Here is a 144,179-nt window from a genome sequence, read left to right as displayed (position 1 = left end):
CCTTGGGTGACACCCTGCTATCCCTCCTGGGGACCCTCCCCCCAGGCGTAACAGGTACCTCCACTACACCACTGTGTATCCTCTGCACTTCCCCACCCACATTCTCCTCCTCTGTGTGCCCTCCAGCCTTCTTGATTGTCACCCCGGCCCTCTGTGCCTGTTGCAGCTCCCCCTCCCTGGTGGAGCTCTCAGTGGGACAGTCAAGATCTTTAAGGAACTGTTTCAATTGAGCAACTGAGTACTCCTTCAGTTTCTCCATTTCAAACACAGCTCCAGCTGTTGCATCTCCAGATTGAGACATGATGGTCACAAGTGCAAAGTTCCAAAGGCAGAAAATAAGTTCCCAATGAAGTAAAAAGAATCAGTCAAGGGATCAGCAAAATCATGGAAGTAGAACAAAAAGAGTCCTTAAGAGAAAAATCAAAAGATCACCAAACAAGTAGTATGTGGTCACGTAGTGGTCTGAGATCAAAACAGTAGTGTACACTTAATTACTGTATGTCAAGTACAAATACAAGTCCAATCCCGACCGCTGGTCACCAATGTTAGAAATGGGGTCTTTGGTTGACAGTCAGGTTACCCCCTGTTCAAGCAAGGACCCTCACTCTAGGTAGGATAAAAGAGAATCACCCTCAGCTAACCCCTGCTTACCCCCTTGGTAGCTTGGCAGAGCAGTAGGCTTAACCTCAGAGTGCTGGGCGTAAAGTATTTGTACCAACACACACAGTAACTTAATGAAAACACTACAAAATGACACAACACCAGTTTAGAAAAATAGGAAATATTTATCTAGACAAAACAAGACCAAAACGACAAAAATCCAACATACACAAGTCAAGTTATGATTTTTTAAAGGTTTAAAATAAAAAGAGTCTTTAGGTAGTTGTAACACCACACTAGCGCTGCTAGCGTGAAAATGTACCTGGTTTGCGGCAAAAATAACCCCGCACGGGTGGTGTGCGTCGAAAATAACCCTGCACGGGTATATGCGTCGAAAACAGCTCGGCTCGGCGAGGCGCGTCGAAAAAGCCAGCCACGCGACGGTCCGAAGTCCCGCGGCGCTGGTTGCGATCTCTCAGCCTTCGTCAGCGATGCTGCGCGTCGTTTCTCCTGCTCCGGGCGTCGATTCTCCGGTCGCGTTTCCAGCGGCGTCGTTTCTCAGCTGCGGAGTCGGCGTCGCGTCGTTTTCTCAGCCGCGATCGGATTCGCGTCGATCTTTTCTCCGCACGGTGCTCGGTGCGTGTATTTTTGTCCTTAGGCTGCCAGCCTCTCCTTTCAGGGTCCCAGGAACTGGAAGGGCACCACAGAGCAGAGTAGGGGTCTCTCCAGAGACTCCAGGTGCTGGCAGGAAGAAGTCTTTGCTATCCCTGAGACTTCAACAACAGGAGGCAAGCTCTACATCAAGCCCTTGGAGATTTCTTCTTCAAGATGGAAGGCACACAAAGTCCAGTCTTTGCCCTCTTACTCTGGCAGAAGCAGCACTGCAGGAAAGCTCCACAAAGCACAGTCACAGGCAGGGCAGCACTTGTTCCTCAGCGATCAGCTCTTCTCCAGGCAGAGGTTCCTCTTGATTCCAGAAGTGTTTCTAAAGTTTGTAAGTTTGGGTGCCCTTCTTATACCCATTTTAGTCTTTGAAGTCACCTTCCTTCAAAGGGGACTCACACCTTCTTGTGAAATCCTGCCTTGCCCAGGCAAGGCCTCAGACACACACCAGGGGGCTGGAGACAGCATTGTCAGAGGCAGGCACAGTCCTTTCAGATGAGAGTGACCACTCCACCCCTCCCTCCTAGCAGAGATGGCTAATCAGGAATGCAGATCACACCCCAGCTCCCTTTGTGTCACTGTCTGGTGTGAGGTGAAAAACAACCCAACTGTCAACTGACCCAGACAGGGAATCCACAAACAAGGCAGAGTCACAGAATGGTTTAAGCAAGAAAATGCCCACTTTCTAAAAGTGGCATTTTCAAACGCACAATCTCAAAATCAACTTTACTAAAAGATGTATTTTTAAATTGTGAGTTCAGGGATCCCAAACTCCACCTGTCCATCTACTCTCTAGGGGAATCTACACTTTAATCATATTTAAAGGTAGCCCCCATATTATCCTATGAGAGAGAGACAGACCTTGCAACAGTGAAAACGAAATTGGCAGTATTTCACTGTCAGGACATATAAACCACATTACTATATGTCCTACCTTATCCATACACTGCACCCTGCCCTTGGGGCTACCTAGGGCCTACCTTAGGGGTGCCTTACATGTAAGGAAAGGGAAGGTTTAGGCCTGGCAAGTGGGTACACTTGCCAAGTCGAATTTACAGTGTAAAAAATACACACACAGACACTGCAGTGGCAGGTCTGAGACATGATTACAGAGCTACTTATGTGGGTGGCACAACCAGTGCTGCAGGCCCACTAGTAGCATTTGATTTACAGGCCCTGGCACCTCTAGTGCACCTTACTAGGGACTTACTAGTAAATCAAATATGCCAATCATGGATAAACCACTTACATACAATTCAAACAGGAGAGCATATGCACTTTAGCACTGGTTAGCAGTGGTAAAGTGCTCAGAGTTGAAAAGCCAACAGCAACATGTCAGAAAAATATAGGAGGCAGGAGGCAAAAAAGTCTGGGGATGACCCTGCAAAAGCAAAAGTCCAACACATGTGAACTCCCTAAAACTAAACAAACTATGGTTTCCCCTCTTCTGGGATGAAACTGACTCTGTTACCAAAACTGTAAATACTAATTTGCTAACATTAACCTAAAATATTGTTCCCCCTCTTATGGGACAAAATTGTAACTCTGCTACCAGAACTGCAAGTGCTTTTTCTTCGTTCACAGGAGTCAAATGCTTCATTAAGGTTGATGAACATTTTGACCCAGAAAGAAGTGTGGTAAACCATACCCAAATTTACATCAACACTACCCCAACAATTTAGACACCATGACCAATGTGGCCACAGAAGGAAAACTTCAATCGGGAACAAAGTTCAAAGCTTTATTTTACAACCACAAAGTTGGTGTCATAGAGACAGAAAGTAAGATCAATTTATAAAGGTATATCAGCACCATAAGCTGCCAAAAGTGGCAAAACAAGTTCAAACAAATTAGCATCAAACCAATTAGGCATTGAAGAAGGATAATGCATATCATTAGTGAAATTATCTGAAATACAGAAATATATCTTAGGTCAGACTGTGTCAACATTTATCAAGTTTAGTTAAGCAGAGTATGATATTTAGGGCTGGACACAGGTTGTCCCTCCAACTAACCAAAATAAGAAATGCATGTGGATGTCAGAGACATCCAGGCGAAAAAATACAAAAGGAGATCAAAATAATCTGAAGAATGTATCTTGGACTAAAGAATACTAGCTAGAAAAATACAAAGAGTGATTGTCAGCATGACAGAGTCTATTCTAGAAAAAAGGACACGTTGAAGTGAAATGGTAGTCAGCTGAGAGAGGTATACCTGTCCAAAGAAACAACATTCAGGGATTCTTCATCAGCAAAGCATCTGGATCAGCAGCAAAGTTCAGGCAGAAGTTTCATCAGGAAAAGTGCAGAGTGAGAATGTATTAAGTCCATTCCTAATAACAGTTGGAGCTATTGTGTTTCTAATCAATCAAAATATTTGTAAAGCGCACTACTCACCCATGAGGGTCTTAAGGCACTGAGGGGGGGGGGCTGCTACTGCTCGAACAGCCAAGTCTTGAAGTGTCTCCTGAAGGTAAGTAGGTCCTGTGTCTGTCGCAGGTAGGTGGAAATAGTGTTCCATGTCTTGGAGGCGAGGTGGGAGAACGATCTGCCACTGGCGGTCGTTCTGTGGATGCGTGGGACGGTGGCGAGAGCAAGGTCAGCAGAGCAAAATTGAGTGAAGCTGTCTGGCCGGGTGTAGAGGGAGAGCCGTCTGTGGGGGTATTCTGGGCCGGAGTTGTGCAGTGCCTTGTGAGAGTGGGTGAGGAGTTTGAACGTGATTCTCTTGTTGATGGGGAGCCAGTGCAGGTCTCCCAGGTGGGCTGTGATGTGGCTGTGGCAGAAGATGCCCAGGATGAGGTGTGCGGAGGCGTTCTGTATGCGTTACAGTCTTTTCTGGAGCTTGCCCATGGTTCCTGCGTAGAGGGCATTGCCGTAGTCTAGTCTGCTGCTTACGGGGGCTTGGGCGACCGTCCTTCTGGTTCCAGTGGGGATCCATTTGTAGATCTTCTGAAGCATGCGGAAGGTGTTGAAACAGGAGGAGGAGACGACGTTGACTTGCTGGGTCATTGATAGTGATGAGTCCAGGATGTATCCCAGGTTGTGTGCATGGTCGGTGGGTGTTGGTGCAATTCCTTGTGTGGCAGGCCACCAGGAGTCGTCCCAGGTGGAAGGGGTGGAGCCGAGGATGAGGACCTCAGTTTTGTCAGAATTCAGTTTCAGGCAGCTGTTCTTCATTCCTTCTTGGAGGTTGATTTTGGCGGTGGCAGGGTCCTTGGTGAGGGAGAGGATCAGCTAGGTGTCATTGGCATATGAGTCGATGTTGAGGTTGTGAGATCGGATGATGTTTGTGAGTAGAGCCATGTAGACGTTAAAGAGGATTGGGCTGAGGGATGATCCCTGGGGTACACCGCAGATGATTTGGGTGGCTTCAGAGCGGAATAGGGGGAGGCGGACTCTCTGGGTTCTGCTGGTAAGGAAAGGAGGTGATCCAGTCTTGGGCTCTGTCACAGATCTCTGTGTTGTTGAGGTGTGTACTTAGGGTGTGGTGGCTGACGGTGTTGAACGCAGCCGAGAGGTCTAGGAGTATGAGTGCTGCGGTTTGGCCATTGTCAAGTATGGTCCTGATATTGTAGGTGGCGGTGAGGGTGATTTTGGTGCTGTGGTTGCTGCGGAATCTGGATTGAGACGAGTGTTGTTCTCCTCGAGGAAGGGGGTCAGTTGTTTGTTGACAATTTTCTCAATGACTTTTGTCTGGAAGAGGAGCAGGGAGATGGGCCAGAATTTCTTGAGGTCCTTTGGACCCGCCGTGGGTTTCTTGAGGAGGGCGTTGATCTCGCCATGTTTCCAGCTCTCCGGGAAGGTGGCGGACTCGAAGGAACTGTTGATGATCTTCCGGAGTTGGGGTGTAATGACAGAGCTTGCTGTGTTGAAGATGTGGTGAGGGCAGGGTTCAGATGGTGAGGGCAGGGGTGGATGGTGTTCATGATTTTGATGGTGTCATTGTTGTTGATGTGGGTCCTGGAGAGCAGGAGGCTGGTGTGACTGGGGGGTGGTGAGTCTGCGGTGTCGGTGATTGACGGAGGTGGTCTGGGTAGTGAAGCTGTCATGGATGTCTGTGATCTTGTGGTACGAGACGGTGGCTAGGGAGTCGCAGAGGTCTTGTGATGGCAGGATGTCGTTGATGTTTGCGCTGGAGCGTTCCTTCACGATGTTGAAGAGCTCCTTGTAGCTGTGTGCATTGTTGTCAACGCGATCTTTGAAGGAGGTTCTTTTGGCGGCTCGGATGAGTTGGTGGTGTCTATCAATTGGTGTTCTTGAAGACTGTGTGGTTATCCGGAGTCTGTTCTTGGCGCCACTTTTTCTCGAGTCTTTGGCATGTTTGCTTGGATTCTTGTAGGTCGATGGTGAACCAGAAGGCCTTTCTGTCAGTGAGTCTGTTAGAAGGTTTCTTGATTGGGGTGAGAGGGTTGGCACATTCGTCGATCCATTGCCTGAGGTTGCGGGCTGTTGTGTCGGTGGTGTCGATAGGTGGGTTCTGGGAGAGGGTGGTGATCAGCTGATCCTCTGTGACCTTGTTCCATCTGCAGTGGGGAATCCACTGCGGGTGATGGTGTGTTGTGGGTTTCTCAAAGGAGAAGTGGATGCAGTGGGGTCAGTCCAGTGGAGTTCGGTGGTGTGGCTGAATGAGACCTGTTTGCTGGTGGAGAAAATGGGGTTGAGCGTGTGACCTGCAGAGTGGGTGGGTGTTGTGGTGAGCTGCTTGAGGCCAAGGTTGGCGAGGTTGGCGATCAGGGTGGTGGAGTTGTTGTCGTTGTTGTTCTCAAGGTGGAAGTTCAGGTCCCCGAGGAGTATGTAGTCTGTGGATGCGAGGGCATGAGTGCTGATGATGTAGGAGAAGGAGTCAGTGAACTACTGTTGGAGTCCGGGGGGGTCTGTAAATGAGGGTTCGTCTGAGGGTGGTGTTTGGATCGGTGTGGATCTGGAAGTGCACGTGTTCCGCGGCGCTGAGGGTGTCTTCAGTGCTGGTCATGATACTGAGGGTATTCCTGTGGATGATGGTGATGCCTCCTCCTGGTCTGTTGATGTGGTCCCTACGGGTGATCTTGTAGCTGTCCTGGATGGCTATGGCAATGTTGGGCGCTGAGGAGGGGTTCATCCAGGTCTCCGTCAGGAAGGGGACGTCTGGGAGGCTGAGTTGAGTAGGTTCCAGAGTTTGATGCCGTGTTTGTGGATGGAGCAGGTGTTGAGTAGGATGTATCTGAAATGGTTGCGTCCTGCCTTGGCGGGTGGGTCGCTGGCGTGGAGGCTGATGAAGGTGCAGTTACGGCAGGAGAAGGGTCCGTGGGTGAGCCTTGTGGTGGCTTGATGCAGGTGAATGAGAGGCCAACGTTGAGAGCATGGAGGGTGGTGGCATCATAGCAGAGTCGAGTGTCGTGGCGGTAGGGGGGCGAGAACCAGAGGTTCCGGCGCTGGGCGCGGTCCAGGTGTGGACGGGCGCAGATGGATGCAGACGGGGCGCCTTTGGCATGCCTAAGATGCACCTAAGGTGCGTCCACTGTGTGCGGCTGGCATTAATTAGGGAGTGGGAGAGGGGGCGGAGAGGACAGCTGGGAAACGGGAGCAGGATGGAAAATGTTGCAAAAAAGTGGGCGGGCTACTGGGGCAGCAGCAGCAGAAATGCAGCTCGAGAGAGGGGGGGGGGGCCGCAGGTGCAGCAGTGGCCAGGGAGAGAGAAAGAGGGGAGAGCGGGAGTAAGAGAGAGAGAGTGGAGTGAGGGGAGAGAAAAATGAGGAAAGAGTGTAACGCAGAAGCGAAAGGCAAAAGGAGCACAAAAGGGACAGACGCAGAAGAAAATGCACACAGAGAGCAAAGCAGGAAAAAGGAGGAGAGCGTGAGAGGGTAGCCTAGTAGGAAAGCAGAGCTCTCCTACTAGACACCAGGGATGAGGCACAGGCAGAAGCCTGCGAGTGGAGGAGGGCCTTGACAAAGGTCAGGAGTTCAGAGGAACAAGGGCTCTACTTACCGGCGGAGCTACTGGTGGCAGAGCAGTTCACTGACCAGGTCAGTAGTATTGCTTCACTGACCAGGTCAGTGTAAGTGCAATATTAAGACTTAGGGCCTGATTATGAGTTTGACGGTTCAACCGTTGGACCACCAAAGCTGCGGGGATGAGGCCGCCATCAAGTCGATGGCCTCAACCCCCATCATATTACAATGATTCAACCGAGCTGGCCGGCGAAAACACAGTTGGTCAGTCCGGTGGAATTAGTGTAGTGGCATTGGCCTCCTCACTTATAGGAGATGGTAGTGGGCAGCATGGGCTTTCCGCATGGAAAGGCTGGCGGAAAGTGAAGTTGTGATCAGCATGGTGGTGCTGCTATGGGCACCACCCTGGCTGAACGCGACTTCGACCGTTGCCAACCAGTCGGGATCCATGATCCTCGCAGTGGCTGAGATCTCCTGGCGGTCCGACCACCAGGATTGGAATCTGATGGTCAGACCCCCAGGAGTGTGGCAGTCTGACTGCCACCACGAGTTTGGGGGTCTGAAGACCCCCAAACTCATAATAAGTCCCTTAATCTTTAAAAGTATGTATCTTTACTTGTGTGTGTTGGATTTTTGTCATTTTGGTCTTGTTTTACTCAGATAAATATTGGCCAGTTTTCTACACTGGTGTGGAGTATTTTTGTGGTGTTTTCTCTGTGTTATTGTGTATGTGTACAAATACTTTACACATTGCCTCTGAGATAAGCCCTACTGCTCGTGCCAAGCTACCATGGGAGTGAAAGCACGGTTTATCTTAGCTATGTGACTCCCTTACCCTGACTAGAGTGAGGGCCTCTACCTGGACAGGGTGCAAGCCACCACCAAGTAGAGACCCCATTTTTAACAGGCATCACCAATTCATCCGCAACTGTTGATCTTGAAGTTGCAATAGTTCATCAAATTCTCAGACTTTCCCTGAGAGCCATCTTCCATCCGTCTGACTCCATACAGTAATGGGAACATTACTAAAATGTATGCTTCAACAAAATGCTTGGGACCAATGCGGGCAAGCACTTGTTTTCAGCAGTTACAACCATTAGGCTGATGCAGGCAGTCATTCATCTCTGGCAGTTGCCTGTTCCGAGATCTCTGTTTTAATGACAACTCAACATAACACCTTTGAGGTTAGTGGTAGGAACACAGCAGAATGATAGAAAGTTGGTGCACAACTTCTTACAAAACTCATGACAGGAGCTGCATCTTGAAACTGTGGAAACCCCTCACACTCTGGGTTCTATGTATTTTATGCAGACGCTCAGCTTTCACCAACCCTGGTCACACATGGGGCAGGGACAAGATGACGGCGAGGACGGGCGCTCAGTGAAGAGCTACATAGCATAGCCCCAACAAAATCCTGATATATTCTAGCGTATCCCATGGAAATGAAGTCCACAACCTAATGAAGGCTTCCTAAGGAAATCTGGCACCGGAGAAGAAATGGCTGGGAGTAGGGAGAAGGGATGAGATGGTGAACACAGCATTATGGGCCTGCCACATGTTGGAGATGAGAGAGCCACAGCAGCAGCCACAAGACCAACCCACAAGACTTCCTGGCCCCAGGAGGGAGACAAAAAGGCCAGCAAACCTCTCAACGGCAGACTCCTGGCCCCGCCCATCAGGTCAGAGACATAAACCTCCCACTGCCCGTTGCCGCCTTGCTTTGGCGTACATGTGAAGCCCAGACTTGCCAGCGATTGGGTGCCAGGTGGGGCAAGAAAGGCCCTATTGATGAGGAAGTGATGTGGGCTGAGGTGCGCTCGGCCTACCCACTGCTGCATGCTCAGCGCTTGGGGCTCAGATACGGAGGACCAGACATAGAGGGGCCCAGCTGAAACCCATGTCCCTATGGGTTTCACAGAGAGAAAGGAGGAAGGAACCAGCCTGAACTGTGGTATTGTCACAGACCTACTTGATGAAAAAAGAGCTGCAGAAGAAGCCCGACAGGGCTCATTATTCCCCCCCCCCCATTCGGTAAGTAATAGAGGGGAAATGGGGGGAAGTTGCAACACCAGTCTGGAGCCCATGTGCAGCTGGATAGAGCAGATAAGGAAAATTGCCACCTGCTCTAACCCCCACTACACATGGGGCATAAATCTGCACATTGACCAGTAAGAAGAGGAACAAAGAGACCCCAAGAACAAAATCTACCCATGAACACAACATCACTGGTGGAAAAGATCCACGAATGCTCACCCTCAGGAGACGAGGCGAGACCAGGGTATGCAACAGCTCAAAAGATAGTCACTGTCTTAGTGAATTGGCCCTACCAGCTGTGGTGAAACACCAGATATTCATAGAAATAACAGTGCAGTACAGAGACAATAACGCAAGAAAGATGTAGGCTTGACATTACAATACCAATAGGCGGTCAACCGAGCTGTGATGCTATGTAGATTTGACCATCATTTGACCATCAACTCCATCTTGTTCGAGTGATTCCATGTTGTGTCCTGTGGTAGTTGCAGGACAGGGTAGGTGTTTTTCCTCACAGAAGTTGTTTTTCTACAAAGCCGAACAGTGTTGGAACATACTATTTTGCATGTGGACTCGATAAGAGTTCACAAGGCAGAGACTGTTTTTATCAGAGGATTGTACAAATCTTTCTCAGAACAAACACTGGGAGCCTGCCTCTGGGTGTTTTCGACTCAGATGAAGTACAGCCAGCATGTAATTTCATAACAGAGCGGAGTGAGTTCTAGTACTCTCTTCTTGAGGTGTTTTAATGTATAAAAGATGGGGAGACTTGGAGCTTAGACAGGAGCTCACCTGTGTAATAGACGCGTTGCTCAGGATCTAATTGTGATCCGAATCGGGTCTCCTGCCTGACTGATCTGAGTGAAAGTGAAAAAATGTTTGGCAAAAATACAAAGGGAGTTTCCCAGATAACAAATGAAATACCAGGGAGGGAAACAGCCCCTTACACTATGGTTGCGCATGAGTGGTCTCACTGTGGTGGCTTGAGTGAAAACTGGAATGCGTGTTTGGCAGATACAGAGATAGGAGATGTATTGGCTTGTTTGCAGAAAGAGCCAATTGAAAAAGGAAGAGAACTTACCACGTTAAGAGGAAGAGGCTGGATCCTCTTATGTGCTTATTGTAAAATGCATTAAAAACATGCTCAGTTAGAACAGGAACGTGAGCTGATGGAAAAGCAATTAGTGGAAGCCAAAAATACTGAGGAATAGAATGGTATATCTGGGAATCTTCAGAGTTTTCTGATTCTGGGTAGGAGTGTTGCCAAAATAGTGGTCAGGGTGAGTCCGAGGACCAAATGGTTGTCCATGCACAGCCCATATTTGGACAGAAATTACAATGATGGGTTGCGATGCACTCTTTGGAAGAGTGTTCTCAGCAAGAGATTAGTGATATCATGGACAGGTTTGGTCAGAGACCTGAGGAAACATTGTTTACGTGGATGGTGAGATTATTTGATACAGGAGCCTCTAGAGTGATGTTAGATGTAGGAGATGCCCCAAAGTTAGGCACACTTAGCACTGACCTCACTGTACTGGCAAAATTGAGGGGTTATCAGGATGACAATCAAATAGCCTGTTACAATTAGCGGTTGTGGGTTGTAATCAAAAATACTGTACGGATTCAGAATGGCCACCAAAAAACCCTGGCATGCATTGAGAGATGCCATGCAAAGAATCTAGGAAGAAAGTATGAAGATTGCCATTCTCCTGAATGAGGCTTACATTTTGTTGGAAGCACCGCTGATAGTGTCAGTGTGAAACAAAATAATTTGTTTGGCTCCCCCAGCTTACAAGCAGGTGAAAATCACTCTGTTACTTAATCAGACAGGACATGGGCTGAAAGAGGTACTCGAGGCTGTCTGTGAGTTGGGAGAGATGGGAGAGTGGGTAAAACCGGAAAGAGCCTCCTGGCCTGAGGGCAGCTCAGACAACAATAGGATATCTAGGAGAGATATGTTCATGGCATTATTGAAGGATGGTGTGAAGAATGAACAGATATATGGAATAGATACCAAAAGTCTGTTGGAGATGCATTGAAAGTGAGGGCTGGATAGGAAAGAGGGGAGCAGGAATGTGAACAAGCAGAATAATAGGTAGATGAGTCAGGGCAAGTCAGAAGCGAAGGATGAAGAGAAAGGCGGAGACAGAAATACCCCCCCACAGGTGAAGGAAGAGGAAAATTTGGACACTGATTGAATAATTGAAGAAACAGAGGGGGGAAGAGGAGTTAGCCCATAGGTATCAAAGCATATATCCGTATTTGACTTTTGCAAAAGTCAACAGGTTGAAATTAGATTAGGAAGTAGGCCAAGCTCCGGTGCAAGGATGGGCTTGTAAAGATAATAGATCCCATGTTGACGTACAAATTCATTGGGAAAAAAGGAATGCCCAAAGGTCCGGGCCCTGTTGGATACCAGAATGAAGGCCTCTTTGATATATGGATATCCAAAACACTTCAAAGGACAGCATTAGACTGTTAGAGGGTTAGGTGGAAAAGAAACCCCCACTGTGGAAACCAAGGCCCAAATGAAAATAGGTGGAACACCAAAAAGGGAGAACACTCTCATGATAGTGCCCCTCTTTGAATACATCCTTGGGATTGATATTCTTAAGGGTGTGACTCTATGGCCCTCATTACGACCCTGACGGTCCAAAGATTACCAAGGCTGCTGTGGCAGTTTCACTGCCAACGGGCCACTGGTGAACGCCACCAAATTAGCAGTTTGGCATTTTGGTCGAAGCCAAACTACTGTGCCTCCACCGGTCCCGCCACATTACCGTGTTCCGCCGGGCCGGAGGTGAGCACCTCCACCACAGCGGATGGTGTGATACTGCTAGTGGTATCACAAGGTGGGAGACCGCCAGCATTTTTCTGCCGGTCGCTCCGCCAGAAAATCTGGTAGTCTTCCACCTTGGTGACAGGAATAAGCGTTATTGTCACCAGGATACACTCACATACATGTCCACATACCCGCACACATGCACTCACATACTCCCACACACAAACACAACCCCACTCACCCATGCACTTGCGTCATACACCCCATTCACACTAACATACACACACAAACACAGCATTCACACACGCTTTCACTCCCACAGCACACACATATATTCCCCCAGTGCATACATACATTCAGACCCCATCCCCCAATGCATACATACATTCAAACACTCCTCCTCCTCCCCAGCACATACATAAATTCACACCCCCTCCCCCTGCACCGCATACATTCACTTGCCAGCTTTCCCCGTCCATTCAAACACTCCCCCCCTCCCCGTTCACTTCCACACTCACCCCCCTCCACATCCACTTACACAAACACTTACCCCCTATGCGTCCACTTACATACACATGCACACTTATACACACACTCACCCTTTCATCCACTCAATTGCACTCACGCTCTCAGTCACTCACAACCGCACTCATGCACTCATCATCCACAAACACTCACTCACCCCCACCCCATCCACAAACACTCACACATGCAGACACGTACCCACAAAGACCCTCCAAACCCCGCATTCACAACATTCACACATGCACTCATACATGCAGACACACACACACCCTCCCTTGTCGGATGATGCACTTGCCTTGTCTGTCGAGGAGGTCGTCCGGGAGGGGACGGCTTCTGGTGCTTCTACCACCAGCAGCGTCTCGTCATCTGGACACTGCCACTCCGTATTACGGGTTGTAATACAGTGTGCGGTCTCTTTTTGACGTGACGGTACCGGTGATGGTACCGTCTTTGCACCGCTGACCGCAAGCATGACTGGCCTTGGAATTACACTCTATTTCTTCTTCTTCTGAAGTCAGAGATCAGTCGTATTAGGGTGGTTTTAAGACCGCCAGCACTGGCGTTTTTCAGCCCTGGCGGCTTTGGCGGTCTTTGAAAAGACCCCCAAAGTTGTGATGAGGGCCTATATTTGGAAGATGGGTGGTTTCAATTTGGGTCAAAGAGATACATCTCAGCCACAGCAGTGAGAGTGGGTCATTTGAAAATATCTCTGGTCAAAGACCCCCAGCCACCAAGGTAGTTTATTTGAAGCAGTACCGAACCCCGGGAGAGCAGTAGGGGATAAGCAAAACCATATGGGATTTGGAAGAGGCAGGGGTGGTGACCCCAGTCACCACTCCATGGAATGTGGCCCGTGCACAAACCAGTTGGTAGCTGGATAATAACAGTTGATTACCGAGAATTAAATAAACATGCACCCCCTTTGATTGCTGCCATCCCAGGTACCATTACCCTGATTGAAAAGATACAGCGACATAAAGGGATCTGGTATGCATTGATTGATATTGCCAATGCTTTCTTCACTATAACATTGACCTCCAAGAATCAAGAGCAATTCTCTTTGTGGAACAGGAAACAATTAACAATTTTAAAACTTCCTCTAGGGTATTACATAGCTCCACTATCTGCCACCGGTTGGTGGCAGAACACATTGATGAAGGTCCTGTCATTTCAGGGGTGCAGCTTTCATCACTACATTGATGACCTGATGGTGCAGGGAGAAACACGAGAACAGGTGCAGACTCAGTTGGACAGAATTGTGAAACATTTGCAAAGCAAGGGGTGGGAGATAAATCCCAAAAAGGTACAAGGACTCTCCCAAAGTGTGAAATTTCTACGAATTCAATGGAATCAGGGACATAGAGAGGTGTTGCCACAAGTGAGACAAAATATATCAGAATTGATTAGACCCCATAATAAGCAGAAAACCCAGTTAGGGGGCAGCATATCCCTCACTTGAGTCAGATTTTGGGCCCTTTGTATGAAATGCTTCGGAGGAAACATGAGTTTGAAGGGGGAGAGCAGCAGCAGTGTACTTTCGAACTGGCAAACGAGGCCATTCAAAATGCTTTAGACTTGTGGCCAGTACAGAAGGGAGACATTGAGTTACATGTGGTAGTTCAGGGGCAATAAGCAAACTAGAGTATGTGGCAAAAACAGGGAAGGAAGAGGGTGCCCCTGGGTTTCTGGACCAAAAGGTTGCCAGATGTTGGCGAGCAGTACACTCCATTTGAAAAGCAGTTATTGGCATGTTATTGGGCCCTGGTGGATACTGAACAGATGACAATAGGGCACAATGTGATTCCGAGGCCCGATATTCTGATAATGCAGTGGGTGATGAGTTTGCCCAAAACTCTCCAAATAGGGCATGCATAAGAAGCAAGTGTCATTAAGTCGAAATGGTACATACAGGACAGGGCCCGGGGGACTAGCGGGGACAACAGTTCTGCATGAACAGGTAGCACAGGCCCCCGTAGAGGATGAGGAGGTGTTACAGGAGGTGCCAGAGTTAAGAGAGTTACCAATGCAGTGGGGTGAGCCAACCATGTGATTGTCCCCTGAGGACAGGAAGCATGTTTGGTTCACCAATGGTTCAACAAAGTATGTGGGGGCTGAGAGACATTGGAAGGCAGCGACATACAACCCAGTAACAAAAAGGCTACTTTTCACTACTGGAGAAGGAAAGAGCAGTCAATATGCAGCATTGTACACTGTGTATCAAGCCTTAAAATAAGAATTATCTAGGAAATGTCACATTAATACAGATTCTTGGTCTGCTCCTAATGGTTTAGCTACCTAGCTCCCCATGTGGCATGCACATAACTGGCAAATATATTCTAATGAGGTGTGGGGGAAAGAATTGTGGCAGGAAATTTGGGAAATGTTAGAGCAAAGTACACTCAATGTATATCATGTAGATGCTTACTGTCCCACTGACTCACAAGAAAAATGGTTTAATTCCCTTGCAGACAAAAAAGCCAAAACCTGTAAAGCAGAAGTGGCGACACAAGATTCTGACTTGTTGGGGATGGCTAAGTGGGCTTTAAAAAAAATTGGGCATCTGAGAGACAGGGCCACTAACAGGTGGGCAGAGATTAGAGGGATCCACATTCCCCTAGACTTGATTAAAACTGTAATAGTCAAATGTCCTATTTGTCAACACACATAACAGAGATCTGTTCCACAGAGAGTTAGGGGTCAACTGGGAAGAGAAAATTTGCCAAGACAGATATGGCAGATTGATTACATCGGACCAATGCCAATTAGTCGAGGATTCAAATATGCATGCACAGTGGTAGACACTTATTCTGGGTATTTAATAGCTTATCCATGCAAGAGTGCTACCCAGAACAATACCATTATGATACTAGATTTGTTGATGTTGTATTATGGAGTACCACTCCAGATTCAAAGTGATACAAGACTACTGTTCGCAGAACAATACAAAGTGGATTTATCATGTTCCATATTATACACATGCTGTAGGATTGATTGAGAGAATGAATGGATTGAAGTCTCAGTTGAGGAAATTGTCAGATGAATCATTAAAAAATTGGAGATATAATTTGAATGAAATGTTACAAATACTGAACAATAGACCTTTGACAAATGACAAGACCCCTATGATGTGAATGTTAACCCCAGAGTTGCAAATACAACCCCATGTGGCAACCAATACTGTTACGTATTGGGAGACAAAGGCAGGAGCTTTAGCTCCTTATCGAGCAACACCAGAGGCTTCAAGTCTTGAGTTACATGCTTTGAACATGTACAAAATGAAGCCAAGAGGTGCGGTACTCATTGAAACAGGAGTCGGGATACAGATTCCCCCAGATCACTTTGGTTCAATTGCTCCTTGATCTGGGCTGGCACTCTAGGGTATTCAAGTGTTGGGGGAAGTGATCGATGCACTCTACCAAGGAGAGATCAAAATGATACTATTGAACAGTGGGGACACTGATTTGGTAATTCAAACCGGAGACAGAATTGCTCAAATTGTGATTATTCCAGTGTATGGAGGAATAGTCAAAAAGGGGACTTCCCCACCCTTTCTTACTGTGCGAGGGGAGGGAGACTTTGGCTCCACTGAAAATAACCTGGATGCCAAGGTGTGGGTGGAATCCCCGAATCGTCCCCTGAGCCAGCAGAAAGCATAACAAAAAGGATAGACAATATTCTGTTAGTCATGAAACCAGGACAAAAAAAGTGGGAACACGTACCAGATGTTGAATGTTACCTGCGATAATAATCATATTTGTCTCTTTTACAGATCATACTGTGAGGTGTTTGTGCCCTGAGTGAGCTGCTTGGAGTGTGTTTGGTTGTGTCTGAGTGGGGTTGAGAGGGACTGAGGGTCCCCATCCCTGAAGTGATCGACCAACAGCACTGGAGGACAACAGCCTACTCGACATCTCCCAGTCTGGCTTCTGCAAGAACCACAGCACCGAGACCGCCCTTATCGCTTGCACCGATGACATCAGGAGCGGGCTCGACAAAGGTAAAACCGTTGTCCTCATCCTCCTTGACCTTTCCGTAGCCTTTGACACAGTCTGTCATCACACCCTTCGCACACGCCTCTATGACGTCGGAATCCACAACAGATCTCTGGATTGGCTCACATCCTTCCTCTCTGGAAGAACCCAAGGCGTCCGCCCCAGTTCCTTTTTAAAGCCACCAAGACCATCTGTGGAGTCCTCCAGGGATCCTCACTCAGCCCCACCCTCTTCAATGTCTACATGGCTCCGCTCGCCAACATCATCCGATTCCACGGCCTCAACATCGTCTCCTACGCAGACGACACTCAGCTCATCCTCTATCTCACGAACAACCCTGCAACCGCTAAGACCAACCTCCACACCGGACTTCACGCCATTGCCTGCTGGATGGAAGCAAGCAGCCTCAAGCTGAACTTGGAGAAGACCGAGATCATCATCTTCAGCTCCAACAGATCAGCATTGGACGACTCCTGGTGGCCTGCCACTCTGGGGTCTGCCCCAACGCCCACCACCCATGCACGCAACCTCGGTTTCATACTGGACTCTTCGCTCTCTATGACTCAACAAGTCAACACCATCTTATCCTCATGCTTCAACACCCTTCGTATGCTCCGCAAGACCTTCAGATGAATCCCCGTGGAAACCAGAAGAATTGTCACCCACGCCCTCGTCAGCAGCAGACTGGCAACACCCTCTACGCGGGAACAACAGCCTAGCTCCAGAAGAAACTCCAGCGCATTCAGAACGCCTTAGCACAACTCATCCTCAACCTCCCTCACCACAAAAACATCTCAGCCCACCTCAGAGACTTCCACTGGCTCCCCGTCAACAAAAGGATCATCTTCAAACTCCTGATCCACGCTCACAAAGCTCTCCACGACGCCGGACCTGCCTACCTCAACGAGCGTCTCAACTTCCACATCCCGACACGCCAGCTCCGCTCTGCCAACCTTGTCTCGCAACCACCCCCCACATCCACAGCTCCACAGCTGGTGGCAGATCCTTCTCCCACCTTGCCACCAAAACCTGGAACTCCCTCCCCATCAACCTACGTCTGTTCCAGCACCTCCTGACCTTCAGGAAGGGCCTCAAGACCTGGCTCTTTGAGCAGTAGCACCCCCTCAGCACCTTGAGACCCTTCCGGGTGAGTAGCGCACTTAACAAATGACTGATTGATTGATTGATTGGTCAACGCCTCTTCTGCATCTGTCAAAAAATGTATGGATACATTTGGCACAGGCTATTCTTAACAGGCCGGACTTTTGCATGACGAATATGAAAAGCACCACGGATGTCATTTCTACCTGCCTAGTTGCCATACCAACTCCTGCTACTGTTTTGCTACAAGTATTGAATTCTACTAATGCAGATGGGTCGGTGAAAGAAAGTGCCATACAGACTCACCTGTCTTTATATGAATACGGTTTTCCCAAGAAACCACCAATGATAAGTGGAACAATCTAACTTATGTGATAACTTACAATGTCACCGCAGGTGACGTGTGTTATAATTTATCTTGTGATGCCAAAAACATTGGCAAATGTGCTCATATGCACCTTGAAGAGACAACAGTTCTCCCTCAAGAGATCAAGTCAGAACAACAAACCCTTTGTCAGAGAAGAAATAAAAACGTGTAAAAATGAAAATAATAGTATGTTCTGCAAGAATATGGGCCCTGATTTATACTTTTTGACGCAAACCTGCGCTAACACAGGTTTGCGTCAAAAAGTATACCGCCGGCTACCGCCATTCCTAGATGCCAGCTGGGTGTCATATTTAAGGAAAGATGCTAGCGGGTGCTAAGGCCCGGTTAGCATCAAAATAAATGACGCTAACTGGGTAGGAGAGGGTAGGGGAGACTGGAGGTTGTGCATCAAAGAATGTCGCTAGTCAGGTTAGCGCCCAGAAATTGACTCTAACCTGACTAGCGTCATTTTTTGATGCACAACCCCCATGGACATGCCTCCTGTCTTAGTAAAGACAGGAGTCATGCCCCCCAGCCCAATGGCCATGCCCAGGGGACTTATGTCCCCTGGGCATGGACTATGTCACTTTGAAAAAAAAAGAAAACTTACCTGGACTTACCTTGGATGGGTCCCCCCATCCTTGGGTGTCCTCCAGGTGTGGGTGGCTGGGGGTGTCCCTGGGGGCAGGGAAGGGCCCCTGTGGCCTGCTTCCATGTTCTCCGACCATGGAAATAAGCCCACAGGTCCCCTTACGCCTGCCCTGACTCAGGCATTAAATAATGGTGCTAAACAGTCAGAGCACCATTATTTAAGGCCCACCTCCTCCCGTGATTGTTGCACAGGAGAATAAATAAGGTGCAAAGGTCTTAGAGTCATTTTTTGCCCGGGAACGCCTACCTTGCATCTCAGTGATGCATGGTAGGTTTCCACGTTAAGAAAATGATGCTAGACGGGTCTAGCGTCAAAATATAAGTATGGAGTTAAGTTTGTGCCTAATTTGCGTTAAAAAAATTATGGAAATCTGGTGCAAACAGAGCATAAATATGTCCCATAGTGCCTGCTTAGTCATATTAAGCACGTTAAGTTACCTGTTGGATGGTTATTTTCTTGAGGTAATGTCACCTATACCTATATCTCAGCAAATATAACAGGAGAACCGTGTGCTTTCACATGCTAGGGCTTACAGTGTTTCCATTGCACTCAGCATTACATACTCAAAACACAAGGGAAACAGTTTAACTAGGTGAAGACTGTAACTCTGAAATTCAGTATTATCCAGAGCAGAATATGTAAGATTAGGTCTCTCCACAGTAGGAGTCCCAGGATTAGCTGTCTATAACACTCGATTTATTAATAAACTAGCATGTCTAATGGTCAACAATATTAATCACACATCTGTTGCTTTGGCAGGACTATTACTAGATATCAGAGGCACCAGAAAAGCTGCTTTACAAAATAGAGCATCAATTGATTATTTGCTTTTAAAACATGACCATGGATGCTCAGATTTTAAAGGAAAGTGTTGTTTTAACATGTCAGGCCATTTTAAATCTATCCACTCTCACATTGGAGATTTGCTTGAACTGATAAAGGGAGTGAAACAAGATGTAGATAAAGGGTGGTGGGACTGGCTATTTGGATAGTAACATGATTTTGGTTAGCTTCGTTCTATTTTGGGTGGGATAGTTATGGTCATTCTGGGTCATAATAATGCTATGTTGCTGTGTACAATGCGTGCCTAATCTTATATCCACACTTCAACCTAGACAAGTTGATTTCAAACAGTAAGGTTATGAGAGTCAATGGTCAAAGAGTGGAGTGTGATGCTATGTAGATATGACCATCATTTGACCATTGACTCCATCTTGTTTGAGTGATTCCTTTTTGTGTCCTGTGGTGGTTGCAGGGCTTCGCATGTGTTTTTCCTCACAGAAGTTGTTTTTCTACAAAGTAGGGCAGTGCTGAAACATACTATGTGGGATGCGGAGTCACAAGGCTGAGACTGTTTTATCAGAGGAATGTACAAATTTGATTCAGAACAAACATTGGGAGCCCGGCCAGCTTCTATGGGTGTTTTTGGTACAGATGAAGTACAGCCAGTGTTTAGTTTCATAACAGATGGGAGGGGGTTCTAGTACTCTCTTCTTGAGGTGTTTTAAGGTATAAATGACGGGAAGACTTGGCGCTCAGACAGGAGCTCGCCTGTGGATCAAACACATTGCCCAGGATCTAATTGTGATCCCGATCGAGTCCCCTGTCTGACTGATCTGAGAGCTCTCTCAGTCGCGCTGGCGAGGATGATGACTTCAACTCAATTGGTGAAATATTTTAAAACTTGATTATTTAGCTCATGTATACATGCTCTGTTGATGCATTGCACATTTCTTTTTACGCCTTGAACACTTGATATATGTCTTTATCTTTGTATATACACATATTCTGCTGCACTTGAATTGTATGCTTCTTCTCATATATTTGAATGACCTTTATTTGATATTTGGGAAGTGCCTTAATAAATTCATTATTCAGACTAAGAGTGCTGAATTATTTTGGCATCGTGTCCTTTTAGTTTAAGTGAAAGCAATACACAAGCTCATTGGGAGGTGGCACACCAGGAGGCAGCCAGGACCTGAGGCCAACCTAATGGAGTAATGGTGATACAGAGCCCTAACCATAGCACACTACAAAAGTAAAGCAAAATAATGTAAGGCGCAACATGATGCGCGAAATGGAAGCCGGGACCTCCCGACAAGGGAAACTGGACAAATATGCCAAAGTGGTAAATCCCACCACAGAAGGGGCCATCTAACCAGTTTCCCTACCAATCCCTGATAACACAGTCATCATTCAAGCCATCCAGTCCTCTCACGCAATCCTAGAAGGAAAGCTGGGCAAGGTTTGATCCAAGGTCTCTCTTCTTCGGCAAAGCCTTAAAATGTGGTGGTCAGAGTATCATCAGCTGAAACCAGAATTTCTGAACTAGAAGACATGTTCCAGACCCTAAGCAAAAAGGTAAGTGAAAGCTGCACCATTAATAAAGACTTGCTGTGGATGCTTGAAGATTCTGAAAACAGAGCCTGGAGGAATAATCTAAGGTTTGATGGACTTCCAGAAGGTATGGAGGGTCTGAATATGCAAACATTCTTAGAAACATTGACAAACACTTTCCCAAGGGAAGTTATTCTCCTGCTTTGTAATCGGACGTGTGCATTGAGCACTGGGCAGTAAAGTGCCATCTGGAGCTCCCCAAGATTAGTAATTGCACGCTTTCTAAAGTATCAGGACAGAGACATGATACTTAACAAAGCCTGGAAACAGAGAAACAGAGAAACATGAGAATTCAAAGATACAGATCTTCCCAAACTACTCTCAGGAACTACAGCGCCAATGACGTACGTTTGATTTTGTCAAAGCAAAGCTGCGTAATCTCCAGATACAATACATGCTTCTATTCCTGGCTAAACTGAACACAATCTTCCAAGGGGAGACACATTTTTTCCAGACCCAGAAAAGGCATAGGAATGGCTGGAGGAAAGGTCCCAACTGAAGGAGACTGGGAACAGGAACACAGGCATCCACTCGACAGAAGAGGTGGAATAATAGCCCATTGTCAAGCAGAGAGGAGAGACAACACTTTGATGACCAACTATTCTGACCATGCAGAACACCCTGTTCTGGGATTCTGAAAGGGAGAGACACTCAGCTACTAGAAAACACAGGGCGATGAATGCCATAGAGATGCCCAGACATAAGACATCCATAAAAGATCCAGAGATGGACTCACCCCATCCTTTAGCGGATGCCATCTCACAACTGGAAAAGGAATCAGACATCCAAACTGGCAGAGAGAGTGTAACCCATGGGAATGAGAACAGCAATGGGGTACAAGGAACAGCCACTACTATCTCATGCAGATGGACTCAAGAGTCGGAGTGATCTCTACCTAGATGAGAGACTCAGGGCCGCTAGCCACTTTGTTGTAGGCTCTAATTAAATAATACTGAGTTAAAAATTTACGTTTCTAGGGGATTGGGGGCTACAGACCTCTCTGATTCTTCTGTCAAGTAGTTATAGTTATGGTCTTATGGGGAGACACTCACAGAGCATCATGGGGGTAGGTAAGCACGAGTTTAGGAAATTAGTTGCAAACAACAGAGGGGAAGTTGATAGAACGACGACACAGGGAATGTACTGGAAATGGCACAGGTTACAGATACAAAAGATCATCCATCAATGACCAGACAAAGACACAAGATATAGATGGGGGAGTCGAACAACTTGGTGACCATCATTGATCCATCCTGACCTGGAACGTAAACGAGCTTGGCAATAAAATAAGAAGGAGACTGGTAGCCACATACATAAAAACACAAACCAGATGTAATCTTGCTTCAGGAAATGCAATTGAGGGGATCCCAGTGCAAATCCCTAAACAGAGGGGCATACACACTGATATCCAGCTGTATGTCACCAGACCCCACATAACACTTCCTGAATTGTTCCAGCTATTCAAGAACCATGACACCCACTCTGGCTACACAATAAATTGGGAAAACATCCAGTTTATACCTGGGAGGGGGAATCCTGACACAACAGGAAGTTCCTGAACACTTGAGAATCGGTAAGTAATGAGTCAAATATCTGGGCATATATGTCACTCAAGACAAGGAGAGCAGCCTCAACCAAAACATCAGAAAGGCCATAGTGGCATTTCAAGAAGATGTGGAGAGATGGAGGACCCTCTCATTGACATTACTGGACAGGGGGCGATGTTTAAGATGGTCACCCTGCCAAAGCTCCTATTGATTCTCCAAAACACATATGTTTAGGTCTCGGAGGAGCTCTTCTCCAAGATCGAAGGGGAGGTCCGCAAACTACTATGGAACGGGGGTCTCCTGAGCATCTCACTTCATACACTCCAACACAATCAATACAACAGGTGGTAACTCTACCTATCATCCAGGCATACTACTGGGCAGCACACCTAATAGTGATAAATGACTGGGGAAATGCACCAGGAGACCATCCCACCTACTTATTAGAGAGGAGTCAGTTCCAAAACAAATCATATCTCAACTACCTATATGGAGGGAAAGGGGTAAAGAAACTACTGACTTCGAAGCAACTCACTATAGCAGCCTGGACAGCTGCAGGGAAATTTATGAGATGAAACACAAATCTCACTTGGGTAGGGACATACGTTGAAGAAATGGGTAAACCGTGGGGCCTGAGACAGAATAAGTATCTCCACACTGGGAGATCTGCTAGATGACGTCAGCTCAAATCGTTTGTTTCCCTGTAGAGGGAATACTTTCTAAATACACACAATTGCAACACTCTGGGGGGGCAAGGAAATTAGAACTCACAGATATTCCGAACTATGCCCCACTTGAAGGTAGACTGCTCTAGGAGGAGATCGAAGAGAAGGAAATCTTCCTGACAAATATAACCATCAACAATACCAAGCCCGACACACTCAAAAAACTGCAGGAGAAGTGGGAGAGACGCCTGGGAGGCAGCCTTGATGCACCTGAGTGAAGGGGCCTTTAAAACCAGACTGAGGCTGATCCAATTTAAAATCCTCCAGCAAGTATACTATGACAGGACTCGCTTACACAAGCTCAGGAGGGCACCATCCTCTCATTGCCTCAGGTGTGGGACTGAGGCGGAATCATTTCTATATACACTTTGGGAATGTCCCCACATACAGTCATACTGGTCAAAGGTCTTGAGAGAACTTAGGGCAGTACTGGGGGAAACAATCCCAGTAGATCCTAAATATATACTATTGGGAATGGCAACCGACATAGATGCCCATCTGTCTAAGCTCCTATTTAGAAACTTAGGGCTAGTGGTTGCCTGACATTGGGGAGCTATGGAGCCACCACCCATCAGGGAATGGAAAATGGGAATGGACCTATATCTGATGGCAGAAAAGTGATACAAGGCTAGAGATTGCCCGAGGACATTCCACAAGATATGAGGTCCTTGGATGAAAAATTACCAACTTCAGGAGGGGAACGAGAGGGAGGAGCAGTCACCAACAACAGTTTTGATGCCACCAAATGATAATAAATGAGAGGCACAACTCCCCAGGTTGCCAAGATAACAAAAAGTTTAAAATGTATCACTGTGTCATATTGAGAATCAATCAAACTGCATTTCATTCCTATGTAATTGCTTTACTACACAGCCTGACAGGGCACATTGTTCCATTTGATAAAAAACAATCAAAATATTTTAAAAACCCTGGTCACACATGATTGCTTTGAGTACTCTGTGGCACAGTCACTTCCTTGATCAGTAAGAAATTGTAACTGGGACAAATTGGGGTTTTTCATCCCACTTTCAATACTAATTTGAATGAGGATCCACTGTGTAAGGCTTAAGAACTGGTTCAAGGCATTTTTCTTTGAAATGTGATTTTCTGGCTTTTCCTCAGACACAGTCTTTGAGCAACATGATGAATCTCACAGCAGGTAGAAATGGTGCTGGCAAGAAGGAGTGTGAAAAATAAGGGCACTATGGGCCATGAGATCTCTGCACCTGGCTGTCATCATTCTTCCCGGAGCAGTAATCAGGGACTGCCAAAAAGCTAGGTCCTGCCTAGAATCTTCCCCAACTAGAACAACAGGAACTGCAAGTCTATCCCTCACACTACAATCTACTAAATGGCAGTGCTAAAGAAGAACTAATCACTATGCATTTACTAACAAGGTCCTCAGTGAATTTCTAAAGGCAGAGCTGTATCCATCCTCCCTTACTTCAGTGTGTGGCTCTCTGCCCTCCAGCCATTTTGAATGTAAGCAACACACTTTCATTGCCTGGGAAAGCTGTATCTTTCCTACATTGTGTGCTATGCAAACCCAGAGGCATTCCAAATGGATGCCTTTGAGCCTAGACTCCACACACAGAGTTCAACTATCTGAAACGTGTCACAAGTCTATTACAGATACATTCACCTACCTTTCTGACATTCAAGAAAAGGTTAAAATACATTTTTCCGTATCAAACAGAACTCTTCTGACCTGCATCTCAACTAGCGTTAAAACTCTTTACAACCATGCTTCATGAACTCTTCAAAACTATTGTTTTTCTTCTAGATTAACACACTTCCATATATTATGCTATGTATGTTTTGGTCACTAGGAAAACACTGATATGCCTCATGGTAATGGACTTGTATGTAAACCTGAAAAAAAAATAAACACTTGAATAAATATCACCATTTAGATTAAGAAGATGTCTGGTTTCTGTGTTGGTTCTAATAGATATTAAGGCAGATGACAATAACCCTCCCTTTTACTATTTCAGCACTCTTACATTAGTTCTTGCCCTCCAGGCATGACTTCAATGTGCTAATATCCTCGATCCTCAAAATCTGTGTTCTCCCTGTATTGAAACAAGTCTGAAATTCTGTTGCAGATTATTAGTCTTCTTTGGATAGTAGGAAGTCTAATTTACTCTACTTGCTGCCCACCATTTCATGGTTCAAATTCTTTGCAGAAAGCAAAACACTAGAAACATTTAAAACACCTATGCTCATTGTTGGAAAATGGGTTATTGGTAAGGGAAGGTAAGTACCTACACTTAACAATAGGCCACTAACCTCCACTTAGGTCCAGTTAGGTCTAAATAAATTAAACCTAGCTCAACCATTGGTAGCTTGGCAACGAGCGACAAGGCTTAACTTAGGAGACATATGTGTAAAGCATTTAAAAATCACAAAACTGTAAATAAGTAAAACACAAAACACAATAAAAATTTAACACCAATTTATAACAATAGATTACATTTTTCTCTTTAGAATGACACCAAAACTAATACAATCGGATAAAGGGAGCGAGAGACATGAATTTTTAAAGAATGAATGCTTTTTAATGCTTAGAAACGAATAGCGTCAATCTGGTCATCTAGTCGCACCTCCACCGGGGCAAAGTCAAAGTTTGAGGCTGACCACGATGGAGCCCTTCTTGGCTACAGCTTGTGAGAGGCCTCCGTCAAAAGTTTACCTTCAGACTTAGTCGTTTTTCTGGAGATTTTCTTCAGAGGGACCAAGTCGCCAGTCCAATCCGACTTCCTGGAACTCTGAAAATCCTTTGACCGGGCAAACCTGAATCTTGATCCAAAGCCCTCTTCGGATACACTGCTGGGAGGTCCTGGTCAACTTCCAATGTTCGGACTTAGTCACTTTTTTGAAGAGTTTCTTCACCGGGACGAACCTGCAAGTCAGGCTGGGTAGCGGGTGAGGCAAGCCGGCTAGAGTTACTGCGACAGGTCAGTCCCTTTATGGAGCTTTTTTCCAAAAGTTCTCTAAACTTCTGGATCTTCTTCCTTTAAGCTTACCCCAAGGTTCCAGAAACTCTGAGATGCTCCTTGAGGGTGTGGATTACAACTCCCAGAATGCACCTGGCGCAAACTCCTTTTTGGCCACTGGACAGTGGTCATCTGGCCATGTCCTTCAGGAGACTCTGGTTAGCAATTTTTCAACTGTAGCAAACAGGGAGTCCCTCCTTGAACCAGTTGAAGCCAGGCAAAGTCCTTCTTGTGGTGAAGCCCAAGTGTGCAGCTGGTGCAGTCCTTCAGAGTTAAGTGTCCAGGTGCAGGTCAGGGGTCCAGCAGGGCAGTCCTTCTTCTTCTGTAGTTCTTCCTTGTTGGAATCTAGGGATCTGAGTTGTGGGAGCAGATCTGCCAGTTTTATCCTTGCTCCTGGGTGAAAAACAGGGGGTCCTGGTTCTCCAATCTGGTACAGGGTCCTTTCCCCCATGAGGACCACCTCCTGGAAAGTGTGGCAAAAATCAATCCAAAGGAGCAACATTCCTCAAAAATCAATCATGGCTGAAAACGATTTTTGGAGGTTACATCTGACTGAGCCCACCACTGGTGTGGCTAAAAACCTTAAACACACCCTTCTCCTGGCCTCTCCTAATCTAATCAGGGGGGCACCCAATTGTCTGGGTTTGCAGGATGTTAGGGAGGTACTGGGTTGCTCCAACTGTCCTTCCCAGCCTTTGAAGACCAGTTTGGCAGACCTCCCACCCTTCCTGCCTCTCATCTGCTGACGGAAGATTTCCCCCCCCCAGGCACATCTCTTTGTGTTGAGCCAGGCCACTTCACACCTCATCAGGGCAGCCTAGCAAGGCTGCCAGACACTGGCAAATCAGAGCGAAGCAGCAAAAACACAGCAGGGCTGAAGTTGGCAACTTTTCAGGTAAAGTTTAAAACTCTTTACCTGAACAAGTTAAATTAAATCCAACAACTGGAAGTTGCGGTGTTTATTATAGCAATTAATTTGATACCAAACTTTAGGTATCTTTTACTTAAGCTTAAGGGGACTTTTAAAATTAAAATAAAGTCTCTCATTCTAGCCTATGGACACCACTCACTACAATGAGGGGGGAAAAAGTTGGCTGTTTTACCTCACCAGGGCTTATAAAACTATTTTATAAGGTCCCTGCTTATAATTACATGGCACCCAGCCCAAGGGGCACATAGGGCACACCTTAGGGGTGACTTATATGTAAAAATAAGGTAGTTTAAGACTTTGGAACTACTTTTAATTCCAAAGTCGAATTTGCATGTAACTTTAAAAGCAGCCAGCAAGGCAGGCCTTTCTTTAAAATGACACTGGGCACCTCAGCAGTGCCCCTATTGGGGCACCATCTATGCTGGGGTCCCTAAACCTACATGCCCTGCCATATACTAGGGACTAATTAGGGCTAGTGGTTGCATACTCATTTTACACAGAGCACAGGCCCTGGGACTGGTTAGCAGTACCCAAGGCACCATCAGAGTCAGGAAAACAACTGCAACAATTGAAAAATGGGGGCAAAACGTCAGAGGGCCTCTGCAATCAGCCCTGTTTTCCCACACTCATAGACAAATTACACTCTCTTAGTCAGAACTACACAAACAGGACCATCACAATCTTGTTACTATCAAACCTTTCCTGTAGGCCTGGCCATTCTTGAGGAAAACAGTGGGAGCAGCTGCACTCACCATTTGAACCCCACACTGCCCTCTACACAAATAGGAGCATCACAAACAGATCTGTGTGCATTCTGGAAATTACTAAACACCACATCACATGTAAATTAATCCCGCAGATCAACAGCAAGTATGCCTACGTGACTTTTTAGGCCTTTTTTATCAGACAACTTCTAGCTGCTTGGTTGTGAAAGACTTATTTCCCACACCTAAAACTTACAATTGGTTTACAGCCTCTTAATTGCTTACCTTTGGTCAGTATTATTTTCACTCTCATTTTCTCACCTCTTATTTTGGTAGCTTGCCTTCCTTTTCTTGCGTTTGTCACTCCCATGAAGCATAGCCTCTTTACTATTCCTTTGGTTGGATGGCCGGTATTCTTCTACTGTGCATATTCATGTAACTACATTTTACTGACTTGCAGTGCTACATGAGAGTGCTTCTGTTTACTAGCTTTCTCCCTCATGTGTTGTTGCCCTCAAACAGCTCCCCCATCCTGGCCTAACCATTAACTCTGATCCCTTCCAGCTGTTCTGTAAAAGTTAGCAGCAGGTATATTTTTGCAGGGGATGACTAAGATCAGACATTAAGAGTTTTTAAAATTATTGTATCCCCTGCATTCCACATATTGAATGAAAGCATAGGCCTTGCCACACAGGCTTTAAGGGTGCTGGGAGAGAGGCTGGATGAAGCATTCACTCAGCTGGAGTGTGAGGTAGAAAGTGAATTTAGCATTACGGGCATGGTAATGTTTCATCTGCTAGAGCTCCATAAACCTGTTCCCTGTGTTACTGCAGTGAACCAAATTATCTTGCATATATTTCAATTCTGAGTCTTGTGGAAAGTAAATAAGGCTTTGGCAATACACTCTTTTAAATTCTCACACATGCTTATTTGTTTTTAAATTCTGGTTGCAGTTTCGTGAGTGAAAAGTATTGGAAAAATAAATTGTCATTAGCAAAAATTGAAAATATAAAATTCAATGTACAGTTCAGAGATACTAATAAATATTTTTGCTTTAAGTTCAGTATCTTCATTGCTTTTATCTGTTACTTTTCCTAAAACCACACCTCACAAACAAGCATTGGTTGGCACTCTCATTAGAAAGGCAAGACCTACCATTGGCCTTGCCAAAATGTTTTGTGAAACAGGTTAGGAAACAGTTAAGGAGTGCAGAATGTTGCTTCCATGACTGAGAAAAATTGGGTCGTTGGAGGAGAATGGTTCAAAAGCAAGGTGATGAAACACTAAGGGCTGATTTCAGAAAAGTGGTGCAGTACCCAGTGCAGTGCCACTTTTCCTTGTGCTGGGTAGTGCCACCAAGTGTGCACCATATTTAAAATATGGCACACCATGGCGCAGGATAAGGGGGCAATTGTGTCAGATTGCCTGACGCCATTGATGTACTTTGCAGGAGTAGTGCCTTAAAAGTGCCAAATAAAATGGTGCAAGGAAATCTTTCAGATTTCTTTGCACTATTTTTTCGACACCCCTAACGGGGGAACACCCCCTTTGCATACATTATGCCTGGAGCAGGCATAATGTACCGGAAAGGGTTACAAAGTGGCGCAATGCATGCATACGTGCATTGCACCTTTTTGTGTAAATATGGCGCAGTGCTTTTGGCCACCTAATGACATATTAGCATTAAAAAAAACTACGCCAATGCATTGTTAGGATGGCACTAGAGGCTCTTAAATCAACCCCTAAATTTCATAAATGCTTTTGCGGTGATTCATATGGTTTGCAAACTGACAAAAGTTTGCAAAGTTCCCCTTATATTGGTGAAGTACTCCAAAGACAGTGAAACCATAACTTTTTTAATTTTTGAGGCAGACCAGATTTGTTGATGTGGGAAATTGGATTGTTGGTTGAAAGGTCGCACCCCTGCTTAAGCAACAACCTCAATCCTGTAAGGGTGAACCACAAAAGTCACTGAATTAATGTGTGCTTCAGCCGGATGATAGGACAACGTCACTGCTCCTGGAGGGGTCTCCATGCCCACTGCTTGGTCCTGGGAAGTGCAAAGCCACAGTCTCTCAAGTGAGTGTTTTGCCCACTGCTTGGTCCTGGGGAGTGCAAAGCCACAGTCTCTCAAGTGGGTAGCTCCTACACTGGTTCTGGAGAGGGCTTTGTGCCAAGTGTGCTTCATCCTGCCAAGGATAGGGAGAGTGGATGCCTTCTTCCACTGGTTCTGGAGGGGGCTTGGTGCCCAGTGTGCTTCATCTTGCCAAGGATAGGGTGAGTGGATGCCTCCTTCCACTGGTTCTGGAGGGGGTTTGGTGCCCACTGTACTTCATCCTGCCAAGGATAGGTTGAGTGGATGCCTTCTTCCACTGGTTCTGGAGGGGGCTTTGTGCCCAGTGTGCTTCATCCTGTCAAGGATAGGGTGAGTGGATGACTTCTTCCATTGGTTCTAGAGGGGGCTTGGTGCCCAGTGATGCAGCACGTGGGGGTTGCTAGGTCACAGTCCCTCACCTGGGTGTCAGAGCCACAAGATTTGCAGTGGTCAGGATGCATGATACTCCATGGAGGCAGGACTACGATCCATCCGCCGGCAGCTATGGCTGCACAGTGGTGGTAGTGACGGTGCTGGTGGGGGTGCTGCCAGTGGTGGGGGGAGGCTCCAGACCTTCCCCTGTAGCCTAGGGCAGGTTGCCCACTTGGGCTGCTGGTGCTGACAGTAGTGGTGCTTGCGGCGGTGCAGGTGGCGGTGCAGGTGGCGTGCTTGCAGCGGTGCTGGTGGCCATGCTGGCCGCGGTGCAGGTGCTGGTGCTGCCAGTGGTGAGGGGAGGCTCCAGCCCTTTCCCTGCATGCTCAGACGGCTGCCCACTGGGGCTGCTGCTTCTGACAGTAGAGGTGCTTGCGGCGGTGCAGGTGGTGGTGTAGGTAGGGGTGCTTGCGGCGGTGCTGTGACAGTGCTGGCCGTGGTGCAGGTGGTGGTGCTGCCAGTGGTGGGGGAGGTTCCAGCCCTTCCCCTGCAGGCTCAGATGGCTGAAGTGCCTTGGCTGGTGTTCTGTGCCCCTTCCTGCCCTTGGCACATGGTGGTGTCACCTTGGGTCTGCCAGCTGGAGTCTTTGACGTGGCCTTGCTAGGTGGTTGTGGCTCCTTCTCCTTGCTGGATGCTGTCCCCTTCTTGACCTTGGCAGGTGGCGGAATCTTCTTGGCCTTGGTAGGGGTTGGTGGCACACTGGCTGGCATGACTGGTGCCCCCTTACAGTCTCTGACAGCTGCAGAAACCACAGCGGATGTGGACTTGGTGGCTGAAGTGCTGGGCTGGGTGCAGGCCACCCTGGCCCGAGGTGAAGGATGGGAGGGAGGGAGAGGGAACAGGTTAATGGTGGTGAGGAAAAGCTTCTTAGGGACATTGGGGCAGGAAGAAGGTGAAGGTTTGGGAGTGAAGGAAGAGGGAGTGGGTGTAGGAGGTGTCAGTCTGCTGTGTTTGGGTGCAGGTGCATGAGCTGGATGCTGGTGTGAGGTGGATGGCTGTTGGGTGGGTGTGTGCTTGCGTTTGTGTACTTTGGGAGTAGGGGTCATAGACACAGTGGGAGAGGACACAGGGGACATGTGCATGGATGTGGGGGTGGTGATTGCCAGTGAGGAGTGTGTAGTGATAGACGTGCTAGTGATGAAGGTAGTGGATGAGAATGTAGTGCATGCAGGTGTGAGTGGAGACGCTACTGGGAGGGAGGTGGACGAGGAGGAGGAGGGGGACGCAGTGGATGCTGGTGGGTCTGCATGGGTATTGTGCTTTTGTGAGTGCCTGTGAGATGAAGTGTGGTGCTTGTGTTTGCCTGAGCCACTTCTGTGTGTTGATTTGGGTGATTGCTGGTCTGAAGGTGTGCTTAGGGTAGGCTAGGGTTGAGGAGATTGGGACTGGGTAGAGGAAGTTGGAGGGGGGAGACTGGAGACAGGGACAATGGCTGCCATCATTGCAGAGGCCAGAGCCTGAAATGCTCTCTGTTGGGCTACCACGCCAAAGTGAATGCCCTCCAGGTATGCATTTGTTTGTTGCAAATGCCTCTCGACACCCTGGATGGCATTCAGTATGGTTGACTGCCCAATAGTGAGGGATCTCAGGAGGTCAATAGACTCCTCAATGAGGGTAGCAGGGCTGACTGGGGCAGGGCCTGAGGTGCCTGGGGCAAAGGAGATGCCCACCCTCCTGGGTGAGCGGGTACGGGAAACATGCTGAGGGGCTGCTGGGAGGGGGTTGGCGGCTGTACCTGTAGTTGGGGTGGGCACAGAGGTGTCTGCCACCGCCAGGAGAAGTCGCTGTCTGTAGTGTCCCCTCCTATCTCCGTTGTGGTGCTCCCCTCACCCTCCATCCCACTGGTACCCTCACCGTCAGTGGATTCGGCCTCCAGGCCCATGTGGGATGCAGCTCCATTGGTTGCCGGTGCCTCTCCTCCTCCCCCAGATGATGCTAATGCACACAAGGACAGGGAGACAAAACAAAAAGGGGGGGAGAGACAGAGGATACACTTTGTCAATGCCAGCAACACCACTACTGTTGGCGTACACAACACATAGGGAGCAGCCCTATGCACTAGGCCATGCACTACCAGTTACACAGATAGTCACCAGCCTGTGGGGTACAATGCCTAACACCATTAGCTGCACACCTGAAACCCACAGGACCCTGCCCAGTAGTAGATGGCCACTAACACTATTGGGGTTGGAGTGCTTTAGAGGATGCCCAACAAGGGACATACCCTGCCATGTTCGCCCCTGGCCTAGGGGCACCCACAGCCCCCATCCCCCACCCATGTAAAGCCTTAACGCACGCAAAGTCAGGAATCTGAATCTGTACTCACCCCCTTGTGGCTGCTGTGATGTCTTCAAGCACCCATCCAACTCCGGATAGGCCACCGCCAGGATGCAGAACATCAGAGGGGTCAGGGTACGACGGGCACCCCTTCCTCGTTGGGAGGCCAGCCCCAGCTGGGCCTCCGCTGTCTTCCTTGCCCAGCGGCGCAGGTCCTCCCACCATTTGAGGCAGTGGGTGCTCCGCCTGTCAAAGACCCCCAGGGTCCGCACCTCCTTGGCGTTGGCATCCCAATTGTCTGACAATTGTACATGTCTGATTGGGGAATGTCTGACTTAGTAACTACTTCCTTTTTAATCCATGGGCTGATTTCTCCTTTTTGGTTAATGGGGGAGTATTATAATTGGGGTTAACAGAATGATGTAGCTGGGACATATTGTTTTTTCCACTGTCTTAAATGTTTCTGTATGCAATGCTAAGTTACCTGAAAGTAGAAGTTGTTATGTGTGCCCATGTAACACACAAATCCTATTTCATTGCACAGACTACAGGCCACTGACTACCAGTGGCCAGGAGGCAGTGTTTCAGTAGTATAGCTGACAATATACAGCCAATGTTGAAATGATGGTGATGTTGAGGGAAAATGTAGAGGGTCTGGAGTTATCCTATGCTGTACTGTCAAGTGGGGTTCCGGGCCCACGATGTGTATTAGGCTGTTCTGTATGGTTTTAACCTGTCATGGAGTCACATACAAGTAAAGTTATTTTATGTGCAGCAAGTTCAGATGACACTGGCTCACAATCATCCATCCCAGTCTGTTCCATTAGAACACACACTTGTTCATACATCCCACAAATCCCTGCTCTCACTGACACATAGCAACCCTTTTATCTTGCTCTTTGTCACTGCATGTGATTCAGCACGTGGGTTCTGACTCTTTGGGGTTTAGGCAGGAAGCAAATGTAGCTGTGTGTAGAATTATGTGAAAGTATTGTATAGGTGGTTTGGCCTTTAGCAGCTTACAATGATTGTGAGTAATCAGGGGTGGCTCTCACAACAGGATAGGTTGCATAGCTCTGGCCAAGAGATGATGTTGTAGGCCTGATTAGGTAACATGAGGAGCTAGCAAGTTTTGATGGTGATTGTGGGATCACTGCAAATCAGTATTTCCTAGCTACCTGTAATATTTTTGGGGGAAAATGTGGTTACTGTTTGGTAAATATACGTTTAAATATCAAAAATGTATTATCACAGCAGAACTGCCAAACAGAAAAGTTCAAATTGCTTTTCTCGTTCTTTTCTGTCATCAATACTGGTCAATGCCCATCAGAAGCAGGAGATTTGGAAGTCCATGCATAGAAGGTTAAGCCCCTGAGGGTCCACAAGCTGCACAGTTTGCACTGTAAGAAGAGGTGGGACGACCTGTGTTGCGCACTAAATAAGTCTACTGATGGCTCTGTCGGACAGAACTCCCAGTGATCCAGGTGGGTGTGTCGCACCCTGACCCCTCCAATGGCCTGCTTCCTTGTGTGGCTTACCCGGAGCTTGATGGGATGTTTAGGGCCCAACAACATCACTAAGGGGGTAAGTAATTGCTGTAGATATTGTTGTGTTTTAACCTATTTACTTTCCAGCTATGTCGTATGCCATCAACATTGAGGCTGACACACATCCAAAGAGGATTTCTGGAGATGTAAGTTGATCAGACTGTGTCTGATGCTATGTGTGATTTATTGCTTTGTGCTGAAGATTATCACTAGATTTCTCCTCACAAGGCAAGTACTGTTGTGACCAGACATCTGACTGCATGCAAACAAAGAAGTTTCCAGCATTTTCTCGATGACATGAGAGACAGTTTCACAAAACATTTCCCATGTCATGATTGGGTCAGGTAGAATGATATGTCACAAATGTGTGTAGTGACTGTAGGCCTCATTGCTGGTAACTGTGGCAAACTGTGCAATTATAATGCAGCTGATATATCAGACTTGACACTGGTAAGTTGGTGCTATGTCAATGTTAGAATGTGCTTCTGCACCAATTGTATTGGAATTCTGTGTACAGTGGCACCATTCCTTATCTGAAACATATTTGAAAGCAATTTTCCAACAAACTTCTAGTAAGTTTATGTGGAAAGTAGCAGGGTGGCCTGAGTCCTTAGTTCTTCACTAATGTGCATGTACGCCTGTCTGTGATTGCCAGCATGAATTTGTCTGCCAAACTGTATTGATTGCAACAGACAGGAATGTGCCCACACTGGTGAGAGAGTTGTATGTCCCACAGATAACATTTTGGTGTCCTTAATTCTGCTCAGAAGAGAAACTGATGGTGGAGGGCAATGTGATAGTGAAAGGGACATTTGCATATGAAAGGTTACATCACATGGATGTTGTGGTGTCCAATCTTGAGCAGTCAAATTCCAACGCAACCCTTTGCCCTGTGGGAAAAGTGAATCAATTTTAGCTCTGTACTGCAGTGGTTCAGAGGCGCTTCCATGCCTATGTGTTTACTCATGCTGTTGGAACCCCTTGTCATGGAATGAACTACAGGTGTATAAGTGACAAAAGCATAAATTAGATGGAGCTGGGATGGAGGATTATTGAACTTAGTGCAAATGTTGTGTGATGTACATCATGTCCAATTGTATTCTCACAGATACCCTAAAAACTGCTGTTGCTGTGTTTACCTCAGCAACTAGGCAAGACGAAAGTGAAAGCAGCCACATTAGTAGGGATGAAGCTGGACACTGGGGATCAGATGTTGACACCACTGACAGCGTGGCACCCAGTGACATATAGGGTGAGGGGACTAGCCAGGAGGCCATGAGGGATTTGACATCTTCCTCGGAGGCCTCCAATGTAGACCAGTCCCTAGTGGGGGCGGACCCTGGAGCGACTGTGACACCTCCATCTTCATCCATCCCCCATTCCAATCGCCACCCTCCCTCTTGCTCACCCCCCAAGTTGGCAATCACTGCCCCCTGAAAGGCACAGCATCAACTTTGCTGCAGGCCCCTCTGCCCCTGCCCCAGTGTCCCTGCCTGTACTCAGTGAGGATGCTGTAGACCTTTTAGAGATGATCTCTGTAGGCCAGACCACACTTCTGAATGCCATCCAATGAACATCTAGATGCTGGCTTACCTGGATGGCAATAATGGTGCCCTGTCATTCAAGGCTGTGGCATCCTAAATGGGGGCAGCCACCCACCCACACCAACCTTGTGCCCATGCTCCCACTCCTTCCCCACGCCAAATCCCTCAACCCACCCCTATCCAAAGAGCACTAAAAAATATGCATGCACCCACTATAAAAGCCACAGGCAGCACAACCTCACATCAACATAGCAGAAAAACACAAACACAGATACACACATGCAGGCAACACACACCCCATCATCACTACCCCATCATACATACAGACACAATACCTACCACCACACCCACACACCACCAGCACTCTCCTAGTGTGCGCACTCACCACTACAGCAACACCCAGATACCACCAGCACTCCCAAAATCACAGCACCCACCACAAGACAAACACACACACACCACAGGCACCCCCCTTTCAGCACCCCCAACACTTCAGCAACACCCACAGACACCACTAGCACACCCCTAATCAATGCACCCACCATGACATAAACACCCACATGCACTACATGCACATCTCCAGTCAGAACACCCACCAACGCACATGCATGAACAGCACACCCACAGACACCACAGCAACAGACACCACAACCACAACACACACATCCACACAGGCATACTGACCACCCAACAATCTGTAAGAGAGACAAATCAAAACATACAGCACATACACCAGACCCATCTTTCAAGAGGCACATGTGCAACAGCCACTCCTCTACCTCCCAACCTGAACTCCCTCCTGCTCACCCTGCCCTTTTCCCTAAGAAGGATGTCATGTGTCCCTGGTCCTGATCCCTACCACGTCCCAGGCCACCTCTCCCAAATATCAGACCACCCCACCCTGATGTCTTTCTACCCTTTTCAAATCACAAGCAACACCCTCCACATCCCAAAGCACCCCTTCCACATCCCACACAACCTCTTCCAAATCCATCCGTACCAAACCAGAACCCTCCCCTCCCAAACCCAAATCCACCACTTCCAAAACCAAGGACAACGCCCCCCCCCAAACCAAGTAACATCATTGTTGCCTACTCTCTCTGCACCATAGATGCCCCTTCAAGAGGAAGTTCCTTTCTGGCAGTGATTGTAGCAGGGAAGTGTGGCTTGACAGCCATTGAGGCCCATGTACATAATTCTTATTTGTGGCACACTCATATTTTAGCTATTTTGAGAGAAGTATCTCATTTATAAATAAAAAATATTTTATTTTTGAACCTACCTTTGTCCTGGCCATCTTTATGATTGTCATGGATTCTTTGCTGATGATGATATTTCTGTTTATGTGTGAGTCGTGCACTTCCTCTCATTTGTGAGAGACACCAACACATGGTGTATCTGACTTATTTTTCTAAATTCATACTTAAGTGTTGTACATTATTGATGGACATGATAATGTTGGTGCAAGCATTCATCATGTTACTGGACACTTACACCAAACCTATGTGCCCTTCTGATATTGTAGCTGGATAACGCATGTGTGCCTATTTTGACATGCTGTGTCAATAATATGCACATATGCATTACCCAGGGCACATGACACTTTGGGGTTCAATACCATCCACTGTTTGACATCAATTGCAGACACCAAGGAGACATGTGAGCTTCCAAGATCTCTGACATGTTTGCACTTTAGAGGTAAAATTGGTTGTCAATTCTGTGTAAACTCCCTTGTAGCTTTTTGTATTGCTACAGTCTCATGTTACATAGTAATTCCTGTAGGGATACTATTTATATTTGGCTCTATTGTTTGGGGAGATTGTTGCACACACCTATATGATAACAATTTTACTTGGAATTGATGTGCCTTATGGCATAGGTGCCCAGTGCCATGAAGGCAGTTAGTGCCAGATTGGTGGGCTCTAGAGACATATTGTGTGTGTTTTTATTTTTATTTAGCAGTGCAGCACTGCAGGCAGTCTTATCCTGTTGTTTGGGGCCCTTGGGTAAAATACGTTGAGTCCTGTCCTGTGGTACTGTGCCAAACCAATGGATGACAGGTAATACAGTGACTTACCTCCGGTTCCAATTATGATGACGTCGGTTTTCATCTTTGTCCAGCAGCAGCAGGGGCATCATCAACAGTTATCAGTTCTCACAGCAGCATTTATCCAAATGTTTTCTAAGACCCAAGTTTTGGATTTTGGTTATTGTGGAACCCTTAACACCACCACCAAGGGCCCCGAACTGGAGGGGCACCTCTTGAGGTGTTAATAGTCACTCAGGCTGGGTCCAAGTGAGGGTTCAAGGAGGTTGGAGTCTTTTCTTTCCTTGAGGTTCTGATCAGTGGGCCACTCAACTATCCCTTGGGATCACTATGGTAGTCCTGGATTCAAGAAGTGGAGGAGAGCTCAAATAGCAGGACATGACTCTGAGGGTTCTAAACAGGCTTTTGTCAGTAAAGCAGTCCTTCCAAGTTCATCAAAGCAGTATTCTGAAGTACACAACAGGCCACAGCACCAGGCAGTCCTGTGAGACTCCTCCCACTGGTCCAGAAATTTAACAGTAGAGTGGGTCTGAAGGACCTACTTTTATACCTTGCTCCTTCTTTGAAGTAGGAGAAGTTTCTAGAGAATCCCTTTTGAAGTTCTTGACATTTACTACTTTCCCTGCCCTGGCTCCAACCTGACTGCACGAACAATACAATGGTGACATGTTCTTTGTGTGAAGGGAGGGCACAACCTATTCAGTTGCAAGTAGGGTTGTACAGCGCTCCACCCCCCCCCCATACTGCCAAAGATGGCCTATCCAGATGCACCTAATTCCTCTATTGTGTGCCTGTCTAGGAGGAATAAAGTCCACCTTTCAACTATACCCAGTCATGTGACCCAGAAACAAGCTGCAGGTTTCAAATAGCAATTCCTCAGACATCAAACATGAAATGATTACCTGTTCCAAATCAAAGATAGCAATTTTTAATGTGAAAGGACAACCCAATGTTGTCCTATGAGAGAGGTAGGCCTCACAGTAGTGAAAAACAAATTTAGGAGACTTTCACTACCAGGACATGTGAAACGTAAAAGTACATTTCCAACCTTTTAATTACAATGCACGATGAACTATGGGCTACCTGATGGGTGACTTATATACAATAAAAGGTGGGTTTAAGACTTGGTAAGGCAGTTATATTCCCAAGTTGAATTAACAGTTTAAAACTCCATTCAGGCCACAATGGCAGACCTGGGACATGTTTAAAGGGGCTCCTTAGCATTGATGTTATTTATTGGTTACCAGGGGTTGAGACTGTGACGCCCTGGCTTGCTCCTTGCGATTCCTGACACTTCCTTTGTGACCCATGGCCTCCGAGGTGGCAAAAAGAGTGCCTGAAACACAGGGGCAGCTCGCCCTATGGATGCCAGTTGGAGCTCCTCTTTCCTTGTTTTCAGTCATTTTTTTATTACGCTGGTAATGAATAATATATGATTCACTATTAGTGTATTGAAATAGAGTACAGCTCATTGAAATATGACCCTATCTGGCAGCTGAGGTAAGTAAGAAAAATGCTTCTGTGAGAGAGAATGTGTGTTTGTTTGAATATGTGTATGTGTAAACGTGTGTGAGTTAAAGTAAAGATCAAATGGCGTGTGATGTCACTTCCGTTATCCCTAGCAGATTACTGAAATAATACCTATGCAATTTAGGTGGGTGGCACATTAAGAGTTGCAAGCCTACTAGTAGCATTTAGTTTACAGGCCCTGGGTATATGGTATACCACTCAACAAGGGACATATACGTAAATTAAATATACAAATCAGATGGAAGCCAATTTTGCCATGTTTAAGGGAGAAAGCATAAGCGCTAGTTAGCATTTGTAAAGTGAACAGTCGTAAGACCAAGAAATACAAATTTAACATAAATAGAAGTGGTGAAGGTAAAGGGTTTGGGTGTAGACCACCCAAAGCTGGCATGTCTAACAGTGGAACATGCTCAAAATCTGTTCTGTATAGATTTTGACCATTTTGTGTTTCAGATAACTGTTTCACTCAAACTCATCAAGTCAACATTCCTTCACAGATTGTCAACCCAACCAAGCAAACGCCAGAGAACACTGAACTGCCAGCTACAACCACCTGTGCTAATCCCAATCCTCAGTGCAATTACAAAGATTGAGCCAGTACTGAGTTTTCTCCCAAAACTACCCTTGGAAATCATGAGAATGATACGTGGTAACTGTGAGCACTGACATAACAATAGACCCCTAGCCGTGCAGGGGGTACAGAGCTCCAGGGGTCCCACTCAGCACAGTACACAGTACACTGTACACGGGCAGCAGGCCCCTGGCCTGAGAGCTTCTGACAGGGTCGGGGAGGGGGGGCTCCCCCCCTGAACTTTGCAAGGGCCCCCCCCTCAAGTTTTGTTACACCACTGACTGTGAGTTAAATTCAGATTGAAGCACAGGAACACCACCTAAGTCAACAACAGTGTACAAAAGTGAATAAAATGTATGTGTTTGTGTATGTGTGCCTGTGATAGTTGGGAATTTCTTATTTTGTTTATTTCTAGAACTAATATAATATTAAGAGGTAATGTTGCTGGTGAAGAGATAGTGAGCATTTGATATAGTTCCTTTAGGAGGAGGCATTTCTTTGACACAACTCGGTTTCTTTTCACATGTATATTTCAATACTTCAGACAACACAGAATGAAACAAGCAAATGTTCTTATCAGAATGCTATCAAATGAAAGGTGATTAATGAAACGTACCAGGAGGTGAAGGAGACAAACTGACAGGCTCCTATCAGGCTGAAAAGAATTGGAAAGACTGAAAAGGAGATCCTAAATAACTTGCCTGCACTTGATATTTTGTCTGAGAGGTCTGCATAATCGAAGTTTTAAAGGCTAGGGCCCATATTTATACTTTTTGACGCTAAACTGCGCTAACGCAGTTTAGCGTCAAAAAATTTAGCGCCGTCTAACGCCATTCCGAAGCGCCATGCGGGCGCCGTATTTATGGAATGGCGTTAGCCGGCGCAAGCAGACCGGCGCTGCCTGGTGTGCGTGGAAAAAAACCACGTAGACCAGGCAGCGCCGGCGTAGGGGGAAAATGGCGCTAGGGCGTCTTAAAATGGCGCAAGTCGGGTTGACGCTAAAAAATCGTCTTAACCCGATTTGCGCCATTTTTTCGATGCCCAGACGCCATTTAAATGACTCCTGTCTTAGTAAAGACAGGAGTCATGCCCCCTTGCCCAATGGCCATGCCCAGGGGACTTATGTCCCCTGGGCATGGTCATTGGGCATAGTGGCATGTAGGGGGGCACAAATAAGGCCCCCCTATGCCACCCAAAAAAAATTGAAAAATATAAAAAATTATACTTACGTGAACTTACCTGAATGTCCCTGGGGTGGGTCCCTCCATCCTTGGGTGTCCTCCTGGGGTTGGCTGGGGTGGCAGGGGGGGTCCCTGGGGGCAGGGGAGGGCACCTGTGGGCTCATTTTGAGCCCACAGGCCCCTTAACGCCTACCCTGACCCAGGCGTTAAATAGTGGCGCAAATGCGGGGTTTTTTGACCCGCCAACTCCCGGGCGTGATTTTTGCCCGGGAGTATAAATACGACGCATTTGCGTCGCCGTCATTTTTTTAGACGGGAATGCCTTCCTTGCATCTCATTAACGCAAGGAAGGCGTTCACGCAAAAAAATGACGCTATTTGCCAATACTTTGGCGCTAGACGCGTCTAACGCCAAAGTATAAATATGGCGTTCGTTTTGCGCCGAATTTGCGTCGAAAAAAACGACGCAAATTCGGCGCAAACGGAGTATAAATACGGGCCGAGGCCTCCATAGATTTGCAGGTAGGTTGTTGAAAAGCCACAAAAGATCTTGCAGAGGAACAAGTTTTGCTTACAAAGTGTAATCACCCTTTTGTATTAAATGCAAAAAAATGCGTTTTGCAAGACATTTGCACGCTCAAGGAAAATGAGGGGAAATCAGTTGACATTAGCGATGGAGTCCTTCGGGTATTGAAGTTACATGTGAGTATGAAACCAAGGACTGATTCAGAATGATTTTGCTGTGAACTGGTGTGACTTGCTCTTGCACCACTGCAGGCTATTGAATCGCTGTGTCTATGCATAGGGAAGACAATTGGCGGCTTTCAAATCCTTATTCAAGAGCTAGCACAACGTCTGTATTATAGTTGTTTTATTAGGCTAAGGTGCATACTTTCCATGTCGACCTGAACTCCACTGACCTGGATCCAAACAAGCATGATAACTCGTTACAGCCATGCTTCATGAACTCTTCTAATGTTTTCCTCCTAGGTGAACCCACGCCCATGTTTTCGTGCCACTGTATGTCTTATTCACTTGTAAGACACCCTAATGTCTCTTGGTAATGGAGTGGTATACAAACCTGAAAAAATCGCTAAATAAATGAATTAAAATCACCACTCAGATCAAGAAGTCTTATGGCCTTTGATTCGGTTGTGCATAGATATTTAGGAGAATGGCGTTAATGCTTCCTTTTACCGTTGCTTCACTCTTACATTAGTTCCGTACCGTATTCTCCCTGATCCTGAAAATCTCTGTCCTCCATGTACGGAGACGAATGTGAAATACTGCTGCCGATTATTAGCCTGCCTTGGGCTGTACGAGGTCTCATTTACCCTACTTGGTGTTCAACATCTCCTGGTTCAAATTCTTTGCAGATCATAAAGCGCTAGAAACAGGAAAAAAATCAGCTTAACTCGGGGACACATGTTTGTCAACAGCCCCATAGCACAGCAGCCAGTGGCCACAAAAAGAAGTAAGTACGCGGTACTGCGGCAGAGATTTTCGCGGAGTTCTGTTCCATTCAGAGGCCAAAGAATTTCTTGCAGTAACAGTCCCCACCCCTCCCGCAGACCTCCCTAATCACCAGAGGTGTTTTCGTGAATAGATTGAGGGTGACAAGGTAAACGTGATGCATCCCTTGGTTCACTTCATACTTGCAGGACTCTGGTTTTCCGGCGCAAGGCGTGTAGTTTCTTCTCCTTTCCCACTGAGTCGCATTTCACAAATCGCGCTTCCAGTACTCAGCTGACTGAGGGGTCCTGCCTACAGCGACGCCTCCTGGCAATATAGGGTGGTACCCCAGTGCTGCTTTCTCGTAGCTCTGCACAGAGGTGATGGATCAGCCATGTTGTGTTCCTCAAAGGACGCAATACAGGAGTGTACACGAGCACACACCACATGCAGACTTTTAATGACTGACTACTTGAACTTGCACACAAGTGCGCATGAACAGACACACATGGGTCCATATTTATACTTTTTGACGCAAACCTGCGCCAGCGCAGGTTTGCGTCATAAAGTTTAACGCCGGCTACCGCCATTCCAATGCGCCAGACGGGCGCCATATTTAAGGAATGAGGGTAGCCGGCGCTGTGGCCTGGTTAGCATAAAAATAAATTACTCTAACCGGGCAGCGGAGGCGTAGGGAAGACTGGTGGTTGGGCATCAAAGAATGGTGCAAGTCAGGTTAGAGTAAAAAAAAAATGACTCTAACCTGACTAGCGTTATTTTTTGATGCACAACCCCCCAAGGAAATGTCTCCTGTCTTAGCAAAGACAGGAGTCATGCCCCCCTGCCCAATAGCCATGCCCAGGGGACTTCTGTCTCCTGGGCATGGCCATTGGGCACAGTGGCATGTGGTGGGGCCCAAGTTAGGCCCCCCATACCACCTAACAAAAACAAAAGAAAACGTATTAGCCCACAGGTCCCTTAACGCCTGCCCTGACCCAGGTGTTAAAAAACAGCGCAAATCTGGCTGGGGGGCATTTTTTAAGGCCCGCCTCCTCCTGTGCGTCAAAATGATACGGGAGGATAAATAAGACGCACATGCCTTAGAGTCATTTTTTGCACGGGAACGCCTACCTTGCATGTCATTAGCGCAAGGTAGGTTTTCACAGCCAAAAAATTACTCAAACTCCATAACTTTGGTGCTAGACGGGTCTAGTGCCAAAGTATACATATGGAGTTAAGTTTGCCCCGAATTTGCATAAAAAGAAATTATGCAAATCCGGTGCAAACAGAGTATAAATATGGGGCACAGTCTCTCTCTCAATCGTCCTCGTTCCTTCTCTGTTCTTCTCCCTGCCTTGCCTCTATTTCGCTCTCTCTCTCCCATCGTCTCACCCTCTTCATAATTCTCTCTCTCTCCATCCCCCACTTCCCTGCTGTTCACTGTCCCTCCCCTTCGCTCGGTCCCTCTCTTTTCACACCCCCGTCCCTCACTCACTCCCCCTCTTTCCTCTCTTTTTCTCTGGCGCTCACGTGTCTCTCTCCTTTTCTCCTGAGACGCCTCTTTCGCTCCCTCTCTCTCTTTCCCCCTTTTTTTTAAGTGTGATTCTACTAACAACCGTTTGTGCACTTGTGCTACCAGAATATCATTGCTGTTTTATTTCTCGAGCCCACCACCAACAACAGTAGCGACAGTTTGGCATCAAAACACGAGATGTTGAAGTGAAGAGGTGGAAAAATGCACACGCGGAGTTGGTTACATCAATCACGTCTCTAATCTCCGGAGAATAACCCCTTTAAATCTTAATTGGCTGCCTCTTAAATATCATTTAAAATCTCGTTGGCACACACTTTTTCCTGCCCGAGTAGTGGTTGTGTCAAAGTCTATTACCTTTCGCTGGACGGCTCCCCCTCCCTAAATTACAAAAAAAAAAAAGAAAGAAAAGGAAATCAAGAAAAAAAATAGACCCATCAGTAGAGGTTTGAGAGGTCGATAAAGCTTTTAGATTTGGAGATGTTTTCAGGGAGCCCATTTCCTGCGGCTAAGAGTTGTTAATGGAGCTTAAGGAATTATCTTATGACTCCGGCTCGCGGAGCAGTTTATTCCTGGGCTCCCTGCTCCCCTGTCGAAGCTGAATACGGGGCTGTCAAACTCGCTTAATGAAAAGTAACGCGCCGCTGATTACAGTTTTATTTGGGCTCTATGTAAAAAGCGCTGTTAATTTCGCGTTCCCTCCTTTGTGTGTTCGGATTTGTCACGGCTGAACAGTTCGGCCTCTCACTTTCAGAACGGCCCCCCCACCCCACACACACACAAACACACACCCCCTCCTCTTCTATCTCTTTTCCGAATCTTCTTTGTATTTGCTTCTCGCAGATCTGTCCCTAGATCTTGTTGTTTCGTGTTTTTTATATTTTTTCTCTGCGCCTATTCTATCAATTACCAACAGTAGTCTCCTGTAAAATATCCTGTTTTTATTAATAACATTGTTACATGCATTAACATATTCTTTTATTTTGTTATATCTTTTTCTTATTTGAAATCTATATAATTGAAAAAATCTAAATTTTGATTTTTTTTATAAACTACGAACAGGAATATGTGTGCTCAGCTTGCCACCTACAAAGGTTGCCATGTACCCTAAGATGTACATTGGCCACAGCGGAATTAAAAAAAATAGATATTCTATTAACATAATTTTCTTGTGGTCCTCTGCATATATTTCACATTGAATCGTGTGGAATATTAATCGTTTGAACCAGGGAATAAGGAACGGGTGTACGCCACAATCACATATATTCATTTAAATAGAGCCCAACCTCCCATTTTAGTTACATTAGTAAATTAAGTTGTTTTCGGATTTAACCTCTGCTGCAAACTGAGTGAGTTCCATGTTGGCTGTTTGTCAAGGTTTCCCGAAAAAGAACGTGCCCGGAGCCCTTCTCGGTCATCAAGTGTACATACTTTATCTGACAAGTATCCGAATACCCTTAACCAGGGCCGGGGGGCGGAAACAGCCATTCATTGAGACTTGTTGGTGCGTCTGGTGATAGACGGGGAACTAGGGCGACGCCATTTTTGATCGGGGTGTCACATCCCGCTGAACCTTAACGTCTCACATGACAAGTGAAAAATCTTATTGGGAAAGTGACTGTGTGGTTATATTTATTCTTTTTCTGAACATTAATTTTTGAAGACGTGAAATCCGTCCAAGTCACCCAAGTTTACATATTCAGCCATGAACGTCAGTACCTGTTGGCTCTGCTGGAGGGGCCACATAATTACATACTATTGTAATTATTACTAACATTAAAATTATTGATTACTTGTATGTGCAGTAATTGAAGTTTTACGTAATCAGTGCATGCGATTCAACAAGAGCACTTCCTTCATTTTAATTGGAGCATGTGGTCGCACGAAAAAATGAATCCTTTAAGATTATGGGTGAAATGTGACACTATGAATCAGAAGACGCGCGCCCTAAAACGAGGACGGCTTGCACAAAGCGCCAGGATCAATCCAATGCAACACACTCTGATTTCTGCCTGCAAAGCTTTTTTTTCCTGTTATTTGTTCATTTTGTCAGTGTGCTGAGCATGCTTTGGCCACACATCACCCACGTTTTACAACTGATCCTATCATTATAGTTGGAACTAGCGCCTAGAAGCGGTCGAATTGGGTGTTGTGTTCTAACAAGGGCTTTATGAGGAACTTCGGCTCACACGGGACTGTGTTGGGGGACATCTGCCTGCGTCCTCAACTCCCCCAGACAGGTAGCACCAGTGTGCCTGAAATTATTTGCTTTCAGTAAAAAAGGGGCTTCTGGTCCAACCTGAAGCCGTCATATTAACATTCCTGCTCACGCCTGAGAGCCCCTCTCCCTCTTTCTGTCATCGGCAAGCACAGCCGCATCTCCCAGTCATGCCCTTTTATTATCTATTACAACTAATTCCAGCTCCTCGTGCCCTTCCCAGTCACAGACGTGGCACTTTACCCAAAGCCCCACCCTTCACTCCCCCTACCCCCACATTCATTCGGGATTCATTTTTCCCAAACGGAATGTCAGCAGCAAATGTTCTCTTCACATTATCTTGGCTGATGTACATTTTTCGCCTCTCCTCCCCCCTCAGGCCGGGGCTTTCCTGTCTCAGCCCTTCTGACAGTCACAGAGGTTAAGCCATCTCGATAATATCATCCTGGGGAGCGAAAGTCAATACAGTGACAGCAGATATGGCTGCCGACAATCCAATTACAGGCACCCCTCTTTCGTACATGCAGAGAGGAGTGCCCTTAACGGCCATCCAACTCACCCCTGGGATTAATTGCTGGAACGGGTTTAAGACTGGGAGTCGTGATTTTTGTGTTTCTCGAGCCTCTGTTCGTGGCTGGCAGCTCGACGCTCCATTCAGCCACACGCGGCATATAGAACCAAGAAAACAAATGCATATACTTGGTTTATTTCAGAAATCTTCGAGTAATAGTGCACCTTTGTAGGGCGGACTACCAATATAAGTGGAGTTGCCGAGGATCGTTTTACTGCCGTGGAACGCAAACAGAAAATGTTCTGTAGCTCAGTGGGTTGAGCGCTCATGAAATCTGTTACATAGTACTTGAAAGAAGATCTCAAGCCTTGGTTGCAAGGGATTCAAGCGTGATACACCTGTGTTTAGTTATACCAACAATTAGTTCTTCGGAAACAGTCAATCTGTAGTGTTTAGGGCGCTATGTAATCAGTAAATGCCCCCCCTTACCCCAAGGAAGTGATGATTTTTTCTAACTTTAATTGCTCGTCGGTGGGAATTTCTTCTTTCGGAAATTCTCTTGTAGCGCCCAAAAAAACTCAGCCGCCAAACCGAAAGATCGGGACCTTAGGAGTGATGAAAAGTAAAAAATAAAAATAAAAAACAACAACTTTTTAGTGGAGTGTGACCATGGCTGATGCCTGAAGACTAAATGATGCGTTTTGCTGGTGGTCCTCGAATCGCACGTTATAAGAAGCAAGCTTTCCCTTGACTGCACTCTCGTTTTAATGTCAAAAGCGGTAAAGCGTCTATCCTGAAATGCTTAAATATTAATTCCGCCGAGCCGAGGCCGCTGCACTAGGGAGGCAGGGAGAGGCTCAAAGGGTGGATAAAACGACCCTCGTGGAGGGGATGAAAGACTCATCGCGCCCGAGGAGAGCGACCCGGTATGTGCCCCTTTTTAGGTGTTCGGACACCACCATTGACACTAATGACATCGAGGGATGCCCCAGCGCAGAAGCCTACAGAGGGACACCGACCTCTTACATACCCAATTATACTGAGGGTCTTAAAGGTTTCAGACCCACCGGCCAAACAAAACAGAACCATTTAGTTAGTGGTCATTTCTTTGCTCAAGTAATACTGTTTACACACATGAATGCGCATAATTTTCATTAAAAAGCTGTGACAACAAGAAATATATATATGTATTGCATGTGTGTCTTTGGGTTTTCGTTTGCGGTCTGTGTATCCTTTGTGTCGGGGGCTTTTAAATGTAGCGAAATCCACTTTTATTTTCCCGAATGCAATGCATTACAAAAAGCAAACACAGAGCAGACATTGTTGGTGCTGGTGTGGCCCCAAATTGCACAGTAACCCGTACGCCCCACACTGGACTCCAATCAAAAACCGGACAGCCTATGAAAACAGACAATTTATTGGAGCGAACATCAACATATTTTCCTCCATCCACGTGTGTGCAATAGTGTGAACTCGGTAGAAGTGCTTCTCGTGAAATAAATACGAACAAACAAATCGGGACAGAATAAAAACGCCAAGAAGGGGTTCGGGAAAAGGAGGTTCTTCATAAACTGGCATGCTTTTAAAAAGTTAGAATCCTGAATGAAATGATCTTGTTGTAAACTCCTGGCTGCCACGTTTTCGCAGTCCTGCAATGAGACATGAACTTAAATATATGTATTATAGATTTAACTACAGCAGCCAAGTGAAAATGTCCCAATACGGGAAACGATCTGCCAGTCCCTTTGTCCCACAAGAAACATACTATTAACGTTCCAATTATAATAACCCCACTAACAATCTGAGATTGCTATGTCAATACAAAATGGGCCTTGGTCTCCTTGAGTAGAGTTCCTTGGCAGGGGTAGAATAGGCCGCGGCTTCTTGTGGGCAGAGTTTCGTGGCATGGGTAGGAATGCTGTTAGGAGCAGTACATTTTCGCCCCCGGCTTGGGGAAAGCCAGGTACTCCTTGCCCGTGTCTGGTTGGCCTAGGCCTGTGAGCTGTCCTTTGATGGCCGGGCCCGACAGGGGCCTCCCTGCGCTACCTGGCTCCAGGAGGCCCCCTTTGGATGCCACCCAGGACACCGTGCCGCTGCCCAAGGCCTGGCTCAGAGTACTATGCCGGAAGAGAGGGTCGTGGAACACGCCGTCCACCCAGTTTCTGAGGCTGGTGACCGGGGAGTCCTGGCGCCGGTCCGTGGTGGGCACTGGGGTGGAAACCGCAGAGGAGGAGGAGGACGAAGACGACGAGGAGGAGGACGACGCGCCCTGGCGCTTCAGCATGCAGGACGGGTACTCGGCCTGGTTCAAGGAGGTGGCTGTGTGCGCCAGGGACCAGATGCGGGGTTTGCTGTCCAGTGTCTGTGTGCCCTGCTGCTGGAAGCATAGTTTGGACTCGCAGGGCCTGGGCCGGGGGCCCAGAAGGTCCTGCTCGCAGTCCTCGCCCTTCAGGCAGTGCTTGGTGCATGCCAGCTCCGGCTCCATGATGGCGGCCATGCTCAGGGGTCCCTCCTTGCAGTGCTCTCCTGCGCAGTCTGCAGATCTCATGGGCGCCCCTTCCAGGTGCTGCTGATGGTGGAAAGGTTGCTTGAGGTCGCACTCGGAGCTCTCCGACTCCATGGCGTCAAAGTCATCCAGGTCACTCAGTTCCAGCTCCTTGTCTTCCCGGCTGCTGTTCTCATCTGTCGGGGAAAGAAAAAAGAAACCATTTATTTACCTTACCCACCCTGGATGTAGCTTTAACATTAAACAAACACATAATGTTAGCCGATAGAAGCTGGCTAACTCATGCGTTATTACATCGTCACTGATCTACTCTCCTAAAATATCACTCAACCTAAGATAAAGCAAGGGGAAATACTTGCTCCATCTTCCTGCTCCCAAATGCACTCATTGCTGACTCGAAATGTTCGCATTTGTGCTACAGCGGATCACGACAATTAAACAGCGCTAAAAACAAGTGCAAAGACTCCTTTTAAAATAAACACTGCGCAAAATGTAGAGAATGGTTTCATATTAATATGCATGAGGAACACTTCTGTTATGATAGCCATTTTTGTCTCCTCAAGCAAACATAGCGCTCCTTCAATATATAACTCCACTAGTGAAAATGCTTCTAGATGTTTCTAAAGTATCTTATCTATATTGGGATCATATAGTCCCAGCCACAGCCTGTCTAGTTGATAGGCTGCACAAAGCGGTTTCGGTGTTAATACAAGTAAATTTATGGAATATAATGACTGGGGTGAATGTTTGACATTGATCAGCATCCCGATCACCAGCCGCTTGGACTACGGAAACACTCTGTACGCCGGCATCACCACCAAGCTGCAAAGGAAACTTCAACGAATCCAGAACGCGGCCGCACGACTCATCCTGAACATACCTCGCCACCACCACATCTCCGGACACCTGAAGAAACTCCACTGGCTTCCAGTCAACAAGAGGATCACCTTCAGACTCCTCACCCACGCACACAAGGCCCTGCACAATCTCGGACCAAAACTCATCAACAACCGCGTCTCCTTCTACACTCCTCCTCGCACCCTACGCTCAACCGGACAAGCCCTGGCAGTCGTACCTCGCATCCGCAAAACCACCGCCGGAGGCAAGTCCTTCTCCTACCTAGCAGCTAAGACCTGGAACTCTCTCCCCAGCCACCTTCGCGCCATACAGGACCACCTCTCCTTCAGAAGGCAGCTCAAGACCTGGCTCTTCGAGCACTGACCCCCCCCCCCAGCGCCTTGAGACCCTCATGGGTGAGTAGCGCGCTTTATAAATGCAAATGATTGATTGATTGATGGTCCATCATCTGTTCTTTTTGCATTTGTCGACCTAAGTGGGAAGCATAAGCCCAAATGTGGGTCCCCTGCTCGCTATGCCACGCAATTCAGGCTAGCCTGGCTGATGAGGGGTAATATCCCCGAAACTGATCCAGGTATGCTCTTTTCTGGTCCTGGGAGGACCGGGCCTGGCAGTGGCCTGGCAGTTCGGGCTGAACGGTCCCCATGGGGAGCAGGGTGAAGGCTGATTTGCATATGGCTGGATCTAAACTGGAATGGCATGGAAAAATAAAAAAAATTGGGATTTATGTCCAGATCTGTGACCGGGGATGAATGTTTGACATTGTTCAACATTCTGCCCATTATCTGTTCTTTTTGCATTTGTCGCCCTAAGAGTACCGGGTATGCCCAGATATGGGTCCAATACTTGCTATGCCACCAGATTCACGCTAACCTGGTTGATGAGAGGTGACACCTTGAAACCAGTCCCAGAATGCTTATTTTTGGTCCTGATAGGATACGGCTTGGCAGTTCGGGCTGGGCTGTTTCCATGGGGAGCAAAGTCAAGACTGATTTGCATATATGGCTGGGTCCAAAGTAAAACAGTGGAGTGAGCAAAAAAACAATGGATTTAGGACCAGATCTGTGATTGGGGTGAATGTTTGACATTGTTCAGCATTCCATCATCATCTGTTGTTTTTGCATATATGTAGGAATGCCACAAAGCTATATTCAAACCTTTATATAATATCTTTGTACTGTACCTATAAAACCCTGTCTCTAGTGTTTTACAGGCTAGTGGTGACATTACTATCAACTGGTAGTAAAGAAATAACATCAGTACTCCACTATAACAAGTTAATATAGTTGAGATGCAATATCACAATGCCTGCTACCAGGGCCAGACACAAAAAGGGAGACAGGAGGAATGCTTGCAAAAAGTCTAACACACTGACAATCACTCTGGGTAGCATTAAAACCCATTGTTTTTTTATCCTCTATGCACTGTGGACATAGATGTACCTTATGCAAATCAGTAATGACCTTGTACATCATGTGAATAGACCATTCTGAACTGCCAGCTGAGGCTCCCTTCATAAGGGAACACAAGCTGCCCAGACCAGTTTTGGCCTTGTCAGGCCTCATCTGTGAGGTATAACTTGAAATCTATCGCACTAGGAGCACAGGACCCAAGTCAGAGCCATAGTTAGCCTGGGGTTGATTGTGGGTCTATGGAAGGGCCCACAAGCAAATATGATGTCTGGGAGGGATTCTGGAAGGGCCAACAAGCAAATAGCACATTTCTTGAAATCTGTGAAAAGTGTTCAATATCAGTTTACTTACTGCACCTTTAACATGGTTTTCCTTAATTCCTGACCATCTTTACATGACAGTAGGGGAGTGGGGATTGCAATGCAGTAATTTGTAAATAGGTATTGTAAGGAAGAAATGACCACCTAGCAAATATAAAAAAAAACTCCAGCAAGTTGACTGGAAGTTGGCCTTCAGCCTTCTTCCTCTGGTAGAAAACTCCCCATTAACTTTCAAAATTCATATAAACCCTGGCAAGGGGAACTGTATTCCATACAAAATGTGAATAACAAAATAAACTTCCCCCATGATAACATACACAGAACTCTCTTTCATGCATCGGATCATCCAAAAGATCTCTTCACCTCAGAATGATGCCTTTTAGGTGGGCAAACCAGACAATACATTGCTAAGTGGAGGACACATGGACACAAAAATAGATTTCAACAGGGTCAGTTTGAGGTTAAACGTCTTGGTCCTTCAAACTCAGGTCATTGTATGAGAATGTATCTGCAACGGAGCTTTGCATTTCCACACTTCCGACTTAAGTGTTGCAGAAACAAAACCACCAGCTCTTTGTGGTCTCCTCTGTTCTTTTTTGCTCATATGTGTAATTGCCTTCACTGAGATGTTGAGCTACTCCTGAGGTCTTTGACATGAGCATAGAAATAGTGCCCAGCTACCATTACCTTTGTTCTTTGATTTAGAAGGAGTTCAGAGCAGATTTTGCAAGTCTGCGCTGGTGCAAAGCAATGCAAGTCGACAATCAGTTGAAAATCTTGATAAAGTATTTATTTCCCAGTGCAATGTTTTGTGTTCTAGAGTGTTGCCCTAAAATACCACAATCGTTAATTGCACTGCTTTTTTTTTACTTTGTGTCAAAATCACATTCAATGGGTGGTACAAGTGCATCCTAACGCTACCACCCAAATGTTTTTGAAATGGTTATGTTTAAAGCCATTTCTACAAAAATTGGTAGACTGGGCTTTGCATCATATGCGTTTTTGAGCCAGGCCCTAACATGAAGACATGGTTTTATTTCCCCTATCTTTTTACATACTGCATATGTGCTGCACTGCAAAACACCCATCCTATGAGTGAGAAGTTGTAAACATAGCCTAAACATAGTACTTTGTAATATCGTGTAATATGGCGCACAGGTGCATATGTGTGTAGCACCAGACATCCTGTCTGTGCACCAGTTCTGGGGAAGAGAGCAGCGGCACCATATCTTTTGTAGCTACTGTTCTGTGAGGTTCTCTACTTCTAGTGCAACACAGTGCAGCAACTCTAGTTGCTGCACCACGTTGTGCTATTTTGTTTTAGTACGTGTCACTTTTTGTTTCAGAATGATTTAAGATTTCATCAGTGCATTTATTTAACACATTGGACTATTTAGCTCCCAACAGAATCGGACTAAAAGCAACTGTCCTCTGTTGTTCAGTTGAAAGAGTAAAAAACAGCAATTCAAGGACTAAAATGCACAATACATAACAGAGAAACATGGGGCTGAAAGCCAGGGTTTCATGTTTAATCACGTCGTGATCTTAGTCAGATCACTGTGTATCATGTTCCTCAACCATCACAATTGAGAACACCTTGAAGTAATTCAGCTCAGGATGTGCCCTATACAAAAACGTCTAATATACTTAAATGACCACGATGTTGCCCCACCCAGAAACATTGGACATAGGCAAGGGGGATTTGGCAGTTCAAGCCTCTTAGGTCTCTTAGGGCATCGTTGACAAGGATGTTGGAGTTCATCAATGATTTTAAGTTCGTGTTTAGAAAGTCATTTTTAATACATATCACTCCATGTAGTGGGGGACATAATCTTAGTGTTAAAATACACACATTATTTTTGAAAGTATATATCATATGTTTACACAATGTTTGTTGCAATATTTCCATACTAAATATTAGATGGCTCATGCTTTCACTGTGAGGGGCAAGGCTTGGTGTGGCTCTCCCTATTCCCTCGCTGCCTTGCCCACCTCTCTCATGACTCATGCAGAAGGTCTAAATATGAACATTTCTATTGAGATATTGTTCTTCAAAAGAAGTTTTCAAGTACTCATCATGTACACGAATGGCACAGATGTTTGCCAAAATTACAATTTAAAGACAATAATCCACATGACGCTGGCAAATGCTGTGCTTAGAGCTGTGGATGGTGACTAACCGTTGTGCATTTTCTCATTCTTTATTGTGTCTTCCTGGGAGTCATCCTCATCTTCCTCGTAGGGCCTCTTCTCATCTGAGCATTTGTTTCTTGGGGGCCAGGTCATCTTGTTCTCCTTCTTGAGGCGCCGCCGGGCGTTGGCGAACCATGTGGAGACCTGGGTGAGGGTCATCTTGGTGATGATGGCCAGCATGATCTTCTCGCCCTTGGTGGGGTAGGGGTTCTTGCGGTGCTCCTGCAGCCAGGCCTTCAGGGTGCTGGTGGTTTCTCGGGTAGCATTCTTTCTTCTTGTACCTCCATCCATGCTGCCATACCTCAGGTGGAGAGAATAAGACATGCATATTACAAAACGAACAGTCGCACAAGGCCAGATCGACCAGAAGAAATCTGTGATTTCATGCATATATGATTAAACATGTGAAATCAGCCTATCCGAACAGTCATGAGGAACTGAAAAACAGATTTAATTGATGTTAAACCATCACGCGACTCATCCACACAACACCACCGTGTTTCAATCAACAGCAACTCTACAAGGACAGGAATTTATTTGCCAAAGAAGATATAATGCTTTCTTCCACAAAGAACAAACAAAAATAATGAAGGCACTATGTTTTTGCGAAAGGGTCGGAGAAGGATCTTGGTTGTAATATACTTTGTCGCATGCAAGGTTAACATGGAGACCAATGTAAAAAAAACATCTGTGCTTTCTTACCGTTTCAAAACATTTTTTTCATCAACTGGAGGTTTTAGGGGCCTCGGGGTATGACTGGTAATATAAATATTTTCCTGCTGTCCCTTTATTAGACATCTTTCACCCTACTGCTGATGAAATTGTATGAAGGTAGCACTGGAGACACCGGCTCAGCTTGAATATTTAATGCGCATCAACAGAGGAAAGGTCAGCTGCGCCCAGTGGGCTTAAAAGGTTGAAACAGCTTAAGTGGTTTCTGCGCAGTTTTTGAAACTAATAAACATAGCAAAGGTAAAAGGCCCTTTCAGGTCTGACACAGGGAGAGGAAGCCCCTTCACAGAGTTTGAAAAATAATGTGTTGATGTGGCTTGTTCGTGGTCAGAACCACAGAATAACTGGTTAGTTGATCTCAGGAGAAGTTTGCTATATTAAGCTATCTAGATTTGTATACCTCTGTGTGGCTTTGCACGTGCCCTCATCGTCAGGATTCTGTCACAGAAGTGGGTTTTCAAATTTTACAAAAATGAGGAGATTAACTCGAGTTTCTGAATGGCAATGCGACTTCAGGAGTGGGCCTGGGTGAAATGTTAATTTTGCCTGCGTAATTCATATAATTTCAGGAAAATTCACACTAGGCCTGTTATGGAAAATCCCTCAAATTACGCCATTAAGGCCCATTGCGTAATGACGTGCTATTCACAGTAAAAAATAGTGCAGATGCAGGTGAACAACAGAATGCGAGCAGCTTTTTTTGCACGATTTTTGAGAATGATTTGCTTGTGTTAAAAATTAATAAAAGGATTCCTTTTGCACTGGAATATAGTGCAAAAAGATGTATTTGCATTTAACGAATCCATGCGTACTAGTGCCGAAAATGTACATAATTATGCAAACTTCGCACATCGCTACTCCACAAGGCATTGTTCAAAACTTAATATTGCATACAATATATGTGAAAAAACTAATTGAGGTGAGCAATGTTTGAATCAAATTGAAAGTTAAGTAGAGTTTCATCATTCTTTTTTTTAAGTTTTCCAAAACAGAATTCATTTCCTACAAAGACTCAGTTTAATCGTCTGGACTTTACCTGTAATTTGCCAACACGTGTTGCCTGACTCGTACATTCGATTGTCACTTGTCAGGGAAAAACATTGCTCAGGTTAAAAAGAAACATACATTTCCATTAATAGTAGCTGAACCATAGGCTCCGTGGTCCACTTATATACCCAAGGGTTATCACACATATGATAATCTTAGTTAATTTGGAAATTTTCTGCATCAAGTATTTACAATAACCAGCAGGAACTGTAACCCTTTTTGCATAATCATCACATCAAGTATTTGCAAAGCAATGGGTCTTGCGTTTGCCCTAGTTAGAGCTATCTGCTTTGTGAATTCCTAACTGGACTTTTCTTGCCACATAAATTGAAAATGAAAAGTAAAACAGTTGACATAAGCAAGTCAGTTCAATGCACCACGGCTGCCCTTAGCAGGAGTGTGAGTTATTGGCTCTTTGCATGAATGTCTAGAAAGGTCTGTGGCTGGGATGAAAGGCGAACCGAAACCAGAGGAGCGACCATCACAGGCTGTAACAGGAGCAAGAGTGCCATTAGTGTGTTGGCCAACAAAAATGTTCACTTAGTAAAATCGCCTGGGAGGGAACTCAGCACACAAAGGAGGGACATTTCACAAAATGCACTTATAAAAATGAAGCATTTAGGGCAAGCACAACAAACAATGAATAGCAGTAGTGGGTGTGATTAAAAGCCCACAGAGAGATTACAACAGGCCAGAGCGAGTGCATGCTTGACCTTAAAAAGATAGTACTTATAAATGAAAACTTTCCATTCAATTAATCTTTCCCAATGATAGAATACTGATTGTTTGAGTTGATTTATCAGTAGTCTTTGCATGTAAGTATTTTGAATGGCTAGATGTGTTCTCTATGTGTGGGTGGAGGGCTAACATTAGCACTGCATACCAGGGAAACATAAAACAAATATCAAGTAACATGGCCTAAATAAATTGCTGACACATACAAGATGCAATAGAAAAATATGCCATCGTGAATCCTTAAACAAAAAAGATGTGTTATATCGGGATTTAAAAGTTTACCAGAGGTTGAGGTGCCTGCTTACAGCATCATAGTCATACCACCCTTCCTTTCCCCTTTTTTCCTAGCTCCACTTTTACTTTCCATTTCACACTTCCTCTTCCTTCTCCCATATCTATTTATGTATCTATACCACACCCCACAGGTTCCTCCGTCCCCAGATTGCGGCACGTGTCCGGGTGTGGCGACCCGATATGTCCTTCACATAAGTCTCCGACGATATGGAGAAAACCACACGAAGTCCCGTCATGAAAATGAAATCCAGGGGCATATTTATACTCCGTTTGCGCCAAATTTGCGTCGTTTTTTTCGGCGCAAATTCGGCGCAAAACTAACGCCATATTTACACTTTGGCGTTAGACGCGTCTAGCGCCAAAGTATGAGGAAAGAGCGTCATTTTTTTGCGTGAACGCCTTACTTACGTTAATGAGATGCAAGGTAGGCGTTCCCGTCCAAAAAAATGACTGCGACACAAATGCGTCGTATTTATACTCCCGGGCAAAAATCACGCCCGGGAGTGGGCGGGGCAAAAAACCCCGCATTTGCGCCTCTTTTTAACGCCTGGGTCAGGGCAGGCGTTAAGGGACCTGTGGGCTCAAAATGAGCCCACAGCTGCCCTCCCATGCCCCCAGGGACCCCCCCCTGCCACCCTTGCCCACCCCAGGAGGACACCCAAGGATGGAGGGACCCATCCCAGGGACATTCAGGTAAGTTCAGGTAAGTATAATTTTTTATTTTTTTAATATTTTTTTTTGGCATAGGGGGGCCTGATTTGTGCCCCCCTACATGCCTCAATGCCCAATGGCCATGCCCAGGGGACATAAGTCCCCTGGGCATGGCCATTGGGCAAGGGGGCATGACTCCTGTCTTTACTAAGACAGGAGTCATGTAAATGGCGTCTGGGCGTCGTTAAAAATGGCGCAAATCGGGTGGAGGCGATTTTTTTGCGTCAACCTGACTTGCACCATTTTAAGACGCCCTAACGCCATTTTCCCCAACGCCGGCGCTGCCTGGTGTACGTGGTTTTTTTCCACGCACACCAGGCAGCGCCGGTCTGCTAGCGCCGGCTAACGCCATTCAATATATACGGCGCCCGCATGGCGCTTCAGAATGGCGTTAGCCGGCGCTAAACTTTTTGACGCTAAACTGCGTTAGCGCAGTTTAGCATCAAAAAGTATAAATACGGGCCCCAATCTTTTATTTTGGCAACACACGCAATGCGTTTTGACACCAATGGGTGTCTTGGTCACGAGTAACAGTGATCAGTGAAAACTGACATTAAATAAAATGCATAAGTAATTAAACATAAACAAAGGGCTGTGGGATTTGCTAAAGCAATAACGTAGGCGCCATATGGAATGTTGCAACAATAGATTATCTTTCATCAAATCGAGTCCGAAAGAGGGCAAAGCAATGTAAACATATCAACAAAAACAAGAAAGGGTTATTCAAGTAATCCATCTATGAACATAAATATGTAAATGGATAGCTTTGTTCTTTATGTGTGGGTGGAGGCCTGTCTTTACCGGAGGGCTAAACTTGGCCTTGCAAACAAGAGAAACATGAAACACAAATCAATTAACATGGCCAAAATAAATTGTTGACACATACTAGATTCAATAAAACAATATGCCACCATGTGTCCTCAAACATAAAATATGTTTTGTTATATCAGGATTTAAAAGTTTACCAGTGGTTGAGGTCCCTGTATACAGCATCAGCTTCATACCACCCTTCTGTTCCCCTTATTTTCATTTCTAGCTCCACTTTTTCTTTTCCATTTCATACTTCCTCATCCTTCCCCATATCTATTTAGCACCTATATATCTGTCTTTCTTTATCTGCCATTAGCTGCCTACCCCTCTGTTTTTCTTTATCTTCAACCTTCTCTGTTGTTCTCTAGCTGCATGCTTTCTCTTTGTATACCAACACACACATACTACATAATCTATCTATCTATCTATCTATCTATCTATCTATCTATCTATCTATCTATCTATCTATCTATCTATCTATCTATCTATCTATCTATCTATCATTGCTATATGTAGTTTCCATAGAAAAAAACTGTTTTTGGCTTCGCTATATCTGTGGTGCCGTTTGACGAATCTTCATGAAATTTTCCTTTCGTAATTTCCATAGACTCTTTAGACACACCTGCAGCCTGAGCTGCTGGATAGAATTACACCAAGTTTGACAGAAAGGTAGCTTTTGGTCCACGGATCACACTTTTTGCTATTTGGTATAAAACCGTTCAGTAGTTTTTGAGATATTAAAGAAAATCCAGATTTGTAGATCTAGAAACGGAAATACTTTGCAAATAGTCCAGATCTCATGCTGAGTTTTGATAGGCTGCCAACACTTCAACCAGGAAGTGTTGGCAACCATGTTTGGATTTAGCTTCAGCCGATTCCCAAAAAAACACAAAAAAAGAAAAGGGGGCAGGATAGGAATACCCTAACACACTAGCCTTGGTCCAGCAGTCCCACTGAGACCCCACCAGGGCAAAAAAGCATTTCCTTTTTAAATTCATGTCAAATTTTGGGAATATTTGTGAATTTTGCAGTGAATATAAAAAAAGTGAAGTGCGGTTCCCTGCGTTTGCTTTTAATTTTGCCCCCAGGTGGCTAGGACTTATTATTATTATTATTATTATTATTATTATTATTATTATTATTAAGGAGGGGGTGCATGAGGCCTCCATCCTAGGGCTTTCTATGGCTTTCAAAAGCCCCTGGAACCACCACCTCTCCTTGGCTACCTGTAATAAAAATGCAGGGGGCCATGTGGGACCCCCCAGGCTATGGGGATCACCTCCGCAGGGCAATAACAATTAAAGAGATGCGTGCCTGCGCGTGGACCCCCCAGGGACCACCACCTCCTCAGTGCAACAAAAATTAAAGAGATGCAGGGAGCCTCATGGACACCTCTGGGCCCCGGGGACCAACACCTCCCCAGGGAACAAGAATTAAAGAGATGCGTGGGCCGTATGCACCTTCCTGGACCCAGGGACTGCCACCTACCTGGGGCTACAATGACATTTAGCAAGAGGGTCTGCTCGAACCCCACAGCCCGGTGGACCAGCACCTGCCTGGAGCAAAATAGATAGTTACAAAGAAAGAGGGGGGCTGAAGAACCCCCCTCCTGGAGCCATACATGGCCCTGGGGACCACCACCACTGATGGCTGGCTCCTGCTACCCCTTGAGGTGCTCACCCTCAGGAGGTAGCTGTTTGCTTTTGCTTGGCAGGAGCAATGACAGCTCCCACGAAGCAAAAGCAAATATTCTGCTTCCAAAAAGCGAGAGCTGTGAAGATGCTTCTGCTAGCTGGAAGCAGAGATGTTGTCTCTTACCCTGCCCTCTAACATGCAGGTTGGGAAAGAGATGAAACTATTGCTCCCACATGCAGGGAGCTGAAATTACAGCAACTCCCTGTGTGCAGAAGCAATGCTGGCTACTGCAGGAGGTGGGAAGCCAGCTGGGACTGCAGGGGCCTTGAGTCTCACCCCGCGGCCCTTTTCCATGGTCTGTACTACAAAGAAGTACTTCTGTAAAGTACAAATCACCCAAGTGTGTTTTCTCGGCAGTTCCACCTTGATCAGTTATGTGAGAAAACTGCTTGAGGATCAATCATGTTTGCAAAGTTATAGACACAGAAAGAAACTAGAGACATTACCTCTGTGTTCTTTACACAGCTGTAGTATAGGAAATGCACTATAGCATTTACTAATTAACCAGTCAAAAGTACCCCGGCTGAGTAGATATTCCTCAAAAAACTCTGACCTCTTCTTAGATAAATATGCAGGGCAGGATTCATTCTGGCACAATGCTCATTTCACAGAAAATAAACCTCAATGGGAAGCGTTTACAGATATAAACAAAGCAGGTGCCCAAGTTGAAGGTCCACATCTGTAAAGTATTAATCATCCTAACGTTTGTGCATGGCCAAGGCAAAGCAAGTGTGTTTTCTCTGCATTTCCAAAGTGAAAAGTTAGGAGCAAACTTTGAAGGTGTTTGCATCCCTGTTGTATTTTTTTTTTTTTTTAGCAAAGTAGCCCTTGTCATCTGCTGCTGAGACCAGATATCATGCCATCCCTTTTCAAAGGAAGATGGACAGCTTACTAAAAGGACCTCCCCAAATGTGTTTCTCACAGATTTTGGAGACATGTGACAGAAGGACATGTGTGGCACAGGGTTGGGTTGTTATAGGGGTCGACCGCAGTGCCTGGCCGTAGGCATCCTGGCCCTGCGGCCATACCCCACCACATACAGCTGAAAGCCATGTGCGGGGGTGGTTGGGTTAACATATAGTAATTAAAATTACTTTAAGTTAACAAAAAACATAGAAATTCACAGAAAAAAACTAAGGTTAGAGGGACATCATAGTTAGGAAATCACATTTAAAAAACATAGAAATTTGCTCAAAAGAATCCAAAGAATACAGGTAAGTTATAGTTAGGCTCACATTTTAAACATGTAAATCCTTAGAAATTCTCCTGTTAGAGTTATCTCCAGTAACTATAACTTGTGTCCTAAGGTAACTATAACTCGCACCCTCGCTATGCACTGCTGGTTACCCAAGATATTACAGCACTCATGACATTTTTTATTACATCTTTGATAATATCACTGCAACATTTGCTGTAAAATTATTCATGAGAAAACTGTGCATGGTGGTGTAGTTACCTTAGGGCACGAGTTATAGTTGCTTGAAATAACTCTGTAAATAACAGGTGAATTTCTATGGTTTGGTATGTTTAAAACTTGAGCCTAACTATAAAGTCCCTGTAACCTCTGTTTTTTAATTGAATAGATAGATAGATAGATAGCTAGATAGCTAGACAGATAGACAGATAGATAGATAGATAGACACTAGATAGATTGCAAAAAAAACAAAGCTTAAAGTGGCTTTAGAGGTAGGTGAAAATGTCAGTTTAAATGCAATGTTTATAGTAAAAATACACTGAAATTCAGTTGTAGTTATTTCAACTAACTATAATTAGTGACCTCAAAAACATTGTTGTTTTAAGTGAATTTCTGAGTTTTTTTAATGCAAAGTGAGATATTATTACCATACCTAATTACAACATCACTTTTAACATTTGTTTTTTTATCAGTGAATTTCTAGGAGAGTTTTAAATGTAAAGTAAGATTTTATTATTACTAAATATAGCTCTGACTCCCTGCCATTCACTACCTTTGGTAATACATGGTGTTGGGTTGGTTGCATGCCGTGCCTCCCCTCACCCCCACTGGCATGGCTGACCATGCCAGGTAACAATTAAAATGGTGTCATTTTCCATAAGGCAGAGACCTAGTGGCTCTGTCAAAGCATCAACATAGACAAGTGGTGTATGTCTTGACTTTATCAAGAGGTCAGCACAACAAGATATAGAAAGTAGGGCTATTGAGTTTGTCAAAATTTACTCAATAGCTATATTTACGTGCATATTTTATAAATTCACATATTGCAACATTTAATAATAGTGATTGTCTCAAATGATGTTTAATAAAAGCATTTGTAATTAAAAAAATTAAACACGTTGTTGAGTCACTTTTTATCATTTTTCAAGCTACCAAGTGCAGCCATAGAATCAACAACAAAGGAACTGTTCATTCCGGCTGAAGAACATACAGCTCCAACTTGAAGTGCTTTAAAAATAGGCTCTTCTGAGGTCATGAATTAAATGACCCAGGAGATTTGTTGTGTGTGTTTTTAATGTTGTGGGGGGCTACTGCACTCCCTACAGCCCACTACAACATTAAAAACGGTTAGTTGTGCCCCTACCCATTCTAGTGATACCACCAAGAATAAATAATATTAAACAAAAAAGCCCTAAGGCACTATGGGTGACTACTTCTACAAAGCAGTGAATATTAAATGGGAAGCTCCTGCAGCTCAGTTATTATTCTTTTTTGCCTGGAGCCGGTATTTATTTTTTCAAAAGTGGGTGCCCAAGTGCCCACTGAAGGCACCCACATCGCTACAATCTGTTGGGGCCACCTGAGGAGCCCCAGTGCCCCTGCAGTCCCTGCTGGCTCCCCAGTCAGCACAATACTGGGCACTGGCTGGAGCTGGCTCCATTGCTTTGCCTCCTTGCAGGGTAAGCCACTCTCTCCCGGGGAGGAAATAACAGTTACATAGGAATGGCGTCTCCACTACATTGCAATATCAGGCTCCTATGAATTGGATCTCTGGGGCTGTTGAATGGCTGGGGAGGGGGACCTGATGTTCTCCTCCCTCCAAAAAATATCACTGGCCCCACTGAGATTGGGTCCCTGGGGGCTCAAGGAGGCTTAGGAAGGGGAGCTGCACATTCATCCTCTAAAATGAAAGAATCAGCCCAGGGTATTAGGGGCCCAGGAGCCTAATAAGGATGAGCGAGTAGGGCTGCATTTTCCTGCCACCTAAAAAAAAAAACATCTCCGAACCCCAAGCCCTGGCCCATCAGGGGGTCACTTATTATAAAATAATTGAGCTTGCCACTTTTTATTTACCATGATCACACTGGAGAACTGTAAAACTGCATTCAGAAAATAACTTTTAAAAAACCTTTAGACCCGGGTAGTCCACCTGGGAACCCTCCACCTCTCTTTCTACCACGTTAATTCATTAAAACAAATCAGGAAAGGGGACCAAGTCTCCGAGTCCTGTAATGGCTGCCACTGCATGTCATGTTGTGGTCAGCCAATCAGAGTGCACACTCTGAAAAAGTCACCTCAAACAATTAGAAGACGGATATTTCTTTAATTTCAGCCCAATGGTCCATATATACAAATATTTTGAACCTTAATTTCCCAAAAACTACTGAACAGATTTACACCAAATCAAAAAAAGCATGCCTTCTGAGTAATGTTCTCAATTTTTGTCTAACTTAGTGTACATCAATTTGGCTGTTTGGGCTGAAGCACTGTTCAAATATCTCTACAGAAATTGCATGGGGAAATTGCATTTTGGGACCCCCCCTTTTTTTTGTCGGCCCCTGCTTAATAGATCAGCCTGAAACATTCAAGGAAGAAGCTGAGGTGGATGACCTTTTTTAGTAAAGTTTCGTAAAGATTTGTCAGACAGTGCTAACGTTTTTAGTGAACCAAAACACACTCTTTCAATGTTATGTTAAAAACACTACAAGGATATTTTATTCAAAAACATGCATGAATGACAACTAGAGTCCCATGAAGCGATCAAAGGCATACCCTTGCTTTTTGTGATTAACAGAACATTGAACTAATAGAACTGCTACATTTGCCATAAACTGAGTAAAATTCCTAGTAAACTAAGGGGCAAATTTACAAGAAATTTGTGTAGAGCAGGGCCACTAGCCTTTCTGCTGCCCTCACCTATACCAATTCAAAAAGGCAGAAACGCACCGGATTTACAAGATTTCTGTCCTTTCACCCTGCACATGCACACCAATTGCTGCCAAGTGCCAACTCAGGCACCCTTGCACTATTGTGCAAGGGTGTATGCATTGTTGGCAATTGTTTTTGTGCTGGAAGGGATACATTCCTGCCTAAATACAGCCCACAGAGGCATTTTCCTCTTTCTATGTGTACTGCAGAAAGTAGCAAACATAGAAAGAGGAAACAATGAGGAGAAATAAGGATATTTCTCCTCATTGTGTCTGCACTGGGGAGGTGTACAGTTTTGACGCATTTCCAGATTTCCAGATTCTTGTGAATCTGGGAATGCGTGAAAACCTAGACTTGTGCTGCGTTGCCTTACACCATATCTACGAGGTCATGAAAAGCCAAGCAAGGTGGCTTTGCATGGCCTTGTAGATATGAGTTTGCAATACGCACTGCTGGTGCATCACAAAAAAATGATGCACCGGCAGAACACGGGGCTTGAACATCACTTGTTCTTCCTGCACAAAAACAATATGGAGAGGCATTTGCCTCTTTTTATATGTACTGCAGAAAGCATCACACATGGAAAGAGTAAACAATGAAGAGAAATGAAGATATTTCTCCTCTTTGTGTCTGCCCCTGGGAGCCGTACAGTTTTGACACATGCCCAGGTTTACAGATGTTTGTAAATCTGAGAATACGCCAAAACCAATGGGAATTGCGTGGGAACACCCACTGCAATGCCCATGGTACGCCCCTCTGACATAGTGTAAAGCAACGCAGCGACTTGCGCTGCAGTGCCTTACACCAAATCTACCAGGCCCTTAAAAGCCATGCAGCTTTGGTGTGTCACAAGAAGTGACGCACCAGGGGAACAAGGAGCTTATAAATATGCCCATAAGAATGTTCTTTCAATCTAGCTAACATTCCAGCCCACAGAAAAATAAAACATACTGCAGAGAAAATCTAAAAATAGAAACTAGATGTAATCTGAGATCGCTATAACAGTTCTACACATTTGAAATACTGCATAATATTCTAATTCGATTTCCAAACAGTAGCAATGCTTGTTTTCCACATGTCAGTAATGATATATTAAGCAGTGGCTTTTAGCTAAGAACCCGAGTAGCTTTTAGGCCAGAAAATCTCATTGACCTCAGGAAATATTGATATTTTATTGGAAGTCAGGCACAGGTTCCACAAATTTGAAAATACAAGACGAGTAAGTTCAAAGTAACTTTACATGAGTCTCATCATATTTCCATAGCGGATGGTATCTATCAGGACACGCTGAAGGAGTTAAATTGTGAAATCAATGACAGCAAAATAAATCATTTGAAAAAGATATAAACAGCTGCATATGGCATTGGCTTTTCGAACTCCCAACCCATTTTGATAAGAACATGTCAAAATGCCATAATTCATAAAGATATCGAAATATCTCGTTATTGCAGTCCAACAATTCACCTCTCGTTCTTGCAGCCCCTCCGACAGAGACGGATTGCATCATCAACTAAAAACAATAACCTGTCAATTAATCAATCACAAATTAGAAATGAGTTTGTTGACCTGTTTTGATTAATGAAACCCGCCTACAAAACACGAATGTGCACATTTAGTACATTAAAGCTAGACCCTAATTGGTGAAGATGTGAGAGAAAGTTGTGCCTGTTGCCTAGAGAGTCGAAGGAGCGGACAGCACCTGTACTGGGCTTGGATACTGACGTCATTAATGAAAACATTGGTGATGTCCCTCTACATGCATCACACCATGACATTTACAATAACATCAATCCCTGATGTCAGGCTTGAGAGCATGAACAGGGCATGCAAAGAGTTAAGGAGATATCACACAATTCCTATTTCAAAATTTGCACTGCAACTTTAATGTTATCACACCCAAAGATTTTTTTGTTTACAAAAATGTACACTTGAAAGCAGAGTTGCAGTTCATACACCATAGGTCCATGGTTGTTGCAAAGTCACTCCAGGTGCTTATATTTTTTCTCTACTTTCATCAATGAAAATGAAAATAATTTTTTATCTCTATATTTACTTCACACCATTTCGGACAAGAAGGACAAAGTTATAAGTCACGCTTAAAAATGTAATGTGCTTTCAAAGGTACATCGGCAAATATTACTTGATACACGGTTGAGACAATTTACATCAAACAAGTCTGCACATAGCCCAGTTGTGCAGTTATATACTTGGTCAGGTTGGTGAATGTTGGTATATAAGGTATTAAGGTTTTTGCTTAAATTGCATTTTTAAAGTTAAAACTGTCTGCCAAACATCAACAATAAGGTTTTAAGCGAAATACTTTAACAATTTTCCCGAAAAACATTGATTTTGTTATGTGGATGCCTACATTTTTGTCTTTAAATACCAATCTCATAGGTACTCCAAATTGTCAATCTAAGACACTCAAGAAGATTAGACTGTGTTCAGGTGCATAACGAAACTTGAGGGGCACCCCTGTAAAGTACATGTAGGTACTCCCTGACCCACTTAAGAGCTCTCAGGCCAGGGGCCTGCCGCCCGTGCATAGTGCTGGCTGAACTCAAGGGGGGGTCCCCTGGAGTTCACCCATGAGCACCATATGAGCTGCGGGTGGCTAATGTTAGTGCATGATTGTGTTTTGAGTGAGGCTTTGCTATTCCCTTATTGAGTGACAAGGAAACACATTAAAGGACAATATCACCATCATCTTAAAATGAGTCAACAAAGTTTTCCTTTTTTTCTGAAGTTGTGGTCTCAGAGGTTCAGTACTTATACTCATTTGCGCATCTGAAGAAAGCAAACGTCAAACGAAAGTCTTTGTAGTGCACAAGACCCTTGCCTTTCCTGCCCTGGCCGTAGACACACTTGAGAGGGTTGGAGACTGCTGTGTGTAAGGACTGGCAAAGCCCTATTCAGGTACAGGTGTCAGTTTCTCCAACCACTCTAACCCATGAACCCCCATCAAGATATGCGGGCACACACATCAGCTCTCTGTTTGTGACTGTCTAGAGTGAATTCACAAACCACCCAACTGTCATCCTGACCCAGACAACGCCATGCAGAGGCACCAAATGTTTAAGCAAAAAAATTCCCACTTTCTAAAAGTGGATTTTCAAACTTATAATTTAAAAAACAACTTCACCAAAAGATGTATTTTTAAATTGTGAGTCCAGAGACCCGAAACTCCATATCTCTAACTGCTCCCGATGGGAAATTACACCTGAAAGATATTTCATGGCAATCCCCATGATACCCCGTGGGAGAGATAGGCCTTGCAACAATGACAATCTAATGTAGCAGTATTTCTCTATCGGGACATGTAAAACACACCAGTACACTTCATACTTTTTACATACACTGCACCCTTCCCATGAGGCTGTCTTGGGCCTACCTTTGACGTGATTTGCATGTAGTAAAAAGAAAGGTTTTGGCCTGGCAAGTGGGTGCACTTGCCTGGTCGAACTTGCAGTTTAAAACTTCACACAAACACACTGCAGTGGCAGGTCTGAGACATGATTACAGGGCTACCCTTATGGGTGGCACAATCAGTGCAGCAGGTCCACTGGTAACATTTGATTTACAGGCCTTGGCAACACATGGTGCACCATTGTAGGGACCTACTAGTAAAAGACAGGGGAAACCACAACAAGAGATCACAAGTCTAACACTGCCCATTCATATTTGAGGCAGACACTTCAGAAAGTGACTTAAATAGTGTTGATTTTACTTGACTGCACAAGCGCACACACAGTACTTAAAAATAATACTTAGATTCAACCGAACTAATTGTCTCAGAGAACAGGTACCAGATTTACAAAGTAGATTTAAACCTACAGCGGCAAAATGAAATAGTTTTGTGCCTTAGACACATGGTGTAAATCAAAAAATTGAATTTGCACTTCTTAAAATTGTGCTACAGGTGTGGAAAATAAATTACACACCAACAATAAAGCCGTACACATAATTTGTGCAAGGGTTCATGGTCAGGATTTGGTAGGCACCATTCATTACACATGTACATCATTCAGTTGCTGTCTTCTGCACACTTTTCTTTTCTTCACCAGTGACAGGTCTGAGCTCTATTAGGAAAAAGGCGTTGTATACAGAGGTGAATAAGTCTCCTGTGTGTACTGTACAACTCCACAGCATAGACAAACTCAGGCAGGAACAAGGTTTTGTAAGAGTTTTATTTTCACTCTGTTAAAAGGGGAGTGAGGAAAAGCATTCTCAAACCAAAAGTGTAGAGGTCAATACGTGCTTATTTTAGTAGGACCCCGTCCCATCACCATGTAGCTCACAGAAGTCACAGTAAAATATTGGGAGCATGTGAAGTACTTTATTAAAGAGATGGATCCAGGCTGCACAAAATTTGTACTTCCAAGTCTCCTTCTAGCCCAATAATTTGCTTATGATAAAACGTTCTGTGTCTTGGGGAGGGATGCTGGGGGACGGGGGGAAGTATCATGGCTGTGATTAAAACAATGCTTATTGAAGGTATGTGACTAACCCATTCTAAGTCAGCTTTCTACAAATTTGATGTACATAAGTATGTAAATGCATTATAACACTTGTCAGATGTTATTTTTAGAAAACAGGCAGTTTCGCATTTTGGATGTAGATTTCTTGCACTCAAAAATGATTTTCTTGAAAGATTAAAACCGGACAAATCAATTATTATATCATCTTTACATATTTATATGGTTCTTCAAATAATCTTCTGTCACACTGAGGGCCTGATTCACAAAGGTAAATATACTCTTTTGTGTATGTTTACTATTGTTTGCCATTCACAAAGGGATTTATGAGTAGTCTCTTTAGAAGCGAAAGACAGCTCTTTCTATGTGAGGAGACTCTGCACACGTAAAGATATTACTGACAAATACCTTTTTGAATAGCAAACATTCACAAAGTTACACAAAAGTGTAAGGTTACCTTTGTGAATTGGGCCCTGTATGTGTTGAATTAAGTTGGACAGCATCTCTTCAAAATGGCTTCAGCTCTGCACTCAACAAATAGTTCCTGCTTACTTTTGCTGCTCCAGAAATAAACACACCTCATACATTGTAATCAGCATAGCATGGAAAGTGAAGTGAAATAAAAGAACCATTAGTGTGATGATGAGGCATAAGGATCCTTTTTTACTGATCCGTATTGTGATTTACAGTGTTTTAAATCATTGTTAGAAGGGGCCTGACCCAAAACAGCCAACAGATGAAGGTGTCCCAAAACACACACCCTGTGCTTATTTGCATGTGGTCTAACTGACAGCTAGATAAAACTTTCAAGGTAGACATAAAAAGTGGCAGCTTGCCTTTGGGCACTTCAGAGGGAATGCTGGGAGGGTGATGAAAAGGATACCTTACCTATGTACTAAAGGTAAAAGAATCGGCATTGGAATAACTGTTTTGTACTCCGTAATCCTACCTCACTCCCATTCTCTACTTGAAGGTAGATTCTACCAGAGAGGAATTAAAAGAGACAAGGAGGAGAAGAAGGTGTTTTCAGTCTGACTGTTCTTTGGCAAATAGCTGTAGCAGAACCACTGGAGTAAATTATGCTATACCTTGGACAATAGCAACAAGAGAGTAATGCCCACAGAATGCATGTGAAGCAGTGCTGGAATGAAGGGGGAAGAGTCCGGATCCGAGATCCAGCAGCTGTTTTTACAGCTGGATAGGGAATCCGTCTGCCCCCAGTACAATAAGCCAAATTGGTCCCTGTTTAATTTAACAGCACTGGGACACAAGTCAGCAGTACCAGCTTTCTGTTCAGAGCAGCAGCGTACATGCAACAAGGGGGCTTTCTTACTTTAGGTTCCATCTAGTCCTAAAACAGCCGCTTAATTTAAAGGTTCACCAGCCCTCCTTTTCTTCACGTTTAATCGTGGCAGGGAGCTTTCTGGAGCCTAGACACCATGGAGGGAAAACAAAGACATATAGCTTATCACGTCACAACTACCCAAAATATACTAAAGTATAGAGGCAAGCTTTTGCCTTTGATCAATCCCTGTAAGAATGCCAGATGTTTCAATCTGTATGAGTATTTACCAGAAAAACAATTTAAATAGCACTGACTAATTTTTTTTAGGTAGTGCTACTACTCCCAATGCAGGGTGCTCAAGCATTTTACATCACACACCCATTGCAATTTAAAATTAAATCATACGAGTGTATAAATCAGTGTACAGAATGTTACATAAGACAGTGAGGGTTTTAAGGTGTAGGCGTCATTTATCGTCTCTACTGTTAGGGATAATGTGTCAAGAGTGCATGGCTGGGAAAAAACACAATGTCAGGATTTAAAACATAATGCAGTGCCTGTGGTTGTCTGTACTAACAGGACTTTATTATTGCCCAAACAGACCCACGTTAGCAAAGTTATAATAAGTACAGTCTGAGAAAAAACAATAAAGTTCTAAACTCATGACTTCATTTTGCATGCAGCTCCTTGATGGTAGTTTATAGCTCACTGTTTGCACAGGATGATTGCAATTTATGAACTGCAAGTAATAAAAAGATCTGTGTCAAAAGCAGTAGCACACTTAACCTTATACATAAAAATCTGCATGTTACAAGATGCACTTTGAAGTAGGCACAATAATCCTCTGTGCTACTTTATGAGTCAAAACAGGGACTAGACAAAACACGGATCTCTCCAGTAAATGCATTAACCACCAGAGTTATCTTACAATGATTGTTATTCACAGAAGTTAACAGGGCACAGAAAGCTCCCTGCAGCAGATGTCTTAACCCCATAAGATAAAATTCAGCTTTTGCAACTTGCTAAGCTAGAACAGATTTACTGTCACATGTCTCCTTGTTGCCAATTCCTTTGTGACAGAGTTTTTAAAAAAAGTATGTTGATTGCCAGACTGCTTTACATGACTTTGCCCCTGGTGACTCCACCACATTCTGTTTCACACCTTGGCCCCCAATTTATTGAATCCCAGAGTATAGATTCTCCAAGTCAATCACTGATGTGAAGTAACATGCTCACAAAACCTACAAATCCTGTTTATCCTGGACAAATCTATGGAAACCTCTTTGCTATGATGGAGTGCTTAGCAGTAGATAGTTAGCATGTCCTTTGTAGAGAATAGCAGTGACCTGGTTTTAATCCATGTAGAAATGATTGCAATACTTGCAGCTCAGCCAACATCATTACATTTAAGTGTGACAGGTAGGTTTTTAGAAAGCAAAATCCAAGTTCGTGTCAAGACACAAAGTAGGAAGCACATCTTAAATACATTTTGTGCAGTATTTACTCAGCTGACAAAGTGTTCAGGTGTGCAACAAAAGGTGGACGGGTTATTCGCCAGATGCAGGTAGAAATAAGCCAACACCTTCAACAAAAACATCAGGGAAGTGATCAATATTACCTTATCCTGATAGAACTTAGGGCTGGATGTAATAAGTTTTTTTGCATGTTCCGAATTACAGTTTGTGTTTGCAACCAAACACCAATTTCGTATTTGGAAGGGGTATCCCTTCCAAATACTGAATCAGAATGATATGTAATGATGTTTTACAACTGAATTCTGGCTGCAAAATATTAATACTTTACCAACTATAAGCATATAGTGGTAACCCATTCGCAAGTGGGGAGGGTTCTCCTTAGGACCTTTCCCCCTTTGTGAATGTAGAAAAAAGGTTTGTTTAAGAGGAGACAGTCGTTCAAGGCATCACAAGGCATCACTATATCTTCATAAACATCAAAAAGAGAACAATTTATTTTTAAACCTAGTCCTCTTTCCTTTAAGGAGAGTGGGATCCATTTGAAAATAAAGATTGCTTTGCTGAAAAGCAATCACAGACAAGTCGGTCTGCTGACCAAAGCAGGCCACCATCCCTTTGATATCCGATGGTGGCAATGCACAAACTGTGGCCTACCTAATTAATATTCACGAGGTAGGTCCTACTAGAAGTTCTAATGTAAAAAGAAATTTAAAAATGTAAAAAGAAAACTTTCATACATTTCGCTTGGCAAATACCAGAAAGTGATAAGGAAAAAATCACTATTAGGAAATCGCTATTCTAAGGGTATGTACATTTGGCCCATAGTGTAAAATTCTCAGATGCAAAGAGCCTATGCCTCAGCGAAATTACAGTTGCTAGAAAAGATGCTTTACAAAATAACAGCTTCATGTCACCAGTGACCATGTGCACTTAGGTTTGGTGTTTACCAGATTCAAATCCCAACCTACATGCCCGACAGGAGAAAACCTGTGCAAAAGGCCAATCAGATGACACTTGATGGCATTGTTAGCAGTAGACAGCACTTTTCAGTGATTCCTTAATTGAGTTTGGAAACTAAAGTATAAGAGTTGGTACCAGGGATACAAGGACTGGAATGTGCTCGAACATGCACACAGGGAACATGATGGTCCACTGCCTACATTATACTTCTCCTTTTAGTAAGTCCTAAAGGGCTTCCTCAGGTGGGGGTAGTTATTACATCTTGTGAAGGAAATGAGATCTGGAGAAGAAAGCAGCCGAAGCCTGGCACATTCCTCTATGAAAGACCTGGGCCAGCCCCCAGGACAGAATGTGTGTATGGCAAATAGTGCACATGTAATGAGGTAGCCACGTGCTGATTAAACTGTGGGCTGCAACTTTCTTTGCAGATACAACCATATCTAAAATGTGCTTTCTATTTCAATCTTCATTGTCACAACTTGGGAAACAGTGTCTGTGAATCAAGCTCTGCTGAATTCGTCTTTAACAGTCAAGCAAACTAGCCCCTGACTGAACTGATTAAATTATTCATTGTACTCTAAATCTCACACACAATAAGGGTAGATTTTCATACTGTTATTAAAAATGTGCTTGAAGACAAGGGAAACATTCATCTAAGCATGGTATGACTAATGAATGACCTAAGGTAAAATCTGATGTCAGCCATGAAACATGCTCACCCCACCAAATATGAATGATATTGTCTTACTATTCAGAACCTCTACTGTCCCAGAACAATGGCATACCCTGCAGCAAAATTAGTTGGGTGTGGATCTGTCCTAAATATAAGCTGCGTCTACAGATGAATGTGTCACGTGCTTGCTGTTGGTTAATGAAATATTGAACTGAAACCATCCCTTAAAGATTAAGGATGGTCAATGAAGCTCAAAATTAGTACCATAAAAAATCAATTAGAATAAAAGCAATATTACTAATAAAATCTCATCTATGCACTAACAAATGTAATTCTTGACAGACTCCAACCTAACTTACAACTCTTGGTGGAGGGCCTTTGGAACTTAAAGAAACATGTTGGTGGCAGGGACGGCTCTTCCTTTAGGGTGGAGGAGCGTTGCCCCCCTGCCAGCAGCTGCAGGTGCAAACCTTTTACCAAAAAACGGTAATAAACTATGTTTATTATCATTTTTTGGTAAAAGGAGCGGGACCATAGACTGTATATTTTGCCAGCCGTCTCGTCCCAGCAAAACACACATGCACAGTGGGCTCTCTCCAGCCTGGCACTGTGTTGCCGGGCTGGAGAGAGCATGCACAGGCTCCCAGTCTGACTGGGAGCACCCTGGCTGGGCGCTCCCAGCCAATCCTGATGCTGCTGTAAACAGCATCAGGATTGGCCACAGGGCAGGACGGGAGCTTTGCCTGCTGAGCAGAAGAGGAAGGAGCAGTGCGGCGGCAGCAAGCAAGGTGTTTATTTTTTATTTTTTTAATTACATTTTTATTCCCCCCCGGCGCGCCACCTGCCTCTTCCGCACGCAGTGAGTCGCGACTAGTTAATGGAAGAATGTAATTATCAAACATTTTCCAGAAACAGCAAGAAAACTGTAAATTGGGCAACAAAAAGATGCAAAATCCTTTGTATGGATAGAAGTATTTTAAATTTTTGATCGCATTCCCTCTTTCCTCACTTTTTCCATATTTGGCTTATTGGTGATATTTTTTATCTTAACCTTGAAACAGCTCTAACTTTCCGACTTCATTGGCAAGACTGTTGGCAAAGTAGCTACTATGCGTGTGCCTATTCTGTGATAACAAATACTATTCTGTGATAACAAATACGCCATGAATTGGGTTTTCAGATGATCTTTTAGATTTCGCAGTAGTCCAACCAAAACACGTTACTAGGCTAGAAGCATGAAAAAGACCCACTGTAGGATAAATCTGGCTATAGACTCAGAGAATACCTCTTTTTAACCCTGCAGCTGTAACTTATTCAAAGAATGCTATGAAAACTAATCAGAAGTTGAACTCTGCGTTGCAAATATCGAAATTAAAAGGCATACACAGCAAAATATTGTTTTTGTGCATCTTTAGGAAAGTCTGTGTGTGTGTGTATCTCTTTCTTTTTTAGGCAAAATGTCACAAATCCCAAAGCATATTATCATGACAGCAAAGTAAAAAATAATTGAATACACAAGGACTATTAATGGTTAACATTGTACCCTTCTGTCTGGCTAAATCATGCAACAGCAGCACCTTCTAAACAAAAAGCCAACTATCATCAATTTACATGCCATTGTGGCAGCAAATTAAATACATCAAATAACACACACAGGCTATCTATTTCAAGCTACAATAGGTTGCATATGCAGCCTAGGCTTTGTGAAGTCCCATCACCAAAACCTAATTGCATACGAAGGTGATACACAAAAAAACAGGAAAGCAATTGGTTGAAAAGGCTGGCCCAAAGCCCTCTCTCTCTGTACTTGTTCTTCTTATATACCTTTGAGAATCAGTGAGAAGGGGCATTGAGACAGCTAACACAGTCTGCAGCCAAATCTAATCAGAAGCTTCAGAAATTTGCAATATTTCAGAACCCGAACAGCCCAAAAAAACCATACCATCATTCATGCAAGATCTCAAACTTAATTTGCTAGCACATTTTCGAACTATTGGTATCTTGGCCAGTGAAGCTGCCTGGTCAATCGACCTGTCAAGGTTCCTTACTTTTTTTGCACCTTTTCTCGCAGAAGCCACTCAATACAATCTGACTGGGCATAACATCCAAAAGCAAGCAAATTAAATCATCCTGACTGGGATTATACAAGTTTATGGAACACACAGAATAATCTAGTCAATAACTCAGTTAATTTTTCAGATGCTGGAAAAAGCAGATTAGTACAATTCATACTGCAATTTTCATGTTGCACTTCCCTAAAACGGACATTTCGCTTCACTCATTCAAGGGTTAACTGTACGGTTCCATAAATACAGAAGGTTTATAAAGATTTCAACGTACCTGCCACCATAATGAGTAAATACACAAAAAAGTACTTTCTGATGCTCCTGCACAATTCTTCAAAAATTAACTTTTTTAATCATGTGGGAGCCTATAGTGGCCAGCTGAGATGTGGAAATCACTTGGGCTAAGTATTTGGCTATTAGATTCAACTAATTAATTGAAACGTTTAAGTGACTTTCTTTTCTTAGTCCAACTGAGCACCCCCCCCCCCCCCCCATGGTGTAGACAGAACATTTCCATCCAAGAAGTAAGTGTGTATAAAATGTTCAAAATGTTTTTCAAAATAAGTATATATTCTTTCATGGAATTATGTGTATTGCATGAAATGCATTTTATCTGTAACTTGTGTAACAGATAGGATGCTGGTTTGACGAGAACATGTTTCTTATGAGGAGAAAGTGACTCTAAGCCAGTTAATTTCTACTCGAACCACTCTTATTACATTACGTGAAATGAGCAAAACTTTACACATTTAATTACGTGATGAACTCCACATTTAAAAGTTACATCTTAAAATGGCACTAGCTGGTTGCAAAGTAAGAATCATGTTTTTTCATAAATATTAAAATAAGATACATTCCTTGCATTTTGACCTTATTTTTGAACCAATAGCATGAAGTACAGCATATTGGGGAAATAAGGTAGATTTAACATTGATGACGAAGTTATCATTGCTTATGCACTTTTATAGGCTAATGTTGTTGAAACTGATAATGGAAACTTCCATTATAGTCATTAAGAAACACAAACTAGTATACTGTGTATTCTTTTCAAAACAGAGCAGTTGATTTTTAAAAAAATACATATTTAACATGTACAAAGCTCGTTTGTGTACTAAAATATTACCTCATCGAACAGAGTTAACCCCTACCACTCTGATTTCACTGTTTAATGATCATACAGAACCATTGTATGTGGCATCAACGTGGAGTGACATTTTTTTCCTAATAAACATAGCCTGGACTCTAGGACTTATTGTCTGGAGTAACAAGCAACCATAGTCTGAAATTACATTAAGGTGGTCTACATGCTTGCCAGAAATAAAGATTTCGATTCACTCCTCTATTGAATCTTTTACTGCCAATGACTTTGAAACTTGACAAATGCAATTCCATTTTTATTGAGACATTTTATTGTAACATAGAAAATAGACCACCTACTCCAAATTTCCATCAAAGACCCTAGGAAGACTATGGTGCACATTTAAGAGCTCCTAGAGCCACCCTAGCACTGCAATAGCGTAATTCTTTTGATGCTAAGATGGAGCTAAAGTGGCATTTTCTCCATGCCATATGCATAATGTATGCAAGAGGGGGCGGCGTTCCCCCATTAGGGGGGCTGAAAAAATGGCACAAGGAAATCTAAGAGAAATGTTATCTTTTTAATACCCCCCACAATGCTTTACTGATAACATTCTGTATGTCAGAAGTACCATTCTTAGTTAAAGACATAATCATGGGAAATTGACCATACAAAATATTGCCCTGCACAATCATATTTATATGGCTCCAAGCACTCGCAATCAACCATAACTCCAGTTTCAAATCAAAATCAAATGATAATAATTATTAAGCTGCTCAGTATGTCATAATGCTCTAGAACAGAGGTCTTCAGTTAGTGGGGTGTGACCCCCTAGGGGGGGAATGGAATCAAGGGAAGGGGGTCATGCATTCCCCCAGTTTTACTTTTGCCTGAAACCGACAATGTTTGCTTTTCATTTTTGGGAGAAGACTACCATCCAGGGTGATTAAATACAATAGGTAAAATTCTTCACCAGGAGTGTCAATCAGGGACTGTCCTGTGCTGTGAAACCAAAGCCCAGCCAGGGCTCCTACTTACCTGTAAGAAATGTGTAATACAGACTGAGGCCCATATTCATCCTTTTTTAGCGCCGCATTTGGGTCATTTTTTTTACGCAAAAGTGGCGCAAACTTGCAAAATACAATTGTATTTTGTAAGTTAGCGCCTTTTTTGCATCAAAAAGCAGCACAAATGCGGTGCTAAAAAAGTATAAATATGGGCCTTAATGTGCAAATGTAAAGGGTAATCTGCAAATGTAAAGGATGCTTGGGAGTGTGTAATGGCTTTAATTGAACAAATCAATGGAAGCTTTGTGACAACAAAGATTTTTTCTTGTTGAGTGCTAGTGCAAAGAGTTGACAACTGAGCTGTGAAGAGCATGATTTTAATTATTTACATAGCGCTTAAACGCCTGAGGAGGTGCTGAAGGGACAGTTAACTATAGTCTGGGTGTTACTAAAATCTATATTTTGGAAGCACCATTTTATTGTGAAAACTCTTGCACATTTTGCAATAGTGTCTCTTATACTGTGTGTACTGCAAGTATAAAATAATGACTTACATATTCTTAGTGCTTTTTGTCACAGGCTGTGTGTGACCTCGTAGCACTAAAAATATACAAGTCACTAATATCCACTGCACCAACCAATATTTAAGTCTGTGGTTTTCTGATTACACACAGGCTTCTGCAGTCCATTAACTAATAGTACTGCAATGCATTTCCCACTGAGTAAAAACCATTTTTTATATAATTTTCCTTTAAACTGCCTATTATTTTATATATAGTTACTTGACGGTGAAAGACCTAAAAACTAATGTCAACAACAGCACTAAACTAATGTAACCAGGGGTCAGTTTTTGCTAAACTTTCAAGGTAACTTACTTGACTTCCAAGGTTTGAGATAAAATGCTACATGTCATAAATGGTTAAAAATATTTTTGTGTATTGCGGGCTCATATTACATCTTTAATCTTTCAAATCCTGACAGATTACTGCCACCTGTCTTTTAATAACCAAGCTGAAAACATGGACCGCTCTTTGTGGTATCCCTGCCTGAAGAATAACAGCAGTAGATTTGGTAAAAAAAAAATAGATTAGAACTTACTCTAAAATAAATGAAATTATTAGCAAATCGAAATCTTATATATCGCATATAAATTACAGGATGTTGATAATAATGCTGCACCGATGATTCTGCAGGACCCTTCAATATCTTAATCATTGCAAGTACTTTTTTGGGGAGGGGGATCACAAGCATCCAGGGTGTATTAGGCCTCAATTGTGTCAACTGAGGATATTTACCAGGGTCCAGGTATTACTGTCACTGCAACTTGAAACTCAAGAACATCCATTCTGCACTGTACATTCACAAATACCTGATTATACAGAGTTGACACAATAGTAGACCAAAACATAACTACAGCAGCAGAACAGTATTTTACATGTTCTCCTAAAGAGGGCCAGACATATAATCAGTATAGCTAATAAACAATAATGAATATATACATATATATATATATATATATATATATATATATATATATATATATATATATATATATATATATATACATATATATATATAAAGTACCCTGTCCTCAGTGTGCTGGTACCCAAACGCCTAAGGTGGGTCTACAGGTGAGGATGCAATAAAATTCCAAAGTCTCCGCCAGCTTGCAAACGTACACTGCAAAATGAACTGGACAGCAGAATAACTATCCACCCAGTGTTTATTATCAGTGCAAACCAGAAAGCCCAACAAGTTTGGGCGTAATGACACACCTTGATTACGTTTTGAGAATCTACGTTCAAGTGCAGATTAAAAGGACTTTGAAAATTGAACATAGAAAGCGGACAGCAAAAAGCAAAATAAGCATTATTGTGTCCCCAGAGCTGGTCATCTTATGCTGCAGTGGAATACTGTGGAATGATACACATTGTAGTTACCAAGTTACCTGTTGATGAGTTCTATTATACATTAGAAATTCATCATGATGATGTAATGTGACATATTCCAAGATTAAAAGCATTATTACATTCCTTATTGTTACCAAATTACCTGTTCCTAGCTGAAGTTAAAGTATCTGATCTTATATCTGATCTTATAATGATGCTCCTAATGTCAGCAAACCTCACATTACTGTATGGCACAGTAGATTGTAAGCATTAAAAGTATTGGTGTAAGAAACAATGGTTGCCAGTTTCATTATGCTCCCTGTCATGAATGTGCAGAACAAGCCATGATGGTCCCAGTCAACATCAAATCAAGAGTGCCCAATTAAGTCCAACGTCCATAGCCCAAGTCGTCAATTTCTCCTCACAGTATCAATGGGTTACAGGGACGTTATAGTGAGGAAATAGAATTAAATAAAACACAGAAATTCATTTAAAAAACCAAAGGTTACACCAGTTATAGTTATGGTTATCTCAAGTAAATATAACTCATGCCCTAAGGTAACAATAACTTGCGCTCCCACCATGCACAGTTTCCTTATCAATAATTTTACTGTGAATGTTACATTGATATTATCAATGATGTTATAAAAGATGTCATCAGTGAAGTAATATCTGGGGTAATTAGCAGTGCATGGCAAGGGTATGTGTTATAGTGCGCAGCAGGGGTTGGCCGCAGGCCCTAGCCTGTGGCCAGGGCCTGAATCCATCCCTCCATAAGGACCCGACCCAGTGTTATGCACAGGAGTTTGCAGATGGGCCTGACCTGCAGTCAGGGCCTGTGGCCAACCACCCAAAGTGCACCCCGTCCTGCCTGATTTGGGCCCTCAGGGCCCCATCCCCTAGGGCTTGGCCAATTATTAAAAGAGGGAGGGGGCTTTGTGGCCCCGCCTCCCTGGGTCAGTTTTGGCCTTGGGGAACCCCAGCACCTCGGACCTTCCCAATTATTTTAAGAGAGAGGGGGGCCACATATCCCCTCTCCCTGGGCCAATTTCAACCCTAGGATCCCCATCCCCTTGGGCCAGGCCAATTATTAAAAGGAGAGGGAGGCTATGCGGCCCCCCTCCCTAGGCCTATTTTGGCACTAGGTCCCCTGTTGTCCGACTGTTAGAAATGGGGTATTTGGTTAGCAGTCAAGTTGCCCCCTGTCCAAGCAAGGACCCTCACTCTAGTCAGAGTAAACAACAATCACCGTCAGTTAATCCCCGCTCATCCCCTTTGTCGCTTGGCACGAGCATACAGGGTTACCTTCAGAAGCACTATGTAAAGTATTTGTACCAATACACACAGTAACTCTGTGAAAACACTACAAAATGACACAACATAGGTTTAGAAAAAGAGGTAATATTTATCTAAACAAAACAAGAACAAAATGACAAACATCTGACATACACAAGTCAAGTTATAAATTTTGAAAGGAATAAGAGTCTTAATCGTTAGAAAACAGTGAGAATGCTGTTATTTCACAAAAGTACCTCAGTAGTGTCAAAATAAAGCTACACGGGTGAGTGTGTGTTGAAAAAGGCCAGCGATGCATCGATTTCTCACCTGCAAGCGAGAACGTGCATCATTCCTCCTTCAGTTGGGTTGCCGTGTGTCGTTTCTTCTCTCCCACAAGAGAGCGAAGCGTCAATCCGGACAGGCACCTCGGTCAGGGCAGGCATTGCAATGATTTTCCACACCCAGCCATGTTGTGTGAAATCCGGTTGCACTGTGTCAAGAAACCGTGGTGCGTGGGGGCTTCCATCGTTAACAGCATCCACTGCGGGTGCTGCATGTCGTTTTTACAGCCTGCGTGGCATCGATCTTCCACCCACAATGCAGGAGGAGTGTTCATTTTAGCCACGAGGCCGGTGGCGCGTCGTTAATCAGCCGCAAGGTGGGTGGTGCGTCGAAGGTTTCCCCGCACTGCGGTCTTTGTTTGGATTTTCAGTTCTTAGATGCCAGCTTCACCTCTCAAGGGCCCAGAGACTGGATAGGGCACCACTTGGCAGGAGTCTCCGCAGAGAGTCCAGGTGCTGGCAGGGGAAGTCCTCAATGGTCCTGAGAGTTCACCAGCAGGAGGGAAGCTCAGTTCAAGCCCTTGGAGATTCTTCTCAAGCAGGAATGCACCACAAAGTCCAGTCTTTGTACCCTTTCACAGGCAGAAGCAGCAACTGCATGATAGCCCAACAAAGCACTTCTCCTCAGCTCTTCTCCTTGGCCGAGGTTCCTCTTGATTCCAGAAGTGATCTAATTTTCAGGGCTTTTGGGTGCTCTTCTTATACCCCTTTCTGCCTGTGAAGTAGGCCTACTTCAAAGATAAGTCTCTGTTGTTTTCAATATCTTGCCTTGCCCAGGCCAAGCCCCAGACACACACTAGGGGGTTGGAGATTGCATTGTGTGAGGACAGGCAAAGTCCTTTCAGGTGTAAGTGTCCACTCCTCCCTTCCCTCCCAGCACAGATGGCTCATCAGGATATGCAGCCTACACCCCAGCTTCTTTTGTGTCACTGTCTAGAGGAGATTCACAAACAGCCCAACTGTCAAACTGACACAGACAGTCTATCCACAAACAGACAGACTCACAGAATTGTTTAAGCAAGAAAAAGCCTATTTCTAAAGGTGGCATTTTCAAACTAACAATCAAAAAAACAACTTCACTAAAAGATGAATTTAAAAATTTTAAGTTCAGAGACCCTAAACTCAATATTTCTCTCTGCTCCCAAAGGGAATTTGCACTTTAATAACATTTTAAGGCAACCCCCATGTTAACCTACGAGAGATATCTGCCTTGCACAGTGAAAACTGAATTTGACAGTATTTCACTGTTAGGACATGTAAAACACACAAATACATGTCCCACCTTTAACATACACTGCACCCTGCCCATGGGGCTACCTAGGGCCTACCTTGGGGGTGCCTTACGTGTATAAAAGGGTTTAGTCCTGGCAGGTAGGTACACTTGCCAAGTCGAATTGGCAGTTCATAGCTGCACACACAGACACTGCAGTGGCAGGTCTGAGCCATGTTTACAGGGTTGCTCATGTGGGTGGCACGATCAGTGCTGCAGGCCCACTAGTAGCATGTGATTTATAGGCCTTGGGTACTTCTAGTGCACTGCACTAGGGACTTACTACTAAACAAATAAGCCAATCAGGAATAAACTAATCATCAACACAATTTATACAGAGAGCATATGCACTTTAGCACTGGTAAGCAGTGGTAAAATGCCCAGAGTCCTAAAGCCAACAAAAACAGTTCAGAAAAAATAGGAGGAAGGAGGCAAAAAGACTGGGGATGGTCCTGCAAAAAGGGCCAAGTCCAACACCGGCCATTATTAAAAGGCATAGAGGGACTGCGTGGCCCCACCCAGGGTACCCAGTGTGCAATGATGGGGACTGCAGGGAAAGCCCGTGGTCTCAGTCAACTCTCCACCTCCTGCAGGAGCCAACACTGCTTCCGCAAGTAGGGAGCTGCAAGAAAGAAAGCCCCTTGTGTGCAGGAAAAATACTTTCATCTGTTTCGCTGCCCTCATGACAGCAGGCAGGAAAACAGATGAAGACTCCAGTCTAAGTGAGCAAGAGCGGACAGTTTCCGGTTGCTGGGAGCGGAGCTAGTGTTTGCTCTCACTTGATGAGACAACTCCCGCCAAGACAAAGCAAAGGCTGCCCCCCAAGGATTAGCACCTCAGTAGATAGCAGGGCCTTTAATGCCTCCAGGAGGAATGCCGTTTGGCCCCCTAATTTAGTTTACACAGGCTGGTCACAGGGATGTGGTGATCCCCGAGGCCGTATGTGGCTCAGGAGGAGGGTCAAAGGGCCCGGTCCCAGTTTTAGTAATTTTTTAGGCCCCCCCTCCACTTAAAAAATCATGACCTATGGAGGTGGTGGTCCCTGGGGCTCATTGGAGCTAAATAGGGGGATCCATGATGCCCCCTCCAATATGTAGACAAAGCCATGGAGAGGTGATGGTCCATAGGGCTCCAAAGAGCCATAGGAAGGAGGTCTGCGCGGCCCAACTCCATAATATCCTGTATGCCCAGGGGAGGTGGTGGCCCCCAGGGATCCAAAGAGCCCATAGAGGGGGGTCACCTAGCCCCCTAATACATGAAGAAAGCCCTGGGGAGGTGGAGTTCCCCGGGGCTCCAAGCAGCCATAGGAGGGTGGCCCTCTCCATTTTTTATTATAATGCCACATGCCCCCAGGACCAGGTCCACATGCCAGAGACTGCCTTGTTTTTGTTTTTTTTTGCCCGATTGGCAGATCCACCACCAATTTAGATGAAAAAACTTTAAAAAAATTATTTGCCCTGGCGGGGTCCCTGGGGGACCCCAGCACCAGAGATAGGGGTCAGGGTATATCAGAGACTATGGGTGTGATTTAGAACTCTGCAGACTGGTTACTCCATCACTACTGTGACGGATATCCCATCTTTCAAAATCTAAATCCCATGGAATATAATGGGCTTTAGATTTCAATGGAAGGCTATCCATCACCGCTGTGATAGAGTAAACCATTTGTCAAGTTCTAAATCAGGCCCTAACGCAGAAGGTAACATTTTTTACCAGGATGAACTTGCTTGTTATCAATGGTGTCAAGCCCACCATGGTCTATCGTGGTCAGCCTGAAATTGTGCTTAGGTTCCTGGCACAGGCTAACAGTACTTTCTATGGGCGCTTTAGTCTTTCTTTGTGCTTTTTCTCTTAAATCTCTGTTTATCAAATAATTCTCTATTTTTCTTAATTAGAGTGGGATTTTTATTGTATTGTGTTTCTGATGTTTTAACCTTTTTGGTACTTCTAAATGCTTTCTACTTTTAGTTACTTTCTAAGTTAGGCCTATATGTGGCATGCCATAGCTACCAGACGTGACGTCAGGTTTAAATAATTTATACATTTGCCTGGACCTAACAGGTTAGTGACTTCATTATGAATGGCAGACAACCATTCACACCAATTAATAATTAATTATTTTACATTTACTATTATGCCTAACAACCTCACAAGATTTAAATCATCAAGAGTCAAGCACTCCACAAGGCTTCACACAATGAAAGGAACTTGGGCATCCTATTGAAACACCACAAACAGCTTAGCTACTTGCAGGATCTATAAAGCCTTTCCCCAGGAGACGGAGAGTGTCATTCTTCTCCTGCAATAGCGACCTTTGGGGCCTGCCCCTGCTCTCAGAAGCACTTCCCACATAAAATTAACAAACACAATGTGGTGCACCTACCACCTGGGGTACTAAAACAAAGAATATGCAAATTATGAAAATGTTTCATTGCCTTTTGGAAGGCATCTTTATTTTGAGTGCCTATTCTCTGATGTGACCCTGCCCCACCGGACCATGAAAACCCTTAATTTCCCTTTTAATTTTCCTGGGTATATAATTCAAGGCATGTGAACCTCTTATTATGAGGATTCGGTGCATTCTTCACTCATGTGGCATCTGCCTGGCACTGGCCCCTGTAGGGTGAGTGGTGAAGTTCACCATTCAACTGCACTCTCACCTATTCACATTTGAGTGCAGGAGCAGTCAAGAAAAGTGTGACGGTGCTCTCAGTGCCCAGGGAGCTCTCCACTTCACAGAATCACATTGACAGGCACCAGCGTTCCATATGCAAGTTGACTCTTATGCAGACCGCAGCATCTAATTGGGCAATTAGAAAACAGTGCAGTAGAGCTTCAGGTACCTAGAGGAGGCTCACTACCACAGGGGCTCATCAGATATGAAAAGTAAATTCCTGCTTGGGGTTTAATGATGCAGTGGATGCCTCTGACTTCCTGGGCACCAACAACAGCAGTAACGCATGCCACACTTGAGTGATTATTTCCTTTTGGAACATCTCTTTAAGCCTCTTGCTCTTAGTGTCAGACTTCAACCACCTTCCGTTAACCTGACTCACAAAATTGATGGAGTTTAGTTCTTTGTCCATCCTGCACAGTGGCATCAGCTAGGCAGTGTCCTCCTAAAAGGCATAGTGGCATCACCATTTTCCACAGCAAGTTGGCCTCTTCTCTCTGGGAAGATACAGATTTTCCAGGACTGTGAGGACCAAAGTCTCTTGCACAGCTGCTTAGTCATGGAGCTATCTTGAACCTCAGCCATCTTGAACTTGCACCTGGACCTAGCTGAGTGAGTATTTTACCCCACCCCACCAACCCCCAAATGATGCCTCCAGTCTCGGACCCATGCTGGTGGTGTTAAAGGTGCCCAAGTAACCAAAATCCAAAACTTGTGAAATGTTTTGGCTAAAAACTGCTCTGAGGACTGAGAGGAGACTGAGACTAACCTGCTTGCCTAGAAACCCAAGGTGTGTCATTGGTTGACGTGACTTAGTGTAAGCTCATGCTATGTTGTTCTCCACAGCAGCAAATTATGTTTAGCGGTCCTTTGCTAAAAAGGTATCTGAACTTGTGGAACTCTCTTTGGCTACAGCCTCCAGTCTCATTCCGCAGGAGATTTTTTAAGTCCAAAAGTTACTAAGGGCCTGATTTAGAGTTTGGCAGAGGGGTTTCGCAGTCACAAATGACAGATATCTCATCTGCTGTATTACAAGTTCCATAGGTTACAATGGAATTGTAATGGGGATGTCAGGATATTCGTCACATTTGTGAAGGAGTAACCCCCTCCGTCAAACTCTAAATCAGGCCCTAAATCAGAACAAACAAATCTTCACTGCGACTTTGTCCAGCACCCCCCCTGATGAGGAGCTCCCTCCTCGGACACCGCAGCATTGCCTCGCTGAACATTACCTTCTTAGAACATTTCTCCTCTAAATTTCTTCTGAGTATGAAGGTAAGTGGAGACCTAGCCCACTCCACTCTTTGTATTCAACCCAAGCTCCATTATGGTCTGCCATATCTTTTTGGCATTGTCCCCCTCTCTAGCAAAGTACTTAAGTAACTTCAGCAGAATCTGGAACTTTTCTTGAGTACACTCACCCCTTGGCTGGCCAATGAATGAACCAGAGTTTGTCTCTTCCCACAGCAAGGAAAGATTTACTCAAAATCCTTTGCAAATGCACCTCATCCAGACATATCATACCTACCAAGCTTCTCCAGGGGCTTGCACATACCTTTAAACCAATAATTACAATATGAACTGTCCCACTAATACCCCCTTAAACATATAAAATTTCACACCATTGTTTCTGAAAAAACACTGTCAAATCCTTTGCCAGCAACTATTAACCCCGGCCAAACTCTGAAAATATAAGAAATACTTTTGCATATTATGGCCAACCCCTGCAAATATACATATCCACAGCCTCTTAACCAACCTAAATTTGGGTTTCAATTTGGCAGAATGACAAATGTTGTCCTTATTCAAGGATGATGCCATTGAAGTTGTCCACAAATAGAGCATGTACCTTTTGATCTCATGCCTAGTGTTAGATGAATCTCTCACCAGGCTTATTTTCCTAGTGAGTAGGAACTAGCAACACTTGAAACTGGGATGTTTTGTTTCTGGCTCTTGATAGGTCACTTACAGAGTCTGACAAGAGCCCATAATTTTTCCTGTCCAATTCCATTCTATGCAGGCAAACAAAGCTCATTGTGTACATCGAGAGCAAAACAAGCCAAATAAAGTGCCTGTTATGAGAAGTTAATCACTCAAGCTTCCTCAAACAAAAGCTCAAAATCAACACCATAGTAGGAATAATTAATTCACTTATGTGGCCCAATGCTTAGGTGTGATTTGTTGTCAGTGTACCCAATTAACTCCACTGGCCCTTCTGATAATTTGGTATGCTTATGCCCAGGAAAATAAACTGGTTGTATTGGAGGCAATCAGAAGCCCCTGACTTTACTATCCGAGTTTACTCTATCACTGTCTGGAAAAATTCTGTATCTACAAATCCTAAGACGTTTAAAATGTTCCAAGGAGTCTTGCTGATGGGAATAAACCATGGCGCATAAAGAACCCCACCTTGGGAACACTATGGGACAGTTGTGCGACTATGAACGCTTGAGCCACCATTAAGACCATAGATATAATACACAAATGCTTCCATAAAGAAAACCAAGACCCTAACACTTACAGGGAGCCATATCCTTCCCAAAGTACCGCCCACTCAACAAACCAAAATCTACTCTAGATCCACAGACACCAATGCTGCCGAAAATAACAATTGATGTTCTCTGTTTAGAGCTCCAGACCTTTGAAGCTTGAGCTATTAGAAAATGCTAAAAATGGCACATTTTAATCAGACACAACAGTGAGAGAATATTTGCTAATTTATGAAGTTGTTTGGCTTGAATGACAAAAAAGAGAGGCGGGAAGAGTTTGACCATTTAAATCAGAAAAATACCCACAGTACCATTAGGATTTATTACTCAAGATGTCTGCATTGATTTACCAGACCCTTCTCTATAGATGCAAGAAACCAGATACATGAGGAGCAATCCAACGGGTGTCACGCAAAATAATAAACCAGCTAATAGACTACAACTGAAGAAATAAAGTTTCCTCAAAGGAGTTAGTAAGAATTAAAACTACAAGAACATGAGACAATATAAATGTTGGATTATCTATTGCTACATGCATTACTTCAACATCAGTGGCACTGACGTCAAGCTATTGTATCGATAACCAGTACTCAGACCCAAATAAATAAAACAGCCCATCCTACCGCTTACTGATAATATGTTCTTAAAACATTCAGCTGTCTCCTCTAGGGTAGATGGGATTTGACTTTTTGTGGAAGAAGCACAGGTTGCAGTTGAGTCTGAGATCCTCTTGTGATAGGTCACATTGTAGTAGTAATTGTCAGGAGATGTGCAGATGGCTGCCGCTAGTATGTATCAGTGTGGGATTGCGACTTATTTTTCAAGCTTTAACCCACAGCAAGATGGAGAAAGGCAGAAAAGATTAAAGGTAGTGGGAAGAAGAAAACAGCAGTACACTGACAAAGCGAGGATGTAGGGATGAAAAAGAAGCTGCAAGGATGAGATAAAGAAATTGGAAATTTAGAGTTGAGAAGGACGAATTAAAACTAAACACACTTGGTATTTGGTAAGATGGGCAGTCAGCCATGCTAGTGGCAGTTGGCCCCTTCACTTGTGTTTCAAATAATAAACAGTGTGTGCAGGTGAGGATGGCATTGGATGACCTTATTTCAATGTCGTTTAGTGGTACATTAAAGACAGGTTGGTGAATGTATGGTTAATTATGGGAGATTCCCTGTAACCCTGCTCCATAATGGAACCTTTCTAACACCTGTGCACCTCCTATTCCTCGCTTGGTCCCATTGGTACTGCTGGTTGTTCAAAACGTTAATTGTCAGATGACAAAATGGTCGTAAATATACCTACATGTAGGTACAAAGAAATTGGAAATGGAACCCGCTCCAGGAAGCAATATTATGCTAATCTCGAACTATCATCCAGCGTGCAATATCCTAAATCACTTTGTTCTTAAATCACACTTCTGGAAGAATATGTTTGCCTTATCTGCTTCATATTAACCTGAACATTTGCAAAATTTCACAGATTCACATCATTACAATCTTCTTTAGTCTATTTTTATAAATATTGCAACGTCTTAGGAGCTGTGTTATGGACTGTCTCTATTATGCCTACAACACTCTTGGTGACATCTCAGCTATAAAGTGGAGGCAACATATCATTTTCTGCTAGTTAATCTTCATCCTAAATCGTTCCCACATTCGCCTAGCACATTTAATTCCCTTTAAACGCTGTGTGAAAAATCGAAGTCAACTGGGTACAATCTATTTAAGGTGTCCCCTGCAACATGTCCTTGCACTTGTATTCATTCAATATTAGTTACTATCTTTTTGAACAATCGACAGATTGCTGCTCATAGTATAATCTGACGAATCTTACATTTCCTACATGTGCGATTTTTAATGAAAATTGAATGAGGCAAATGTTTTGGTCTATCCTTGAGCCATCTTTCTCTCCTTTTCATTGTATGTACCCAGATCTGTATGTGGAACAACACATGCAAATATTAAGGACAGTATTGTAGAGACTGAACAAGAATCTCAAAATAGTATTACAACAGAGCATACAATAGAGCAGCCATGGTGCTAACCCTTTTGCTATAATTGATCAGAGAGACTGCATTTACCCAGTTTAACTTGGAGTATTGGCATTTCAGGCCTACAATGCAAGATTTATTAAAGATGACCTTGAATACCCTACATGATTACCTCCTACGTTTTTCTTTATGAATGCACAGTCTCCGCACTGGTGGCAGACTCCACACATAAACAGATATGAAGTGGTAAAGATACCGCTAGTAAATTTTCCTTTGTGAATTGGAATGAATCGTAAACTTACACTAAAGTGTAAGTTTACCCTTGTTATTCAGGCCCAGAGATTGTGTAAGAAATGTAGACTAAGCGCCTGATTGACTGACGGATTTACAGAAAGCTAAATGGATGTATACGCCTGTGGTGTACTTCCTAAAATCCCCAGTGAAGAGATGGCTCTAACACCAAGAGTACAACTATGACATCCACAATTTAATGTCTGCCCTTCAGGAATCCTTCCATGAGCGAATTCTACACCCTGTACGGCCCCACAATAAAGAAGTTGCTGCTTCTTCTGCACAGAACACTGGTGAAGCTGAAACATCTGCAGTATTTTAATTATGGCAAAACTCTCAAACAGATATTTAGTCTATAACGTCTCCTGGAAACCTATTATATGACTATTTTGAGTGCTTGGGGAGAATTGTTTATGCTTTTGTGAAAAATGTATATCCTGAATTGTACCCCTCCCCCACACACTGCTAGAGGAGGAGAAATGATCAGGCAGGATATTTGCTCCATTATTTTTCGGAAGGCAAAAGAGCAATCCAGTGACAGAGATATATTGCCACTGGAAGATCCTACACTATGGGTACAGTGGATTACCATAGTACTGCTTACATGTTAATTAGAAATGACAGTGGCTGTAATGCAGCATAATGTGTGGAAAGGGTCCACTTATTCTGTTGGAATCATCTCCAGTGTGACCAGACTGCACTCGTTTCAGGTGAGCTGAAGAATTCATATCAATGCCTTGACTCTGATACACAAATCTATTTATAGACCAAGCCTCTCCTAACAGGAGAGTCAAATGGCAACCTACTGCCAATGACCGAATTGGTATTGGGCTGTGAAGTGAAGGCTAATTTCCATTTCGTTTCTGCAAGGGATGGGTACTTATAGCTAAATCATCTAATTCAATGGAAGTTGAGGTTAGCAAAACCGAAATGTATGCTTAGTCTAAAGTCCTTCAGAACATACATAACAATGGGTATGCTCCATAGAAATAAGATAAATAGCTTAATCTTGTAGGTGTCTTTTCATTTTTTCATCTGTGTTTCTAGTTGGAGGCACAGTTAATTTTGATACTGAGGGCCTGATTTAGATCTTAGCGGAGGAGAATACTCCGCCACAAACCTGACGGATATCCCCTCCATTGTATTACGATCCCATTAAATCTTACGACGATCGTAATATGTTGGAAAGGATATCCCCCACGTTTGTGACAGACTATTCCATCTGCAGAGGTCTAAATCATGCCCTAAGTTTTCATAAAATTCTAACTAGTGTAACTGTCTTAGACATGCAGCAAAAGGTGACATACTGGTTACTTTGTGTTTCTGTGATTTGAAATTAGGTCAGAACTAATGTCACATAGTAATAGCAAAAGCTGATCTTCATACATATTTTTCAAGGTGCAACTGTATCCTGAGCAGCTCAGGAGGAAGTGAAGACAGCAAACCTAGCATGTAAGACTAAGCAATCACTCTTACAGTTTTGGAGATCAATTTTAGATATCATACAATCAACAATTTAAACTAAATTGAGGAAAAAGATTTTAAGAGTTTTTATATAGTATAAATGTTAATCAAAGTCAATTCACAGAGAAAATCCACTACAAGCTCAAAATAGATGTGTGCATGTTAAATGGGATCTCCTTAGGTTTTCTGCACTGTCCTGCTCTACAATTTATATATTTTTTTTAAATCACAACATAGCAGTGATGAACACAATAAGAAATTAACTCCAACGTTTTATATGTACTCACTTTTCAGTGATCTAAAATTTGTCAGGTTTTGTGATTTTGAGATATAGAAACAATAATACGTACTATAATATGTGCAGCAGTTTGACCTGTCATTCTTAGGGTAGGCCTTCCCCAAAACATTTTGCCTTACTCTTCCATTTTTGCTGCTCTTGTTTTTGTTGGCCATAGGACTCTGCACACTTTACCACGGCTAACCAGTGCTGAAGTGTTTGTGCTTTCTTCTTCAAACATGGTGAAATTGGCTTACACCCAATTGGCACATTTAATTTACTTGAAAGTCCCTAGTAAAGTGGCACTACTTGTACCCAGGGCCTATAAGTTAAATGATACTAGTGGGTCTGTAGCACTTAGTGAGCCACCCACTTAAGTAGCCTTTTAAATATGTCTCAGATCTGCCATCGCTGCCTTCGTATGTAATTTAAACTGTCATTTGAACCTGACAAAATCAACCTTTTGCCATGCCTAAACTTTCCTTTTTACTACCCTTGGGATAGGACCTAAACAGCCCATATGGCAGGGTGAGTTGTATTTAAAATGTTGGACATGTACTTCTCACTCTTACATGTCCTGGTAGTGAAAAACCTTTAAATTCATCTTTCACTAATGCAGGGCTTGCCTCTTCCATAGGATAACATTAAGTTAATTTATTACATTTCATAATTGATTATTCTCAAGTGGGAGCAGGTAGGAAGAATGAGTTTAATGTCTAAAGAACTGTAATTTAAGTCTTTATTGGAAAAGTCAAATTTTAAGTCACACTTCTGAAAATATCACTTTTAGAACATTGGCATTTTCTTGACTCAACCGTTTGGTGCCTGCAGCCTGTATCCTTGGTCACATGACTAGGTGTAACTGGCAGTTGGTCTTTGTGTATTGCTCCCAGACAGTGAGACAAAAGGGGAATAGGTATTGGAAGGATGAGTGACCTCTGACTTGAGGGGAAGGAACTGTCACCTATCACACTTGCACGTCACAAAGGCTCCGCTGAGCACAATCACAAATGGTTTAGACACTAGTCTTTTGTGACCCAAGACAATCAAGCCATGGTAGGGAGGTAGGAATTCCAAACACATCTGAGGGTGGAAACCTCCAAATTGTTGTCCTACTTCAAATTGGGCACCAGGTGTAAATAATAGACCCTCAGACCCAACTCTTCAGTTACACATCTGGACCTGTGGAAGGTTCAGAAGGACTGCTACTCTGCTGCTTTGTTGCCTGAGAGAGAATGCCTGGGCCTGCATCTTAAACCCAGGACCACCAAAGTGACTCCAAGTGCTAGTTGGCTGGCCTCCTAATGAGAGTCTCAATGACAGAAAATGCTCCAATCACCTTTCCCCCAGCACCTGAACTCTATCTGCTGTGAGGCTAGCCCCTCCACGTGGTGCAGCCCTAGTCCTGGACCATTGGAAGTGGTCCAATGGTATTTTGTTAACTGGTTCTACTGATTGGATTTTTGATGTTCTAATGTTTTGGTCTCAACTAATTTATTACATTTTGCTTTACTTTTCTAAATTGGTGTGGTCTTTGTCTTGCGTTGTGTTTACAGTTTATTACTTTTTGAAGTGATGCATACATATTATACAATTTGTCTCTGCACTAAGCCTGACTGCTTTTACCAAGCAACCAGAGAGTAACCACAAGTTCATTTGGTGTTTGCTTGTGACTTCACCTAGCAGAAATTGTGGCTGCTGCTCATTAGAAATTGGGTTTCTGCTTGGCAAAGGTATGCACCCTGTACAAGCAGAAAACACAATCCTAGTCATGGTAAGTCACAAACAGACCCTACATTTACCTGTGCTCACCCTCTGATACCTTGGCACTGAGCAGTCAGGCTAAATATAAGAGGCACTGTTTTAAATGTTTGTGGGCCACTTCAAATAGTAAAACAGTGAAAACAGCATACACAAAGATACCACACCTGATTAGAAAAATAGAGCTTAACTGAATAAAAAAAATAAAAACAAAATGACAAAAATCCAATAAGTAGAACTTGAGATATGAATTATTTAAGAATTAATTGAAATGTAGCACTTGAAAGCAATATGCGCCAACTGGGGATATCTGGTCTCGCTCAACGAGGTCAAATCTGGAAGTTCAGACCAACTGCAATAGTGCATGGGTAGATATAGGAAGCAGCCTTGGCCCACTGAAAAAATAGCTTGTTTGTGATGACGTCGACAGAGCTGTGAGGAGCAGAGGAGGTAATACATCATCATTGATCCTTGGGATGGAGGCTATGTGTTTGCACAAAGTTGAAGATGCATCAGAAATGGATGTGATGTGCAGTCGGTTATGCACTGCACTCGATCTTTGCAGCAGCGGCAATGTGTCAATGGAGGTGCACCCGTTCCACGCAGTACAACGGCATTGATTTGTTGATTCTTGGCTAGAGCTGCACTTTATACCCACTTCCAAGGGCCCAGGACTGGATTGGCACCACTTGGCAGGGCGAAGCTCATAGTCAGTTGAGTCAAAGTGGTGTAAGTGATGAATTGGAAGTCTTTTGTATCCCTGAGACTTCAGAAAACAGGAGGCAGTCAGCTAGCCCTTGGATGCACTCCCGGCTTTGGGTTCAAGTGATGTAGGTTCAGTCCTTCTCATCCAGACAAGGAGCACAGCAAGAAAGCAGTTCTTCCAGAGCAGGGCTCCAGGAGCGTAGCAGTCCTTCAGCAGCACAGCAGTCTTTCTTCCTGGCAGAGTATCCATAGGTCCAGAAGTGTACTGAGTTGGTAGGGTCAGAAGTCCAATTCCTATACCCAGTGGTGCCTTTGATTTGGGGGAGACTTCAAATAAGAGCTTTGACATGCACAGAAGTCCTCAGTTCCTGCTCTGGCTCCAAACTCACTACAGGGGGTAATGCAGTTCATTGTGTGGGGACAGGACACAGCCTATTCAAGTGTAAGTGTGAGGCTGTGCCCAGCTCCACCCTCCTCCATAAAGCCAGTCAACGGACCATTGAGGCTCATTATATAACACCTAGGCTCACATTGCTTGGCTGCCTAGAGGGAATGTAGGCCAGATGTATCATTATTACCAATAGCGATTACCAAATTGCAATTTTTTGCAAATCGCAATTAAGTAATCAATATTGGAATGTATGATACTCCAGGAGTTTCATATAGTGATTCACAAGGACTTCCACATGGACCTACCTCATTTATATTCATGAGGTAGGTCGCAATTTGCGACCCTTTGCGATTGGCTACAATCACAGGAATGGTGGCCTGCTGGGCTCAGCAGCCCACCATGTCTGTGATTGCTTTTAAATAAAACATTTTTTTTTTTTTTAATGCAGTCCATTTTCATTAAAGTTTTCTTTTCATTGTTTAAGAGTAGGAAGTGGTCCGTGGGACCACTGCCTGCTCTTAAAAAAAGTTTTTGCATGCATTCACAAAGGGGAAAGGGCTTCTGGCGGACCTCTTCCCCTTTGCGAATGGGTTACCACCAAATAGAAATTGGTGGTAACTGCGATTGTTTTGCGACCGCATTCACGGTCACAAAACAATCATACATACCTCTGCAATTCGGTATTAGGAAGGGACGCCCTTGACACGCCCCTTCCTAATACCGAATCGGTATGAGTTGCAAATCTAATTGTCGATTCAGTAACAAGTTACCGAATTGCAAATTTTATTTGATAAATACAACAATGTATTTTTGCGATCACCAAAATGTTTGATTCATCTGGCCCATAGAAAGCCCAGCTTTCACCCACGGCAGACAAGTGATCAGAGACAGTTAGAGTTACCTAATGGCTAAAGTAATAAAATGCTAACTCTCTAAAATTGTTTTTTCCAGAACTGTAATTTAAAATCTGATTTCACCATAAGTTAGGATTTTAAATAGGGCTTACAAAGACATTAAACTTGAAAAGTCTATCTCTTCATAATTTAAAACTACGCTTGTAAAATGTAATAAGGTAATCCCAGTGTCATCCTAAGAGAGAGATGGACCCTGCAGTAGTATAAAAACAAATTTAGGAGTTTTTCACAACCAAGACATTTATTATTTAAAGGTACATGCCATACCTTTCACATAAATGGCACCCTGCCTTCTGGGCTGTCCGGAGGCTACCTTAGGGGTGTCTTACATGTATGAAAATGGAAGGCTTAGGCCTAGCAAAATGTTTATTTTGTCAGTTCGACATGGCAGTGTCAAACGGCACATATAGGCTGTGCAATAGCAGGCCTGACACAAGTTTGAATGGCTACTTAGTGCGTAGCACAATCAGTGCTGCAGGCCCACTAGTAGCATTTAGTTTACAGATCCAGGGCACATGTAGTGCACATTACTAGGAACTTCTAAATAAATTAAATATGACAATTGTGAATAAGCCAATTTTGCCACTTTTTAAAGAGAGAGCACAAGCACTTTAGCACTAGTTAGTGGTGGTAAAGTGTACAGAGTGCTAAGGCAAAAAAAATGAATTCAGAAAAAAATAGAGGGAGGAAGGCAAAATGTTTGGGGGTGACCATGCGGAGAGCGCCATTTCCAACACTGCCTGAGTAGGGATTTACCCCTTCCCCCACCAACCAGTAACCCAATTCAAACAACAAATACCCAAAATGCTAGTCCTTCTTCAGTGGATTGCAGTTTGTCTTTCAACATATAGACCCCCTTTTCCCTCTCATTTTTCTATGAGCCAGGCAACGCACTCTCTTTTGTAATTTGGGCTATGTATATGTGTGATTTTGTTAATTTTACTTACTTGCCACAATTTTGATCGTCTTCGGCCCCTTTTCTGCAACATTTCTAAAGCTTTTCCATATCCTTGCATCAGAGAACTCCCTTGTTTCTGCTTATTCAACTATTTTTATCTAGTTACAAAAGCGTTGAGGCTATATCTGAGATATTGGGCCTTGGTGCAGAAAAAGTAAAATCCATTAAGCTTAATTTGTGCTGCTTGTGAAGTTTAGAATAGGGCAAACAGATTTGCTCTAGTTTATGTCACAAAAAGATTTTACACCAGAAGAGTGGAAACAATTGATATTGATAACATACATAAAACAAATGCTGCTTATAAACTGACTGCAAGTGAGTCATAGAGATGTTATTAAAAATATCAAATTGCACGAATAACTTTAAAAAACTAAAGCAAACTAACTGTGCATTATGTTTGCTACCTATGCATTAAGATACATGGAGCGCATGGATTTGCCTTTAAACATAGACTCATATTTTACATTTCAAATGTATAACTAGCTATTATTTAAATCCTATTGAATTAAATGATAAATAGTGTCAAATAATTTGCTCCATGTGTCATTCTACCAGTAACACAAGTTTCTTCATTTCGTTTAACAAAAGAAGCAAAAGAGGTTCACATGGATTTGCATTACTTTTCTGAACAAGGACAAAGTTTGTGTGTATAGTCCCAGCACGTTTATTTCCGAAAAAATAACGTAGCCATCATGACCTCCAAATGAGCCTATAAAATCACATTTATATAAGAAATACAATTTTTCAAATTAAACTGATTTCATTCCATGATGTTTTCTTTCAAACTTAACACTCTACCTTCGACTTTAATCCATAAAGTCGATCATACGGATAAAATGATGAATATTAATCGCACGTACAAAATATCAATTCTAATGCCTATATAGACCCTCCTTCCTTTAAAATGTGTCCACATTGCTTCATTATGCTAAGTGATGTGCCCATGATGTACTTCTTCAGAGCGCACAACACCCCCCATCTCTGCAACCCCCACATTGAATCCCTTTTACCTCTCCTCGCTCCAGCACCAACTTCAAATACCACTTCGCCCTTTTAGCACGAGTAGGCCACACCCTAGTACAGAACATGAACTACAGATGTAGTTTCTCGGACCCATACTGCTCGCAAGATAGGTCAACAGGCTAAAACACAGGTGCGGCAAGAAAATAACCAATGTTTTTCTCGCTCTCTCAGTCGTTCTTTCGTGCACAAGCAGAGGCTCTCTTTCTGAAGCAACACATCCAATAGACACTTTGCTCTTGAAATGTTATTCTGAATGCTTTAAATCATAAGGAGTCCAGTGATTAAATTAAGAGGTGGTTGACATACAACAAAAAGTGTCCAACTGTGACAGAAAATAGAGTGTCAGATGCTATAAAACATAACGCACCGACTGTGACAAAAAAAGTAATATAAACCGCAAGTGAAAGTTTAATTTTCTGTTAAGGGAGTGTGTCCCAGAGTGACCAGCATTTCATTACAGATTGTTCCATTTTTATGTCTGGCTTGCGAGCACAGCAGTCTGCTTGACCTACTGTTACCAATTCCCTAAAAATACGACTTTGACTCACCCAGAGTACTTTTCTCCCAGCTCATACCACTTGCTCGGTGTCTCATTCTATCTGTTACTGAGTGCTTGCACTGCAAAGCACGAAGGACTATTTTACATCTTAAAGGCACGTACAATAATTACACATTTCACATGAGTGAATTGTATACACAAAACAATCGTTTTTTGTTATGTTTTTTCTCAGAAGGTAGCTTTACAAATATTTTCTTAGCAGGATTTAAAATGCAAGGCCAATCTATTGGCTTTGCCAGTGCTTGATTTTTATATTACCTACACATGTCTATATTGACGACCATGTTGTCATCTGACTATTAAGGGCTTGTGCTGTGGTTGTAGTCCACTGACATGCTCATCTCATGATCTGTGTTTTATGCATGTTACTATGTTACCCCAAGAGCACTTCTTTTTAGGGTAATAGCCATGTCAACAAACAAAAATATACCTCTGCATTTCTGTTCTCTATCAACACGAAAAATTAGCTAATCCCAAACCGAACTCTCAAAAAGCAAGTAGTTTGATTCAAATATCTGCACATTCTGTTTTTTATGCAACATCCCTGAAACATAGATAATGGACCATTATAGAAATGGTACTTGTGGAAAGGGCTCTTTGGCACTATTCACTGATAACAGATGCTTGTTGTTACCTAAATCACTGTTGCACATTTTATCAATTTATAAATTAAGGGAAAGCTGAGTGAATCTGCAAGGATGAGAATGAGTGACCCCGGGATCAAACAGATCCCAGGATGAAATTTAAAATCTGCTTTCTTTTAGACAACGTTTCAGTATAACCAATAAATACCAATCTTCCATAAAATATGCTACTAACCCAGTGTACATGAAAAAAAGAAATGATCAATCCCAACTTCCATATATTATCAATATGTGTAATTCTAGGCACATTACACTGGTCTCTATGCGTCAGTTCCCTTAGCTGCCAAAATAAAATAAGAGTGTATAGAAGCAATTCAGCTCTCATCGTGCTATGCAATATTGCATTTCTTTTATTCATATCGGAGCAATTAGATTTTCTTCCTGCCACCTGTTTACGGGGGGGGGGGGTGGAGGTGGGGTGGCTACCTCTCTTGCAATACCCTGTACTCATTAAAGCAAGCTCTAATTATTAAGCCCGCATTCATGGTCTTAACAAATAAACATGATGTTGTTCCATGTGCCTCATAATAAAAATCTACTGCACAAGGATAAAAAGAAGGTCTATTCACAGCCGCGGCCTTAAATGCGCGCTTGAGTACATATGTGTATTCCGTCTTGTAAATAGCACAGTCCCATAAGCAAGTACACGACACATTACTCTGCGAAGTAACAGGCAGATCAAAGAAGCAGCAGCCCTCAGCTGTGGGCGGAGGTGGAGTGCAAATGAAGATTTAGGCTAGGTTTTGGGAGGCAGTTTGTTTCTTGACCAATCATCTCTAGTGATCCCCATTGAAACCGACCGACTAGCATTTTACTGTGAGCGTCTAAACCACTTTTCAGACCAATTGAAAGTTCAGATAGGACAATCTTGGAAATGAGATGAGGGGCCCTGATTAAAACGTTGAAAAAGTAATCGTATAGCAGAATGCAGCGAATCATCAGGAGAGGTGCATGCGTGGAATGGCTGTGGTTCTTTGGCCTTGTGCTATTGGTAGCTGAACGGCATGCAAGGGTTATAAATTCTGCATGTACCATGTCAAATAAACAACTGCTAAAGGTCACAGTATATATGTTACCTACATTATTTGTGGGTTACAGAAACATGCATAAAGTTATATTAAATACTTATTTAGCAAACACAAACGACTATATCCCTATTACAGTCATGTCATGTCCCCTTAGTTACTTATGCATAGGTGAGACAAGTCCACCCCACCGAGACAGCGTGTTCCTTCATTTAACAACTCAGTGCATCCTGGGAGTTGTATACTTACTTAAATCACTCAATTTATCAAAACCAACTAATACCAGAAAACATTTAACTGTTACAGGAAACACGAAGACTGATAAAGCGATGCCGTGGTGACATAAATACATCTTGTAACTCTATTCAAGCTCCTGAGGCCAATCCCAAATAAGTATCGGTCTGTGGCCCTTTGGAGCCCCCATTTATTACCCTTCAAAACTGAAGCGATGAGGTAGTGTACTACTGAGGAGTGCACTTCCCTAAATGGAGCCGCATAAATGTGGTTGTCTGATAATGGGAGGACACAGTGAGAACAACCCCAGATACAGTACCGCCGAAGGTGTTTGACACAAGCCTCTGTGAGAGGGAGTACCGCTCTGGTGAAGTCTTTCCTGATGCAATGTGCATGAAAGCTACCAACGCTTGCAAGCTTGCCATGGGAACATCCCATATGTCATTATTTGCTTGCTGTTGGACTGTGCTTTCATATATTTTAACACCCAACCATTTGCAGAGGTTAGTCAGGTGTAACGTTTGAGATCTGTGTCGAGAGAGTCATATAATTTGTTAATATTTCAAGTAGTGAGTGTATAGTTTCATTGCTTTTAATACTTGAAAGTCTAATCAGCACAGACATCGGGTAAGTACTAACAATATTATACTTGGGTTATGCACTAGGGATTAGTTAAATGGTATGTCAACCTTCTTGGTACTTATTGTTGCATTTGGCCCAGTGGTATAACGAAACTTGAGGGAGCCCCTCTGCAAAGTACATGAAGGGGCCCTCTCCCACTGTGTCACCAACTGTGAGCCCAGGGGGCCGCCACTCCTGCACAGTGTACTGTGCTGAGGATGTCCCCTGGAGCTCAGTGTCCCGCACACTGAGGAGGCTGATGTTACACCGTTGATATGGTCTCATAATAGGCTTGAAGGCAACAGAGGCTTAGAGCTGAGGAAAACAGCAGGCCTTTGACGTGAATCAATCCTCAGAAATGTGTGCAAGTGCTAACGAGACTTGGTGAGCCTTGTTGCCACTTACTGTGAATTATAATGGCATACAATTAGAATGTGGACTGTGGTGTAATACAAGATGTTAACTGATGGAAGTGTAAGATATCTGTGCCCTCTTTGGTATATGTTCAGTAAATACAAGTGTGTTTCAAGAACCTTTGACTACCCTGGTGTGTTATCAATACTTATGGTGCATTATATTGGGTAAGGGCCCTAAACAAGACAGAGCATAGCTTTTTCTGAGTTATTAAGTTTACCATCTTCACCAGGGAGAAACCTGGACTTAAGTGTGGTCAGTTCAATATGAAAATTAGTGAGGTGGGAAACTCTAAGCATGTTCTTCAATATTAAAGCCAGACTTTCAGCTATGTTACTCTGGTATTTTCTGGGTAGGCCTCAGGGCTAGAGGTAGCATTCTGAACCCGATGGGCTCTCATGATCCAAATATGCCCTGATGGCTCCTGTGGCTTATCTCACTGTGGGGCTGACTAGAACAATTTTGTCAGGGCTGATTTGGTTTCCAGTCCGTCCTTGTCCAATATAGAACGTCACTACTATTGTTAAAGGTTGTCAGAAGGGTATGTGAAGAACATATTTTTATAAGAATATGACCAGAGATCTCAACAGTTATATTAGTGTCAACACTGGTTCCAGGAGAAAGTTGATTTTGGGTGAGGTGAGCCAGTCCTTTTTGCCCATTTCTGTAATTTACCATAATATCGCATTCCTTTTTAGCAAACAGAGGCACGGCTGCCATGATGAAAGAAGCAAGGAATGAAACTTTCTCAGCCACTGCCATGGCCCATTATCTGGTAGCTGGGTGGAATACTTGTCATTAAGATCTACGGGCCACCCCATGGAAACCGTGATGGTTACACCAGAGCAGCTGTCCCACCTTCAGCTTCTTCCAGTCCTTTGCCTGTGCTTGCATGCCTCTACTTCCGACCCACCTGTGCAGGGAGTTCAGATGTACCAAACATTTCTGAATATGGGGTGTGGGAGGAGAATTGCAGATTTTGTCCTTACACAATGTACATCATTTTAACAAACATTACATGTTCGACATGAAACTCGCTTGAGGTTTGCCTTGGTGAAAATTGAAGCTAAGGTGGGCCCTTTCATGCAAAAATCACGTGAAATACCTGCATGTTAGGGTGGTCCAGGACATTGCAGCAAACATGTAGTTTCGCAATTCTAAAACATGTCCTACTCGAACCAGTGCTCACAGACAAAAATATGGGAAAAGTGTATAAGCAAAAGAAAAAATGGAGGCGAAATATGCAAAATTTAGTAATTCGATTTTATGTGAGAGTACACTAAATTGTAAAGATTGACCTAGCATATAGAATAGTTTGAAAAATAACTGTTTTCCTACTAAATAGAGCGTTGCAGTTTGAGCACTCTAATTATGTATGCATACACTTGCATAATACATGCAATACTTAAGAAGGCTCGATCAAGCCACAATTGCTTGAGGGCAAGGGCTGTGAATTTGCAGCATGCTAAAAAGCTTCTCTTGCATTTAGGGTTTAAAGCACCATTCTCAGTGTAGCAATGGAATGAAGATATTATCAGCCACAGAACTTTAAATGCTTCGACCCACTCTTTTCTCGTTGAGTATGTTGTCGGCAGTGCGCAGTGCAGTGCGCAGTGCACGCTGTGATTCCATATAAAGGAAACATGATCATTTTTTTGTTGAAGATACAGTTTATATTGTGCTTTCCCCTTTTCTATCGATTTGTTCTTTTTAGCATCAATAACAATCCCTCTTGGTAAAACCTTGAAGATGAACTATTGCTCCAACTTTTCCAACAAGAAAACTGAAACAGCTCCTTCTTAATAAACACTTCAAAATTATACCTAAAAATTCCTGTCAGTGAACTGGGAACTCGCCGTCCAGGCAAAACGTGTGCATTTGTCCCTCTTACTCCAGCGAAGATTGCCGATACTTTTTAGAAACCAACCGCAGGCTATTAAGAGCATGTGCCAGAATTTAGCACTAATATCGAGAAACCTTATGCTTAAATTGCAGATTGCTGGTACGAATTTTGAACTAGTCAGCGACAGGCCAAGCTGTTTCTTAAATTATTTTTTTCAAGTGCACTGGAATTTTGAATATTTTCCTATTACGTGACACCTTAGTGTGTAAATGCTAATGTCAACATATCCCCTTCTTGCTTAAATGGTTCCACTAGTTGCTTCATTATATTAAGCGATTTCACATCTGTAACAACCAAGTCTGCGCTAAATAAATAAACGAATAAATAAATAAAACTATAAATGCTGGACCCACTGGTCTTTGTAAAGAAAATGTAAACCACATGGGTGCATTCTATCAGAAATGTAAGCAACTTGTGAAACGATTCATCAGGAAGTACCTTACTCACCCACACGTTGACCTTAATATTTAACATATATCTGTAAAATAATTTAGCGGTTCAACAATAACTAATTGATGTGCTCAAAAGTTCCTCACACATACCTGCAAATATGTAACAAACGTGGTATACAAATAGCTTGAACCTGTATTTCACTGTAAGTAGTGTCTAAAATGCTTTACACAAAACCGTGAGCTGGTAAACGTAGCTGACAACGAGCTTCTATATATGTAGGTGTGCTCACTGTCATGTAGTATTTATTACCACTGTTGAGTGTGAAGGTGCCATGTTTCACAAAATGCAGGGCCTTGTTTAGTTCCTGATCCCCTCCTCTCCCTTAACAATGCTAACAAATGGGTTCTTGCTGTCAGTTGATCTTCACCTATGCTTTAAGGCGGGTATGTCTGTACACCCATATAAGTACAAAAACAAAAGATATGCTGCCATAATCCGAGCAAAACTAATTAAATATGTGTAATGAGCTGAAAGCTGAAATGTCATTAACTTGGCTTTTTGAAATCGTGTCCAGTTGTTTTCCTTTGAAAAGCAATTGTATTAAGAACCCCAAGAAGTTACACTGTTTTATGGAGATAATATAAAATGTATCCTGTGTGTGTGTATATATATATATATATATATATATATATATATATATATATATATAATATATTATATACATATTATCAATTAAGTAATTTCAGATGTCATTAGAGATGTGAAATGATGTCATAGAACATGTAATAAGTGATGTCATATGTGAGGTCATAAGTAGAGCATGGCGGGGCATGAGTTGTAATTAGCACTGCTATCTATAACTGGTGAAAATCTGTGGTTTGTTTAGTGCAAAATGTTAAAATGATACTGACAAATTTACCTCACTGTAATGTTACTTCAACCTTTGTTTTTTAGTATATATATTCGCTGAAAAAAACGTTAAAGTAAAATTATAGTTATGTGAAATGTTCAGTAACAATGTCATGTTTTAAACTCTGGTTCCACAGAAATTGACCATTTATACTTATCTCAAGTAACTATAACTTGTTCCGCGCCATGCACAGTTTTCTCAGCATTAATGTTATTGCATATCCAGCAGTGATATTATCAATGATGTTATAGAGGATGTCTTGAGTGATGTAATATGTGGGGTAATTAGCAGTGGAGGAGAAGGCATAAAGTATAAAGCATAACGTAAAGTAGTATTTTATTAACAGATATAAAGTGAATCGCCTGCTGAGCACAGCATGACCTTCGGCATTGAGCAGCTGGAGATTGACCAAAAGACCTGGCCTGTGGTCAGGCCCTGTGACCAACCCAGTAAGAGGCATTTAAAACCACCCAGGCTGTGTACGGCCTGGAGTTGGGTGCCCTACCCCCTGCGGTGTGGAGTTGGACACATTGCCTGCATCCAACCACCCTTGGGTGTGCAAACCTGAATATGTGAGGGAAAATTATAAAGCTGGAATATTTAACGTAAGGCAGATCTAACAACTTTGTCAAAGAAAGGTCAGAACACCAAAACATAAAAAAATGCCTATTGGCTTTATCAAGAGGTCAGGACATCAACATACAAAAGCAGACATATTGTCTTTGTAAAAAAATCACCAATAAGTACAATCAAATGTATATTGATTATGTTCACATACTGCAATTTATAATGAAAATGATTGTCATAAAATATTTTTAATAAAGCCCTTCAAAAATTATCTTTGATTCTTTGTTAACATTTTTCAGGCCACAAAATGCAACCATAAAATGCACCGAAGTTGTGTCTGCACTCCAGCTAAAAAGCACACCGATCCTGCTCAATGTGTTTTAAAATATGCTATGCTCTCCAGTGGTCATGAATTCAATGACCCCGGACTCTTACTGTGTTTTTTTTTTATGTTGTTGGGAGGCTGCTACAGTCCCTGCAGCCCTAGCAAAGTAAAAGAAATGGTTTTAGGGTGGCCCCTGACCCTTCCAGGGGTACCACCAGGAAACAAAAATATATTTTACAAAAACCTTAGGACATTTTGAGGTGCTCCTTGCAGGAGCAGTGAATAATAAATAAGAAATTGGGTTATTGGTTGAGGAGGTAGAAACTCCACTCAGGCAACAACTACAATTGTTATCAGGATGAACTATAAAAGTTACTAAATTAACGTGTGGTTAACCCTGTGGCAGCTTGGCACAAATGCAGTCAGGCTTAACTTAGAGGTTATGTGTAAAGTATTTTTGCACCACACAAACAGCAATAAAGTGAAAACCAAACCCAAGAAAAATCCTAAACCAATTTAAAAAATAGAGTAAAATGTAATGAATAAAATGATGCCAAAACTAATTAAAACCAATGAATAGAATCAGAATTATGAATTTAAAATCTTTTAGTGCATAACAGCACCTAAAAGATCAAAGCATCTACCGCAGGGATCTGATTGCACGAGACCAAAGCAAAATCAAAAGTTAAGCTGCCTGTGGTGGCTTGCCTGTCAGATATATGAGGTGTATTGGGCCCGGTCTTGGCTTACTCTTGGACTTATAAAATGTGTGTCCATTCTTGGCCCCCCATGGCATATCCAAAGGCTGAGAGCTCCAGTGCCATCTGCCGGCTCACCAGCCAGCACCGATACTGGATACTGGCGGGAGAAGCATTTTTTTTCTGAAATTGCATGCCCCGGGGCCCACCCAGCATTTTAATTTTCAAAGTGGGTGCCAAACCAGTGTACCAAAATCATTCTTAATCAGTGGGGCTACTGGGGATCTCAGTGCTCTTGGGAGATGTGGTCTTTGGAGCCTCAGGAAAGCTCGGGAAGGGGGGGCATGCAGTCCCTCGTAAAAAAGAATATGTGCACTGAAATCCAGGCCCTGGTCCACCGATCCACAGTGCTGTTTAAAAAAGAAATCAAGATTTAGTCTGGGGAACTCCCCACCAGGAATATGGGGTGGCAGGCTACCCCGGCCCTATCCCTACCCTTCCCCTGATATGTTTAAAAAAAAAAAAATCTGTAGGACAGGGGACTGAGTTCCAAAGTCCTAACATGGCTGCCGCCACATCTTTGTTGATATGTTGGCAGCGATTCAGATCTCATCTTAAGGTCTGTCAGCCCTACAGACCCTCAGGGATGGGAAATATACAACATTTTATATTATATATATATATATATATATATATAATATAAAATTCCCCCCCCCCACTCAAAAAACGGTGCTCACTTCAGCTGCTGTCTGGAAAGTTTCAGGGTGATCCGTCAAGCGGAGTCATTTTCCCCATTCATCTATTAATAGGGATTTTAAACAGTAATAGCGCCTGAACCACTGGACGGAATTGCACCAAATTTGGCAGAACGATAGCTCTTGGTCCAGAAAGAGACCTTTTTCTTATTTGGTGTAAATCCGACCAGAGGTTTTTGAGATATTAAAGAAAATCCAAATTTGTATTTATAGTGATGCAAAGGCTCCACAAACACCTTCTGTTCTCGTGCTGAGATCTGATTGGCTGCCAACATCTCAACAAGGAAGTGTGGGCAGCGATGTTGGGGCTTGGCTTCAGCTGAGTCCCAGAAAAAACAAGAAAAAAAAACAAGAGGGGCCAGGGCAGGGACACACTGACCCTTAGCTCTGGTGCTGGGGTCCCAGAATTTTCCCTGCAATTCATGATGGATCCACAGATCCAGTGAATAAAAATAAAATAAAAAAACAAGCATGGGCTCCCACGCTTTTTTTAACTGTAACCACTGGGTGATCCATGTCCCTGGGGCATTGCTATTTTCATGTGGGGGCCCACGGTCCCCCCTGCATCACCAGGGGCCACCACCTCGTAGGGGCTTATACCAAATATAATGGGGGCTGCCCAGCCCCGCCGCAGCCCCAGGGACCTCTATCTCCCCAGGGATTTCACCAAATATAACAGGGGGCACCTGGCCACACAGCAGACATTGCAAAGATTGCCAGTCCCGAGGGCCATCACTGGCTCCTTGAGGGGGCCGCATGGCAGACCACCTACATGCAAATAGTCCCAGGGAGGTGATAGTCCCTGGGGCTTCAGGGGACTGTGCGGCCCTCCCACATTCAATGTGAAAAATGCCCTTGTAAAGTGCCAGTCCCCAGGACTGCGGGAGGACCACGTAGCCGCCACTCATTCAATTTCTAAAGTGTCCTGGGGACGTGGCTGTCCCCGAGGCTGTGGGGGGGCCCACACTCAATTTACAAAGTGCCCAGGGGAGGTGGTGGCTCCCGGGGTTGACAATGCCAGTAGGCCCCCCTTGCATCCATTTTGACAAGTGCCCCAGAGAGGTGGTGGTCCCCAGGGCTGATGGGGGCCAGATGGCCCCCTCACTTCCAAAATATGAATGCCCCCAGGACGTGACTCATCTGGGGGTTTGTAAAAAACAAGCATGGGAGCCTGCACTTGTTTTTATTTTATTTTTTCCACAAATTTGCAATGTCATCGAGAAGTCATTGCATTTTTTTTATTTTTATTTATCCATGGGGGACGCTTTGGGACACCAGCACCAGAGCTAAAGGGTCAGGGTGACCCTACCCAGGACTCTTGCCTTTTTAAAAACATTTTTTTTTTTTACTTTTTATGGGACTTGGCTGAAGCTGAGTCCCAAGATGGATGCCGATACTTCCAAGTTTGATGTGCTGGCAGCCAATCAGAGCTGTGCATTTCCCTGCATGAGCTTGCCATTATTCGCTAAGGCTTCACGGCCACAGACATACAAATTTGGATTTCCTTACATTTCTCAAAAACTACTGAACAGATTTTACTCTAAATAAGCGAAAGTGTAACCTGAATACCGAAAGCTAGCTTTCTGCCAAATTTGGTGTAACTTCGTCCAGCGATTCGGGCTGTAGTCATGTCTAAAGGTCCTACGGGAATTAGCATGGGAAACACAACTTTTCTGTCTTGGTCCCCGCTTGATGGATCACCCTGAAACTTTCAGTGCTCAACAAAAATCACTGAGGCACTTTTTTGGGGAAAAACTCATGAAGATTTGTCAAATGGTGCCAAAGATATATGCAAGCAAAACATGTTTTTTTTCTATGGAAACATGGTTCTAACTATAACTACCAAAGACCCAATGTTTATTGTGCAGACTATCAAGGTTCAGATGCTTGATTTCATCCTCTGTATTTTGCATGCAATACTTTTCAAATCCTGGCTTGACCACCAGGGGGTGCTTGTCTGACTTCTCGCTATTAATTTATCACTAAAAAATAAGTAGGAAGCAGCATGCTTTCTGTCTCCCAGGTGATCACGTTTTCATATTGTTTCCGTTTACTGGGTGAAATCTAATTTTACTTTAAGTTGCCTTAGCCTCAATCCCTTAAAAATTCCATCTAAATTAGAAATTAATTCATCAAAAGTTATTTGAGGACCATATACTGGATAGTTTCCTGTAAAAATGTACTCAGCCTGCTAAAAGAGTGCACAAATTAATCAGGTTAAAGTTTGAAAGCCGAAAAGGGGGCACATGTTCTCTTTTCATAGTCCATAAAGCAGACTGACAAACCTTAATAGACATTCCGAGGACCCAGTATATATTTGTCTTTGACGTGCCCACCTCAACCGCACCGATGGCAACTAAAGCATCGGGCCGATATGTTTTTCCCAAGAACAAGTTGATCCCTAACTTTTTGGCTTCAAGATCAGACATATTTCAAAATAGCTTCACCGCTGGTACAAGTAGCAGGGTGCTAGCATCAGAGGACTGCTGTCAGGGTGGGAATATTGTGTGAAGAAATAACGTGATTCCTACCCACATGTTATTTCAAGCAAAGCAGAGAGAGTTCTGATTTCGGTGGAAATGAAGAGTAAGCATCGTGCTTCAAAGTCACCCAAACCGACAATGTGCACTTTAGTAGAAAGTATATCATGATCAACTGCACTAGCATACATTTTACACAGATGTATTTTTTTTTTTTATCGGTTGTCATTATCTTCTATCTAAGGAGGTCATTTTTAGTTTGAGCTATAGGACGTGCTTTAAAAGGGCAGATTCTCCACCCACCAAACATGTCGTTCTACTACTCCTCTCAGAGATGGACCATCGGTTGGCCCCTTCATCCGAAACCTTTTACTAGACAGACTGGCCCACCAGGTGAAAGTCGTGGTCTCTTTGCCTTACTCGGGACAATATGATCTTCGTTCTATTTCCCTGCTAGGACTGTCATTTAAAGCATAGCAGCTCTGAGCAGGAAAATCAATCCTTGCATGCACAAAGAAGCCACCCGGGACATTAGGGGTTATTTTTTTTTTTTCTAAAATAAACTCTCACTTTACAGTTTGTTTTAGAAAAATATAAAAGTTTGTTCGGTGGGGACAAAAAACACTTTGTAAGAATCCGTTTGTTTGATTTACTGAAACATCAAGAAATTCAATTGACAGAAGCTATGTGGCATAAAAATGCTCTTGTAGTACTAACGTTTGACAGCCATTCATCGCACCTCGCGCGATTCCAAGGTATCTAAACCAGTTCTCTCTCTCTATTACTAACAACAGCTCTCACAGTTGCAAAGAACGTGCCTTGTTTTGCGACATTCACTTCACCCTGAAACATAAGAGCCAATGCTTAGGCAGTTCTGCAAGTAGCTATTAGAATCGGTTCCAGTCCGACAGCCTCAACAAGGACAGAAGAAGAACTCGGCCTTCGCTATAGTGGTCTAACGTTTCAAAGGGGAAAGAGAGTGCTGTGTCATAGCTCAAATCAGGGTACATCTTGGCAATAAATACTTTACTGATTCCCAATTCAGGGACCCCTCTGAAACTGCCTTTAGAAGACATTCATGGTGTTCCTTGTTATCTCTTTTAAGAATGTGTCACCATTCACCAAATGAGCAACCACCCATGGCCAATCCTGATTAGCGGTAACCCACAATGACTTAAACAGCCCAAATGCCACTTGGCACTAGATACTGTGTGCCCAATGGTAATTACACAAGGTCTTACATGATGGTCAGGACATAAGCCCTAAGCACTTCAAAAGTATGCTCCAAGCTTATCACAGTGTGATCACATGCCTCTATACATCAATATAAAAAGTGTGTATGTGATGTCCATATAATCTAGGTAAGAAAGATTGAGCGAGTTCTCTCAAATTCTGTAATAAAAAAAAAAGGGCTAATGTACAGTAGTAAATGGGTGCAAGTGTACATCCTTTCTAAACACTATGGCCGTGCTGGCCTGATCTAGGTCGTACCCTAGCTTTATTTTGCTCCACCTTGTAAATTTTGCAAAACTGACAGGTGTCTTCAATTAAAGCAAACCCGTGCCTGCTAGTGGGGTCACCTGGCATACTCTGGCCAAGATACATTCAGCGGGTGGGATGTTGTTACAGTGCCCCCACTGAGAAAAAGAAGACATGAAAAAGTATGTGTTATAGATCACAAATATAAATACCGGCCGCTTGCATATAATGCGATTTGTTGAATATTTCACTGGGTGATTTGATAATTTTCCAGTCAAAAGTGAGTGACAAGCATGACGTAATGAACTGAAAAGTCCTTCTGAATCTTCTATGGTTAGGAAAAAATCTCAAGATTGAAAAGTGGCAGAAAGTGAGCAAAGGAACGGACAGTTGCCGGCCTGGGGAGAGCCTGCACAGGCTCCCAGTCTACCTGGGAGCGCTCCCAGCCAACCCTGATGCTGCTCTGAGAAGCATCAGGATTGGCTCCAAGCAGCGTCAGGATTGGCCGCAGGGCAGGCTGGGAGCCTGTGCCTTCAGCTGGAGTGTCGAAGGACAGAAGAGCGACGGCAAGGGAGGAAGTACTTTTTTTCTATATTTTTTTTTTTTTTATATTTAATGTCTCGCTCCCACCCTTCCTCGCATGCCACATCCGTCCTGCCCCTTTAAATAGGAGCAAGCCCCGACTAGTGTGATTAGTCAGTGTACTTTTGGGATGTAATGTAAGCCATCCTTAGTAGTTGGAATGACACACCAGACAGACTGCGTGACAGAACCATACATATCTGGGAAGAGCCAAAGCCCACTCTGTATATTTTAAAGAATTGATAGGAATAGGTCTAGTTAACAGATGTGCTGTCAGGCCAGACCTAAAAATCACCAATTGATAATTCTGTTATCTCGCTATGGCTGGCTCAGGCTCAGGAAACTGGTTTAAGATATTGGTCAAATCCTGGAAGTGATAGTTTCTCATGAAAAGCTGGAGGATGGACACTGCTCTTCACACCCATTCTCACCTTTCCATTCAAGCAGTGAAACATTTTTTCAAACTGAACCTTTGCTAGTTTGTGAAGTTCTAGATGATGGGCAATGTATCCGAATCGGTTTAACCAGGCCTGGTCCTCATAAACGGACTGGAACAAATGTAGTATTAGATCCACTTTGGGTCTAAACTTGCAGGTCACGCCCGTGGTTGCCAGGAGACCGTCTTAAGGGTGTTCAGAGCACTTGAAAAACAATTTCATTTTTCGTGATGCTACTTTACAATTTTGCACAATATCAAACGTATCTCTGTTTTTCTATACACTAATCGCCTGGTACATTCAGTGCTCATATAACCCTGACTTGTCCGCAGTCAAGAACAGGCCTCCATTCGTGCTCTATTCCACATGGTTCATGCCCCGCCATGAAGCCATACAACCTTGCTCTGAATTTTGCAAGCCACGCTTCTCTGTCCTGAGCACCTGAACATCAATCACCTGAACAACATGACTAGAAGGAAAATGTATACCAGGGGAATGCAGAAGGCCAGTCTGTAGGCAACTGCGCATCCAGACAGCGATGGATGGATGAAGGATGGATGGATAGAAGGTGAAGAAAAGAAAGGTGAAAAGAAGAGGGAAAGGATGAAAACACAAAAAGAAAGGAGAAAAATGATGGAAATAAACGTGGAAAAGGAGGAAGAGGAAGGAATCGGGCAAAGGGAAATAATTATGGAATGAATTAAGAAAGGAATGAAGATGAGATGGAAACGTGGAAGAAATTAAAGGAAAGAGATACAAAAAAGGAAAGGAAACTTGAGGTAAGTAAAGATATTTAAAAAAAGATGGACAGAAAAAGAGAAGAAAAATATGAAGGACGTAAGAAGTAAAAAGCAAACAGGAGGACAGAAGTTAAGATGTACAGAGAAATGGAAACAAAAACCAAAGTATCTAAAGAAATAAACACGGAAAGAAAGATAAACAGAAAGATGGAAAGTAGGAAAATGGATAAAATGAAAAATTAAAGGTTGAAGTAAAAAGTGGAAAGAAATAGAAGAGAAATATACAAAGAAAGAAAGATAGTTTGGGAGAACCCTTCATACCCAGTATCACTGGGGTGGTTAACCATTGTCTTAGACGAGAGTGCCACTTCATAACTGCTCGTAAAGTCTATAGATTTTGTACCCAATTTATTTGACAATGATTCTGTTAAATGCACAATTTGGTGTAATTTTCCCCAAAAAATGTTCTTGGGACGCAGGGTCTCTTTCACCATGCATAAGTGTGTTCACCTGCAGTAGATGTTTCCTGTAGGATGGATTAAATTGACTATTTCAACACTACCCATCCAGTACCACCTGGAAAGCCTCTACTTTTTGGCCACATTCTTAAAAAACTAAGGGGTAAAAGGCATCATCCCTCGAAAATTTTGTCAGACCAGCCCCAATGCCGCATTTAGCGAATGAGCCAACCAGACAACTGCAAGGGTGGTTTGGGAGGGAGTTACCTGCATCAAAGATTTTTTTTTATAAATTTGCAAATATGGTGTATTTTACAATAGTTTTTCTTCAGAGAACCTGGCCCAATTCATTGAATTGGTGGATAGAAATTGGAAACAGAGCTGCATGTCGCAATATATTAATATTTGGATGGTGAAGCGTGGATAGATGAATTAATTCATGAAAGAATGACAGTGAATAAAGACTTTTGGCTATGTGGAACAAATGGTCTGAATGCATTGATCAAGTGTGAGTGCTGTGGTTTTCATTTCGGCACCTGCATTAAAACATCATTCACCCAAAACACAACCACTACCAATTATTTTGAAACATGCATAGCCCGGATGTAGTAAACACAGTTCACTGATTTAGCACTTCGCAGAATTAAACACAAAGTATTAAGCTTTTGATATAAAAAGGAAAAGAGAAAGAGATAACCAAGTAGCGTCCAAATTGCACAACCTGAATCCAGAAAATTGTGCCTCATTCCTAGATTCCAGTAGACCACACTACTTTTTTTCACAGCACCTCCATTACCTTCATCATTACTTGAGAGTACCTGGAAATACAAGTGCTCATTCCTGACCATCTACGCAAGAAATTATAACTCTGTACTAAATAATCATCACTGCAGAGAGAATGAGTTAGATACACCCCTACTACTAAAATGGATGATGTCAGAAAACTAAGCAAGCTTTATGGACTGCAGGCACAGCATCAGCTCATGCTCAGAGGCAGAGAGGATAAATGAAGAACGAGACAGGCCTCTGCCTGTCCATTTTTGTCTGCCATTAAATTGTGCCAAGTCCAAAAGTGGGAATTCTTCAGGATAGTTAAGTAGTTACACAGAAGAAAGGGAACAATTCCAAGCACAAATAATTATTTCCAGGCAGTCGTTTTGAGGATGTTTAGGGGACCACTGGCCTCGACTGGCCTCGACAAGGTTAGCCTGTGCAAAGCAGTTTATTGATGTTTTAATGCAAGTGCAGATGTTAGTGCTTGCACTAATGTGAAGTTTCACAACATTCCCATATTAGTACTAATATGCCTATCATGCTTGTGTAATAAGAAATTAGCAAAAAGGTATGAAAATTCACATCTTTCCACCAAATGATTCCAAGAAGAGCAGAATGTTTTAAATGTGAAAAGGAGGCATGAGGCCAAGACAGAATTGTGCAAATTGTTTTCAAAAACTCTTTTAAACATTGCATCCAGCACTTCATTTAAACCCACGAGGCAGTAATAGATACAAAATGACTTTGATGTGAATAACAATAGTATTGGCATGTTGTTGAACTGGTATATAAACTCTTGGTTAAATCATGTAGAATAATGGAAGCATACGTGTATTTGAATCAAGCGCTGAAAATGAGCTGGCTTCATGTGGATTCTTATCTGGCAGCTGTTAATGAGCAGAATGTAGGCTGGCTTAGGTGAAATACGCTAATTTTGCCCCTGTGCATTTTTTCTACACTAAGACATTTTCACTGTGTCTGCTCTTCATCTGGTGTGATCAGCATCCGCAAGGGCCGAGGAAGAACTCTTACTTTAGGTTCCAGCTGGGCCTAACACATATGCCTCAAATAAAGGGCCATCAAAATGCCTCTTGTTCGAGAATCACCCTCTTAGGGAATTTTCTGGAGCCTAACAGCTTGATGTTAAGGGAATAAAGGCACACAAATTGTCACATCACAATATCTTGACAGATCGACTTTGATTTGGGAGCAGGGTTCTGAGTTTTACAAGTTCTGTATCTAAATTATATTCATGCGTTGTAAAAATATCAGCTATATCTGTCTATTTGAGTAACTATCCTGCTAAATTCTATCTAAATAACCCTTTTTAGCAACCTTGGAATAATGAAAGATTGAGGAAAAGCAGTAAGGTTCTTCACTTAGCAATGCAGTTTGAATGCAGCTCTTTTATACTGGTCCAAAATGATGTCATGAGGTACATTGCAATGATTACAATTTGTGACCTGTAAGTACATAACACACGGACCTCTGCTTAAAAAGCAGTAACACACTGTGCTGACTATATAAAACACAATCCTGTGGCTTGCATCTTACATATGGTGCTTTACAGCAGACACACTAACCATCCAGGCTATTTTATCATGAATCAAAGATATGACTAGATTTCAAGCAGATTTCTCCAGTGATGTATTAAGTACCAGAGTTATCTTACTGCTATTATACCTTGGAAATTCCTGGGCCCTCAATGATCTCTGCACCAGGTGCCTCAAACCATAAGAAAATGTAGATGCACTATGGCTGTGACCAATTAAGTCATAATAGATTCATTAGCACACTAGTCCTTTTTGGAAAATTCCTTTGGGCAGAGATTTTATAATATACATTTTCAACTTTGATTTTAGTCTCTTGCCCTCATGACTCTACCCATCAAGACATGATTCCCTTTCTGCTGTCATCCATTAAACCCCAAAAGATGAGCTCCCATAGTAATTTTTCCCATTCGCAGCACTGTTTGAATCCATTTACCATTCTTAATTATTCCCCTTCCCACATTGTTTTACATTGGCATGTAAGCACAACCTGAAAGCTTATGGTAGATCAGCATGCAAAAACTGCAGCAAATGTAATTGGTACTTGATCATATGTGCAGCACTCGCTGCAGTGGAAGCAAAAGCTTTTGACTCAAAGGCCTCAATGAGCCTGTCAGTGATTGGCACTTAATCGGGCATGGTTCCGCTACACATCTGAGATTTGACAGTTAGTTCCTATTGCCTTCACTCATTCATTAATTAATTTGTTAATTCATTGTGTTAGGATAGGGATAGGCATGTTCTGTTGTTCTTTTCCTATTGTCTATAGTAGAACATTTATATTTCTAAATCCATGTCCCTATCTATATATTCTTAAAACCAATCCTTCCATTCAATCCACCCATGCATCTTTTGTTCATTCTGATACATATATTAGTAGCAAGGGTGCTTTTCTCTCCTTTCCTCCATACCCCTATGTGCACTTGTCCTGTTTTTTGCACTCTGTGTACCTACATGTTGTGGGGTTATCAGGCTCTGGTATTTTCCTGCAGAGAGGTGGGGACATCAGCAGGTGAGAGTGCTTAAAGGGTGCTGGTTATTGCAGGTAGCCAGCAACATCTTTCATTCTAGGTCTTGCATGTGACTGGACTCTCGCTTGTGAGGAATATTGCATACAACAAGGGGCTTGCAGCCTGGTCATGGCCTAACATTTGTTGGCTTCATTGTCTCTCTTATTTGCTGCCTTTTAGTTGGTCAGCGCATGCTGGTTTCACTTCCTCTTCTTTTGGCGGGAGCATGGACCAAGTATGTACCAAATACTGATCTTTTCAGCTTGACTGCAAGGTGATTGAGGGTCTACTTTTATTTTTCATTCTTCCCTTTTGCCCTTATTGAACATCTTGCTATATGTAGCTTTGTTTCATTATGCCACACAGGTTAAATAATCTACTTTCTTTTAAACTGATGTCTATTGTGACAAAATATGTCATTGCTTTATTGTGACAACAGATCTTATAAGCTTCTAAATGCATTTCCACTAAGACATGGAAGCAATTGCTTTCTTTGTGTGCTAGGACTTTCTTTTCAAATGTCACACGTTTTTCTTTTTCACATATGGGGACATTAACTAATTTGCTCAGAATCATAATTGTGCTAAGACCTAACGAGCATTGGCAAAGCCACTTGGACTCGCATTTGAAACTATTGGCTCTTCTGGTGCTTTTTGTTCATGCTATATAAATCATGGGCATTGTTGATATTGGCAATGATGCTGTAAACCAGTGTGGCTGCTGTACAGCTGGCTGAAAATAAGAATAACAAGCATTTGCAATGCAATGGGTCTCACATTTGCTTGAGTTAGAGCTATTAGCGTTGTAAACTCCTAATCTGACTTTTCTTGCCACATAAATTAAAAAAAAAAAAAAAAACAGTTTCACTTAAGAGAGCTGATTCAAAGTGACACAGCCGCCATGAGCATCAGTGTGAAAAAGAGACACAAAAAAAGAAGCTCGCTCGCAGTTAAAATATTGGCAAGAATGCAGTTAGCCATGTAACAGGTTTGATGTCCAAGACGGTAACCAAACCACCCCAAGGCGGGACATACGTAAAGCGTTTACCAATGAACACAAAAGATTTTTGAAGGGCAGCCCCATGAACGAGTGATAGTAATGGGTGTGAGGTGGGCGAGATTAAAAACCCAATTAGATAACAACACGTCCGAAAACCAGCGCTTGCCCGCGATGCTCGACCTGAAAAAGGCCTATGATGCATCCAGTGCTAATGCACTTTTAAAAACAAAAACGCATTAGCAATGGCTGCATCAAAGCACTTCTTAAATGTAGTTTTAGGCATACCACACAACATGTGCGCTGCTGTACATCACAGTGACAAAGAATTGCAAAAGCTAATAACTCTCTTATGCGAGACCTATTGGCTTTGCCACTGCTTGTTGGGGACTGGGATTTATTAACCATCATCAGACTTTGCCACGAAGAGACAGAAAAGATGAAAGAAGGAGGAGGAGAAAGATAGGAAAACAGAGAAAGGAAGAACGCAAAAAAGTAGAACCTGTAAGATTGAGGTAAAGAGATGGAAAGTGTAGAGTGGTGGATGAAAGAGGCGTGTGGTGGAACCAAGGACAGTCAGCAATGGTATTTGGCAACATTGGCATTCAGCAGCACTGAATTCTGCACCTAAGAAAACCTTTGCACCCTTGCACTTTTATTAGTACAATGTAAGCAGTGGGTGCCTCTTACCTGTCATACTGGTACTGGCTCAGGGTGTGGTCGTACGGGTAGTAGGCCGCTGCCGCCTGGGTGATGCCCGCGTGTGCTGAGCCTCCACCGTCCTTTGAATCGAAGGTGTTCTGCAAAAACACGAGAGCGGGGCGCGTTTTAAAGGAAACTGTCAGCAATTGCCTTTACAAGTAACTTAAACAAGTGCACAACAAAATACACAGGGCCCACACTGCTACCCAGGAGAGTGGCCTGGACAGGATGCGCCTGCTAGAAACAAAATGCTCTGACGTGTTTTTTTGGGCAATTTTTCTAGGTTGACCGTGCCGAAGGTGCTTGAGCGCTTCACAACCGAACCAGTTTACACTTTAGGGATTTATTTTATGGATGCTTGGACATAAAGCGATATGACCAGAATCACAGGTCGTGAGCTGAAGTCAGATTCAGACCTGCTTTCCCATTTTCCTGGGTCGGCAGCTGTAGGCACTTGGCCACTTCTCCTCCGCTATGAAAGTTCACATTTGCCGATTGTTTAACTACCTTTACATTAAAAATCGAGCAAAAGTAATAAATAACACCGTACAGCTAGACATACAATAAAATTGCATTTTATGCATGTGCTTAAAAAGCTGTAATTAGGAACTTACGTCAAAAGAAAATGAGAACGCATTTGACAGCAACCCCAGCCTATTAACCTATGTTCGCGCCATATGACAGCCGTCATTAAATCTTCGTTTATCAGTTCGCAGCCTTCTGTTTTGTTCGTGGGTGGAAGACAGTATATTTTTGTTTGAAGACTCGCCCCTCAGCAGACAGATCATTATTTCGGGGCTCCACCTTTATTTATTTCCCGCTTTGCCAGAAATTACCATCTGCTCAGAACCTTTTCCCCCTTTTCAAGTTTGCGCCACACTTTCAGCACCACAAACAGCGCTCACATAAACGACAAATGCCCTTCAAATGAATACATGGACTGCATAAAAGATAGCGGCTGTTTTTGAGTTTGAGAGGCCTCTACTCTAGAAGCTAAGGTGAATATAAGTTCATTAAGGGGGACCAGAGTGCGCGAGAGTAAACAATAACTACAATTAGAAGAATAACCCATGACGGACTGCTATAAAAGTGGCAAGCTAAACACTGGGTGTGTCCGGGGCTCGGAACTCAGGCACCCTGTCGAGGTGTCTGCATGTTGTCATGTGTCCGTCCTGTGCCCGCACTGCAGGCCTCTACTGGCGGTACAGATTTGGCACACTGTGTGGCTCTCTCCCAGTGTCTCTCGTCCCATGCATGCTGCGAGTGTGCCGGCCTCATCACACCCCGTGGAGATTGCCACACCCCACACTTACCAGCGAGTAGAAGGCGGGCGCCTCGGCCCCGTAGGTCACGTAATTGCCGTAGCCCTGCGCCGAGGGGTAGGGGCTGCCGTAGACTCCCAGGGCGGCCGCCGAGGTCAGCTCGTGGCGAGCCGTGGCCAGCAGGCGGCTCTCGTACACCGGGCAGTAGACGGGGGTCTGCGCCGAGGCCCCAGCCCCGGCCTCGGACAGGCCCCGGCCGCCGGACTCGCAGCAGGTGGTCAGGGGGTTGGTGGTCATCAGGAACTGGAGGGGGAGAGAGAAGCGTGAGGAGAGCGGAGACATGGCCGGACTGACACTCAGGAAGGAGGGAGGAGGCAGGCGCCAGCTAACCAGAGCTGTCAGACAGGGGCAGCAGAGACAGGCGTGGGGCTGCCAGGGTGAGAGCAGAGGTGAGGCCTGAGGGGCTCACCCTCGGACAGGAGGGGTGCAGAGGAAAGGGTTAGAGCTGAGACATGCATGCAGCGAGAGCACACCGGGGCTTGGGGGGGGGGGCTGCGGAGGGGGCAGATAGAGGGATCAGAGCAAGGACATGAAGCGGGTCACTAGTGTTGTCACACTCAGATAGCAGAGACAGGTGGGGAGTGCAAGGGAAAGAGTAAGTGAGCAAGTAAGCCTGGCAGACACTAAGAGATTACCAGGACTGACACAGAGAGAGGGCCAGGTGACAGAAGGAGAGAGAACCTAGAAGGTGCATGGCTGCATCGAGAACACACTGGCCATGGCAGACTCAGTGCCACACTGGGGCGGCAGAGGAGGGCGGGAGACAAGAGGTTGAGAACGGAGCTGTGGCACTCACTGAAAGATTACCGAGGGTGATGGGGAGAAAGTGGTGCATGCCTGCCGAGAGAACACACCGACACGCTCGGGCAGAGAGAGGGGTTGGAGCAGGTCGCTGGCACTGACACACCTAGACACATGATAAAGGGCGAGACAGAGAATGGGGGAGTGCGGGTGCACAAGAGACAGCAGAGGTGTTGTTCGAGACCCAACGAGAGCTCCCTAACACTGACACACTCCGGCATTAGAAAAGGGCAGAAAGGAGAGGAGGGTAGGGTAGGGAAAAAGGTGCGGTTTGCACCAAGAGGTTGCTGTCATGCACTCACTTATGCAGCTCAGAACACCAAGGGAGTGTGGGGTGGGCATTAGAAACTCGCATTATAAGCTCATTGGTATTAGCAGACAATGGCAGGAGGGGGTAGAGAAGATGTGTAGTGTGACACGCACTGAGAGCTTCCGGGCACACTCATGCAGCAGAAAGCACCAGGGGATGAGGGGATCAAGAGAGAGTTGAGAAGAGATCGGTGCAGTAGTTGCTCACTGGTACTGGCAGACTGGGGTGGGGCAGAGATGTGGTGCACAGAGATGCTGTTATGACTGCCACACACGTCCTGTAGGGAGAGGCATGGGACAGCAGGGATGGGGACAGCCGCGGCCTAGCCTGCAGCGAGGACTCATGGCTAGCGACACACCCAGGTAGGAGGGAGTGGCGGGCGAAGCAGCCAGGCACACTGAGGTTGCTGTCACTGACACACTCTGGGAACAGAGAGGGGCCGAGGGAGCTGATAGCAAGGCCTAGAGCCGAGTTCAGTGGTGCCACCACTGATGGCACACTGACGATGGGGGCACTCGAGGTATGAGAAGGTCAAAGGCCTGGCTTAAAGGAGGACCCCAGTGAGACTAACACACTTCCACAGATACGAGTGGCACAGAGAGGGGAGTCGTGACCTTTAATGAGAGAGAGCTCACTGGCGTGTACAAAGAGGAGTGCTTGAAAATAACGGAGCGGCTAGAAGCAAGCAACAAGAGGTCCTTGGCACAGTCCTCAAAGACTGGAGGAGGAGAGCATGTCATGAGCTCACTGGTACTGACAATGGGACATCAGTGAGGGATTCAGGGGCGCACACAGCAGGAGCTGAGCTCACTGACACTCGGAAAGACGAAAGGGGCTCTGGGTGGAGATAGCTACATAGCATTGGGCAGCACTTCACAGCTACTGACCCACCTACGGGCCAGCAGAGAACAGAGAGACAGAGGAGATGTGCGGAGGACAGAGACATTTCATGCATGAAGAGATGATTCTTGCTGATACAAAAAGAGGGGAGGGGCTTGAGAGGGGACTGAAACATTACAACAGAATAGTTATATATAGTTGGGAAAATATGGCAGAAGATGTGTAAGTTAGCATCAACAAGTGCTTGCAAGATTCACAGAAACTTCAGATATTCAGAAAAGCATAGATGTTGGAGTATGTGTTTATGTATCTCTATATTTGCACCTGCTACTTTGTGCAGCAGTGTGAATCACTGCATATGAAGTGCAGTATTTGCATATATATATATATATATATATGTATTTGTTAATTTGTTCATGTGTGTGTGCCTGCATCTGTGAAGATGTGCTTATTTGTCGAAGAATGTGGTTGTGCGTCAAGGATACTGCGGTGGTGTGTATTTTATTAACTGTATCTCGTTGTGTGTAACTTTTTGTTTCTTTCTGTGAGAATGTGTTTTTTTACTTATGTACGACGTCTCTGAGGATGTGTATCTCTGAGCAAGAAGGTGGAGTATGTAATACAGGAACTATTTCTGTCTGTGGCACTGCCTTGTGTGTTTGTGGGTGTCTCGAAGTGTCTCGGTAGCTCTGCATTTACTGCCTTATGTACTTCTCTGGGTGAGTTTCTATGGGCAGCTGTGTGTTTCTTTAAGTGGGTCTCCATCGGTGTTTGTAGCTGCCCTGTTTAATGCATACAGCCACTCACATGTACTCAGGCACGCTGCCAGCTGTGTCAGTTATACACCCAATTTACAGATACACATGCCAATCCATGAAAAAAAATTACGGCATGCACTTTCAGCTCTTTTAGGACCCAACACTTGAAATACATTTAATAACCCTTTCGAAAACAAAGAATTACTTCAAATCGGCCTCTCAGGCTACTACAAGCAACTCTTCCGCGGACAAATCTAGATTGTCTATTTTCGAATTCGAAATATTTGTGTTACCTGTAAACTGAAAACAAAGCATGCAAGTATTTGGAATCGCCCAGTCTTCCTCGAGTACCTTCTCCCTCTCTCTGGCTTACCCAATCCTCATGTGCCATGCCCCATCCCAGTCGTCCTCAGGTGCCATCTCCCTCCCTATAACTCACCCAGTCATCTTCGGGTGCCATCTCCCTACCTTTGGCTCGCCCAGACTTACTCGGGTACCTTCTCCCTCCCTCTGGCTCCACCAGTCCTCCTCAGGTGCCATTTCCCCTGCTGGCTCACCCAGTCCTCCTCAGCCCCTCCTAGCGCCCCTCCAGGTACCTCTCTATTCCCCTCTGGATCACCCAACGTCCCTCTCCCTTCCCTGGCACAAATTCCCAGCCCACGTACCCTGCGATCAGCCCCCGACGTCCGTGACAACCTTACCTGCGGTGCCGAGGAGTAGGGGTATCCGAATTGCGGGTAGGACATGGTCCGGCGCCGGGATCCGAGGAGAGGCTTGTGCTGTGCGCCACCGCAGTCGGCTCTGTGCGGGGGCCAGTGGAGCGCGCACCGAGGCCTCCCGGCCGCTTATAGGAGGAAGCAGAACACCATCTTTAATTTATTTATACGCAACCAAACTTTTTTCCCCAAAGACAGAGTGAGGGAGGGAGGGGGAGGCACGGGCACACGGCAGGCACTGGTCTGTGTTGTGTGCATGAGAGAGCGCCAAGGATACAGACGGGGTTGCAGAACTGAAGCATGACAACTGGAGCACATAAAATAAAAACACACTTTCAAGTGTACACAAAAAGACAGAAAAGGCTCTCCCAGCCCTGCTTCAGAGGCACCTATTTCTAACCAGCGCCCTATATTTCGTAAACTAAGCGCTCTTCGATGGGCGAAGCCTTTCACAACTGCTTTAATATTTTTGAGGTGGGAAGCTCGGTGTTGCTACAGGCCAAAAACTGGCCACAGGTGTGTCACGGGACAGAGCATGTGGCCCCAGTTATTGGCGCCAAAGTTACTGCGGACGACTTATTTCTTAGAATTTCCCCCGCCCAACTAATGCTGTTTTACTTTACTCACTGGAGGATGGAGACCACTTTTAATTATAAATTAATTAATTAGCAGCCGCTTCTTCCCTCCCCGCTGCTATAATTAGTCTCAATTACAAATGAGACATGGGACGGGGACACGGAGCGAGTGCCTTTAAGACTTAATCAGCAGTAAAAATGTAGCTGCTCTAAAGGAGCGATAAACAACGAGGTGTGGAGTAGGGAGATCCCGAGGTAACTCTCACAGCAGAGGGCAGAGGGGACCAAGCGCCGCGCCTCAAGGCGCATATCAGAAAATAGGGAAGAGCAGAAGCCGCCCGGATTGGAATAACTATGCGATTTCCAAAGGGCGCTTTTAAACGCATCTTTTGCACTTTCTTACACGTTTCAGTCAACAGTTCCCAATTCCTTCTCAGAATACAGTTGAGAAATAGTGCTTTTTAAACCTTGTACTATTAATGTCCCAAGAAGCAAAACGTAACTTCTGCTGTTTTTGATTTACTCATCGAAACAAAGGACAGTTTTATACAAAGAGGAGATAACTCCCAAAAACATACATGCATTTCTGTAGCAATTCATTAAATGCCCCGAATTTCGTTTCCCAGCTGAAAGGCCATGTACAAATCATTTGTAACTGTTCACCTGGAATCTCCAGCAAGACACTATAAAATTCAATATCTCAGTATTGTGACTGCATTTAAGCGATCGCTGGCTGGGTTTGCAGTTCCAAGTACTAAAATAGCTTATTCCAAATTCACCCTGAAATGAAAAGTACCCGACTTTCCGTAGAATGGGCAGACACCTAGGCGCTTTAAGATGTGCGTTTTTTATTTATTTTTTTACTATTAGGAAACGGATTCTAGAGAGAAGCTATAAATATTTACAGTGTTCTCGGCGTCGGGCAAAGGGAGCGCTTCTCTGGTCAGCAGACAATTATAAAGAGAGGATTTCATGATAAAAAAAGGATGCGGGGGTCATGTGTGAAGCGGGAGTCCCGGAGAACCTGGTGACGAGACAGCGCTTAATAATAAACAAACACTGCTGACGACCTCACACCGAGGTGACTTCGGGGAGGAAAACACACAAATGAACAAAGATCACATGTTCTGCTTTCGATTATATTATATTAGACACCGTGTAGTCAGGAAAAGAATAAGGCAGCCAGAGAAGAACCAGTCGTGCCTTCATAAATTACCTGCGGTTCAATTCTTTTTAATTTTTTTATTTTATTTTATTTCCTGGAGTTGTAGTTTCCGCTAAAACCGAACAACATTTATCAGAGCTCTTTATTCGCGTCCTGCGCCAAAGTTCCCATTATCTGTAAATCCCAATTTTAACTGGAAAAACTAGGGACCAACAAAAAGCCACTGTAGCTAAAATGCCCTCGACACAAATGTGAACAGAACCAGCTGAATACGCTGTATTGGCACACAAACACTTGCATTGGCCACTTTTCTGAAGCATCCTAGGCTCGGAAGGTACCTCAGTGGGTTGCGCACCGGCTGACCAAGCTCGAGTCTACTCGACAGTATCAGGATCAAATCCCAAAGAGCCAAGAGAGAATGTATTTGCTCCGAAGCCGAAGAACTGACTCTTTGAAACGGATAACAATAACACCTGCTGTGTTTAGCGCCTCGAGATCACACTGCATCTTGCTAGCGCTGCAGCTACCATTTGTCATCTGCAGTACTCTATAATCTTTGCCCTTCAGAAGTGAATAAAACGTAACCTATTTTGTCATACCAAAACTTGTCAGTAAGGCACAAGAGTCCATTCAGTCTGTAATATACACATGTGCTTTACTGTTGCAAAACGTCATTATTCTAAGCACCATGAAGCCTCTTAACTGCGCTGTACAAGGTTTATGGGTGGGGGCGAAGGGGTACAATGGGCTCTGCACACCGGAGCCTCGGCTGAGGGCGCCTCATGGGAGGCGAGTAGGAGCTGCATTCTTTGACACGAGTGTCCCTCGGGGGGTGGGTTGGTGCACCCTGCGTATAGACTTGTTCTGAGAAGGGGAGCTTCCTCCCCCGCTCCCCTCACTAACACATACACGTGCAGCGCCCGGGGGCATTCTCTAATTAATGATGAGGACACCCCCCTCCGCCCCAGCTGCGGGGTTCGCCCCCCCTTTCGGGCCGCCTCCCTCCGCTGACAGCTTGGTTGAGGGTGATTGATGACTGCCCCGAGACCGCGCAGCACACCGGAGAGTGTCCGCGCCGTAATTGCTTTAATTTACAGATGCGCAGCACACGTGTCGCTGATTGAGTCAGCGCACTGCATGCGGCCGACCAGGGCGCGCGCCCCCAGAAACAGAAGTGCGGGTATAACATGTGTAGGGACTGTGTAGGGGGATCGGGGGTGCCGAGTAAGCTACACAGAAATATACGCACAATTGAATTCTGTGACGAGTCATACCAGGAAACCCCTTTTGTTACTGCTTCCCCATTGTCTTTATACCAAGACGGGCCCTTCACTCACGCACAGTAATTTAGAGCGCGTCACTAAAAGGCCCTGGTGCCTAAGACGTGGTAGGAGACAAGATAGCCCAGGAATGTACCTAAAGGGCTCTTTCTACACCAAATCTCATGTATATTTGTTTACAGACAATGCGGCTTTGCATTCCTCTCTGGGATCTCGAGTTATGATTTTGCAGTGCCTGAGTACCAGTTTACAGACTGACTGATTTCACCCTCAGGATTTCACTGGGCAGTAGATGTCCTGTGGGCACAAGAGGCCAGACATTAAGTGATGCCTTCGGGGTTGATTCCACACCAGTACCCTCATCTCCATGCAGCTTTGTAGGATGTTTTGCAGTGCCAGTGAACACTGACATCCTGGTGCATCGTGCAACTATACTTTGAAGCCTTGAGCACGTTTTGTGACAAACATCATGTGGCCTCCTATGCATGTGAACTTGCACCCTTTGTCCATGCTGACCAGTGTGGCCTTTTTTAGTTGTAGTGGTAAACACTCACAGGTGAAGGGTCAACCCTCACTCTTAGAGGCCTTGTACTCGTGAAGACACTTTGTGGCCCTCTTACACTAGTGAACACTATTAGCACGTGTGAGCTTGTTGTACTAGTGAACAATCACAGACTATGGCATCGTTGTATTAGTAAACTCTTACATCTTATTTACCTGTCTGCATGCTTTGCCCCTTAAACAAAGCCGACCAGGCCGCGCAAGCTTCCCAGTCAGAGACGTAGCTTCCTTTGGTGCTGCAGGTGCTGAGGCACCAGGTCCCAGAAGTCTGAGGGGGACGCTGAACCCTGATTATTGTTGTATTTAACAATTCAAACATGGGCGAAGGAGGCCATTTCCGTCCTTGCACGAGGGCCCTGGACGCACTGAATATGCCACCGATTCCAGTCATACTAACTACCAAACAGCGCCAAAGTGCTTGCTAACTTACTCAAACACATATGAAACACATCACCTGAGTATGGTCTGTATGGCATGCTTGAACGATGTGACCTCAAAAAATGAACAGTCGAGGCCATTTTAACAGCTTAACGAGTTTCCCTACACGTCTCTTTTATTTTAAATAAATAATTTCCGAGCAAACTTCCTTCTTTGGTTCTCGACATTTAGCTGACGTGAAATTTTAGATTTGACTATGACATTTTAGATTTGACAGTCTGTGAACGTGCTCATTCATTTAAAGAAACAGGGCACACTGTATTATGCTTTACTCACAAAATACAAAGTGTTGGTTAATATTCCATGGAATTCAAAATAGTGGCTGATTATCTGACCAAATATTGATGTTATACACCTGCTATTGCAAACACCATTAAGGATTTCTGAACATCTCTATCTATCTATCTATCTATCTATCTATCTATCTATCTATCTATCTATCTATCTATCTATCTATCTATCTATCTATCTATCTATCTCTCTACCTATCTGTCTGACTACATGTCTGCCTACATGTCTATGTGTACGTCCTTTTTTCGGTCTTATTCAAGGAAATATCAGTTTCCAACAAGAAACCCTCTGTAAATCTGTAGCCATTCTCACTACCCACTTTGACATTTAAATAAAGTTGAATAAAAAAGTTAATGTTTACAGTGCGTCTCAGCGTGAGATGTTTATTTCACGGGCAACACAATTCTAGCATGCCTGGGTGGTAAAAGTAACAATTAGAACAACACTGGCGCAGCGGGACAGAAGAACTAGCAACTTCGGGAATATTTAAATAGTGGGCACACCAATTTTTCACCGAGCACAATTCATATGAACTTAAAAAAATTACAGAATAAGACACGCAATTAGTATGCGTAAGGGGTAGTTAAGACAACAAATTGAATTAAAAATCTACACTACGCTGCATTTTTCTGAGTTTTGTATTTAGTTTGTAAATGTGTAACGCTATCTGTAGTGCATCAGACGGGGCTTTAACCCAATTACTGTTTGTACTAAAACGGACGCTTCTAATGTGAGCCCTCGGTGATATCAACATTTACAACTGTAGGCAGGGACAGGTTGCTGTTTTAAACAAGAATTCAACGTTTATTATTCGGTGCTCGGGGCAGTTTAGACATGTAGGAACAACTCAGGCACCTGGGGTTTTGGTAGCGCAATAGAGTGCACACACATCTGTGTGCCCCAAGGTGCACACTCACTCTTGGGTCCTTTGCGCCGTAGAGGAGATCAGAGGTCATAGAGTAGGACATGCTAAGGGGGGGGGGTTAACATGCAGAGCACTCAACCACCCGGAATTCCACCCTTAATAAGAGGTAAGACTTGTGCAGGCAAAGACCTGTGATGCGATACGGCTTTGTAGACGTTATATTAAATCCAACGAACCAATTAATAATTCAATAAGTAAACAACAAATGAATTCCGCGCTGCGTTCACAACAGTATCAAAAGCAGTGCTGAGGTGTGAATTAATTAATCCTCAATTGCTTTGATATCCAGGTTCCCTTACTGGTCCGATCCTAGTCAGACCACCATCTCCTGCCATCGCTGCCCCATGGGAATTTGTCAGAGAGCCCAGAAAGGTGGCTTGCACTCTCTGCAGCAAAGTGCTTACAGATTCTGTGACCCTCCAACAATATAGATTGTATAAGCAAAGAAACTTAGAGACCCCTAAAACACCATCGATACCCTGTTCTAGACTGATTACTGAATTGCAGTACTTGTACACGCTGCAACAAGGGCTTAAAGGTTACCGGACACCATGACACTCCCTAGACCGTCCCCATGATTGGCTGTTAAGGGGGAACCCTAACCTTAACTGCAGCGTTTGTGCTCGCTTGAAGAGGGACTTACAGTACCTCTTACCCGTTAACAACACCTACCTCTGACCCTATACATGACTGACCCACCGGGAGTCGTCCCACTCTCCGGAAGAAAGGCTTAGAGACCTCTCTGACTCAGGGACAGTGCGCAGGCCCTATGCCTCGCGGACCATGAGACTGCAGGGTGTTGCCCTCTGGAAGAGGTACAAACAGAACCTTCGACCCGCAAGTCCCTTTTATCTTCACCACCTGATCCAACGAATCAGGACAGGTAGACTCGCCCTCTCAGAGACAACGAGATCCCAAAACACCAGTCCTCCCATCCTTCACTTCACCCTCTCCTGATACTCCCTAGGTGCGCACCTACCGCAGTCACTGGGTCCCTCCAGCCGGAGCACATCAAATCTCCCCCTACCTGGGGTTCGCGGAGGTCTCAGCTACTCCCGGCCGACGCAGGGCTGCCCATGGCCGAACGCCGGCGCTGCTGGCGAGAGGCTGCTCAGGAACCCTGCCGGAGACATGGCGCGGAGCACCTGAGAGCAGAGGTAGTGCCTCGAGTCCCCCGGTGCAGCGCACGGTGACGTCGGAGACCCGCGCGCGGCGCTGCCTCCCCTGAACGCCTGGCAGCGGCGGCAGGCGCGCGCGTCAAACTTTCTGTCTCTCCAGGAGCAGACGCGCCTTAGGAGAAGCTCTTGAAATGACCATAGAATAAGTGGGAGACAGAGGGGGAGGTGACAGTGCGCAGCGCGCTCCCCACCAGCTCTGACTGCAAACAATAACTTTTATCGATTTCCAAAGGACGCAAATGACCTCCGTTTAACCTAATGATCTACACGTTCATTATAATTAACACTCATAATAAATAACAACACTCCAGTGGGGATTTCCAGCTTCGAGAAGAGAACTCGTATCAAGCCTGCCCAGCTGCGCAGCAATTTATAGGTCCGTCAGCCTCACTTTCTGGCGCTTATCTGTCTGCCTTCATGTAGGTTAATCTTACTATACGGTCGTTTCTCGCCTCTCTGTATGTCTCTCTTGTGCATCTGGCTTTGAATCTCAGGCACCTGTCTCAATTCCGTATGTACCAAACTGCTTATCTGATTGTCTATGTTTATCCGTCCACCATTCTATATGTCAACCTATACCTGTCCATTAGTCTGTCTCTTTATCTGTCCTTCTGTCTTCCACCCAACAGTCTTTTGTTCGTCCCTCACCATAAAAGTCCCAAAATAATACCTTCATGTCCATGTCTCTGAGAGGGTAAAGCTACAAATATATTTCTGCAAATTGACCAACATTCTGCCACTTCTGTGACCAAGTGGATTCACTAAGGCCATTATCGCCTCAAGGGATCTGTCTCAGTCCTTAATGATGGTTAACCACAACAGGCGTCCAGGCCTCTTGTTTTTCAAACACTTGCAAGGTCGCTAAGATTCTAAACTTTCCGAAACTCACTGTCCACCAGAACTGTTTCCTCCACTTCAGCCACTCCTCTGCATGCAACGCTCTTCAACAGAGTATTTTAAGACTTTATCCACGAGATTAGAAGAACCCTATATTCCTAGGTGCACCATAATTCCCTCTGCTAAAGATATTCAAACCAGATTACAGAGGCACTGACAAAATATAGGTTTATCAAGTAAATGCCCTCAACATTGGTAAAATAACAACACTCTTCCCACCTTGAATGAGAGACCTCTCAGTTATTCACTCAGGCTTTCTATCTCATTGGGGGACCGTAAACATATTACAGAATAGTTTTTCACCTTCAGAGACCAGGGTTATGTGGGTCCTTGATCATTTTTGATATCTCAGCAAACTTTCCAAACATTGACCAAAAGTCTTCTCTGTCTAGGACAGCAGAGTTTTTTAGGTATGATTTCAAACAATATTACCTTTAGCTGTCTGGAGGACCACATTGTCATACCTCACAAAAATTACAATCAGGAGTGTAACGAGAGTTGGTTTTGCGCTGGTCCCATTCAGTTTTTTATTTATTTTCAAGTGTATTTCAAAGTCTGCCATTGCTTAGATGGGTTGTCCGTAAAATAACACCTATCGAGGATGGTAGCAACACAAAAGGATAATGGGTGAAGTGCTGAAACTTTTCAACCACTCAACCCCAGTCACAAATCCTGGTATAAGCCATAATTCTTTTGCTCACCATGCCACCCAATTTTAGACTCAACCTTATGCAAATCAGTCTTGGCCCTGTGCCCCTTAGGAACAGTCCAGCCCAAACTGCCATACCAGAGCCTCCCTAAACCAGAAACAAACATCAGAGAACCAATTTCCAAATATAACCCTTCATCAGCCAGGCTTGCTAAACTCTAGTGGCACACTGAGAAAGGGACTCACATCTGGGCATACCGTTCCCACTTAGGGCAACTTTAGAAACACAAAAAGATGATGGACGGGTTGCTGAAACTTTTCAAACACTCACCCCCAGTCACAGATCTGGGTCTAAGCCATCGTTCTTTTGCTCACAATGAAACCCAGTTTGGACCCAGCCATATTTAAATCAGTCTTGACCCTGTTCCCTATGGCCCGAACTGCCAAGCCAGGTCTTCCCTTGAATGGAAACAAGCATCCTGGGACCAGTTTCAGGGTATCACCCTTCATCAGCCAGAACCCAGACCTGTGGCTGAGGGTGAGTGGCTGAAAAGTTTCAGCACTCCATCCATCATCCTTTTGTGTGGCTTAAGTTGTCCTAAGTGGGAAGGGTATGCCCAGATGTGGGTCCGTTCCCACTGTGCTATTGGATTCAAGCTAGCCTCACTGATGAAGGGTGATATCCTGAAACTGGTCCTTGGATGCTTGTTTTTGGTCCAAGGAGGTCCTGGCCTGGTAGTTTGGGGTGGACTGTTCTCATGGGGAAGAGGGTCAGTACTCACTTGCATATGGCTGGGTCCAAGCTGGGGTGGCATGATAAGCTAAAGAATGATGGATTAAACCCAGATCTGTGAGTGGTTGAATAGTTTCAGTACTTTGTAGACCATCTTTTTGTGTTACTTCAGTTGTCCTAAGTGAGAAGGATATACCCAGATGTGGATCCTGTGGTCACTGTCCACTGGATTCAAGCTAGCCTGGTTGATGAAGAATGATACTCTAAAACAAGACCCAGGATGCTTGGTTCTGGTCCAGGTAGAACCTGGTCAGTCAGTTTGAATAAACTGTTCCCATGGGGAACAGGATCAAGACTGATTTGCATATGGCTGGGTCCAAACTAGGGTGGCATGGTGAGCAGAAGAACAATGGATTAAACCCAGATCTGTGACTGGGGCTGAGTGGTTGAAAAGTTTCAGCACTCCATCTATCATCCTTTTGTGTTCCTTAAATTTCCCTAAGTGGGAATGGTATGCCCACACACGGGTCTGGTGCTCACTGTGCCACTTGATTCAAGCTACCCTGGCTGATGAAGGATGATACCCTGGCACCAGTCCGAGGATGCTTGTTTCCGGTCCAGGGAGGACTGTGTTTTCTGTAAGTTTTACCTTACAAATTCAAATCAATTTCCTCCTAGGCTACTTGGTGATTTTAAAGGGTAGGCATTTATTTGGACAGTATGAAAGAGGGTTCGCTGAAGAACCTGACAGTTTCATGCTCAAATGCTGAGATGCGAATGGTAGAGGAATTTAGGACTGATCTGCTATCAAGTATCCAAATGTCTGAAAACTTGTAATATGGTATAATAGAAATGTTTGGTCTCCCACATGACAACTGCAATGTAATCTATCTGAACCTCTCCAGCTATCAGAAATCTCAGTATATGCAAGCGCACTTGAATAACGTTTGGATAACTGTTGGAATTGGCCCACTCTGTAGGGTCCCCCCAAACATTTTGCCTTCACCCCTTCTGTTTTGTAGAGTTTTTTTGTTGGCCTTATGACTCTGTGCGGTTACCACTGCTAACCAGTGCTAAAGGGCTTATGCTCCCTCTTTTTTAAACATGATATAACTGGCTTACAGCCAATTCACACATTTAATTTACTTGTAAGTCCCTAGTAAAGTGATGTACCCAGGGTCTGTAAATGTAATGCTACTAGTGAGCAAGCAGCATTTATTGTCCCACCCAGTTAGGTAGCCTTTTATATCTCAGGCCTTCATTGCAGTATGCATACACAGTTAAACTGACATTTGGGATTGATAAAGTAAACCATTTCTGGGTCTATACCTCCCTTTTTATTATATATAAGTCACCTCTAAGGAAGGCCCTAAACAGCCCATATGCAGGGAGCATTTTATTTAAAATGTTGGACGTGTACTTTTAATTTTTCATTGTCCTGGTAGTGAAGAACTCACAAACTTGTTTTCGCTACTATAGGGCCTGCATTTCCCTTAGGATAACTTTGGGTTACCTTATTACATTTAATAGCTAATAATGCTTGTTTTGGAGAAGGTAGAAAGTTCATCTTTGGTGTCTTAGAAATTGTAATTTTAAAATCGTCTTTAATGGTAAAGTCAGATTTGAAGTCACAATTTTGACAATGGCACTTTTAGAAAGTTGATATTTTCTTATCCTAACTAGTTTCCTAGGCTTTAAGACTAAGGCCTGATTTAGAGTTTGGCAGACGGGTCACAAACATGATAGATATCCCGTCCACCATATTACAATATGTATAGGAAATAATGTTGAACAGGATATCGTCACTTTTGTGCCAGAGTAACCCAATCCACCAAATTCTAAATCAGGCACTAGATGCCATTGGCATTTGGCCTTGGTGTATTCCTTGCCTGGACCCACAAAAATAGATGGACTGGCTGTTGGCCAGATGGGGCCACCCAAACAGGATGGGGGTGGAGAGGTGCACAGTCCCACTTACACTTCAAAGCCAATACCGCAGCTCACACACAAAGAACTTCACAGTCTCCTGTTGTGACTGAAGATAGTCTGGGACCAAGGAAGGAATGCAGGTAATTCCGGACACTTCTGTGAGGGAAAATACTCCAGACGTTTCTTCCACTTTAAAGCTGGCACCAAGTATTAACCTAAGACCTTCAGATGCCTGTGCCTTCAGAGGACTGCCTTGCTGCTTGAGAGCTTCTTTTCTGCTTGAAACCAAGACTTCCAATGTGGCCATAGGACCAATTGGCTAGCCTTCTGATAAGAATCTGATCAGACATTCAGGGACAGAAACAGCTCCAATTATCTTGAACCCAAACCAGGAGCCAGTCCCAGGTCTTGACCGTCCAGATGTTGCCCCTCCAGTCCTGAACCCTTGGAAACAGTGCTAAAAGTAACCAAATCCAAAACTTGAGACTTAGAAAAACATTTCTGCCAAAAGTGCTCTGAAAACCAAGAGGAGACCAGGATCTACCGGCTCGTCGATCTGCGGCAGCTCCTGACAGATTCTTCTCTGCAGCAGCAAATCCATTTCAGCGGCTCCTCGCAGAAGGGTATCCAGCCATGTGGATCCCTCATCACCTACAGCCTGCAGCTTTTTCTCTCTGGAGATTTTCAACTTCCATAAAAGAGATCTCTGGGTTTTATACCTGTTTTCACCACAAGTTGTAAGCAGGTTGAAAGCACAAAAATTCTGAAAAATGGGCTATAGCAAACAAAAATGCCAAAACAGTGGTAAATTAAATGTTTATTTTTTTTCGATACAGCTCTGCATGATTCTAGAATCTAGGAAGATGGTGATTTTAGCACAGCAAACCTTTAATTGATGCCATCTCTAGGGAAAATACACACTTTTTGTGGGCACTTTTCCCACATTTTTTGCTGGAAAATTACGAAATTTAGCTACTTTTTGCTATTTACTAGGTCTCAGCAAGAGGAACTCACAATCCTTAGGCCCCTTTAGAATCCCCATGATGTTGGAAAAAAGAATACTGATTTGCTGTGCCTCACTCAATGCGGAAAAACAATTATGAAGGTCTAAGGGGCATATTTATACTCTGTTTGCACCGAACTTGCATAATTTTTTAAACTCTAATTCGGTGCAAAACTAACTCCATATTTATACTTTGGTGCTAGAACCGTCTAGCACCAAATTTATGGAGTTAAAGTCATTTTTTGGAAGTGGAAACCTATCTTGCCTCAATGAGATGCAAGGTAGGTATTCCTGTGCAAAAAATGACTCTATGGCCTTAATGCCATATTTATACTCCCATGCTAAAATGCTGCACGGGAGGGAGGAGGGGTCAAAAAATGGTGCAAAGCTTGCTTTGCCCCATTTTTTAAAGCCTGGGTCAGGGCAGGCATTAGGGGACCTGTGGGCCTATTTCCATGGTGGAACTCTATGCAATAAGCCCACAGGTGCCCTCCCAGGCCCCAGGGACACCCCCACCCACACCAGAGGGACAGCGGGGGATGGGAGGCCCCATCCCACGTAAGTACAGGTAAATATTTTATTTTATTTTTTAAAGTGCCATTGGGGGCCCTGAAATGGGCCCCCCTACATGGCACTGGGTGCATTGGCCATGCCCAGGGGACCCTGGTCCCTTGTGTTGCCCATTGGGGTGGTGGGCATGACTACTGTCTTTTCAAAGACAAGAGTCATTTGGTATGGATGGTTTTGCATCAGAAAGTGACTTTAAGCAGGTTAGAGTAATTTATTTACTCTAACCTGCCTAATGTCATTTTTTGGTGCAAAACCCCCTTCTTCCACACTGCCAGCCCGACCCAACTAAAGTCATTTTTGTTGCTGCTAGCCTACCCTTTGCACCGGCTTGTACCATTCCTTTAATATGGTGCGCGGCTGGTGCACAGAAATGGTACAAGCTGGTGCTAAACTTTTTGGTGCAAAACTGAGTTGATGCAGTTTCCAACTAAAATGTATAAATCAGGGCCTAAGTGTGAAGTACACCAACTAGCCAAACAAGGATCCAACCCTGGGGTAGAAATGTTTAAACTTTCTTGCGGTTAAACGATCTTAAAGAACGGGCTTCTAGAGAAGCCATCTGGACTTAGTTACTATACAGATTTACATTATGGTAAACACCCGAAGAAATCAAGGTTTCTCATGAAACCATCATTTTCCAAAGCTTATTAAATTTAAAAGGAAATCAGTGGTTTTATCAGATGTTTTCACATGATAGCAAGAATGTATCTGGCATCACGAAAAATGCCTCTAGTAGGGTTTTACATGGAACAGGTTTCAATAAACATTTACCACAATAATCAGCATAACTGTATAATTTCTGTTTACACTATTGTTGAAAAGTGGATTATTGGTAAGGGCAGTTAAGTACTACTTAGCATCAGGCCACCAACCCCCACTAGGTTCAGTTTGGTCTCCATAAATTAACCCCAGCTCAAACCTTGGTAGCTTGACAAAGAGAAACAAAGCTTAACTTAGGAGACAAATGCCTTCATTATGTCCCTGGCGGTTTTCTGACCGCCAGGGATAATGTGGCGGTATGACCGCCAACAGGCAGGCAGTACATACTGCCACATTATGAGATTGGCAGGCTGGCTGCAGCCAACCCGCCGCTTCTCCACTCATACCGGAGATATCTATCTCCAGCCTGACGGCCGGCACAGTACCACCCATGGTATTATGAGCCGGCCTACCATCATGGTTTTCATGGCATTAGCAACGCCATGAAAACCATGATGGTAGGCCCTACCAGAGACAGGGAATTCCTTCCCTGTCACCGGTAGGTGGCTCCCCCACCCCCCAACACACACCTGATGCCCCCCCACCCTCCTGATATACATACTAACCCTCACTCCTCTCCAATGAGACTTAGATGATTTTTCGGGACAGAAATCTTTGTCCGGGCCAAAGCTGAATTTTGATCCAACGTCCCTGGAGCCTTTCTAGGATACAATACACAGGAATTCAACTTTTTACATTCGGACTTTGTCACTTTTTTGGAGCTTTTTCTCTTCGATGTCAGGCGACCCTCCACAGCAAGCCAATTTTGAGTAATCAGATTGCCTTTCCATGAGCCCCCGGTGAAATCCTCAAAGTCTGGGGCTCAGGAGCTATTCAGCGGGATGAACCTGCAAGTCAGACTGGGTGGCGGTCGACGTAAGCGGGCTTGTGGGTCAGTCCCTTTATGGAGCTTTTTACAAAAAGTTCTCCAATCTTCTCCAAACCTCTGGATCTTCTTCCAGAAGGTACTTGAAGGCCCTTTTATTAGTCAACAGCTTACCCCAAGGTTCCAGAAGCTCTGTGTTGCTCCTTGAGGCCTAGAATTCCAACTTCCATAATGCACCTGGTTCAAACTCCAAAATTACTACTGGACAGTGGTCAACTGATCAGTTCCTTCAGGATTTGATGCAGGGGACTTGGTTAGCTATTTTACACCTGTAGCAAGCAGGGAGCCCCTTCTTAAACCAGTTGAAGCCAGGAAAAGCCATTTTAGTGGTGAAGTTCAAGTGTGTAGCAGGTCCAGTCCTTCTCATTGCAGTGTCCAGGTGCAGGTCAGGGGACCAGCAGGACATTCCTACTTCTTCTGATGTTGTTCCTTTTAGGGATCTGAGGTGTGGGTACAGCTCTGCCATATTTATCCTTGCTCCTGGGCTGATAAGGTAGGCCACTACCCCCTTGGATGACCACTTCAATGGAAATGTAGCAAAAATCAATCAAAAGGAGCAACATTCTTTAAAATTCCAACATGGCTGAAACGGCATTTTGGAGGTTAGGTCCAACTGAGCCCACCCACTGGTGTGGATAAAAATCCTTAACACACCCCTCTCCTGGTCTCTCCTAACCTTACCAAGAGGGCACCTAATTGTCTGGGATTGCAGGAACTGGGGGAGGTCCTGATCTGCTCTAAATGTCCATCCCTCCTTTGAAGACCAGTTTGGCTGCTCTCCCCCCATCCTGCTTCACCATCTGCTGAGGGCAGATCTACTCTCCCAGGCACTTCCTTTGTGTTCAGCCTAGACCACTTCACACCTCATCAAGGTAGCCTGGCCAGGCTGTCAGAGGCTGGCCAATCAGAGAAGGGTACTACAGAGCTGAAGTTGTCAACTTTCAGGTAGAGTTTTATAACTTTTTCCCTGAACTGGTTATATCAAATTCAACAATGGAAAGTTGTGAGATTTATTATAACAATCAGTTCGATACCAAACTTGAAAGATCCGACTCCTATGGGAATTAAAATTAAGTCTTCCCATTTTAGCCTATGGAGCCCATTCACTACAGTAAGGGAAAAACAAATTTGGCTATTTTACCTCAACAGGGCTTATAAAACAATGTTATAAGGCTCCTGCTCATAGTTACATGGCACCCAACACTAGGGGCACTTAGGGCACACCTTAGGGGTGACCTATATGTAAAAAAAGGTTGTTCAAGACTTTGGAAGTACTTTTAATTCCAAAGCAAATTTGCATATAACTTTAGTCTAAAAGCAGCCAGCAAGGAAGGCATGCCTTTAAAATGACAATGGACACCTCAGCAGTGAACCTATGAGTGCACTACCTATGCTGGGGTCCCTAAAACTAAATGTCCTACCATTTACTGGGGACTTATAGGTAGGTTGATACTGCCAATTATAATTAGCCTAATTTGCATATCCACTTTACACAGAGCACTGGCCCTGGGACTGGTAGGCAGTACCCAGGACACAGCCAAGAGTCAGTAACCACCAGTATCGGTCCAAAACATTTGGGGGTGACCAGGGCAAAAAGGAGGACTTTCCACCAGATGAATTATTGCACACACCTGTATGGACACATTTCGATTTGGGATTAATGTGACTTTTTGTGTAGGTGTCCATTGCCATGAAGGCAGTTAGTACCAGATTGGTGGGCGTTACTAATATATCGAGGTGTATTTTTTTTATTTATATCAAACGACGACATTACATACATATACATTGAACATCATTGTACTCTTGCTCTCAAACCATTTTTAAACATTCACAAGTTCAGTGCTAATGTACACCTACAGTTCTCAGGATGGCAGGTGATACAATGACTTATGTTTGGTTCCGGCACCGAAGGGTTTCATTTTCATCTTGTTCTAGGAGCAGCAGCAATGGCAGGACTTTTATCACTGGGTTCATGGCACCAGGGAATGAGAAAACTGAGAAAAAACGTAAGCTTCATTTTTTTCCCCTACCAATCTATCAACTCGGGTGGGGAGGTTTAGCTGCCATAGTTGCGTCAGTGGGAAGGCACTTTGTGATTGGCTTGGCAGTAAAAGTGGCTGGAACTCTGCCACCTGCCTCTTTTACCTACTGCACTGTCAACACAGGTGGAGATTCATAGCGGTGACTGCAGTTCCTCAGCGGTCTTTTGCCTATGGACCTGTCAACAACTAAATAGAGCGTGCGGATCGCCAAGGCGGAGGGCAGGAAATTTGACCGATTCTGCCAAAATCTAAATCAGGCCCTTAGAGTGCATAGATCACCCATGATGAAGCATGCCTTGATAATGTTTGGGTGAGGTGATCCCTCCAAAAATCTTTTGAACTCCTGTAGGTTTCAGGAGATCCTTCTCATTAGTAAGACCTAGGCATCTTTTGTTTAAATATGTAAACAAAGATGAGGAACCAGTGGGGTGCACGCAGGGGTGCATCTTTAATCCTAAATGTGAGATCAGTTTCAGTCCCCATAATGCAGCCTTGTGTGAATGAGTTGAAAAAATAAATACCATCTTTTGTGAGGACTGAATGTACTTTGAGGACCACTGTACTCATAGTGCTTGTGCACATTTAACAATTTAAAATTGTCTGTTTTCCAAATTTTAGTGCAGAAACTTGTGCTTAGGTTGATTATGCACCCTTTGTGATAAATTAATCCATGTGCACTTGGAGTCTAAAATAGTAAATAACTGTGTTTTTGATAAAAAAAGAGAGTGAGAGAAGGATTGTGTAAGAAAGGTAGGAGGTGAGATATTGATGGTGCGGAAGAGACTGTTATAAGAGAAAAGGGTGGCAGAGAGGAGGGTGAGAGAGGGACGAGTTTCTAAGCAAAGTAAAATGAGGAGAAGAAGGGAAAGAACTGTGTGTGAGTTAATACAGTGAAAGCAAGGAGATTGTGGGAAAGAGTCTGATGTGACAGAGGAAGGTATGAAAGCAGTATGAGTGAGAGTCTGGTGTGAGAAAGGGTTGACATATTTAGAACCAAACTAAAGTATGAGAGAGGAAGATTCGAATGGAGAGTGAGTGAGAGTATGCGAGGAAGGGAATGTGAGAGATAAAAAGGATGTAAATCAATAGTTGCACAGGAAGAAACTGAGACTAAATTATGTGTGAAAGAGTAAAGTTTGATAATGCAAGATTTGAGACATGAAATTGTGTGCGAAGAGGATGAGATGAAGGGAGGAGTTGGGTTAGAAAGAGTGTTGGGTGTAGCAGCAGGGAGAATGTTGAGGGTAAAACAGGGGGAAGTGAGAGGAAAGTGAGACAGAAGAGAGAAAACTATGGAATATGATAGAAAAGAATGAGAGAGACCGAGAAGAATGTGAGAATTTACAAAAATGGGTGGGGAGAGAAGCATGAGGGGTTAGTGTGTTTGATAGAGAAATTGTTCTATGTCTAAGAGAAAGATAGATTACTAGTGCTATAAATAATAAGTTCTAATATTACCCACCTCATTGGCCGTTTTTGGGACACCACTTAATTAGGAGTCACTAGCTGTGCAGTTACTATGGGTAACATTTAGATTTTAATACTGCCTACACTGCCAAGACCCTCATAAAAATATAACAAGCACTGGGAAAGTCAAAAGATTAGGCTTTTTGTTAGGAGAATTAGTTGTTGTGTGTGTGTGTGTGTGTGTGTGCGCAAGCACGTATGTGTGCATGTGTGTTTGTGTTTTTTGCCCTCAGCTGTCCCAGAATGTAAATCAGATAATGATGCCACATCTTGGTCTATAATAAAACTGAACATTTGAGAAAGGTCCCTTTGCAGAACAGAATGCATTAGCAGAGTTAAGCTTCACCCTCAAGAATAGTGTCATGAAAAAGATCAGAAGATGAAGTTAGGAGAGGACAGGAAAGGGGTGTGTTAAGGATTTTTAGACACACCAGTGGGCGGGCTCAGCCAGACCTAACTTCCAAAATTCATTTTTAGCCATGTTGGATTTTTAAAGAACGTTGCTCCTTGAGAATTATTTTTGCCACACTTCCCAGGAAGTGGTCATCAAAAGGGGTAGTGGCCTGCCTGTGATTAGACAGCCAGCCACCCCTGATTTTCACCTAAGGAGCAAGAATAAACATGGCAGAACTGCACCCACACCTAAGATCCCTACAAGGAACAACATCAGAAGAAGAAAGTCTGCCATGGTGGACCCCTGACCTGCACCTAGACACATCACTCTGAAGGACTGCCCCAGCTGTATACTTGGGCTTCACCACTATAAGGACTTTGCCTGTCATGAACTGGTTCAAGAAGGGACTACCTCCTTGCTATAGATGAAAAATAGCTAACCAGAGTTCTCTGCAGCAAATCCTTCAGAAACTGACTAGCTAACCACTGTCCAGTGGTTAATTTGGAGTTTGAGCCAGGTGTACTCTTGAAGTTGGAGTCCTAGCCCTCAAGAAACAACTCAGAGCTTCTTGAACTTTGGGGTGACCTGTGGCCTCCTAAAGGACCTTCAAAGACTTTCTGGAAGAGGATCCAGAAGTTTGGAGAACTTTTGGTAAAAAGCTCCATAAAAACACTTACCCGCAGTTGAGAGTCAGGTCAGCTTACCTCGACTGCAAGCTGGCCTGACTTGCAGGTTTGTCCCGCTGAAAAACTCCGGAGCCCCGGACTGCCAGGATTTCACCGGGGGCTCGGCTCCTGGAAAGGCAATTCAATGAAGTTGAGTTGAAATTGGTTTGATGTGGAGTGCTGTCTGATGTCAGAGAGAAAAAGCTAAAAAAAAGTGACAAAGTCCGAACGTAAAAAGTTGACTGGCACTTCCCATGCAGGGTATCCGTGGAGGGCTCCAGGGATATCAGATCAAGATTCAGCTTTGGCCGAGACAAAGATATCCGTCCTGAAAAATCATCTAAGTCAGATGGTAGAATTTTTCACAGAGGTCTCCTGCGACATGTATCTGAAAAGGGCTCCAGGGAGGTTGGATGGGATTGGTGACTTTGTCCAGCTGAAGGAAATCTTCAAGAAAAAGACTAAGGCCCATATTTATACTTTTTCAGCTCTGCATTTGCGACATTTTGTGATGCTAAAGCGGTGCAAACGTACAAAATATAATTGTATTTTGTAAGTTTGCGCCACTTTGCATCAAAAAATGGCACAAATGCAGCGCTAAAAAAGTATAAATATGGGCCTAAGTCCTAAGGTAAACTTTTTACAGAGGCCTCCCTCTTACTATAGCCGAGCAGGGCTCCATCACAGTTGGCCTGAAACTTTGACTTTGCCCCAAATGAGGTGCGACCAAATTTCCAAAATTGTGCTTTTAAGTTCTAAGTGCTAAAAAACATGAATTCTTCAAAATTCATATCTCCAGTTCCCCTTATCCGATAATATTCATTTTGGTGTCAAATTAAAGAAAACAATACCTCCTATTTGTTAGAAATGTGGTCTTTGGTTGGCAGTCAGTTTACCCCTGTCCAAACAAGGATCCTCATTCTAGTCAGAGCAAAGGAGGAACACACCTGGTTGACCCCCACTCACCCCTTTGGTAGCTTGGCACGAGCAGGCAGGTTTAACTCAGAAGCAATGTGCAAACTATTTGTACCAACACACACAGTAATACAGTGAAAACACTATAAAATGGACACCACACCAGTTTAGAAAAAATAGGAAATATTTATGTAAATCAAACAAGACCAAAAGGAGAAAAATTCAACACACACAAGTTAAAATATGAATTTTCTAAAGAATAAGAGTCTTACACAATTGGAAACAATGGAAACGATTTTTTTGCACAAAGTACATGGTTTGAGTCAAAATAAAGCCGCACGGGTGAGCGTGCGTCGGAAAAGTCAGCGATGTGTCGATTCCTTCCTTGCAAGGGAGGCCGTGCGTTGTTTCTTCTCCAGTCAGGTCAGCAATGCACAGTTTTTTTAGGGCCTTCCAACAGTGAAACCCAAATTAGAAGTATTTCACTGTTAAAACAGGTAAAACCAAACAAGTAAATGTCCCACCTTTAACATACACTGCACCCTGCCCACGGGGCTACCTAGGGCCTACCTTAGGGGTGTCTTACATTTATAAAAAGGGAAGGTTTAGGCTTGGCAAGTATGTACACTTGCCAAGTCGAATTGGCAGTTTAAAACTGCACCTACAGACTTGCAGTGCCAGGTCTAAGCCATGTTTACAGGACTACCAATGTGGGTCGCACAACCAGTGCTGCAGGCCCACTAGTAGCATTTGATTTACAGGCCCTGGGCACCTCTAGTGCACTCTACTAGGGGCTTACTAGTAAATTGAATTTGCCAATCATGGATAGCCAATTACACATACATTTTACATAAGAGTGCCTACACTATAGCACTGGTTAGCAGTAGTAAGTGCCCAGAGTATAAAAAAACAGCAAAAACAGAGTCCAGCGCACATCAACAACCTCTGAAGGAGAGGCAAAAACTTAGGGGAGACCACGCCAAGGATGCCAAGTCTAACACTATTTTTATAAATTGATTTTGGATTTCTAAACTGTTTCTTGTGTTTTATTTTACTACTGTTTTGTGATACTTGAATGCTTTACACACTTTGGCCCTCATTATGACATTGGCGGTAAATCCTGGTTACCGCCACGGTGACGGCCGCCAACATACTACTGCAGTGGCAAATATCCATTCACCATATTATGACACACACACACCAATCCAACAGAATACTGTCACATACACAAATCCGCCAGCCCAAAGGTCAGTGATAAAGTGGCGGTATGAACACCCATACCGTTATGCCAACAAAACAGCACCCATCACATTATGACCCAGGGATTACCATGGCAGACTTTCAAAGGCGGTAAGCCATTAGCGGTACATACCGCTGTGCTTAGAATGGACACCCACATACAAAACAACACTACATTGTCCAATACCAAAAACACACACCTGACACTAATACATACACTACACCCCCCCCCACAACATTATAAAACACACACCCACATTACCCACAACCCTTTACAAACAACAATTACTGCCAGGAGAGTGACACAAACAGCACAGAGACAACTAGACACACACACCACTTACACCCATACATCCCTCACGCACCCCACAACACACACCCCACCACATTACTCAACACACTCTCACCAACACACACCACACAACACCCATGTCCCCACGAAGGCACCCCCATTTCACTGATGAGGTGTTAAGGGTCATGGTGGAGGAAATTGGCAGGTGTAGAGCCACAGATGTTTGGAGCACAGGTACAGCAGATATCCATTGCAAGAAAGATGGAGCTATGGCGGAGAATTGTGGACAGGGTGAACGCAGTGGGACAGCATCCAGGAACAAGGGATGACATCAGGAATAGGTGGAAAGACCTAGAGGGGAATGTACGTTCCATTGCAGCAAGGCACGAGCTTGCCATAAAGAGGACCACCTCCTCTCCCACAGCTCACAGCATGGGAGGAGCAAGTCTTGGCAATACTGCATCCTGACGGACTCGCTGGAGTAGCTGGAGGACTGGACACTGGTAAGTCAATATTTACTACTTTTCACCCACATACCTGCATGCCATCACACCCTCTCACACTCACTTCCATCACTCCTCTACATCCCACACATTGCACTTACATATATGACTAACCACTATGCCAAGCCCTGCATGCTATAGCAATGCATGGACACCCATCACTAAAGCATGCACAGCATAGGGAAACTAACAATCACACAATACATCACCATACACAAGCAAAAGGTGGCAGGGCAACACCAACACTAGAGGGGAAGCCAGGGATGTACAATATGTCACAGACATTAGGCATAATTCATCACTTACATCCCCACAGGTGCCCCACCCAATCCCAGTGGAGACAAGGTGCCACGACTATCCACTCCCCCAACAGAAGATGCCCCCAGTGATGACAGTAACTCTCGACTTCAGGATCGGGACCAACAATCAGGGACCCAGGGACCACGAGACAGCCGGTCACCCAAGCTCACTCACAGTCCTCCGCAGAGCCTCCCCCATCAGTATCCAACACCACAGAGCCCACCCAGCGTACCCACACCTCTGTTCCCAGGACAGATCAATTAGCAGTGTGCCCACCTTTACAGGGACCCCAGTCCACACCTCATACCCAAGACAATCAGGGACTTGGGGTCAGTGGCAGTGGGCACACAGTTCAGGGGACAGAGGCACAAGCCAACAGGGACACTGGGAGGACTGCTGAGCACCAGGGGGAGGACAGGACCAGGGAATTGACTCTCCAGGAGGCACTCTTCAAGATCCTTGGAGCCTA

The 144,179-nt window shown here is 44.0% G+C and overlaps 1 protein-coding gene across 1 annotated transcript; it reads right to left on the bottom strand.

Moving 5' to 3' along the window:
• Positions 1 to 48,279: 48,279 nt before the first annotated feature.
• On the bottom strand, positions 48,280 to 128,617 carry IRX4 (iroquois homeobox 4). Its single transcript, XM_069219717.1, has 6 exons — positions 128,317 to 128,617; positions 122,040 to 122,182; positions 118,621 to 118,872; positions 117,296 to 117,405; positions 54,155 to 54,468; positions 48,280 to 49,560 (listed from the first exon to the last, which is right to left on the bottom strand). The coding sequence occupies exons 2-6, from the start codon at positions 122,082 to 122,084 to the stop codon at positions 48,800 to 48,802; spliced, it is 1,482 nt and encodes a 493-aa protein (XP_069075818.1). The 5' UTR covers positions 122,085 to 122,182; positions 128,317 to 128,617; the 3' UTR covers positions 48,280 to 48,799.
• Positions 128,618 to 144,179: the final 15,562 nt, after the last annotated feature.

Source organism: Pleurodeles waltl, chromosome 2_2 (genome assembly GCF_031143425.1).
Source record: "Pleurodeles waltl isolate 20211129_DDA chromosome 2_2, aPleWal1.hap1.20221129, whole genome shotgun sequence".
NCBI classification, from domain to species: domain Eukaryota; kingdom Metazoa; phylum Chordata; class Amphibia; order Caudata; family Salamandridae; genus Pleurodeles; species Pleurodeles waltl.
The sequence above is the reverse complement of the archived record's forward strand: the minus strand, read 5'-3'. Positions and strand labels throughout refer to the sequence as shown.

Coding starts and splice junctions, on each gene's coding strand:
- IRX4 (XM_069219717.1), bottom strand. CDS start 122,084: ATGTCCTACCCGCAATTCGGATACCCCTACTCCTCGGCACCGCAG. Junction 117,406..118,620: donor CGCCCGCCTTCTACTCGCTG/GTAAGTGTGGGG, acceptor GTGTTTTTGCAG/AACACCTTCGATTCAAAGGA. Junction 49,561..54,154: donor GAATGAGAAAATGCACAACG/GTTAGTCACCAT, acceptor TTTCCCCGACAG/ATGAGAACAGCAGCCGGGAA.